The sequence below is a fragment of the Euprymna scolopes genome, chromosome 12 (genome assembly GCF_053919585.1).
Source record: "Euprymna scolopes isolate OS-2025 chromosome 12, ASM5391958v1, whole genome shotgun sequence".
NCBI lineage: Eukaryota > Metazoa > Mollusca > Cephalopoda > Sepiida > Sepiolidae > Euprymna > Euprymna scolopes.
Window position 1 is genome coordinate 86,304,198 of NC_136493.1, and position 144,179 is coordinate 86,448,376.

Below are 144,179 nucleotides of genomic sequence, written 5' to 3' on the forward strand. Positions count from 1 at the left end.
CACCTTATATGTGTTAACCTTTATCCTCGTATGGCCTTCAAGCCTTGATAAGTAGTGACTCTCTTGTAAAAAGCAAAACAAAAAACTCCAACTTTCCCACCAGTTCTCCACATCCGAAGTGAAAGAATCGTTGACAAGTTGATTCACCAGTGCTCTTTGTGAGTTCACGTTCTCTATCTTATATCAGTCATTATCACTCTATTCAGAAAAAGTTTCTGCAGCTATTGCCCTTATTTCTGAATCTTTTTGTTTTAGCATCTTTAGGTTTAAGAAGCATCTATGACAGTGGGTCAATCAGTGCATTATCCAGCTGTATCTTCATTTGTGATGTTGTTTTCGCTCGTATCTTTTTCCTTTCAGTTTTCTGAATGCTGTATATATTTTTTTGAACTACGTATTGATCACCATGTATGTATTTTCTCTGCTATTTCAGCGCTATGCTCGTGTTGATAAACGCGGCAAACTTCCGTTGTGGATCCAAGAACATCTCAAAGACAGCCTCTGCAATTTGTCGACAGATGAAGCCGTGCAGATTTCAAAATGGTTTCTGAGACAAATGGCCCAACCTTTTCGAAAAGTAAACACTTTTTTTCTCTCTCGAACATTTAAAAAAATTTTTCAATGGTTGTCATAAAAAATAGTTTATTCCATGTACACAAAAAAAATCAATCATTGGCCAATCGACCAATTGGAAAATAACTCCAGGTTATTACATCCCCATATTTTATTACAGAAATACCATTTTTGCAAGAAATGAATAAGAAAATGTATAGCATGGGTTTTTTTTTTAGAGTTCAGTATGCGTGCCAGTATTCTCCACCAGCTCAAACTACTTGGGAACCACATCAACTGGTTTCACAAGTAACTTTTTAAAATTTATTTTAATAATGAGTTAAAGTTAAAAACACTCGAGGACAAGAGTCAATGAGATGAATGATGATGAAAAGATTGAAAATCTCCACCCACCACTCAAAACCATTTTTCCTTGGGTGCTAGAAACATCATGCATGAAATGTGAGGGCGAAAGGACAAAACGACTTTCAATTACTCCATACTTTGTTGTGTCATCACATTTTAAAAGCGATATCTCTGATTTTTCTAAGCATAATTATTTCAGTAACAAATTATATTCATCTAATAATGAAAAGTTACGTTCCAATCACCATGTTTATATAATAATAATAATAATAATAATAATAATAATTAAAAAATAATAATGATAATATTTCTATGTTAAAAAAACCATCCTCACCTGATGCTTCCATGAAGATTCATAATTTAAATCTAGTAGGTGATGCCATTTTTTCATCCCTGCAACCTTTTTCCCAGAGAAGAGACGTTGCGAGCCGGTCTCTACACTATCCTTATTTTCATTGTCCCTCCTTGCCGAACTTTCACAAAAATATAACACTTGACTAGCTACAACCTATATCAACAATTTCTCCCACTCTATTTGTATCTAAATCCAAACATAAATTCCATGAACAAAGCTTCTTTCCTAGAACTGCCCACCTGTGGAACTGTTCCACTGGCCTGCTTCCTCGCCGACTACAATATAGTAACCTTCAAGTCTAACGTAAACAAGTTCTTTGTTGAACCATCCCCTTAAATAATCAAATTCTACCCAACTTACACTATTAATGATTACTACACCACCGCCTTACATTCATTAACCCTTGTAAAAAAAAAAAAAAAAATTTTATGGAGTTAAAATTTATTTCATATAAAAAAAATCATATATTTTAATTATTTCATTACAATGTAAAATATACTGAATAAAAACTTTCTAAGATTAAATAAAAAATATCTTTAATCTTATTCTTGCCTATATTCTCTCATATAATTTCTTCCATAGAAATTAAAAAAAATCTTTTGATCTGCCATTTTCTTATGTTTGCTCATTTCTCGTGCCTTTGAATCAAATAAAAGTAAAACATACATAAAATATACGAGTGGATTATATCGATTATTCAGACTTCTGTTCTCAACTCAACAATAGTTTGAATCTTCATCTAAGAAATGCAGAAACATAATACTTAGCAGTTTTCTCTTTTGCAGTTTTTGCAATATATAATTAGCTGATGATTTTCTCTTTAGAATGAAATACAAACGTTTCTATGTGACTTACTTGCCATAAGTATATCACATGCCTTGTATTATTTGGCTTCTTTGGACTACTGTTCTCATCTTGAATGTTATTTTCACAATGTTTTAGTTGATGTAACCTACGACCTTCTTCAGGTGTATCTTGTCAAACTCAGGAATCTGCACAGAATCCACAGGGATAGCATGCAATCATTCCGTCAGTCATGACTGGCTAGAAATCGTATATAATTCACTGTTGTATTCATTCGCTCAAGATGAGAACCGTAGTTTGAAGAATCTAAAATAACATGAAGCGTGCGAGATATATATACATGGTGGAACGATAAAGTTGTCGCCCTAAAGAAAACAACACTACAGCTTTGTTTTAAAACTTTTATTGAAAAGAAAAAATTAATTCAGGTAACTTGATTATGTAGAAGAGTTGCCATCTATTCAATGTATCTGCCTTCAGCCTCAATGACTGCCTCGATAAGGGCCCGGAACTGGAAGCATGCCTTTTCCACAAGTGCCAGCGGGAGCTCGTGAATACTCAGTGGATGATGGTGATTAGGCTGTGGGGGGTCATGTTGGTGATATTCTCAACATATGACCAAATGAAGTAGGAGGAGGAGAGGGGGCAGTGAGAGAAAGGTACAAAGTCGTAGCACTCCTTTGAAGCCAAGACTGGGTCTCTTTGGACTTGTAGGCCAACGTTGAGTCCTGTTGCCATACCCAAGGTCTGCTAGAGGCCACTTGATTGCACCAGGGGACCACCACACTCTTCAGCATATCCAGGTACACTCGGTGTTGACTTTCAAACCGAGTTTGAAGATGTGAGGTGGCATGATGTGACCCTCACTTGAAACCACACCAAAGACCATGACCGTGGATCAGCCGATACATTGAGATATGCCCTCAAGCGTTGAACTGTCCGGATTTGTATTTTGAGAATGCTGGCAATGATCCTATTGTCATAACTTGGATCGGCAGAGAGCAGGAGTTGTACAGCAGAGCATTTCCGATCTCACTCTTTGAACGTTATCATTTTCAGACATGATAGAAGGCTCCTATCACTCTTGGGATTTGTACACAACTGGCCAATTAGTAGATGGTCTGTAACAAAAAAAGTAAACCAGGTTTCATCAAACGGAAATGGAATCATGTCATCTTTTCTAAGGTGACAATTTTATCGTTCCACTCTGTATATATCATTAGTTGTCATTCCAAAACCAAAAGATGTATTTAATTCACACACGCAAGTTTTTATTTATTTTTTATTTTATGTAGTACATTTTACATGTGTCTTGTTGAATAGAGGAAGACCACTAAACAACTGCTCAAAAACAAATGTATGTTCCTCCAAAAAACTATTGGAAAGTTGGAATATATATATTAAAAATACTTATGGCAAGTAAGCTACACAGAAACATTTGTGTTTCATTCTTGAGAGGAAATCATCAAACTAATTATATTATCTTCATCTAAAAAATTCAAAAATGTAATATTACACACTTGGCAAATCCGCTCTTTTCGAATTATTTAATGCCAAAATACAATTGAATAATTGTAAACAATGTATTGAACACAAGTTGTAAGATTTTTTTGTTTTATTTTAATTTCAGGAAGATCAGTTGGGATTATCTTTACTCACTTTAGAACAACTTGAATCGGAAGATATGCTGAAAAAGCTGGAAAATCGGACGCAATATATCTAAGAAAACACAGAATCGCAGATTTGGATACTTATTTTATTTGTAACTTTACTTTGCAGTGGGGGGGGGGGATACATCCTGAAGTTTTTTTTTTTGTGCCAACCAGAAGTTGACAATGTTTGACGGCCTCAAAATATGATTGGAAATATTTTTTAATTTTCCAAATGAAAACAAACATGGGGGTGGGAAGGTATATTAAATAGAAAAATTGAAAATTCCATATTTTATTTTTGTAAATTTTTTAGAATCTCTGAAAATTTATAAAGTCCATTTTGAAACTTACATTGAAGTTAAAAAATTTTAGTTTTTGATTTTATTTTTTTCACTTATCATTTGGTTTGTTATTTTTATGACATCTAACCTTTTTTTGGATTATTTAAAGTTGAAATACGATATGTGTTGTCAACAGCATTGTTGTATATTGTTCATGTAATGTGAATAATAAATTAAATATGATCTTTTGCTCAAGCATTTTCAGCAGAAATGCCTAAAGCTAACTAAACCTATCTCTGGCCAGGTCTTTGTTTATCTCACGTTTTCTCATCTCTATCCTTATCACTTCATTCCATGTTTCCTTGGCCTTCCCTTGCCAACAGACCCCATGCATTTTTTTCAATGTGACCAAACCAACAAAGTCTCCTGTTTTGCACATATCTCCCTATATTATCCAGATTTAATCTTCATCTGAAATCACAGATCTAAATCTGTCTTTAAGACTTACATTACACATCCATCATAGTATTCTCTCCATGCAATACATATCCTTAACCCTCAGCAGCCAAGTTTCACTTCCATACATCATCACACTGCACATTCATGCCCCATAGACTTTTCCTTTGGTCAGTAATGGTAATGCTTTGCCTTGGTGATACCACTGGAACAGAAGGAGGGTGTTGATGTGATAGGAAGAGTTAGAAGTGGATGAACTTCTGCCATTATTAATACAGAAGAAACAACCTCATGTATATGGACGACCAAAAACTCTTTACAAGAAACAAAAAGGAACTAGAAATGCTGATAAACACAACCGGCATCTTCAACCAGGTTATGAGTTACAACAACTGTCGAAAGGTAGCCACACAAAATCAAAAGAAAAAGCCTGTTGAACGATTCTGGGTCGTCTAAATATATAATATGAAAATATATAATCTATTATTTATTTACAGGAAAAAAACTGAATAAGTCTACAAAAACAAATGAAAAAATAATCACATGGAAGAATGTTGATGTGGCTGCTAACTAGTTGAAGGTTTTACGGGTGGAATCTAATGCAGAACTGAACAGCAAGATTCTTGTTCTAAATGAAAAAAAGAGTTTTTCTCTCAGTCAAATCTTCGACTTAATTCAAATATGCAATTCCATCAAAACAATTCTTTTAAGCAATCTAAAGTTTTGGTTTGAAACAGATTAAATGTGACAGATTTAGGTTGGATGGGGATTTGCTTTGAAACGGATTTTTTATTCTTGTAGAGAAGAAAAAAAAAGCTATTGGCTCTTCAAACGCAAGATGAGAACTGGTCAGTTTCGCCTCCCATCAGAAATGATGTATTTCTTTGCGCATGGATATTGATCTGTGCATGGAACGTTATCCATGTGTGGCATTGGTTTGTGACATAATGTGCCCTGAGTGCTGAGTACATTACTTTGGACCAATCCTAAGAAGTTGAAGTTGAGCTACATGCAGTTGACAGTTGCTTGATGATGGTTTCTATGAAAAGGTTAACAGCGAATAATGACGTGCGCCAATGGACTGCACAGTGATGGGTAGGATGAACTGGAGGAAGGAGGAACGTTATTGAGTGACAGCCACAGTTACTTTTTTTCTGCATGTTGTTCTATTTCTCTTTTCTGTAGTAAGAAGGAAAAAATATAGTTTTGCTCAATCAAATTGAAATATGAAATGTAATGAAGAAATAAAATAGGGTCAGGTGCTACAAAAAGACAAAATGAAGGGAACACAAGGCAGAAAAGCATACACAACTGTATGCCAAACTGGAGCACTACTGCTCCAATTTGATATACAGCACAAAGAAAGATGGGTCCCTCTAAATATCCATGTTTCCACAGAAACCTCAAGAGTGTCTGCACATAATACTGACAGGGGAAGAACTAAACCCAGCTTTTGCAAAAGCCAAAGTGTTTAGTAAACTTGATGTCAAGGTGGGATATTAATCGATCCAAATGGATGAGGAATCACAACTGTTAATAACCTACAGGATGCTGTTTGGATGAGTATGTTGGAAGTTTGGTCTCAATGTCTTGGAAGTTTGGTCTCAATGTCTTGCAAGATATTGTTATGAAAAGGGACAGTAAGTAAGAAAGCAAAACTGGATAAGTTTGAAAATGATATTTGGAAAAGGCTAGAATCGAAGTAAGAAAAGTGTTAAAAGATAATAGATATTGAAATCTTAAGAAAGCAGAATGATTGGCATTGTTCTTGCAAATAACTAAATATTATTTATGTCATAGATAGCGTGATTGTCCGTTCTTTTAGAAATAACACAATATTAAAAATGTCAGTTAAAAGAATGGACAATAACAAAGTTTAAAATGTTATGTAACAAATAGGTTAAATGATACAATTTAATTTACGGATTTCTTTTGTTTATCAAACGTGCGTATATACATGTGCAAAGGACACGGGTAAATTGAAACATGATAAAGTCACGTTGGTTGACCACACCTCTGATGTCATAAAGAAAGGAGATTCTCAATATATTGAGACAGAGTTCGCAGTTAGAGACAATGACAGTGATAGTTACAGACAAAAGTCGAACAGCAACTTAGTGAAGCTGATGCCCTTAGAGATGAAGGGAGGAAGAATAGACCATGTAGCTATACAAGCTTGAATTCCTGAGTCATCAATCAGCTGGCTGATGAATAAAGAATCACCATCTATATTTTGTAACTGTTTGTCTTCGTGTCATCATTACAACCGAAAGGTAAATGTGTTTTGTCTGTCATCATCTTTAATGAACTTTGTATAACTCCTCCTTGCAAGTATTAATTGTCTGTCCCCTCCTCCATCATAAGTGAAATATCTCCCCTCTGAACTTTATTACACATTCCTCCAATAATGAATTCGCATCTCTTTCAGGATATAAATGTCATTATCATCCTTTGTTCTGAGTCCCCTGTTATGTGTCTCGATATGAACCCCTGTCATCCTTCCAATATGTACCTGCTACACAACAATACCTCCCAAGCAAAAATAGATCAAATTCTAGATGGCATGGCCAGAATTGCCACTGATGTTGCCCTATTAGGCCAAAATGATGAAGACCATGACAAAAGCTTGTACAACCTCATGGTCTAAATAGTGGAGACTGAACTTGTATCCAACTGCAAGAAGTCTTTTATAAAGCGACCTTGGACACATGATGCAATGGAGCAAAAGGTGTTTGGTTATTTTAAATGCATCCAAAACCAAACTTTTATTGTTCAACCAACGTTCTGATCCCTACTTGGTCCCAATTAATATGAATGGCTCTTGTTACATCAAATCTGTTGCTATGGTTGCTGGAAAAATAGTTGCGTCATTCTAATGCTCCAAAAGGTATTTCACTTTTAATGCAATCTTCTACCTGTAGAAGAGCCAAATATATCTTAAAACGGAATACTGATGCCATATCTGGGAAAGAGGAGCTGCTCGGACTTAACTATCTTGCCTTGACAGGGTTTGAAACCAGTTTCAGAACGTAGTATGTAATGCCCTTTTCTCCTCCCTGCAACCTCTTTCCCCAGAGGTTGTGAATCCGTCTCTGCTCTATCATTATTTTCATGGTGAGTGCTCATTTGAACTTCAATCTGTCGCACCCACTTTGCCAAAGTTTTACAACAAATACTCGTCCAGTTATAACCATTCAACAATTTCCTCCACTCTATCTGCGCCTTAATCTAAACGCAAATTCTATGAACAAAGCTTCTTTCCTAGAACTGCCCGCCTATGCAACTGTTCTTCTGGCCTGCTTTTCAGTTGACTACAATACGATTCTCTTCAAGTTGAATGTAAACAAATTCCTGTTGAGCCGTCCACTTAAGTAATCAAATTCTACGCTGTTGTCTCAGTCACCATTTTACACTCATTAACCCTTGTCCTCGAGGACTCCTTTGTATAAAAAAAAAAAAAAAGTTTTTTGGAAACCTTTGAAATCAAATCAGACCTGAATAAAGTATGCACCTAAGAAAATACCAAACCTGAAAAACAATGAGAACTTTACATAGTTTTCTAGGTATGCTAAATTACCTTTCCCCACATGTTCTGAACTTTGCTAAAAATCTCACATTGTGTGATCTGCATTTGGGATCCTCACCACCAAAAGTGTTATGACCAGCTCCAAGAAATGATTTCTGATGACACCTGCTTTCATTAGATTAAACCCACATCACTGGAGATGGATGCCTTACAGAAGGGCCTGGGAGTGGCACTGATCCAAAATGGCAAACCAGTATTTGAATCCAAAACACCGACACACAAACCAGAGATTCACCCCTTCCCTTGTTTGTGTTGCCATAATAAATTTAGACACCCCGAAGGCATATAGGCCCAATCTTATCCCTGCGACTAAAAAAAATAAAAAATGTACCGCTGAGGTTGCTCCAGTTCAAATAAATGCCTTAATGAATCTTGCTTTCCCAACTGCTGGAAAATTGTACTAGTTTACAAGAATTCTGGTTAAAGAACTGACCCACTCAATTATTACCCCATTAGCCTTCTCCCTCTCTTTGCCAAAATCTTTGAGTCCTTAATCAAACATTAGTTCACCACCTCACAGACAAACTTATCTGACCGACAGTATGGATTTAGACAACCTTGTTCTACTGCAGATATCCTGACTAATCTCCAAACGTATATACCAAGCATTAGAGAAGGCAGGAGAAGCCCTAAACCTATCTGGTTTGACATGATGGTCTTCTCATGAAAATCAAAGCCTATGGTATTGCTGGACGTATACTTAGCATAATCGTATCCGTCTTAGATAAGAGAAAAATCCAGGGTTTCCTCGATGGTCATACATTAAAACAAATGCAGGTGTGCCACAGGGGTCAATCCTTGAACCTTTATTATTCCTGACATTCATAAATGACATCCTGATAAAAAAAAAAAAAAAAATGCTGACGGTATTTTTCACATGACCAGATGTTACAATAAATTCGATTTGCCAATTAAAAAAAAAAAAAAAAAAACTTGTCAAATATTTAAAAACTAGCTACGATAATGACTCGTCACCAAAATCAACCACGAAACAAACAGAAAAATGAGTTGAGCTGAATGAACATTTCAATAGTCATTGATCAGTTTTAATTAATGACTTTTATTTGGAGCTGAATTACTGCAACATTTCAGAAACCACAACCATTAAGTTAAGGAAAAGTTAAAATTCACAGAATCTTGCTTAATTGGTGTTGAATGAAAATGGAACAAATTGAATTATTTGAATTTTCAAATGATGGTGGTAGGCAGAGGGTCTAATTCTGTTCCCTAAAATCATTTGAAAATATTAAAAACTGAAATTTGGGGAACATTTATTAACTAATGTCCGATATCTTTTGTGACATTTCAGCACTAGTTATCGGAGTTTTCATCTCATAAATTAAACTAAATATAGTCCACATTTGGACACCGTGTGCCTAACAGCTGTGTTCCAAAATTCATAATGATCGATTAGTTTAGAGTAAATTCTGTACATACAAACCTAACTTTCTTGGAAATCAAAATAAAAGTAAATATATTTTTATTAAGTAAATTGATTTATTTAAAACTATTTCAATAGTCCAATATTTATATTCGACATCTTGTCAAAATGTGATGTGTGATTAAGCTTTTTTGTGAAAAAAAAAAAAAAAAAAAAAAAATAAAAAAAATTTAGCATAGCATAAACATGTATATTTACAAAAATAAGCAGGGGGATATATCTTATGTATTAATTTTCAATATTTACTTTGATAATGCTCAGTATGTTAGTAGAGCTAGGTACTAAGTTATGAAAATATACAGCAATTTAGCTACACAATCTTCTGCATGTCTTCGTTATAAATGAATCAGACAATTTTTATGTGAATACATGAAAATAATTATATATTTGAGAGAGTTTAAGAAGTACTGGAAGATTCTTTAAATGTAGACTTATCAAGATGTGCAAAGCTCAAATAGTATGGTGGAGCTTTATATGAATAGAATTATAGACATGACAACACAATATATTGGTATATATAGATTTATTTATCAATTCAATAAAGAAAAAAACCATCAGTGGAGGCGTTATAAGTGCTCTTTATACCTAGGCATTTCAAAGCCTGATGCTTCTCATCAGAAGAGGGAATAGGGAGCATTAGACTTTGAAATGCCTAGGTATAAAGAGCATTAACACCTCCATTGATGTTTTTGTGTTGTCATTATATATATATTATATAAGGCTGGTGCAAAAATATTTTTTGATGTATCTGATAAAAAAAAAAAAAGTTTTTTTTGCATCAACCAAATATAAAATTTGCAGTTTTTTTTGTTTTTTTTTTTAATATTTAAATTCCATTCAGAAACATTTTTCAAAACAAATTTATTTGAAAAAATAATACAATTTGGAAAGTAATTTCCTTAATCTATGGATTTTCAATGCAGGCTCATCTAGGAGGCAAGTAATTAGCAAAATTATATCAAACCAGATTTAATAATTTACTATTTCGTCCAAGCAAATTCCATTAAAGTACTTGTATAACGGGCATAAAGATGCGACAGGAGTTGGAGCTTGACCGACAGTGCAGACTTGACTTTGTTTTTTGGATCCCGTCTAAGAGTGAAAAACATACACACACAGTTGAGGGTGAAGTAATTAGTTTTTGGCCAATTTTTTGATATTTGTCATCCAAAGGGTAGAGCTTCAAAACAATACAAATTTCTTGAAAATCCGTTGCCTCTGTCGAAAGTTTTAGGCAGACATACAAACACGCATACATTTAAACAGACATGCGAGATTTATGGAATGAACTTATAAATACTGGAGTATGACATGACCAACCAATTGATTGGATTAAACTTCATCTAGCTAAAGTATGGTGTGAAATATGGCAAATCATAATTTATGCAACCAAGCCACAGACTGATCAACTATTAGGATCCTCTCCTAAGGCATTATGGTATGCCATCAGGTAGAGTGCTATTAGCCATGGTAATAGATGGTTGAAAAGGTTTAGGTTCAAGGAAAAGAACCTTGTCTTAGTATTTATGTATCCATTACACTAGACTGGAGGTCGTTTTCTAAGGATTTAATCATTGCTATGGATAAGATTGTTAGTTTTACACACACATATCAGCAAATATACCCATCTTGAACACAATTGCTTCAGAACAGTTCATAAAAATTAGGGATAATAATCAAAGAATCAACCACTATAAATTAATGCCATATTTAGATCTATGATTACAGAGGACAGAGGACAACCTGAAACTTTTTTGGCTAAGAATGATCCAATTGTATTAAATAATCATCCAGTAATACTGGATGAATTTTTATAATACCTTGTCAAAAGTACCACCATCCTAATTTTGTCTAGTGTATGACAAATGTGTTTCATGATTGTTAGTACATCTGCAGTGGAAGAGGTATGCCTAAATCTATGTTGTTGGTTAGAAAAATGTTTCTCATTAATGAGGTGTCAAACTTGATAGATTTTTTTAAAGAGCAGAAGATGAATACAGCAGTAATTTTCCCGTCCATTTAAAGTTCTAGAATAGGCAATTTTCTATCAGGAAAGAAAGATTATGTGGCATTTCAACTTTGCTGATCATTGCATGTCAGATATTTAAGTGATTTTAAAAGAATCTGAAATTAGATATGCTTCTGTGTTTGGATAAGAATCTTTATTTTAGCATCTTGAAGTAGGCAGCTTCATAGATGTACATGGTTTGTTTTATTTGTAATTTTTATCTTTCCTAGATGGCTATATAAAACAGCACTTATATTCAAGTATTTTTGAAAGTTTTACTTGGAATATTTTAACTTTGTATTTTTGTCGAATTTTAAATTGAAAATTCGAAAGTATGTATTAGTCTCTTTCCTAAGGAGATGAGGAGTAATGTAATAGTAGCCCATAATCTCCATAGTATCCGTTTTTAGTCAATCCATTAGTGTCATTTTTTCAATTTTGTCCGATTATTGTATCTAATTTCTGTAGAGCCATTTGTTGTAGCCCGATTTCATTTGGGAATGAAACAAACCATTACTTACTTTCCATACTTAAAATTAAAGATTTTTTCATTGCACTTTGTATTTACTAGTATTGTTAAGGATGTGAATACAATCTTAAATTCAAACTACTCGGGTTAGGGTTTGAATATTATGCAAGAAACAGACAAAACCAATCACTACATTATTACAACCATCTTCATTAGGTACAGCTAGTCTTAATCCATGTAATAGAACATTCAGAAAGGATACAATTAAAATTTTACTAATGGGTGCAAAGGCCTAATGTTTGTAAACAATCTTTATAGGATGTGCTAAGGAAATATCACAAAGGAACAGATTTTTTAGAAACGCAAAGCTCATTTCAGAACAGAATTGTTTGGACATGTCAATGAATACTATTGAGGCTGATAACTGAGGAGTTAAAAAAAATGCATTTCTTATGCAAGGCCAATTTCATAAGAGAAAAGATTAATATCTTGACAATTGTGGTTTTATATAAATAAAAAAAGAAAAAAGGAATTCATTTTTATTTTATTATATATATTTTATACAAGTCTGAATAGTGAGTTTTATTCTTGGCAAACATTTCCGAACTAAAAAGTTCCAATCCAGGCTTATGTTTCATTCTTCAAAACTTGTTGCATAACTTTTTATATACAGATTTGCTTTATATTGTTTAGAAATGTAACTAAGGTTATACATAGAATTCAGAGTCGGAAGGGGAGAGGGATCCTGATATTTAATCTGGTATTAAAAAGTGGGGGGCATAAATAGCAGTTGAAGGAATGCAAAATAAAGTTGGTCAAAAATAAAATTTGTGGCAATTTTTTTTTTTTTTGTATAAAAAGGATTTGCACAATATCTTCCATTTTTTTTTTTTTTTTTTTTTTTTTCTTTTTTTAAAAATTAAATCCAAAATTTCTGGAGGGGAAAGTATTACGAAAAAGAAAATAAATGAAGCAGTTTTAGCAATTTTCAATGAAATTTGCTACAAATTGAATCGCAATCCATGCCATCAATTGGAAAAGTGATCCATTAATGATGGGGTCTCAATCTTTGAGGTGGGAAGCGATAAGAGCAAAATAATTTAACACAACACTACATCTTTTACGGATAGAATTTATTTCAACTTTCAAAAACAATTTTCCATTCATTTCAAAGTTAATGTATTAAATTTTTGTCTTTATTTTCATTAAATTTTAATAAGTTATTTTGATTGGTCATTAGACTAATATCTAGACAACTCTTACAACAATCGGATAAGGAGGAATGTGTCTGACAGGACAAGTTTTACGGAGACAGCAGTAGGATCCTCAGCCAAGGTTTTTTCTTCCCTCCAACAGTAGCATTCAGGAGCCGATTGGACAGACAGGTTACAGTTAGGGGGAGGGGGCATAGAAAAATATTAGATTGGCAAGAGTACATACAGTTTAGCACAATTTCACAAGATTTTAGTCCCATTCCAACCCATAACTTTCAAATTGTACAAGTGCTTACTCCAGTAAGTGGTCAGAGTGACTCCTATTAATCAAAAATCAACTTAACGATATTTAAGAAAGTTTTGTTTTAACTTTGCCAATTAAATTGTTGGCACTGTTAGCGTTCATAATTAGATATAAAAAGTTAAGGCTTGTGTGATCAGGCTAACAATAAGCCAGATTTAACAATCAACGACTTTAAAACATTGAAATATAAATAACTGAAAAATTTCATGATTAATTCACTTTTTTTCAAAGGCCAAAAAGCAAACTTATGAACTGAAGTTGCAAAAAAAAAAAAAAAAAAAAAAAAAAAAAAAAAATTTAATCTAGAGAATCCCACCTTACCAGCTTTAAAAACCTTCAGACTGGGGGGAAAAAAAAAAAAAAAAAAATCATGGAAGACATCTTGTTTATGGCCGAGTGGAAGGAAAGAAAATGGGGGGAAAAAAAAAAAAAAAAAAAAAATGATTATTGCTTGTAAGATTTTGAACTAATAAAAAAAATATAAAAATTTCAGTTTTTTTTATTTTAGTTTTTATAAATTTTATTGGAAAAACTATGGCTTTTGAGGCGAGAATATTTGCTTTTTAATTTCTTTGCAACAAGAAATTGAAAAGCGTCTCAAAGGCTTTGTTGTGGGAGTCTACAAAGCAGCTGTGTGTAAATACTTATCTTAAAGTGGAGGTTGAAAGTGAAAGATGGCATCAACCTCTTTCTATGAATCTACACACAAGGAGGAATGAGAGGGGTAGGAAAGAGAAAAGAGATTAGACTTTACAGTTTTTTTTATATACTGTAGGGATAGAGGTTTGGGGAGGGATGTCCTGCTCTAACTGCCCACATAATCAGCCTAAGTCAAACTTCTCCCTTTATAAAGGCCAGATGTTTCAAGATGCTGGAACATAACAGGATTAGCTGGAAATAGAAAGAAAAAAAAAAAATCATTCAAGTAAAAAGTTTTGAGATTAAAAGGAAAAAAGAATTTGAATTTAAAGAAAAACTAAAATCAAAAAGTTGGATATCTTAACTTCTTCGGAACACCATTTCAATTTTGCATTAATCATTATCTATCAATTTTTTTTTATTTTACATTAACTCCTTTATTTTGGAGTGTGTTGATTGATTGATTGATTGATTTTACGGCATATCAACCTATGTGGTCATTTAATGCCGGAGTCTTTTTTTTTTTTTTTTTTTTTTTTTTTTTTTTTTAACTTTTTTTATTGGGAGGAGGGAATGACTTTTTCAGCCTTTCCTCCCTTTTTTTATAAAATTGAACTAAGAAATTAAATGTTGTATTTATACATGGATGTGTATATTTGGGTGACTTTAAATTTCCTTAAATTTTCTTATATAAATTTACTTTCCTTAGGTATGCTAGAATATTTTTATTTTCAAAAAGGTCTTCCATATTGCTTTCTGTATAATATAATTTTCTAGTTGGGGCAAGGTCATCACACCCAACTAGGATATGTTTTACTGTGAGTGTCTCCTGGCATGGGATGCACTCTGGCGCCGATTCTCCATTTAGTATATAAGAATGAGTAAAGTTGGTGTGCCCTATGCGCAGCCGAGTCAGTATCACATCTTCTCGGCGTGATCTCTTGATGTCCGGACATCGTTCCTTAAGTTCAGGTTTGATTGAGTATAATTTGTTGCCCTCTTGCTGACTCCACCGCAGTTGCCATTTTTCCTGTATGTATGCTTTTATCTGGGGTCTAAGATCAGTATGTGGAATCTTAAAATTGTCAGTTGGAAGGTGAGAAGATCTTTTTGCAGCTGTATCTGCCCTGTCATTGCCTTTGATCCCCACATGGCTGGGGATCCAGACAAGAATAAGGTTTTTAGTAGTTGAAAGGATATTGATTTTTTCTATTAATTTTGTTGTTAGTGGATTTTCTTGTTTTTGATTTTGTATAGATAATAGGACTGATAGAGAATCTGTGAGAATGATGAAGTTTTTGGTGGTTTCCTCTGAAATTATGTTGAGTGCTAGATCGATAGCTATAGTCTCTGCAGTGAATATAGATAGATGCTTCATTTTGAAGATTTCTCTTCATTGTGGTTTTATGGTACGTTGCTGCACATCCAGTGTGATTGTTGCTTTTAGACCCGTCTGTGTAGATAAAGGTGTAGTCTGAATATTGTAATTTTAAATGTTGAAGTTCGTCGTGGTATTCAATAGGGTTTGTGGTAGATTTGGACTTTTTGTTTAGGTTGAGTTTTATTTCAACTTGTTTCATGGTCCATGGGGGTGTTTTAGGCAGTATGAAGTTGTGAATGCTGGAGATTGGAATTTTCGATTCTTCAATGCTTTCCTTCATTCGGAGCCCGAACGTTTTGATAGTTTTTCTCATTTTAAAGAGTTCTTCATATTTAGGATAGAAGGTACATTGGTATGCAGGGTTGTTTGGGCAAGACTTCAGTTTCAGTAAATATTGAAGGGCTAACTTTTCTCGCCTTAGATCTAGTGGGGGTTCATGTGCTTCCGTGTATAGACTGTTCACGGGGGAAGTTCTGTATGCTCCTAGTGCCAATCTTAGGCCAGTATGGTGAATAGGGTCTAGGCTTTTTATATATGATGTTCGGGTTGATCCATATATGAAACAACCGTAGTCTAGCTTTGAGCGGACTAGTGCTCTGTAAAGTTTAAGGAGTGTTTCCCTGTCTGCACCCCAATCGGTATGTGCTACCACTCTCAAAAGATTTACAGCTTTGTTACATTTTTTTTTCAGATAGTTTATGTGTGGGATGAATGTTAACTTTTTGTCAAATAAAATCCCTAAGAATTTGTACTGGTCAGTAACGGGTATGGGCATTCCTTCCATGGTTAGGACAGGATCATTATGCATGTTCTTTAGTTTGCAGAAATGCATGCATTTCGTTTTTCTTTTGGAGAATCTAAATCCATTCTCTTCCGTCCATCTCATTACTTTGTTTAAGCACAATTGAAGCTTCCTTTCTATTATAGATATATATCTAGATCTACAGCATATTAGGAAGTCATCCACATATAGGGAGCAATCTACCCCGGGGTTAAGGTTTTTTACAATGTTGTTAATTCGGATACTGAACAGGGTCACTGACAGTATACTCCCTTGAGGTACTCCATTCTCTTGTTCTTTCAAGTCCGAGAGAGCTGTGCCAACCTTTATTCTGAACCGTCTATTTTTTAAAAAATTTTCAATAAAAATTGGCATTCTGCCTTTTAGTCCAAGCGCCTTCAGATCCCTTGTAACACCGTACTTCCACACAGTATCGTAGGCTTTTTCCATGTCAAAAAACACTGCTGTTAAATGTTCCTTCCTTACAAAGGCTTCTCTGATGAACGTTTCAAGTCTGACTATGAACTTCGGTTTTTCCTGAATCCTGTTTGAAATTCTGTAATAAGATTCTCTGTTTCCAGGAACCAGATTAGTCTTTTGTTTATAATCCTTTCCATGGTCTTACAAATGCAGCTTGTTAGAGCTATTGGCCTGAAATTCAATGGATCTGAGACGTTACTTGATTGGGATTGGAGTTTTCAGATTTGGGGATTGGTATTATTGTGGCCTCTTTCCAGGTCTCGGGTACGTTTCCACTGGACCATATAATATTGAAAATTTCAAGTAGGTATTTCATTGAGGCTTCTGGAAGTTTTTTGAGGATTTCATATGGAATTTTATCGGGCCCTGTAGCTGTGTCATGGCATTTGGTTAGCGATTCTTTTAATTCAGGCAAGGTAAGAGGTTGGTTGTATTTTTCAGTATTTTGTGATTTAAATAGAATTTTCTTTTTCTCTTCCTTTTCTCTAATCTTTTTGAATTTCTCTGTGTCACATGATGAAATTTTTGATAAATTATCTGCCAGGTTATTGGAAATGTCTTTTTGATCGGTGTATATTTTGTTGCCTTTAGAGATGTGGGATATTGGTGTACTACTACACTTTCCTTCTATTTTCCTCATCATGTTCCAAACTGTTTTCACCTTGGTATTCACATTAATTTTGGATATATAATTTCTCCAGGTTGTTCTTTTGGATTCCTTTATGATTCGTCTGGCTTTTGCTCTGTTGTTTTTGAAGAAATCCAGATTTTCGCTTGTTGGATACTTTTCGAATTTTCTCAAGGCAGCTCGTCGAGCTCCGATGGCTTTTCTGCATTCTTTTGTGAACCAAGGTTTGTTGTGATTGTTGGTTTTGGTTGTTTTCGGTATGGTATTATTTGCTATGTTTGTGAGTGTTTTAATGAAGTAGTTCAAATGGTCATCTTCATTCTTTTCGATAATTAATTGGTTTTTGCACTGTTCCTGGAAGTCTTCCCAATCCGCTTTATGTAGGTTCCATTTGGGTGGTTTTTGTTCAGTGCTAGTACTTAGACTTTCCAGGATGATTGGGAAATGATCACTCCCACAGGTGTCATTGTGTACTTTCCAGTCATAGTCCATATATATGGAAGGATCACATAAGGTAAGGTCAATGGCGGTGAAAGTACCTGTTGCTGGGTACATATAGGTGTAGTTTTGATTATTAAGGAGGCATAGATTATTTTTATTTATTATGTTTTCTATTTCTTTTCCTTTTTTATTTGTTTCTTTACTTCCCCATATTACATTGTGACTGTTGAGATCTCCTAGTAGAAAAAAGGGTTTAGGGAGTTGTTTTATTAATCGAGTTATCTCAGTTTCGTTGATTGTATCTTTTGGAGGGATGTATATTGAGCAAAGTGTTATAGTTCTATGTAGAGTCACTGAAACTGCAATTGCTTGCAAGTTTGTGTTTATATTTATATGTCTTTGAGGGACTTCATTCTTCACAAGTATTGATGTGCTTCCAGAAGCTCTGTCCGTATCTTTATGTAGTTGTAAGATGTGTAGTGTTTTATGTTGATGGTATTATTTTCTTTCAGAAAGGTCTCCTGTAGACAGACAAGTGCTGGGCTCATATTTGTTATTAATAATGTGAGTTCATTTTGGTTTGCTTTTATCCCTCTGATATTCCATTGTAATATTTTGTTCATTTGGAATTGTGTTCAACTTCCATCGTCTCCAATCCCTCAAATCTATTTTCTGTCGGAGTCCCTGTTCGAGATATAGATCGGGATCTTTCTTTTCCTGTTTTTGTTTGTTTTTGTTTTTTTTTGTCTGAGGGGATTTTTGATTCTTTTCTGGCTTGTGATGTGTTTGATGGTTGTTCGGTTGTTTTTGTAGAAATGGTTTGTGGTTTTGTTTCTTTTTGTGGTTCAGTAGTGTCTTTACTTAATATTATCCTTGGATTGGTTGCAGACATTGCACTATTCATTTTCCTCATTTCTTCTAATAGTTCTTTCATTTCCTTTATTAGTTTGCTTAGGACATCAATTTTCTTGTCAGTTGTATCCGTTACATGTATATGACCATTTTGATTGTTGATTGGATTAGTTTTTTTTGTTGCATCTGCATATGTTTTAGTTTCGATGATTTTCCTGGCCTCTGGGTAGGATATATTCTTTATATGTTTTAGTTTGGTCACTTCTTTTTCTCTTTTCCATATTTCGCAATATCTAGAGCCAGCGCCATGGTTTCCCAGGCAGTTGGCACACTTGAAATCTTTTTTGAAGTCAATGTGTGGGCCGCTTTCTCCACATCTTCCACACACTGGTAATCGTGTGCACCGATCTTGATGGTGTCCAAACTTCTGGCACTTGAAGCATTGGAGGGGGTTTGGAATATAAATTTCTACATTTATTTTCATATATCCGACTTTCACTTCTTTGGGTATGGTGAGGGAATTGAAAGTTAGTATATATGTATTGGTATCGATTTTCTCACCATTTTTTTTAATTTGAACTCTGCGAACATCTAACATTCTGTTTCTGTAAGTTTGTCCGGATTTCCTCCAAGGGACAAAGTGCAAGTTCGTGGCTTTTCACTACTCCTTTGCAAGTATTTAGGGTTGGATGTCTGTAGCATTTGACTTTGATGTTTTCAAATAATTTTAGTTTCAATATTTCTTTAGTTTGTTCTTCGTTATGGGTTTCTATTAGTAGGCTGCCGTTAAATTGTTTTTTAATAGACTTTGGTTTTAGAGTTTTAAGATTTTTTTCAATTTTAAAAGGTGATAGTTTGCTCAAAGGAGTTTCCTCCATTGATTCTATTACTACGAATGTTGAGTTCCTTGGTTTTATCGTCTCTTCGTCAGAGCTACTGATGTCAGAGACATCAGAGTGGGTTCTTTTTGGGTGGTTGGGTGGTTTTTGGGAGGAATAAGCCATATATTTTGTTTTCTTTTTTCGTCATCTTTGTTCCCCACCCACCTCGGAGTCCTATTTGGGAAGAGCCTGGGGGGAAACCCATTCGCCCAGCCTCTACAGGGATACAATGATGATATAACCGACTTTGGTGGTATCATAATGATTATCTGTTCTCTCTTTATATTGCTATGGGATCTGTAGCAATCCTGAGGGGTTTACAGCCTCGTCATCGATATTCACACCTAATCGATTGACCCTCAGCCACCGCTTTCCATCATATATTAGGGAGTAGGGTTATTTGTGGGAGAGGGGGGATGTGTTGTATTAGTGGGTTTTTGGAATGGGCAATATATGGTGGTGCTTGGCGTGACTGGCCGATTGGTCAGATCGGGCCTCTCCGACCGCCCGTCTAATCGAAGTAAGGGCCAAAGTAATGTGTTGCGGTGCCTAAACTTCTATGTATCCTGGTTTAGGTTCGCTCAATCACCAGGATCACGTCCTAAGACTTTACGGGTAGCAACCCACGGCTAACTGGTTGCCCCATTGAGGGATTTTTACCCTCTGCAGGGGGACAGTCGGTTTGTTCTCATGCCCTACCGACAGAGCAAAAAAAAATAAATAAATAAATAGATAATTTAATAGAATATATTTGTTTTCTTTTTCTTTCTTTTTTTGTTGTTTCTTTTCCTTTTTAAAATCTGTTTCTATTTAACCCATAGTTGGGACCCTAACAGGTACTACCACTCCGGGTCAGGGTGGACCTGGGAGCAATGGCAATTAAGAGGTGGCTCCACACTCCCCAAGCCCGTAAGCTGGACCTCACCATCGGATGTAGTTTAAGGTCATATCCAGGACCGGGAGTAAGGTAGGAAAAAATAAAATAAAAAGGGGGGGGGGAATAGGCTGTTGTTTTTGTTTTTGGTTTTGCAGAACATAATTAAGTTTTACAAAAAAGATCAGAAAACAAAAAAACGTCAATGTAGGTGCATTTCGTCTCAGGAAGCCACAGGGCAGCCTGATCTGGTAGCACCAGTTTTGGAGTGTGACATTTACAAACCGTTACTAGTTTTATTAGCATACACAATCAATGGTTGTAGTGTTGGAAAGCTCATCAAAAGAGGAAAATTCTTAGTTTTTGGAAACAGAATCTAATGCATTTCACTGTGTTACTCGTTAGCATTGGTTACAAAATTCCAGTCAAATTATTTCTACGAGAGAAAATAAGCAATTTGTGTACAAAAAGTGTAAGAAAATATAGAGGGAGGAAAACTGATAAGATGGCAAAGCTGTCAAGTTGTTCAGGAATTTTCTTATCGATCCATTGGACAGTTGTTGCGATCACACTAGCATAAAGTTTATGCCTTTATTTTAAATAGCTAATCTTGCTAGGAAAAAAGCCTAAAGAGAGCCATCATGCAACAAATTTAAAAATTCTATGAATAATTGAACTACGTATGCAATACTTGGGATATTCGTCATTTTGTTGACCCCCCCCCCCAAACATCGGTGGATCTTACAAGAAATGGAGGGACGCTTGCATGTATCAAGAAAGGACTCATTTACATGCTCCCATCCAGTAAATTGAAAATTAAACTGGTTCCCAATTTTTAACAGAAAAGAAATGGGACAATCATTATGAGCAGAAAGTGTTTTTTAGAAATATTTCTAGTTATCAAGGACAGTGAATTTGCACCACTGTCTAACGCCAACAAGTAATCCAAGGCCAGAAAAGGTCAAATATGCTTATCTATAGATTTTGCGCACACAGAAAAAAGTTGGACTAATTCTTAGTTGCAAATAAAATGTTATTTCCTACATTAATTTAAGGGGGGGGAAAAAAAAAAAAAAAAAAAAAAAGCATTTTGTTTTGGTCAGAGTAGTTTCATTGTAAAATGACCAAAAGGAAAAAACCAAATGTTTCAGAAATTTGGAAGAAAATTAACTTCAGTTTATTTAGTGTATGCGAACTTTTGCAATAATAGAAAACCGAATTCATTTTAGTATATTAATTGAACAAAAGTTATTTTACAAAGGGATATGGGTTGAACCAACAAGATAATTTAAATTTTTGCAAAGCAGATGCCATATCAACTATGAAAATTGTGGGTGTAGGGGGGGGGGGAAGACACACCCAGTGAAGAAATCAATTTTTTTTAAAAGTGTTAATAGTGTTAAGTGACACTGACTAACATTTGTCTAATCATTGTTAAAATAACAGATTTTTAATTTTACATGATTAATAAAGATCAGGATTTACCCATTGCAATTTTAAGGTCATGAAAATTAATTTTAAGTTGAAAACCTGTTTTTCAGAAAAAAATACAAATTTTAGAACAGAAATATTCATGTGAAACTAAGATCAACAGAGGAAAAGGCAAGAACTCAATGTTGGGAGAGATACTCGAAATCCTTGATTTGTTCGATATCTTAATTATTCAAATAATTTACTACCAGTTTCATATAGGATTTCTTTAGGAGTCTAGGACGACTAACTTACTTGAAGTCAATTTTCTTGCCAAAGCAAGACTAGTTTTGCCAGGAAGACTTATAAAACAAAAGCATCAGTTTTTCATTCGTACGCATTAAACTTTTAAAAAAGTTCATTTGTATTTATAATGAAATTTGTTTCGCCTTAAAATTAAATCTAAGATGTTTTATACAATTTTTCATGGCTATAGATTTTATTCAAACATTTCATAGCTGTCTTATTTGAAAACTAAAATTCCAGTAGAGTTATGGTTCAAGAAAAATGTAAGTGATTAGAAAAAGAAAATCTTACAAGGATTCAAATTCATCAATTCGTTTCTTTGTGTTGCCCTGTCGTATCTGTTTTAAAGTCTTGTACTTGTCTCTGCCTTGTCTGACATTTTCTGCATGGAGGATGTCATTCTTGGTCTCTTTTGTAATATCTTTGGACGTCTGCAATTGCTCACCAAGAACCTGAGTTGTTTGAAGAAAAAAAAAAAAAAAATCAATACAAAAACAAGATCTTTTTTAGTTAAAGTTGCGGGAAAGTTTCATTACATCAAGACTTTTCTCCACAGGGGAAAAAAAAAAAAAAAAAAAAAAGAAAAAAAAAGCAACCCTCTGTGGCATGAATGCCACAGCAACTGGAAATCCTGACGTCAAATGATCTTCCTAAAAGGAAGCGTGAAAGTGGGCAAACTGACAACTCTAAGATGTTATATCTGCCATGTGAAGTGTTTAGGTAGACATCAATTTTACAAGATGCAAAAATCCAATTGCATGCAGGAGTGGCAACACGATTCAAATGTCTGGCCCGCACTCTTGTATGACTAAATGTCAATGACGCAATCAAACTGCAGTATATCAGATGAAGAAAATTGCAGGTCTTTCACTACAGGTTTCATTGAGAATGTATGTTACACATCTCAACTTGGCCCCCACTGCTTGTCAAACAGATTCTCCAGAGCATTTTCTAGATTGATGGCTTGCTCGAGTAAAATAGGAAATGTTTGAAGTCATTAAAGAAACTAACCATAAGATGGAAACTGAAATAACCTTCAATAGCTCACATTGTCGTCATCGCAGCATGACCATCGAGTTGGAAGACTCCCCTGCATGAACAGTTGGTTAAAATGTGAAACATGAAGTCAACCCAATTAAAGACGAAGCAAAATTAATGGGTATATGCTAAGCAATCAGAACATGTTGAGGATTCAGTGCTTTGTTTCATTGCACACAAAAAGAATCTAAATATTCTTACTTTAAGTTGTTCTTGGAGGCGTTGATTCTTCCCAGCTAAAGTCTGTCTTTCCTCTTCAGGCCGAGGTAATACTTCATGCTCATTAACTTGAAGTTCAGCACCTGGAAAAATAATGTGTTTAAAATAAACATTCAGCCGAATGTGTGCGTGTGTGTGTGTATATATATATATATATATATATGTGTGTGTGTGTGAAAAATCTAGGTTCATTTTGCTAATCAAATTCTGGTGTGTAATCAATTTCATACAAGATGAAGATTTACGAAGAAATAGAATTTATGATGAAATATTCAAACATCAGCAATAAAGTTTTAAAAATTTATAGAAACAAGAAATTTAAATTTTCTTTGAATGTTATATTAATTCAGGCTCCTATGAGCCATTTTACAGCAAGTTTTTGAAAATTCTATTTCTTTGAACCAGGAAGAGTTGGATTTCATTTAGCTAATGCCCATTTAAAAATTTGTAAATTAGACAAAAGTAAAAGTCAAAGTGAATACCTGGTTTGACAATGCAAAGAAAAATCAATTACCATATTCAGTGTTCTCCTCCAACTCAACGGTTTCATCGTAGTCATTCTCTTGAACATGAGCTTGGTTTATTTTATTCATTTGCGACTGTTGCAAAATAAGAGCACTGTAGGCAGCATCCTTTTCTTGAGCCTCCAACCTGATCAACTCGAGTTCATCTTTCAGTTTAGACATGGCATCTTCCTTCTCGGCTATTTCAGCAGCACGCTTTTCGGCAATTTCTTGAGCCAGAATGGCCTCCTCTTCCTGCAATCAAACAAAAACTTCAGAATCCAACAATAGTAGGGGGGGGGGGAGGACAAGGTTTACAAAGAAAAGCCAAATAGTTTTTCTATGTATTTATAGCGATGATCTGAAAATTAGACTCATTTTAAAATGACAGTTATGGATATGACTGGCAATTAAAAATATCTAAACTGGCAAATTGAAAGTATCAATTTATAAAGTGTCAGCCATCACTTTCTGTAGAGTTTAAAGGATTTATAGCATAAAGAAAAATGCTGATTGCAAACTTGTATTATCATGTAAAAAGCATTGCTGCATAGCCAAGAGGCTTCAATAATATTAGTGAGAAAAGTGAATGACCAAACAAGAGTCAAACCGGGCTTGTACATGTCGGGAACCAGGTTTGTCCTAACAAGTTTTCAAGCCACGTCATAGCAAAACCAAATACCAAAAGTTTAGAAAAAATATTCACTTTTGCAAACAAATTACACAAAAGAAAATTCAACTTTTTTCTATTAAAAGTTGAATTCTTTAAGATTCATAAAAAAAAAAAAAGAAAAAAAAAAAAAGTTAATATGGATATATTGTAGCAAAAACTTTTATATTTAAAAATTCAGCATTCATTTCATAATCTAGTATCGATTACTGTGTGAAAAACATTTAGTTTTGTGGCATTTTTTAAAAACCTTTTTGAGCCCCTTGGGGCGCAAAATCCCAGTATAAATGGATAATGGTGCAGTTTCAGGCCTTAACACATGTATATTCGAGTTGACCACCGTGAAAAAACTACTATATAGTCAGACGTGTCAAGTTTTTGAGAAATATGAAAAAAGAACTACAAAAAGGGGTGCTTTTAGCACTAAGTTCTCAGGCACGAACCAGAATTTTGCCAGGGTCACTTATAGATTTATATTAACAATGGGCACCACACATTTTTTTCAGAAAAATCTAAATCGATGGATCAAAAGTTATGGGGCAAAATATGTCATTTTTTTCCTCTTGTGTCAACGGGAAGTTTTGTAAAAATTCTTATACTGCGCACATCTATTTAATGAAATAGTTTTCCTGAAATTTGATGCAAATTCTAACTGACGGTTATCTGGCGATCATTCGGACTAACAGACGCCACTGAATACAGATCCCTCTCCGATAAATAGGGGGACCAAAAAGTAGATTTGCAAATGATCAAATTTAGTAAGATAGAAAAGGCAGTTTTATGATTTGACTTTACATCAAGTTTTATCATTCAAATTTGAATCTACAAAGTTAAGTGTGCTGAAAGTTTTCAGGATCAAATTTTTTTTTTTCCAGCTGACATTTTTGTGTAAGTGTTTAAAGAATTTTAAAGCTAGTAGGATTTGTTTTGCCTTTACACACAAGGGCAAGATAGAAGCCAAGGTCATTTTAATGTGTAGAGAAGTGGCTAGTTAAAAAAAAGAAACAAAAACAAAAAGCATGCATAACCAGTTGTGCCAAGTATCTCCTTACAAAAGCGAGAACAGCAACAATTAAAGTACAGCCGAGAAAAAACAATTTTATTCAACTCTACCTTTTGTGTTCGGACTTCCTTCTCTAAATCAGCATGTTTTAAAGCTTCAAGTTTCAACTCTTCGGCTCGTGCTTTTTCATAAACTAAACTTTCCTTTTCTTGATTGAAAGTTTGTAAGTTGTGCTCCAATTCAAGTTTCTTTGCCTCAGACATTTCCAAATCTGCAGAAAAATATGAAAAAGTATTTTTATGGACAAAACTTAAACATTTTAGGACAGTGTGCTGAAATAAAATTTATAAAAATGAATATTTTTTTTTTTTGTAAAAGGTTATAAATGCCTGGAAATTAGAATAGACAACTGCAGAATGAATATCAATTGGAAAATCCATTTTAGGAAAGTTCTTGAGGATATAATTTTAAGTAGGAGCTAACCTATTTCCCCTAAAATATTTAGAAATATTTAAAATATTGTGCAGTTTGAAAGCAAATTGATTTAAGTCTTAATTCTAAGAAAACTGTTCTTGTATTATTTTATTAAATCCATCATAGAATTACGTACATATAATTATGAAAAAAGCTTTATGCAAAACAAATGAAAATTATCGATGTTATTTTAATTTCAAGCAATCTGATTTATTCTTTGATAAAACAAAATTGTGAAAACTGGAATTTTCAGCAGAAAAACGTTTCCTTTTAAAGAAAAAAAATGTGCAGGCTTATCCCTGAATTAATGTTAGGAGAAAATGATTCCTTTAATCAACAAAGTCGCATTTAAAAAATTAGTCTAAAATATTGAAACATTCAAAACTTCTAGTTCAGAACAGTTTTTGTATGTTCAGTTTTATCATCCATTTTGTTTCTGCACTTCGACAGGAAATTGGTGTCTATCAAAATAGATTTGATGGTATGAAATGGTTTGTTGAACTGTTTGGTTATTTGGAAGCAGGTTCTGCCCGAGTTTGGTTATTTTGAAGGGTAATTTTTGTCTTGCTTATCTACTATTTTGGGCAGTTTGTACAAAAGATGTATTACTACATTTGAACTGTATTACATGCATAGTGGTAGCTGCTGTATTATGAAGCGCATGTTTGAAGTAAGGAATCTGACAATGGTTGACAAACAAGATGTCTGGGCTTAGAGCAGTTATAGTTATGTTGCATATATATATATATATATATTAAACATAAAAGCTTGGAATGTCACCTTTCTGTCGTAATTTGGCTTCATTGATGAGTTCCTGAAGTTTATCTTCGTAAGCTTTTAACTTTTTCTCAACTTCTTCTCGCTTCTGTCTCTCCTTTTCAATCTTTTCACTGAAAAGAATAAAGTTAAAAATATTTTGCAATTAACTTTTCATAATCCTCACGGGTTTTAAAACATCTTACAAAAGTGCTGCTACTAGAGGTATGGGCAAAGGAAAAAGTGATAAAATGTACAAAAATTCCTAGAAATCTGAACAGATTTAAAAAAAAAAAAAAAAACTTACCGATCTTGCTGCTTCGCCAATTTCTCTTCTCTGGCTTGAGCCTTCATTTGTTGTACTTCAATTGTATCAGGTTTTCGACGTCGCATATACAATTCATGATTACCCATACAAAGCGCCAAAATTCGCTTGTTGATACGTAATCGAGGTGCATAGAAAACAAAGTCCTGCAATTTAAAACATCATAAATCAGTTTAAATATTTTTAACATGAAATTTATGAGTTAATTCTTTGAATTTTATAGATTGTAGATAAACTGTTGCCAATGAGTTGCCCTAAAGTCAAAAGTATATTTAAACTATTAGTATCCACTCCCCTCGTATAAAAATTTGTAAAGTTCAGATCAAGAAATTAACTTTCAGGTGGTTAGCATTTTTAAAACTTAAAAAGAAAAAAAAAGACGAAAAGTTATTTGTAAAACGTTTATAATTACAAAAACGTTTGATAGCTTTTACATTTATTGCAGAAGAATTTTTAAACGATTAATTTATCAATTTACAATTTGGAAAGTTATTGATGATTTTCAGAGTTTACAATACCAGCTGAGAAAATAAAGTTAATATTAAATTAATATTGAACTTACTGGGGCTTTCTTATCAATGGGTTTGATTACAAATTTCTTGTCATTGAACGAAATGTTTCTTATTTCACTCCATGGAAAGCCAATTTTGGGAGTCAGCCTAAAAAAGAAAATTACAATTGATAACTCAAAACTTCAGAGAAACTAAACTTCAAGACCATTTTTTTTGTTTTGAAAAACTCAACTCTAATACTGCACTTTTATATTTCAAAATCCACATTTCTGCCAGTTTTCTATAACTGTCTATATTACAATTTTTGGTTCAATTTCAGTGGTTCAGTTTCTATACAAGTTTTAAATGGTCTCACCTTTGTAATGTTTAGCACCCCCCCCCCCTCAAAAAACAAACCCTATTCCCAAATGTAAACTTTTAATCTTGAAATGAAGGTGGGGTGGCTTAGTATGTAAGAGTTGTAAACAACTGCGTTAGATCAGGACATTTGTTCTGGCTAAAATGAAAGTGTAGAATATAAAGAGGATTGCGCTGTCTTACCGGTCATCCTTTTCATAAACATTCAGTCCTAAGGCATCCACACCAAGCCATAAATCAGTTCCACGTTTGTTCTTAATTTCAAAATAGTTGACACCATACATTTCTAAATCCTGGGCTATCTTCAGATATTCCATCATAGAATCTTCCCTGAAAAATTGGAAAATAAGATTTTGAAATGGTGAAAGTAAAAAATAAAAAACATTACTAAAATCTAAGTTCTCAGATTGAGAACTATTCTTTGTGTTAGAGGAAGTCCTGTATTTAAATCTGTAGCACTTAACATTCCCCACATTTATCCATGTACAAAATAGATAACATCTTAAAGATGATCAGATCAGCAAAAGTTGCCGATGAATAAATTTCAATCTGTTTTAAGTTAAAACATTTTTTTTTTTTTTTTTAGATGAGGATTATTATTCAGACTTCTTGTCCTTAAGTGCTATTTTCACATTTTGGTAGATATTTCTTCAGGTCAGTCTTTAACTTTGGAATCAAGGAATTTTGAAGAGAGCCCTTTATTTAATCCACAGGAGTAGGATGTTCTTGGTCCAGCCATAGGAGTCCCAAGTAATTTGCAATTGTATTTAGAGTGATTTGAGAAAATATTAGAATTTGACAAAATCCATCTGAAGAAGGCTGGAGATTACAGCGATCAAAACGTTTGAAAATAAAACCCAAGATAAGAGTAATTCGAAGAATCCAAAGCAAAAATAATTTTACTAAGTTTGTTTGTTTAACCAGCATATCAACCTTCTTTGGGTCATTTAATGCTGTATACAAGATTTAAATTTTTGATACTTTCAGAATGGATTTTCGCTGGGTATATCGGCCAATGTTTTGGTATAGTTTATTATTTGATGGTTTTTATATTTTACGATAAAGATTTGTTCTTTTTAAGAAATTTAGAATGGTTTTAGGATTTTCTTTATCAAAGAGTTCTTTTAAACTTGTAGCCTTGTAGTAGTGTTGACAAATTCGTGTGAGATCATGACAGTCAACTAAAAAGCGTTTCACTGTAAGGTTCGTGACATGGTATACATTTGGGAAGTTCTTCACTTTAGTAGGTGGGAGTGAGTTATGTATGTGTGTCCTATCCGGATACGTGATAAGACGACTTCTTTACATGATTTTCTGGTATCTAGAAGGTTTTATTTTATTTATTTATTTATTTATTTTTTTAAGTATAGGGGTAATTTGGAAGAGCGAGTTGTTTTGACAATTGTTCCAATTTTCTTATTATTTCTTTGTGATAAAAATGTTTATTGCATATTTGTAATCCGTATATGGGACCTTTATGTCGTTTATTTGTAGTTTTAAGGAATTTTTGGCCACCGTGTCAGCTTTATCATTTCCGCAGAAACCGTAGTGACTGCGAATCCAACAGAAGAAAGTTTTGTGTTGCATGATAGAATGGATCTTTTGTAACAGTTTGATGAGTAGGGGATTTTTTTAATTTTTGATTGCTTCTAAGATTGATAATGAGTCTACAAATATAAAGTTTTTGGAGTTTTGGTTGGTGATGATATCTAGAGCCAGGTTTATGGCTGTAATTTCTGTACTATAGATAGGAGTTATTTGGTAACCTTTTCTGCTGAATAGTGTTTTCTGAAATGGCGGCACATCCCACTTTATTTTGGTTTTTGGAACCATTTGTGTAAATGTGCATCCAATTTGGGTAAGCATCCAGAATGTTGTTTAGTTTTTCTCTACAGTCTGCAAAGTGATATATTGTTAGGTCTAGTATGACTTTAGGTTGATTTAACAGCCAGGGTGAGAGTTCTAGATTTTCCTCGTGGATGCTGGTTTGAGCTAATGAGTTGTCTAAGTGGTTTTATTGTTTCTTCCATGTAGAGACCAAAGGGTTTAATTGCATTTTCTTTTTGTCTGAATAGATGTGTGTAGTTGGGATTGAAAGTGCATTGATAGGCAGAATTTTTGGGGTTTGATTTTAGTTTTAGATAATACTGTTAGCCTAATTTTTCACGTCTAAATTTTAGTGGAGGTTCATAGGCTTCAGCATATAAGCTTTCTATCGGAGAGGTTTTGAATGCGCCCAGGACAAGTCTTAATTCTGTGTGATGGATAGAATCTAGAGTTTTAAGGTAACTTTTTCTTGTTAAATCATATATGAAGCTTCCATAATCTAGTTTGGTTCTTATCAGAGTTCTATATAATTTTAAGAGTGACGATCAGTCTGATCCCCACTCAGTATTTGCTATAACCCTTAATAGTTGTAGAGAAACATTTTTGTTTTAAATATTTTAAGTGAGAGATGAGTTTTATCAAAAAATTTATGTTGATCAGCTATTTTGATTTTTGTTCCTTTTAGGTTGAGAATAGGGTCATTGTGCATTTTTCTATGATTACAGAAATTGACACATTTAGTTTTGGTTGTTGAAAATTTAAAGCCATTTTCTGTCATCCATTGTGTTTATGCACATTTGTAGTTGGCGTTCTGAAGTATGCATATTTTTGGATCTATGGCAGATTACAAGGTCATCGACATATAGGGAGCTATTTATCTCGTTTAGACAATTTACAATATTAATTTTTATATTAAAGAGTGTAACTGATAAAATACATCCTTGTAGGACTCCTTCCTGTATTTTTGTGTCTGATAGGGTGGGTCCGATTCTTACTATACCCATACTGATAAAAGATTTTCTGATAGAAGTTTTAGTCTGCCCTTTAATCCAAGGTTGTAACGGTCTTATTATACCCTGTCGCCATGTTGCATCATATGCCTTTTCTAAATAAAGATAGCTATTGCATGTTTTTTTAATGAATGTTTTTTGATAAAGATCTCCGATAGGACTATGTTGTCCATTGTTCCTCTTGTTTCTAAAACCACTTTGTAGGTTGGCAATTGAGTCGTTCGTTTCCAGATAACAATTCAGTCGTTTATCATTCTTTCAAATGTTTTGCAGAAACAACTTGTCAATGCAATTGGTCTGAAATTTTGTGGATCTGAATTGTCTTTCTCTGGTTTAGGGATGGGGATCAAGATAGGTTTCCAACTATTGGGTAGTTTTCCCTTGAACCATATTTTGTTAAGTGTGTTTAAAAGATGTGTTATAGATTTGGGAGGAAGTTGTTTCAGAAACTCTGAATGTATCTCCTCTACCCCAGTAGCTGTATTATGTGCTTCGTTTATGGCTTTTAAGAGTTCATTTTTAGTAAAACAATAGTTATATTCTTTGTTGGAGTTGAAATTTAATTATCTTTTTTTCTGCATCTTGTTTTATCTTTTGGAAGGATTGACTAATTTTTGCTGGAAGAATTGTTTTGAAAGGTTTCAGCAAGAAGATTCATAATATTTTTTGTCTCCGTTATTTTGATGTTTTGTAGGGCCAGTTGAAGTAGGGGAAGAAAAAAAGCGGGGAGAGAAGGGGGCTGTTTTTGTTTTTACAGAACATAATTAAGTTTTACAAAAGAGAATAGAAAAACAAAAAGGAACATCAATGTAGGTGCATTTTGTCTCAGGAAGCCAATAGACAGCCTGATCTGGTAGCACCAGAATTTTACTAAGAGCTTTAATATATTTTCTGAACAAAAAGCTTCATTTCTAAAGTTCTTTCTGGAATTTTCTACAATTTTAGAAAAAGATCTGAAGTTTTAACATAAAAAATGCAGAAATGTCAGATTAGAAATTGTTAATTGAAATATTTACCTCAACATTCTTCTATGCTCAGTATACCATGTTACGATTCTCTCTTCCCATTGTGATGTAGCGAGATGATGTTGGTCAAATACTCTAAAACAAAAGAGAAACACTTGTAAAACTTTAAGGCATTGGTTGATTTTATATATATATAATAAAAAAATAAAGTTCAAAATTTGTTTGGTTTAACAAGGATGCTTTGATTCAAGTTATTTAACATTAAAATCATGTGGAAATGAATTTTTAAAACTCCGACAATTTAATAAAATGTGCGTCAAAATATTGAAAATTCATTCCAATGATAATTTTAAAATGTGATTACATCTAAATAATTATCATTAAGCATGCGAAGCAAAAAGTTACCTTTGTGGAAGGAGGCGTTCATGCGAATCGTTGATAAAAGAACCTGCAACATGTTTTTCAGAATCGTAATCTCCGTATTTGGCTTGCAGTGCATATGATGCAAGAAGAACAGAAGTTTCTGGTGGACAATATATATCATCCGACAGAATTGCACGCTTCACTTGAAGGAAGAACATGCGCTGGAAGGAGAAAACAGATTGCTCTGATTAAAAAGCAGATTTAAAACGTTTTCAGATTTACCAATTAAGCTTAAACAATTTGAGATTCCCATTAACCCCCCCCCCCCAAATCATTACGGCAAGATCAATAGATACCGAACATTGAGTTTAGTATTTACTAGCATGGGTGCATAGAGGTGTGTTGAGAAAAAAGTGGTAGTAGGAAGTCCGGCTCGACACCCGTACCGCAAAGGAGGAAAAACGCGACGTCTTTGCTGTTACGACCACCGCCAAACCGGGAGTGACGTAGGTTTAAATTAAGGCTAGATAATCGAAAAGCGGGGGATGATTTTCGTAAATATCTGCGGAAAAAAAAAAAAAAAAAAAAAAACCCTCTCTGTAGAAGTGCCCAGTTGAGGGTGAAGAAAATGTTTTTAGCCAATTTTTTTGGTATTTGTCGCCTGAAGGGTCGAGCTTCAAAAAACTGATCTTGTGAAAAATCAATTGCCTCTGTCGAAAGCTTTAGGCAGACATGCATACATACACATACATTTATATATTGTTAGCTCAAATTTTCAACCCAAACTGATTAAACAGCTTGCCCTATCTCTGAATACCCTTTATGTCAAATTCCAAATGTTTAGACCAGAAATTGTCCAAGTAATTTGGTAGAGATCGCAGAGGTCAAATTTTTAAAAACCGACTCCTATTATGACCCCATAACATGTTTTGGGCTCAAATCCAGTTATTTAGTTAGATCCATGTTCAAGGAATCTATATCTAAAATTTCAATTGTTTAGACCCAAAATTGGCAGAGGAGTTTGGTAGAGTTATCAAAGGTCAAATCGAACTTTTTGACTCCATAACGGCTACATTTCTGGCTGAAAATGGATTAAAGATTTTCCCAAATCGCCATACCCTGTAGGCTGAAAATTGACAGTTATTGTGTAGGGAAATGTACACAGACTTTAAGCTAGACAAGTCCTTACAGGGTATGAAATGCAGAAAGTCATGTAGTTTAAATGCCATATATAAAATTATATATATAACTTACTACCTAGCTCTACTCATTGAGTAGATAGATTTATCATACACTTTTCTAGAAAACTCATTCCTCACATGTACAGAAGCAAGCAAATCTACATTAAAAGTGGTCAGTTATTACAGAGTGGAATTGAAATCTGTATAGTTTTGTTTCCACATCTAAACTAAAATTGCAATGTTTTAATTAAAATTTAAACTGAAATTTTAATACAAAGAAATAAAAATTTAAACGAAATTTTATTTTACTTGATGAAAATAAAATTCAAAATTGTTCTATATTTATATTTACAAATATTTTATACAATTTTTACATAACTTAGACAAGTTTACAGCACAGAAAAAAAAAATCATTAAAAGATGAATTTATTTGTATTTCAGCATGTGAATAAAATGCTGGAAAACATCGACATGGTAGTGAAGTGACAGTGGAGAGAGAGGAATAAGTGGCTACAATTCGTATGTGCCCACAATAAAGAAATTGTGGCTGCACATGGACATGAACCTAAAACCATTTGATTTCGAGACACAGGTCACTATTATATAAAATCTATTATATAAAATAGGCACTGTTGACAGTCCAAAATAGCAAAATAAAAAGAGTTTTGCTTGAAGATCAGTTTTTGTGTCTGGACACCATGTCATTTGCAGGTTTTGGACGGTTGTCAATTATCTAGTTTTTCAACTTGTAGGTGAACAAAAAGACTACTGCCATTGATATCAAGAGCAAATGTAGTCGCTGTTTGTGAAACAGAATTTGGCAATCGGCACAAATACCAAGTTGGCATTTGTGTTCTGTTAAGTAATTTATGTGACTAATTATATAAACACCTTAAAAAAAAAAAAAAAAAAAAAAAAAAAATATATATATATATAAACACAAAGCTATATAAACACAAAGCTATATAAACACAAAGCTATATAAACACAAAGCTATATAAACACAAAGCTATATAAACACAAAGCTATATAAACACAAAGCTATATAAACACAAAGCTATATAAACACAAAGCTATATAAACACAAAGCTATATAAACACAAAGCTATATAAACACAAAGCTATATAAACACAAAGCTATATAAACACAAAGCTATATAAACACAAAGCTATATAAACACAAAGCTATATAAACACAAAGCTATATAAACACAAAGCTATAAAATGCATAACTATATAAAGGCAAACAAAATACATTTTCATACAAGTTATTACATTTCTTGCTTGGATCCAGATTTGAAATTCAACCCAAATCGACCCATGAAAAGGTGAATCATTTGGCAATCATTAATTCCATATACTAACCTGTGTGACTTCTTGAATCAGTTCCTCAGACACATCTTCAGGGAAAAATTTGGCTCTAAATTGGAAATCTATTGGTGTTTCTTTTCTCACATCTTGGCTGGTAACCTAAACAGAAGAATTATGAATAAATCAAATTATTCAACACAAAGACCTAGTGTCACTTTAGAAGCAAATTGAAACGCATCTCAGCATACTTCAGTAACAATATTTGTATGTGGCAACTGGTGATTTACAAGACATACTGAATTGACAAATGGGTTAGAAATTTGTTTTCAAATTAATTATAAAAAAGGTGAATAGGACCATTTTCTAATCTATTTTTGTCCAGTTTTCTTTGCATAAAAATCAGGACATGTGAAGAGGTTAGAACAGCAATTAATTACAGCACTGACCATGAAATAAGGAATTTCAGCTCCATTTGGAATTTTTATACTTTTGGCTAGGTCAGAGTTAAGGCCTTCGTCCTTGCCTGTATCATCAATCATACAGTGGTTCCGAGCAAAGTCACAAAAGATGGATAACCAATGGCAATTCCATCACAAAAGCTGACCACTTGTGGACACGAAAGCTTGCTTGTCCTTGATGGCTGTTCAGGTCCTCAGCTATCCAGGCCACTGAAGACTATTACAAATTAATCCTCCCCTAGGGGTTGAACTGCATCTACAAATTATTGTAAAAACTTCTGGTTAATGATTTGTTAAAACTATAGTTCTGAATCCTAGTTAAAAATGGTTAAAGATAGTGGTCTAAACTTTGTAAATTTTAGCACCAAAGTCATTACCATGAAAAATTATGCATCAGAAGTTTGATGAGAAGTTTCCACTATTTCTCAGTAAATAGTTTTCAATTTACTTGAAAAAATGAACATTTACATAATCTAATTTAAACTTTTGCTTTAAAACAAAAGCAAACATTGCATAAATTGAATCAATCTTAGTTTTATTCATAAAACAATCAGCTCCAAACTTATGACCGACAACGTGAATAAAATTCTTACCTTTTTATTCAGCTTCAGCCAAGTGGTAAAACCTTTGCTATCTTTGTACTGGAGACCAAAAAACCAAATTTCTCTTAAACCAATCGTCTTTACAACCTAAAACAGTCATGAAATATGTGAAATTCAATTACAGGGAGCAAATCAAAAGTTAGTGCATGTTTAAAACTTTCACTTCATTCACATTTTTACTTATTACATCCTAAATAGTTAATGTTTTTGAAAACCTATTTAAAATGCAACTTTATATACAGGTCCTAACAGAATTAGTATCAGATTTTGCCTCCTTTGGATTATAAACATCGTTTTGGGAATGCTTTTTGGGAGTGGAAAGAGAAACTTGAATGCGGATAGGATTGTGCAAACATCTAGTAGAAACATTTAGATTTGAACTGTTGAAATTCAGAAGAAAAAGTGAATTTTTCAGTTTGTACATGAATTATATATTAATAGCATATGCTGCTATGAATTCAAGCTAAGAGTTTAGACAAGCACAATTCTTTGAGAAAAATTATTTTTTGGAAGAGGAGTATTTTTCATTTGAATTCACAGCTCACACGTCGACTGAGACTTCAAACTGAGTAAACGGTTTTATCCAACCGATATGAACCTATCAAATTACAAGGTTTCCTGAAAAGAACAGGAGTTCAATGGTCAATATTTTGCCATGGAGGAAATCAATAATATTGACAATTATCTTGAGCCAACACTAGTAGGGAGGGGGGGGTCTACGACTACTGGACCAAATATATAAACTTGTAAGTTTTAAATTTGTATACAGTAGGAACAAATTTTTCATTTCAAATAAACAGTGATAAGTTTTTTTTTTTTGTTTTCTTTAAATGAACCCAAGTGCTGTCCATCGTATTTCTATACAATACAGTAAACAAAGTCATTTATCAAATAAGTTTTAAATAGTTGACATCGAGTAATGTATAGTCAAATAAGAATCAGTAACTATACTATGAGAATCCGAATACTGAAGAAAAAAAAAAAAAAATCCCCTCCAAATTTCACAAGTCTGGCAGAACTTAAAAATTAAACTGGTTAAGAATTCTTTAGTCTAGGTTTACTTATTCCTTACATTAAAACCAATCTAAAATTAACTCATTTCTTTTAGATGCATAAGGAGGGCAACTTATATTTAAAGAAACTTAAGAAAAAAAAAATTTATCGAGACTTTAAGCTGTTTGGGGACTTAATATGAAAATTATTTTGCATCAACAGTATTTGCCAGAGATATTTTAATGAACATTTAACACTTCACTATTTACTTTGAAAAATAAGAAACTTTTGGGAAATTCACAAATACAGGACGCAGACTATTCTGCTAAAATCTGATTTGAACAGAACTGACCAAGGTTCTTCAAATGATTACTTTTACACATCAAAGACTTGTTGGATTCAACATCCATAACACTTGCTCATTCAGATATTTTGCATTTTGTAAATTAAAACCATGTCATTGTTGGAGACTTAAACTAAAATGGTTTCACTTAATGAAAACAAATGCAAGACTAACATTTGATTTGCTACATCGAGACAAAAGAATGCAACAACTCGTCTAGATTTCTCCCTTTTGCTTACATTACAATTTTAACCGTCATGTGTCTTTCAGCTCTTGCAAATGACTGTCAGGCACCAGACAATTTAACCGAATAGGTGCAAGCATTTATCACAATGCTGAGTTTAGCAGTGTATGTTCAGGTATGGAATACCTTGGCAAACAATTCTAAGATTGTGGAATATCTACAAAAACTGTATATTTAGTAATACCAGCCAGCCACGTCACAGCTTAATGATTATATAACGGTTCTTCAACCACAAATGGTCAAGACCAAAGCATTGGAAATTTAGATTTAAGTAGAAGAATGATATTGAGGTGTCAAGAAAAGTAAAGTGGAGATGAATTTTTTTTTTTTTACTGTATGAATGCTTGATTCTCCACATGAGGCTGCAATGCAGTGAGAGCAAGGCGAGACTTGACAATTTAGCTTGAAGAGAGAATTTTATCAATTGTACTTATACTCAGGAGACAGATCATCAAAATGACTAAACTTGTGATAACTTTTTAATCATGAAAAAAAAAAAAAAAAAAAAAAAAAAAAAAAAAACTTTCAAATAAAAGCTAAAATTATCAATAATAAATAGATAAGATTTTACAATTGAAATAAAGTTATAGATGGTTAGTTTAAATAGAAATTTTAAACCCAAAACCCAAAACCTTACTTGGTCAAAAAGTTGTTTTCCTGTGGTGCTGGGCTGGATGGCAAATTCCAGCTCTGCATCCATTGTCTGGACGCGTACATTGATCTGAAATAGATTACAATTGAATGATGAGAATTCATACATACACACACACACAAAGTAAGAAACAAAACAGTATAAAACATCACATAAAAGCAAAGCATAACAAGTTTGGTTTTTCTAGTTAATTATTCTAGATTGCAATTAAGTTGCGTCTCATTTTAAGCGAACAATGTAGAATGCAAGTAATGGCTCAGCCATAATCATTACAATTAACACTCAGCTGCCATGCTAAGGAAAACAAAACTCAAATGGCTTTCATTAAATAAAAAAAATACAAAGAAAAAGAAAAAAAAGCAACAGACAAGTCAGCCATTTAATGAGAAAGTGAATTGTTAACTTGTCCGAAAAAGTTAAATTTCTTGCAATTTAAAAAAGGGGTGTACAAATATTTGCAGACAAGTTTATACAAGTTGCATGACATCTGATGACGTAAATATTAAATTCAGACTCAATTATGTTTTACTGGATATGATCATTTGAATTGTATAAGGACTGAATTAGTTAAATCGGATGCTTTTAAATATTAAGAAAATATAATATAGCCATCACAATTGACAGCACAAATTCAAAATTGATAAAAATGATTAAACTTAAACCTCGACATTGTAAATTCATATTAGAAAAATTTACTTACATAAACATTGTGAAAAATTTATTTTCAAGCATTAGAATATATAAATTTTCAGGATTTTTTCTTTTATTTGGCAGAAGTTTATTTCCCATTTTCAGAAAGCAGTAGTTAAGCAAGACTAAGAAAATAAGCAAAAGTCAGGTTGCTTATAAACACATACCTACGTTATAGCCTGTACATTAAAATCACCTTTTCTGACAAGAAATTAGCAATTTATTTTTATTTTAGTATAAGATCTTAATGCTACCATGTAAAAATGGGAGAGATTCGAATCACACACACAGTGTGATTCTCATTAGAACACTAAAGTTAAATGAACCTGATCAGTACCAGATGGATGACCATTTGGGAATACCAGATGTGGGACAAATTTCCAGATAAGTATAATTCAGAGAGAAATTCACCTTAGTCTTCATTACGACGCGCATTTAGAAAAAAAAACTGATGTAAAACCCCAGGTCGGTTTTGTGGTAATCATTTGCACAGAGTGTTGAGCAGTGGCAAAAAAAAAAAAAAAAAAAAAAAAAAAAAAAAAAAAAAAAAAAAAAAACCTACAGTCTTCACCACTATAATTAAATCTGGATTTTGGACAACTTACCTGAACCTCATTTCGCTTATATATATATATATATATATATATGTGTGTGTGTGTGCACCAATTTGAAACAATTTACTCATTAAACATGTTATTCAAACTAAGTTAATTTCAATGTCATTTGTACATTGACGATACTAAACAAGCTTGGTGTTATTACCCCCCCCCCCATTATAAGCAATTGAAAACTAAGCAGATATTTTGAATTGCAATTAATTTTTTTTATACAATAAGTTACTCTCATGGGATATTTATAAAATTTGACCCATTTTAAATGGGAAGCGATTTAAGAAAAATCAGCAGTTCTTTAAATTCATGCATTAATCAAAATTATAGGCAACCGATTTACAAGTGTAAAACATAAGATTGGAGTTATGGCAATTTCATCTAGGAGAGGAGCAAAGATTTTGTTAAGTTTTGTAATGAATAGGATTGAGCTCCGTTAATGTGAAGACTCCCACCCAACTTAGTATAGACAATAAACATTCGGTAGAGTCCTAAAAACTAAAATGTTCATTAATACTATCAGCTTTTACTGCTGACACAGGGTCGGTCGGTACAGATTTTCAATGTTTATTTTCAATGACTTCAAATGTTTTAGGGTTTTTCAGAATTTTTCAAAGCCTTCTCCAGACAAAAAAAAAAAAAAAAAAAAAAAAAAAAAAAAAAAAACTTAATTGATAAGAAAATCATTTTTATTTATTTCATGAAGTAGTTTTAAAAGGTAGTACAGTTACTTACATGAAGTTATCTAATGCACAACAAACCTGATCAAATATTTACAGCTTAAACTCCTCACTACATTCATTCTGAACCATTTTCAGTTTTTTTTTTTTTTTTTTTTTTTTTTTTTTTTTTTAAAAACGGCCAATTTTCTTAAATAATTTGACTGTCAAATTCAAATTCTCAGAATTTTCTGCTTTCAGAGCAAGGGCATCTGCTGATGAAGTCAATGACAATATAATTTTCTAATCAGTTTTTCTATCTGCTTAAGGTCTGCCTTTCAAGGTTTTCTCTATCTTTTCGTCTTTGTTTTTTCAGATACATGTCATACCTCTGCCTAGCTATAGAGCATGAAACAATCAGGGGATTGTTTATTGGGATTTGACACCTATCCTGCTTTAACCTGATCACATGATCCTGTTCCACTAGTCTCATCTTCCATATTCTCCACCTTTCCTTGAAATCCTCTTTGTGTTGGCCTAGCCAGTAGAGACCACCAGAACAGTCTTCATAATTTGAAACAGCTGGCTGTAACAAATATTCATGTAGGTTGCAACTTGTCATCTTCACTCCTGTGGTTGAACCCAAACTTTTCAGATCCAATGACAGGTATCTGCTCACGAAAAGTATCATTGTTTCAGGACACTCATCTTCCTTTACCTTCCTGTTGGGCATAAGGATGTTTAATGCACTTTTAAATTGCTTTCTACATCATACCTGCTTGGTATGCATTAGTTTTAGAAGACCACCGTCTGACAAAGGAATAGGACAGAAGGTATTTATTTTCAAACTTCCAGTATAAGATGTCTTTCCCTGGAAAACAAAGGGATGTAACTCCTGCATTTATAATATACAGTTTCAATTTTTGATTTTATTTTCAATATTTAAATGGTATTTGTATTAATATTTAAATTTAATAGTATTTATTACTATTAATATTTTGACAAATGTTTTTACTTGACAAAAAAAAAAAAAAAAATGCTTTTTGTGGCCTTTCAAGACATTTTCCATATTTTAAAGGACTTTAAGGCAATTTAAAAAATAAGGCCATTTTAAGGCACAACTCAAGGACTAAGTTTGTGCAAACCCCGAGACACCAAAAGAATCTATTAAACACTCCAATAACTTTCACATTTGAAAACAATTTTTATGACAAAATTAAACCCTACAGCATCACTAATAAAAAGAATCTATTGAAAAGTGCAATTGGCTTCAAGAGTCGAGGTAAAATCTGAAAGTTACTTTGAAGACGCTTACATCAAGAAGCTTACTCAAATTTTATAAGCAATCACTTGATTGCTAACTGAATTTAACTTATGCTAGTAGCACCATTGGCTCAAAAACTCGGTAGCCTTTGAGGTATTCAAGTGATTAAATTTTAATTTTAAGCTCAATTTTGAAAAATTAAGATTGGGGTGCTCAGATTAAAACATCTTTTTAGTTTAAGACACTTTAGCTCTTAATTGTTTTACAAGTTTTCAGCAGTAGCAGCACTAAGGAATTTCTTGAAACTGAAATTATTAGAGATAAGAAACCAAAATTCTATTGAATATTGACTTAATAGCATATATGAAAGTGCAATAAGGTAGAACTAGTTTGTAAAGACAAAAATACAGTTATGAAGTTTGTTGCATACAATATCAAGGTTTCATTTGTGTGTTATGACTTTACAATTTGAAAGTCATTTGTAAAAGAAAAACAAGTGTTTGGCTAATCAATCTTATCTCTTCAAATTTAAGGTGAACATGTTAACAGTTATGTTGAAAACTCTTGAATTTACAATCTAAGATTTTTAAAGAGTCCATTGTAGAAGAGAATGAGAAAGATTACTTGAATTGAAAGCAAAACAAGGTTAAAATTGTTTGCATAAAAACATTTAAAAAAAAAAAAAAAAAAAAATTGCTTACCATTTTAGAAATCATGAAATAAAATTGCAGAGTGAAAAATTAAAACTATCAAGTGCAACTAGAAAATCCGGTTTTGATCCGTGTGGAAGCAAAATGACGATGAGGGATCTAAACTAACGACAACAAATGAGCACCAATAACAAATCAGACAAAAATTGAACAATAATAAAGTGCTTAGGAAACAGACAAATTTAGATGAGGTGGCAATCAAACAGGTCTTGTAGCTATTAAAAACTGCAGACTGATGGAACTGGTGCAGATTCTACAAAAAGGTCAAACAATAGAGACAGGAAGGAATTTGAGGAGGGGTGGGGGTGTATATTACATAAACACCCTGACCTTGGCTTGGCCTTTAAACAGGTCCCACGGTGTAGCTCCACGCGCTAAGAAGTCATCTAGAGCAAAAAACATCTGTTCAAAAGAGTTTATGGATGAAACAATGAAAAAAAAGTTTAGAAATGATATCACAGGTGCAGATAGTTATTTGAATCCTTCAATTTTATTACAAGAACTTTAATTACACTTGACACGACAAAGTAACTCTTGTAAAGAATTGAGAAAGAAATAAGGAGTTTTATAAAAGCACTGCAATTGAATAGGTAAAGCACAAATTATCCCCTTACCCCCTTTAATAATTACTTAGATAAACAGCCAGTTATCGATATTTGTTGGACATAACTTTTCGATTTGAAGATAAATCACTTGTTTGGCACTTAATGATAAATGAGCAATATATTAAGATAAATTGAAATAATTTTAAGCATTTTGTGCCCTAAAGATATTACTCCTAAGAGAGTTTATATAATTTTAATTTGTTAGCAAGATAACGATTTGTTTATAAGCATAACTTAATGTTGGTCCATAGATTACAAAAACTTAAAGAAAACCAAATCTACAAAAATCTGACCTGCTTTTCTAGATCCTTACTGTAATTAAAATGAAAATTCCAAGATATTAACAATGCATTAAAAATACGTGAAATTCTAACATCCAAAGTTTTTGTGGCATTGAAAGCAACTGTACATAATGTTGCAACATGGTATCATCAAAGTACAGTTTAATAATTTATCAACTGGAAAATAAACTTTTCGTGAATATTTATATTTTTAGAGTAGCATTTATTTCCAGCATTTGACTATTTTAGAAAATAGTCAAAGTCAAAATTAAAATCAAGGTTTGCATCTGGTGTCGTCAGAAAGGGGGTAGTTAACCATAAAAATAATGCTTTGATTTCAATGCTTTAAAACATTTTCCCTTGTTGGAAGCAAATCTATAGTAATTTATTGCTTGCAATTATCAAATTTGCATGGTTTATTCTGAAGAACTTCAAACATTGCTAAATTTGTCATTCAACATTGAAATTAAGTCTATTTCCTTTTTATTCTCTGTTAATCATGAATAATACTCAAAATGAAGTTTTAATTTGCATAAAAGCTTCAATAAATTCTCATTGCTAAGTGCAGTTTCATTAACCTAACATACTAGTGAATCTGAACGCATTTTAAAACTTTTCTAGTATTAGCCAACAGTTTTAACATTGTGTGAAAGTGGTGTGTTCATTTGGTGTACTTGTTCCTTTTAACCATTATCCCTTGGGAAAATGTATGGAACCACGCCCAAGCTACAGATAAATTTGTGGGCCAGCCTTGTCAGGGCAAATACTCATGCTACCATACAAGTTCATGATGTCGTCTACCTATTATCTGAGGAGTTATTTGCACAATCTGATTCAGATTAGTTTGGATTAACACTAAAATCGATTATGATTAACAGAATTAAAAGGAAATAGACTTAATTTCAATGTTGAATGACAAATTTAGCAATGTTTGAAGTTCTTCAGAATAAACCATGCAAATTTGATAATTGCAAGCAATAAATTACTATAGATTTGCTTCCAACAAGGGAAAATGTTTTAAAGCATTGAAATCAAAGCATTATTTTTTTTTTTTATTAAAAGAACAGCATATTGCTGCCAAAGAGTTTTCCAGAAATTGTTTAAATTGATAAGTTCCAAATATTTTTTTAAAGCTTTGGAACCATACTCATTTCTAACTGAAGAGATTGAATACTTGTGGAACAGGCATTTTAAATTAAGTACTTTAGTCAAGATTAAAACAATGTTAAGCTGAAATCTTCAAATTACTTTAGATTTGATTAAAAACAAATTTAAAAAAAAATTTTCTTTTAAAGAAATCTTAACTTTAGAGATCAAACTCCTAAAGGCTAACTTTATGAACTAAAAATTCTGAAATATTTTATAAAGATAAAATTAAATCATGTAACCCAATTCGATTTCATTCCAATCCTTCAAATTAAGAAGTTGGATTAATATTTGAGGTTTCCTGTTTAAGGAAAGAGTTCTTTACCATTATAAGCCAATTTAAAAGTTTGAAAAGAGGATCCACCCAAATTTGACATACTATTTGTTCAAACAGGCAATCCATAAAATTGTAAAATTATGAATTTCAAACTTGCCTTAGAACAAAATGGTTTTAGTGTGCACATTCGAAAAGAATTCTTATAGGGTAAAAAAGTTTTAACTGTCTAATCAAGATAATTCATTAATCTTTAGTCATTGGTGCTGAGGAATAACAGTTTTACGTCACTTAAGTTATATCAAGAGAAACTTCATCCTTTAACCTTGGATACAAGTGAATCACACTTGTATAAAATGTGAAAAGTTTATTAGGAATTAAAAGTTCAAGATACAAGAGCCATGGTATTCATACAGAAGTCGGTAATTACAAATAAATTAGTAGTTCAAGTAGAATCAACAAGAGTAGAAGAATGTGTACACAAACTCAACTTGAGAATTGGACATGAAATTTCAAGTATATAAAAACTATTTCACGTGAGGCAATAGCTACTTGAGAAACTGTATACTACAACGTCAACTGGAACAAAACAATTCAACTTTCAAAAAATAAAACCAGCCTAACAAGATTGTCCCACCCCGAGAACAGATAAAACTCTTCGCTTGATTATTTAACAGATTCTACTTTTACTATTTTCAATTCAAACAGCATGATCGATTATGAAGGTTATAAAAATACGAAAATTTTAATTCAAGGTAAAGTGAAGTAGACATATTTACATGCGAAAGGACAAATACAAAAATGTCAGCAAATTGTATTATGGAAAATTTGCCCTATAAGACATGAAGATCAGGTTTTCAAAATTTTTCAATTTTTAGTAGAGATTTTAGTGTTAATCCAAACGAATCTGAATCAGATTATGCAAATCATAACTCCTCAGATAATAGGTAAACGACATCATGAACTTGTATGGTAGCATGAGTATTTGCCCTGACAAGGCTGGCCCACAAATTTATCTGTAGCTTGGGCGTGGTTCCATACATTTTCCCAAGGGATAATGGTTAAAAGGAACAAGTACACCAAATGAACACACCACTTTCACACAATGTTAAAACTGTTGGCTAATACTAGAAAAGTTTTAAAATGCGTTCAGATTCACTAGTATGTTAGGTTAATGAAACTGCACTTAGCAATGAGAATTTATTGAAGCTTTTATGCAAATTAAAACTTCATTTTCTATGAAGAGAAATTTTCAGGTGTAGAATATATGTTGCAAGCTGCAGACAACCACTTCAGACTTGAATATCATGCTTGAACTCGACATGTAAAGAACTACCTCAGTCTTTGAAAATATATTTGAGAAGCAAACAGATTTTTAGATCAACATTCCAGACAGTTGACTTAAAATTATCCGCTTTAATACAGCCAAACCATACAAGTTGAAATCGTTATACAATTAAAGCATACAAAAAATGATTTTATATACTCAATCTGAAATAAATCATACAAATTGAAAAGAAGTTTTGCAACGGCTAACAAAGATTTGTAACAATCTAGTTTTGATTATCTTGTTCAGAATTTGTGGACACAGATTAGTTGCAGTTTTTTTTCCATGAAAATCAATTTAGTAACAAATTAATTAAACAAGCAGTTTGAAAAATAACCGGAATTCAAGCTTAAAATACTGAAGTTTCTTCCATTTGTATAGAATTATAGAAAACAATTGCACTCCCCATCCCAGCAAGTTCAGATTAGCATCCATCCAATCATGTAACATTTTATTGTAAAAGAAGTTACTATAAAAAAAAAAAAAAAAAAAAAAAAAAAAAAAAAAAAAAAAAAAAAAAATTTAATTTTACATTTAAAACTTCCTAGTAAATTGTTTCATCTTAAACGTTATCAAAATTATTTTCGTGAATATTGTGTATAAATACAAAGTCCAGCGCAATATCAAAGATTGATTATAAAAACCTATTGAAATCCTGTAAAAGGAATATCACTGTAAGCATAAGGAATATATATATATCTCGAATAAACTAGCATATTAAAAGTTCAAGATTTGAGAAATAATAGGAATCAATATGGTATTAGGGTAGGAAAACTTTATAGAATTAGCAATGATTTTCTAGAGGTTAATAGTATTGGAAAAAAATAAATTTTAAAAATGAAGAACTTATCTTTATTTGAAAGTGGAATTAATTTTTTCCCCATCTTTATTAAAAGCTTTTACAAAAAATTAGATGTAATATTTTATTATTAGGTTTCAGCATTTTAAGTTTTTGTTTGAATTTTAGTGGTGCAAACATCGAAAGTTCTTTTATGGCTTTTTGATAAATTTGATCACTATAAGAATGACTTATTTGATCGATTGCAAAGTAAATTTTGTATACAGAGCGACACTTCAGATGTGACAACAGTATTCTAAGAAAATATTTTTTATACAGATCCTCAAAAGATTGGAATTCTGGAAAATGTGCAAAACCATTTTTCAGCAATAGATTTCTTAAGTGAAACCAAGTAGAACGTTTAAGTCAGGATAAAAATATTCAGACTAGTTAGTTTTTGAGAACAAATCAGATATTTAAGTGAATATTAGTGTTTTTAAATTCTTTTAGACAAAAATCAATGATTGGGTCAGACAAAAGGTTGAATGGCTCAATGTACCAAAAACTATTTGCTCCATTTATTTGCAATAAAAATTTGAAGTCTTCTGAAGAAAATTAACTTGAAAAATGCAAAAATAAAAATCTAATGCAAGAAATACAAAATATTCAGTTTACTCGGCTTCAGATGCAAAACCGTTAACCTTCAGGTTTGAATTAACCCATTAGCGGACAAATTAAGGGAAACTTAGATGTAAATGTAGATATTTGAGCGTCCCATTAATGGGATGCTGGCAGGTAATTGGTTAAACTAAACTAGTATTAAGTTAAGTTTAAAAACAAACGTTTGTAGTATTTCTAATTTATGACAGCATTAAAAATATGCACATAAAATTTTATGAAAAAGTTATAACATTTAAAATTTGGATAATAAAATCCACATGAGTATCATGAAATGTTAAAATACTGAAATTATTAATTCAATAACAAAAAACAAACAAAAAACCTTTCAATGTGAGGAAAAATCGCTTAAAAAATCAGGTTAGATAGGAAAGGCGAGATCTAGCTCCTAACTTTAAAATCATTGCCTGAAGACAATGGCAGAATATCAGTTGCAAGGAGATATCTCCATATATATATTAGCTTCATCGGAAAAACCCATCTCAAAATAATCTTTCTAAGAGTTATGTGCACAGTTTAATGGCCATCCAGGTAATTTTTGTTAAAGTTTAAAATGAAAAATTTCATAAAAACAGGAAACTCTGCAAGGAGTGTCATTTATAAAAGATTCCAGTCAATCATGAAAATGTCAGTTTAAGATTTTTATAACTTTATATAGTCAATTTAAAAACAATTTTAGTTATGTAATGCAATGTTCTTCAAAAGTAAAGAGGCAAATAGAAGTCAAATGTGGAAACTTGTGAACATTGACATAAGTATTTTAACAGGTGCACCATTTTATGCCCATTTAAAGAACATGTAATCAATTCTAAGGTTACAAGACATGATTATACAAAAAGTTTGAGCTTCATTTTGCATAATTCATCCTTGAGGTGTCCAATAGAAGCACAGGTGCAAGTTTATTCCAACTGTGAACCAGAAACAAACTACTAATCGAAAATTTATTTTAGCTGTAGCTGCGAAACTTGTGATATTCTAAAAATGTGAAAACGAACACTTAAGATTGTACCACGAGATTGATCAAAAAATTAAAGGCTTGTTGTGGAGCAAAAATCAGACATTTTAAAACTATGTATAATTTAGTGGATATGAAAATGTTTCAAAGTTTGAATATAAAATTTGCCGCTAATCTTATTTTCAGAGTAGAAAACTAAAATTTCATTAAAATTAAGATTTTAAAATAATGTACAAAATAACATTTTGTTAAACAGTTTATGCATCAACTTTCCTATGTTAATAAAATATAAATGTGTATGTGCAAAAAAAAAAAAAAAAAAAAAAAAATGCGAACAATTTAAGATTAGAAGTCTAAAATCTATAAATTAAAAAATTAAATTTTACTCTTGTAAAAATTAAATTTTCAATGTCAATTAAAAATTACAAGAGTAAAAAAAAATTCCTATATTAATCTTTAAATGTTAAACGTTTCAAATGTCAATATAAAATCCATTAATTAGAATATTTTACTGATATGACGTTTTGAACAAGACTTATTTATGCTGAAACTATTTCAAATCATTCACATTCTTTCACTGAAGAAAAATATATTTCCAAAAACTTAAAGCTATTGGCAATAGCGCCAAAATGTTCAATGCAACAACAAAAGTCAGACATGGCAATCGAGTTGTGTGTGTGTGTGCATATATATATAGCCAAGACAAAGAATGGAGAAAATCAGCAAAAGAGAAGCAAATGAAAAGTTCCAATTTTAATCACATTTGAATTTTAAAGAAAAGTCATTTTCTCATCGCTAGTTACAAATTTTCATGAGAATACCTTGTAAGAAATCTTTACAAAAGCTGAAATAGCCTCTAAAAGCAAAAGCCGAGCATTAATATATTTATTAAAATAATTAAAATCTGATATGTGAAACATTTAACTATTTTTATCGTAAACAGATATTAAGCCAATTTTTCCAAAGTTAAAGAATTAAGTTTATAGCGAAGTAAAAACTTTCAGTTCCTGTCCAAGAATTCTGAAAGTAGAAATGGACCCCTCCCCTCAACTATGCATTCTGAAACTTGATTTGATTAAATCAATTACATTATCGCTAAGCACCCATAAATGTAAATCAGTTTTACATTTTTAAGTCCAAAAATTGTTAAATATAGTAAGACAAATTTTGGAGAAGGAGTGCATGGGGGAGGGGGGGGGGGTCATTTTCTGGGAAAAGCTTGAGGTATTAAACTAAATGAATTCGTACAATTTAAAATGAAAAGGGTCGAGAAAAAATATCCAGATAAATAGAAAATGGTAACATTTGTTAAATGCTTCCCCACCCGCTACAACTTTTGTTCTGTTAGAAATTGTGTAATTTATTGAAATTTTAACGTCCATGTACTTTCATCGCCCCCCCCTCCAAAAGGCCGAATAGATCCTCCAAATCCAACTCCAAAAGTGATAAAAATGTAAATATGGACAACATCGAATCTTTCTGTTAATATAAAATGCAATTAGTCATCCATTTTCTAATCTCAAGTAAAATTAAATATTTAGGTGTTTAAGTTTCTTTCGGTTAAGTTTTGATAAGTACGCAATCGACATGCAACATCGACTCACATGCTAAAAACACCGACAACGAAAATGCTTTAAACAAGTTTTTAAATTTGCAACGAAATTGACGTCATGCTAACATATGAAACTCCAAAATACTTGAGAAAAAATTTTTTTTTAAACTCAGGCAAGGTTTCAAAACCATTTCAGGAATAAAATTTATATAAAAAAAATATTGATTCTGACTTTTAGTCTTCGAATTATTTAAAGGTTTTAAGGAGTTTCAATAAACAAAATGAAAATAGCTTAAAATTAAAAATCATAGCTTAAAAAAAAAAAAAAAAAAAAACCATAACATGCTGAAAATTGAAAGTTGACGATATAAAAAAAGTGAAATATAAATAAAAACGACAAAGTTACAAAATTAAAAACTTAACCAACTAGGAAATAAAGATATTGAAACCCAATGTGTTAAATAACAAGTTGTCAAATATATGAAAATGCTAGGATGAATGGAATTGAACCTAACAAATTTTTTTTTTTTTTTTTTTTTAAAGATTACTTACCTCCCCATGCCGGAATCTGAACTGCAAAGAGGGTCACAATTAAAGAGAAGTAGAGATTTATGGACGAGAAAGGGAAAGTGAAAAAGATTGACTATTTTGGAAACGCCACTAAAACGGATCCATTTTAATAGATGTAAAATAAATTGAATGCAAAACACTTCCAATATTTAGGCAGTTATGTTCAATCGCTTCACGAAGTTTATGGGTTCTCAACATTAATTTTATGAAATATTGCGGGTTTGTTTTACTGTACATAGATTCGAAAAAGTTGTCACAAAACAAATATATAACAAAAAAATGTTATCAAAAGTTACTTTTCTACCTAACTGGATGTTTTTAGTGTTTATATTTAATGTAACATCTTTATTCAGCTCGAAAAACAGTGTTTACCGATGTATTGGAAAATTTAAAATGGCAACCGACTCTAAGGCGGTAACTTTGGGAAAATGAGTAATAAATAAAAAAAAAAAAACACAAAATACTGTTAGAAACTCGTTCAACATATGTTACCGTGACATGGGTTGACATTAGACACCGCCAAAAATGGCCGAAAAATCGAGTTTTTTTAAAAACGAAACTGCATTTAAAATCCATTTCTGAGTAACTTTTTTCCAGAAAGACAAAACCCTGAATTTTATCATATAGAAAGCAGAATAATGTAAAAAAATTTTCTATTTTTAATAAAATTTTAAATGTTAAAATTTCCCCAGAAGTTAATTGACATTTGTCTTGCACAAAAAACGTATATAAATACTTAAAAAAAAAAAAAAAAGAAAAAAAAAAGGGTGACCATTTGTATAAGTTTGATTTTTAATGTATGTGTGTGTGTGTGGGGGGGGGGGCAATTTAAAGCAAAATAAAAAATTATCTCAGCGCGTTTGGTTCACCGTAGTCGAAAGGCGGCAAACGTTTTCAAACGGGATCGAAAAAAAAAAAATGATATTTTTAACACAAAAGGCACAATATTTATCGATTTTTTTTTGTATCGATTCTTCAAAGCATTCCCTGCTTAATAATGGTCATGCATTATTCGACTCGCTAAAAAAAAAAAATTAAAAAAAAAAAAAAAAAAAAAAATTATCCAAGGTTTTAAAATGGCTTTTTTTCGTATGAATATTAAAAAATTGTGTTTTGCTTTACTTTAATTATTTTACTTAACATATTCACTGAATTTCACACTTCAAACCTCAAAAGCGGAATAAATAAACAATCGAATTTCTAATATTCAGACGCCAAAATAAGGTATGCAAACAAGTTTTTTTTTTGTTTTGTTTAATCTATAATCCTGTCCCTTACAAGACAATGTTTTGTTCAGTTTCAGATGATTTTAAAGCATATTTGGAACCCCCTCAAAACAAGGGGGTGGGGGGTGTGTAAGCAAAAAATATATTAAATATCGTTTATGAAAAATAAGTACACTGTTATAAAGTTCGTTCTTCTCTTAATCACTGCAAATTTGTATTGCTTGGATAATTACCTAATTTTTGGTAGATTTTTAAAAAGACGGTCCATCAAAAAGTACATATATATTTTTTGCTTACCCCCCCCCTTGTTTTGAAGGGGTTCCAAATATGCTTAAAATAATCATCTGAAACTGAAAACGTTGTAAGGGACAGGATTATAGAAAAAAAAAAAAAAAAAAAAAACTTGTTTGCATAGCTTATTTTGACGTCTGAATATCAGAACTTCGATTGTGTTTATTCCGCTTTTGAGTTTTGAAGTGTGAAATTCAGTGAATATGTTAAGTAAAATAACTAATTTAAGTTAAGCAAAACTTTAATATTTATACGAAAAAAGCCATTTTAAAATCTTTGATAAATTAATTTTTTTTAGCAAACTGAATAATGCATGACCATTATTAAACAGGGTATGCTTTGAAGAATCAATACAAAAAAAAAAAAAATAAAAATAAATACAATCGATAAATATTGTGCTCTTTGTGTTAAAAATATCTTTTCGATCCCGTTTGAAAACGTTTGTCGCCTTTCGACTACGGTGGACCAAACGCGCTGAGATAATTTTTTTTTTATTCTGCTTTAAATTGCCCCCCCCCCCCAATTTGGGGAACCTAACCCCGCCACACACATACACATTAAAAACCTAACTTATACAAATGGTCACCCATCTGGTACTGGCCAGCCTCAGCGTTAATACATTGAAATTTTCGTCACTGAAAAATAAGTTTTTTTTGGCCTGTTTGGTCTTCGGTAGTTTGCTTTTTATGAAGTACAAAAGTAAACATTGTATCAAATCGACGCGAAGTAACTGGTTGCCTATATGAATAAGTGGAATTATTTGAAATCCAGGTACTTATATTTTTTGCATATTCTCAGAAAATCATCCTAATCTTAGACATTAAAAACTTTATATACGTTTTTGTGCAGGACCAAAAATGTCAATTGTTAACTTTTGGGGAAAATTTAACATTTAATTAATAGAAAAAGTTTTACATTATTCTGCTTTCTATAAAATTCAGGGTTTTATCTTTCTGTAAAAAAAGTTACTCAGAAATAATGAATTTTATTAAATGTAATTTCGTTTTAAAAAAAAAACTTGATTTTTCGGGCATTTTTGGCGGTTGTCTAATTAAATCCCTTTGCACAGTTATATGCAAATTAAAATACATTTAATAAATATGATGTTCACATTTGTGTAAAATCGCCAACATTTTACGCACTATAAGCCACGTCATTTTGTGTCTACCTTAAAAATGTGCATGCTTTTTACAGAAATCGTTAAACGCGGAAGTCAGAGGAAGCAGCGTTTATGTTAATTTCATTAATTAGGAGACCTCCGTACATATAAAAAAAGCGCTAAAATCAAGTATTCACCCTCCAAAAAATAAACATGGTAATAGGTATGTGCAAACTGAATGTTGATGCTTGAAATCTGCAAACATTTCGACCCCTTCCTTTACTTAAGGTAAAAAACAAAAATCAAACAATTTTAATGAAATTTTCAGTATTTATCAAATGATCACGGATTATAATGAACACATTTTTACTTAAATAAGAGTGGAAATGTACTATTTTGTTTAAACAAAAATACCTTTAAAATTATGGTTTTTAGTAGTGTTAAAAAAAATAAAATGCAAGACTTTACTTTTCCTATAAAAAGCAGGCATCGTTAATTCTAACAATATTAAATTTTTACAGGAACATTACAAAAAATCCCCTAAAATTCATAATGAATTTGATATAACTAGAAATACCAATATTATTGAATTAAGCATTGTTTAATATTTTCGTAAATCATAATTGCAAAATCTACATTTTTAATTACAGGTGATGCATAATTTTTATATGTATGATTCTAATATTTTCCTTGCTTGCATGAATGTGAAACTTTCGGCATAATTTTTATATAATCTTGAAAAATAAAACCTTAGTTTAAAAGCAAGAACATAGAAAAATAATTAAATAAAAAAAAAATTTTAAAAATAGTAAAAATTAGACAAACGTTCACGAAACGGATGCACATTTGGAAGAAAAACCTTTCTAAGTACACAACGTCATTTTCAACTGTCTGACAATTTTGGTTTCTGTATAATTCATGTGACGAGAATTTGTTTTCTTTCGATTGAAAGAAAACAAAATCTCGCTTTTAGGAGCTAATTAAGCTATTTTTTGTATACATAAGTTTTTTTTTTTTTTTTTTTTTTTTTTTTTATTATTCAATATCTTAGGATATTACTAATTATCTTTGAAATAAACCCAGAAAATATTTCTTTCAAAGGATTTTAATTTCAAATTTAGTGCATTAATTAGCTCCCTGTGTACAAATATTTTTCCCCTTTGAAAATTAGTCTTTAATCTTTCAGATACAATTAAAAAGTAGTCGGAAACATACCAAAAAAGATAACTCGGCTTTAAAAACTGTCACTATCTTCATGCAACCATTTTTGCATTTTTTAAGAATTAAAATAATTTCAAGTTGTAGTTGAATTTGCAATTTTATAATTGTCAAGTCAACTTTTTTATATGAAACAAAAAAAAAAAACAAAAAAAAAAAAACAAAAAACTTAAATTATGCTTAAAATTTCATTTCGCAGAATATTACAATTTTATTCCATTTAAATCTTAATTTTTAGAGTTTTTGTAATTTAATATTGAAAACATGGATTTTTTTTTTCAACATTGATTTATGTTCATTTTTTATTTATAAAATCAAAGTGAAATAATGGGTTTATATATTAACTCTAAAGCTTAAAATGTTGCAATTTTTATTAGCTTAAATTTTTAGTTCTCATAACATGTAAGGTACGTGCAAATGAATGCAAATGAATGAATGTTTATACATTTTGACCCCCTCCCTTTGCTTAAAATTAAAAAAAAAAAAAAAAAAAAAAAAATCAGGAAATTAATTTTAATGAAATTATCAGTATTTATCAAATGATCACGGAATATAATGAACCCATTACTTTTATTTAAACTTCAGTGAAAATATATTTCGGTTAAAACAAAAAATACCTTTAAAGTTATGGTTTTCAGTGGCAAAAAACCATGCATGAATTTATTTTTGCTTTTCTTTTATAAAAAACAAAAAACATCGTAAATTATAATTTAAAAAAAAAAAAAATAATTTTTACAGAAACATGAAAAAAGACCAAGAAAAATTAATTTCTCAAACTACCGATATCATTAAATTAAGCATTGTTTAATATATTCACGCACAAAAACAAATTGCAAAAATATATTTTTTCAAATTACAGGTTTTGCATAATTTTTATATAATCTTGAAAAATTTTAATTTAAAAACAAGAACATCGAAAAATTAAATTAAAATGATACAAACGCTCAAGACAGGCATGTACGGATGCACTTCTGAGGGGGGGAAAAACAGCAGCCCTACCTCCTTTTAATAACATGTCATTTTCAGAGCCTTTTGACTGATATTTGGGGCTTCCGTATAATCTATGTTTACAAAACTTCTGTTGGGAATTTGCGAAGGACAGAATCCCTGATTTGAAAGGGGGGGGGGGTCTAAGCTATTTTTATCTTTGGTACAAACAAGGCGTTTTTCTTAATTCAATATTTTAGGAATTCACGAATTAACTTTGAAATAGACCTAGAAAATATTTATCTAGGAAAGGATTTTTACAATGAATCTATATCTATAAAAGTGAAAATGCGCACGCGCGTGTGTACACATTTCCCTGTCATAACTCAATTTTGGGTCTACAGACAAGATTTGACCTAAGGAGTATTGAGATTTGGGAAAATCTTTTTGATCGGTTTTTGGTCAGAAGTTTGGCTGTTAAGGGGTAAAAATTCAACGATTTGATCTTTGAGAACTCTACCAAACTCCTCCGCCAATTTTGGGTCTAAACACTTAAAATTTTAGACGTAGGTTATTTGGACATCGATCAAACATTTTAACATGATTTGAGCCCAAAACAAATGTTATGGGGTCAAAGAAAATTTGACCTCTGCGGTCCTTACCAACTTTTCTCTATGGTACTTTAGGAAGCCTATTATATAGAAAGACATTACCGTACATATGCACATAAACTTATGAATAGTACATAGGGTCTGAGCAAAGTCAGGCAGAACCGTTAGTATATTTAACTAGCAAAATTTAGCTGATTTTTTTTTTTTTTTAACAAGGTAGTCACCACTTATCAAGGCCCGGAAGCCACTCGGGGATAAGGGTTATTGCGTGTACAGTACGTTAGTTATAGAGATTTGATAAAGTGTCTTAAGGGGGCGGTTCATCAGGAATTTGTTTATATTAGACTTGAAGACATCCCGGTTGTAGTCAGGTGGGAAACAGGCAACCAGAAAAGAGTTCCACAGGCATGCAGTTCTAAGAAAGAAGCTTTGTTCATGGAATCTGTTTTGATTTTGGCACAGATAAGGAGTATGGAAAATTTTTGACAGTGGTTTCAGCTAGACGGGTGTTTATCGTGAAAGATTGGCGAAGGGGACCAGAGATTGGAGCTCAGACGAGCACTTACCATGGAAGTAACGATAAAATAAAGGCTTGCAACGTCTGTGGAGGAGAGATTGCAGGGAAGAGAAAAGGGCATCACTCACTAGGCCACGAAGTCTATTTTGTACTCTGTCAAGGCAGGATAGGCCGTTTTTAGCAGCTCCTGCCCAGACGTGGCAGCAGTATTCCATCCTTGGACGTACTTGGCTTTTATATAGATAGAGAATTACATCAGGGGTGAGATATCTGCTGGAGCGGTAGAAAGATCCTACCATTTTTCCAGCGACCTTGGCAACTGACTTGATGTACGTGTTCCATTTCAGGTCAGGAGTAAAGGTCAAGCCCAGAAGCTTATCAAAATATGGAGCGCCCCCTAGACGAGAGCCACCCATTTCAATTGATGCCCGATGGGGATCAAAGCGTTGATGATGTAAAGATAGTAACCAGCCCCCCCCCCCACTGTACTACGCGCTCAAGATCAGAGGAGAGAGAATTGTAATTTACGGCCTTTGATGTGTTGCCATAGATGGTCGCATCATCAACATAGATGTCAACAAATGATTTAAGTATGTGTTTTGGGAAATCATTGATGTGGATCAGGAAGAGAGTTGGGCCCAGGATGAGCCCCTGAGAGACTTCAGCATTAATATTGAGGGCCTCTGATTTCTGTCCATCGAAGAGAAATGATTTAATGATCGAGAAAACATTTCCAATTATACCGTAGCAGTAAATCTTGTGAAGTAGGCCCTTATGCCATACCTTATCGAAGGCCTTTGATATAAAAACTCAAACTTACAAAATAAATAAATAGGCTTTCAAAACTATAACCCCCTATCTTTATTCGACCATTTTTGCCGGTACCTAATAACATGAAATAAATATGCAGAGTTTAGAACACCTAAAAACATCACATTTAATGAAAACTGCTTTTAAAAGTTTATTTAAAATTGAATTTATAGAAAATCTGACCACTAGTTGATATTTTGCTTTTTTTTTTTTTTAAAAACACTACATAGGAATGTTTTAAAACGTCGATATTTTGTAATCACGATTTTTAGTCTCGCATTTTCATACGCTGTAAAAAAAAAAAAAAAAAAAAAAAAAAAAAATTAGTACTTTATTTGGCTAGTCTTTTAAATGGTATAAAAAAAAATTAAATTAGTTACTTCGTGCTACATATGGGGAGGGGGTTTAAATCTGTGGCGCGTGTTGGCCGTACCTACTAAGCAATATACAAAACAAACTTCAAAATGTTTTGAAATTACAGTGCAAGGACTTAACCCATGAGTAACCACTCGTAATGAAAGTTCAATTTGTCAAAAATTATTGCCAGATTTGAGAAGTTAGGAAACTTATTTTAGTAGCACCCCATCTTAAACTTGTTTTTCATCATTTAAATGAATTCAAAATTTATGAAAATGAAGCGTATCAAGAACTAAAATTCAAATCACATTGCTTGAAAATTTGATTCAATTGTAGCAAATGAAAATTATTTGATAAAAACTAGTTTAAATTTCATTTTAAAATTTCCGGCATTAATTTAAATTTGTTGGCGACTGAGACGAGTTATCGACCCTGTTCTTTCAATGAGAAATACTCTACCGGCCTTAAAGTATAAAGTAGAGGGCGGCAGTACTAGGGGTCTATCTTCAAAAACCATTTGCACCTAGCTTAATCTCTTCATTAGGATAATAGATAGAGAAAAGAATTTTTGAAAAAAGTCATTTTTGGCATGTGGGGGGCTTTTTTTACGATATTGCCCCCCCCCCCCCCCGGGCCCAAAACCACTATTTGCAGCAAAAATTTACATTATGCAAAATTGCATGCACCTAAACGTCCTAAATGGATACAAATTGGTATAGATAGTTGAGACTGATGATTTCTAGCCATTTTTAAGGTATTTTTGGGTTTATAGGATGAAAAGAAGGGCCAAAATGAGCCGAAATTTGCTCAAAATTACCCGAAATCTTAAATCAGCTATTTGGCTACTATGTTACTCCTAAAACGTCCGAAATGACTATGAATGGACTTAGTTGGCTAAAACTTACATTACCCCATAATTTCTAGCCATTTTTGAGGCATTTTTGGGTTCCTAGGATAAAAAGAAGGGCCTCCCCATGTTAATAGCTTTCTAAATAACGTTATTTCAGCACGGTAACAAGTGGACAAGTACTAACATTTTTTTTATATAATATTCTAATAGTAAAATGAAGCGGCATTAACTATAAAGAAAAAAGAAATAAAGTAACTTGTAATGTTTTTAAACGAGATTTTCTTTCCTGTGAATTCCAAAGGTAATAATTGTACCTATTTACTATGCCTCTCCACGGGACAGAGTTAGACACCAGGATCGTTTTTTAACGTGGAGAAAAGGTACAAAAATAAAAATTGTCTCAGTCGTGAAGGATTTCTCCTCCACCGAAAGAGAACAAGAAATAGAAGTGCAGCATCTGAAGAACAGATACTACACTTTGATCTTGTCCCGAAGGCCAAATAAACAAAATTAGTCGATGTGGTGAGTGATGCCAGCAGCAGATGTTTGTACCACTAATACTGTTCTAAGACATTTTTAATGATATCTGACAATTTAAGCAGTATGAAAGGGTTGGCATGTCGTGGTTTAATCGCCAACTAGCAGACGTGTCCGAAATGTGATGAGAGTCTTACACGTATGAACCTACAATGTCGCCGGGGCAAGGAATATATCGACACGTATTGTTGGGCTTGTCCAAAATGGGGAAAAAGGAAAAATATTAGAGTGGGATCGTTCCTTGAAGGCAGCAAATTAAAGTCAAACATTTTAATCCAAATTTTATATTGGAGTCTGAAGACACCGATAGTAAAAATTTCAAAAGAAACTGGTGTGTCAGACGAGTTTAGTGGATGGGTTAAATTTCATCAGGGATATTTGCACAATGTCTAAATGGAAAATCCAGTTGAAATTGGTAATCCCGAAAGAACCGTTGAGAGATGAGAGCAAGTTAATGCATTGCATCAGAAATATCACAGAGGAAAATATTCATACAAATCGCATTGAAGGGAGCTGGAGGATCTGTAAAGCTAAATTCTGAGCCATGCAATGTGAACTAGTCCAGAAAACTTCAATAGTTTGCTACAGGAATTTCTCTAGCGGCAGATAATAAAGGACAATCACTTTAGTAGCATTTTTTATTGGATACGTTTTTTTTTTTTTTAAATGAATTTTGAGTATCAAAATTCATTAAAAATACATTTCATGAAAACACTTATAAAATGTTCACATTTGATTAAAAGTTCTATTTAGCTTAAACAAATTGAAACATCTAATGTTTGATAAAGTTTACGTTAAATTTTAATATAAAAGTTTTACTATTTAAATCAATGTTTAATGAAACTTAATCTTGATAAATTTTGTTACTTGGTTAAAAAGTTCTAAAGATTTTCATATTTACTTTTCGTTGGTAACTTTTTAACAATTATGATATTAAATTATGTAGGCTTTGGTCCTCTATAAAATGAAATCTTATCCCATGATAACCGGAAGTAAATAAATCTTGATTCTTAAACTAAACCTTTCTTAGAATTAAGTTGTCGCGGAACGTGGGCCACTTTGAATTTTCATAAAGGAGACACTTGGAAGTTTTGACATGACAATTTCCTTAAAACTGCATACACCAAGTGGAAATGGGCTCAGGATAGCAAATAGGGTCTCAGTTTTCAGATACTGCATAGTAAAATGTTCCCTATAGTAATAAAGTGTACCATGATTTAATGGTTTTCATCAACAATTATTCTTGCATAGACTTTATAACAAGTCATTCTAAAAAGATGGCAAGGTTTAGACATTGTCACATCTGGAATATTCCAATGTAGAATTTTTGTTGAAAATGGGAAACATTTGGTACTTTTGATATCTAATTAGGTATTCTATGCTAAAATTAATGTCAACATGCAGGGTGACCCAACTGAACCCAATCACTAAAATACTCTTGCCTCTTAAAATATTAAAGAGTACTTTGTAATTATACTAACATGGCCTTCTCACTTCCAGAACTGAATACACTAAAATTCTCGTAGAAAATCAGCAAAAGTGAAAAAGTTTGACATTCAAACTTCCTTCAAGAGTATTAATGGCCAGGTCAGAAAGAATTGGGTACAGGCAAAAATGGGGAACCTAGTTTTGAAAGCAGACTTATTTTTTTGTAGGTTTCAACTACTTTTTGATTGTATTTGAAAGATTAAAGACTAAACTTAATTTCAAAAGAAAAAGAATATTCGTACACGTGAAAAAAAAAAAAAAAAAAAGCTATGAAAATGTTTTCATGGTGAGCTACCCAATTCAGCTAAATTTTGAAGTTAAAATTCATTGTAAAAATCCATTAAAAAAAATAAATAGTTTTCTGGGTCTATTTCAAAAGATAATTAGTAAAGTCCTAAGATATTGAATCAAACAACAAAAACACCTTGTTTGTACAAAACAAATTAATTAGCCCAAAAACCGCATGATTCTGGCGTTCGCAAAATGCAAGAAACTAAAATTTTGTAAACACGAAAATTACAAAGGCCCAAAATTTCAGGCAGTCGAACGACTGAAAATTACATTATGTAATTAAAAGGGAAGTTCTATTTTTTTGCCAGTCGCACATCCGTACATTTTTTTCTGAAAGTCGTATTAATTTTTGCATTTTTTAATTTAATTATTTTTCTATGTTCCTATTTTTAAGTTAATTTTTTTAAATTATTGTTCAAAATTATAAAAAATGTTACGTTGAAAAACGGCCCTCTCGACCGGTTCTATGCATGCGTCAGATGATGTCATGCCCTGATTTACTTTAAATAGTTGAAAAACTGAACAAATTTCATGTACGTTGCGTTAGCTCAGTCGATTAGCGCGTTGGTTCATTATTTAAACGTTTTGGGTTCGAATCGTGGTGCGAGATGTCTTTTCGATTTTTTTTAAATCGAAATATTGAACCAGTATTATTTAAGCAATTTTTCATGTAACGTTAGTGTTTTTTTTTTTTTTTTTTTTTTTTTTTTACTGCGCTTATCCGCCCCCGACTACACCCAAAAACACCCGGGTACCCACCGATTTTTAAATTTTAATATTGAAACAGGCTTATTTAAGCCATTTTCACGTGTTCGTTTTTCTGTTTTCATCATTTGCCGTACGTTAGTTTTTTGTGTTTTTTCCCCCGCTTAAGTGTTACCGTTGTTTTCTTTTTTTACTTCGCTTATAACAAACAAACTTGGTCATTGATGTCGTAACGATTGACGACTTCCGGGCGCGCACCTGTCAATTTGGTTCTTAAATAAATTCAAACATCTTTCACTAATTCATTCTGGCTGGACGATTTTATTTTCAAAATTTGCCTCAAGGCTTCGATCCTACCCCCCACCCCCGGGTTCTTTTTTATTTAACACCACACACACACCTACAAACACCCGGGCAACGCCAGGTACCCCCGCTAGTTTAAAATAAAAAAGAAATATTTTTTGCAATTATAATTTTTGTGTTAAAATATTAAATAAGCAATGGTTAATTCAATGGTAATATCGGTAGTTAGAGAAATTCATTTTTCGAGTTATATAGAATTCCTTACAGATTAAGCGGCTTTTTTCATAATGTTCCTATAAAAATTTTATTTTTATTGTTACAAATTATGCTTTATTTATATAAAAAGCAAAAATTCTTGCGTTTTTTATTTACTACTGAAAACCATAACTTTAGTAAAAGGTATTTTTTGTTTAAACAAAATACATTTTCACTAAGATTTAAATAAAATTAATTAGTTTATATTCTGCGATCATTATTTGATAAATACTGAAAATTTCATTAAAATTGGTTAATCGCCTGATTTTTGGTGAATTTTTAAATAAAGGGAGGAGTCAAAATGTTTATACATTTTGAACATCGGCATTCATTTTGCCCGTACCTAGAAAGAATGCTTTCATAAAATTCATAATAGTAACGTCAAACTGAATTCAATGTTGAGAAAATTTGGATAATCATTCACCGATTCCTAGTCCCAACAAAAACTAGGCATTGAAATATTCCAAGTGTGATTCTGCGTAAACATTGTATTGTTTCGCATTTGTAATGAGTATGCATCTTATGTACCAAGCGTCAAATACCTTGTCAATCTCAATACATTTTTAGTACTATATGAAACATTACAAGGGATTATCTTTATATAATATACTGCATAATCATGTTGACAGCTTCTCAGATCACTGAAGTTAAAGAACGTCGAGTCATTACTAGCAGACGGGTGACCATTTGGGAATACAAGGCGCTGTATGTAGGACGTCAACACCTACCTGCAAGATCTAACGTCGTCATCTCCTCTGACCGGGATATGCGATAGAGAACAGATTTTAAATTTTATACTCACACGAAACTTCCCCCTTCGAAAGAAGCCGGTTTAACTTGTCTAGATAGTGCCGCTTCAATAGTATTATCTGAATACCAAGATCCCATTTAGTTTTGAAAAAGTGTACTTGTACAGTTTAAGACATTAAAAATGAATGTATCGAAAAAAGATACGTATCTTGAACTGAAGACCCCCCCCCCCAAAAAAAAAAAATTCGCTTAATTTGATCGTGTAGTTTGGAAAAATAAAAATACTTTCATGACAGCGCGTTGAAGGTAGCCATCTTTTAATTTTTTGAAAACGCCACAGGGAGATAACTCAGTTTAAAGTGCCGACAGTCCCTCCCCATGTTTAATACTAGAAAAAAGAAAAAGTACTTGATAAAATTAAGTGAAATATTTTTGGAAAACTTCATTCCATAACAGATATGTACAATAACCTTTTTCGATATTTTCATTTTTTAATATCTTGATTAACCTGTACAAGTACCTGCAAAAGTTATCAGAAAATGCTAAAAAGCAACTCATCTCAGCCTAGCTTACCTATGTGTTAAAGTGATAGAATTAGTTTAAAAAAAAAAAAAAAATTTTTTTTTACATTTTCACCACAAACAAGGCACATTGCCACTTTGATGTAGGAGCTACTATCAGGGACATAAGCTACAGGTGTACTATGTGGGGAGTTGGGCAGCAAGATGTCGGTTCACATTACACTTGAATTTCTGCATGTCAGTACAGTTGGGGAAGCAGGAACCCGGAAGGGAATTCCAAAGTCTAGCAGTTCTGGGGAAGAAACTACTGGAGTAGAAGGCTCTTTTACATCTAGGGATCTCAACTGAAGAGGTTGGATTTTGCTGTGTCGAGTTTGTCGGGGTATTTACGTCGAGGGGGTACAAGTACTTGCAGTTCGGAGCAGTCACCGTTAAAGTACTTGTAGAACAGGCAGAATGATACATTTCGGCTAAAATATTTCCATAAATTAATTCACTACCATAACATTAGGACATTTTTTGCGATTTTTGAAAATACTCGTCCTCTAAAATGGAAAAGGTGAAGGTTGGGCAAGCTGGCCTGTGGTGAAAAAAGTAAAAGTTACCTCAATCTAGGATTTAAAGTCTTCCTAGAAATTGCACATGCAATCTACAGACCTTATTTCCAAAGCCTCCATCCCTATCGACCTAAAGATTCAAATCTGACAAAGCGATGCTGCCTAGACAGAGGATTGTATCTTAAAATGAATTTTCCTTTAAACTCGAGTGTAAAAAAAAAAAATAAATAAAAAAAAAAAGGACGTACTACTTACAATTAGTTCCACATTGTAATATAGGTACCCCCACGGTGATGTGTAAAACGTATTACACATCTGGGTAAGCAAAAACAGGGGGACTTAGTTTTAGAAGACGATTCATAATTTTGTAGGTTTCCGACAACTTTGATTGTATTTGAAAGATTAAGGACTAAACTTAATTTCCACAAAAAAGAAGAAATTTGTACACGTGAAAAAAAGCTTTGAAAAAGGTTTTCACCACGAGCTACTCAATTCAGCTAAATTTTGAAGTTAAATAATTCATTGTAAAAATCCTTTAAAAAATAATTAGTTTTCTGGGTCTATTTCAAAGATAATTGGTAAAGTCCTAAGATATTGAATTAAAAAAAAAAACAAAAAAAAAAACAAGAAACAACCTTGTTTGTACGAAAAATTAATCAGCCCCCGAACAGTTATTTTTCCGTTCACAAAACGCAACTAAAATTTTGTATACACGGAATATACGAATGCTCAAAATTTGAGGCAGTCGAAAGACTAAACATATGTAAATTAAAAGGGAGAAAGGGGTGTGATATCCCCACCCCCGACGTGCATCCATACATTCCTATTCTGAACGTTTGCATAAATTTTTCTTTTTAATTTAATTATTTTTCTATGTTCCTGTTTTTAAATTTTTTAATTATTGTTCAATATTATATAAAAATATGGATGCTAATGCAGAGAGTTCCGCGCTATTTTTTTAAAATCGGACTTCCACGTTTAAAGTTTTATTTTGTTTATTCGATTGTAAGGTTAAAGTACAGAATAGGTTAAAAACACCTTCCCCTCATGTTAAGAATTTTTTTTTTTTTTTTTAAAATAATACCGTTATTTCAGCACGGATCACTCTCTGAATGAGTACCAAAATGTTACGCCGAAAGTTTCATTCTAGCGAGCAAGGAAATTAAAATCTTGCATGTAAAAATTATGCAAAACCTGTAATTTAAAAAAATTTTTTTTTTGTGAAAATATTAAATAAACAACTTAATTCAATGGTAATATCAGTAGTTCGAGAAATTTGAATTCATTAATACAGACTTTCGGGGCTTTTTTTCGAATTGTCCCTGTAAAAATTTTTGTTACAAATTAAAATGCTTTGTTTATATAAAAGCAAAAATAAATTCTTGCGTTTTTTTTATTTACTACTGAAAGCCATAACTTTAGTAAAGGTATTTTTCGTTTGAAGAAAATACATTTCCACTAAGATTTAAATAAAATTAATTAGTTTATATTCTGTGATCATTATTTGATAAATACTGAAAATTTCATTAAAATTGGTTAATTTCTTGATTTTTGGTGATTTTTTTAAGTAAAGAGAGGGAGCAAAATGTTTATACATTTTGAGCATCGGCATTCATTTTACCCGTACCTAACACGTTAGTGACGTCATCATTTCTTGTGTTTGTTAATTTCTATGGATAAGCGGTCGCGTTATTGTTAATGGAGTAAAGTTTTTGTTTTTTTTCCTATGGATAAAAAATAAAAACTTTTTGTAAAACAAATACATTTTTATTAAACTACAGACTATAATTAATAAAAAAATTTTATCGTCTTCTGTTGACACATTTAAAGATATGTTCCTTACAAGCCTCCGTACATTTTTTGAAAAAAAAAAAAAAAGCGCCAAACATAAGGATCACCCTCTTTCAATTTAAAGAAAATAGAAAATAACTTTAAGGCCGATTTTGAATTTACAATTTTGATTATCTCAAATTGTCTTATATTCTCATGAATTTTTATTATTGAAAACCTGTTATTAAAAAAAAATCCATTTAAACTTCATATCGCATAATATTTTAATTTAATATTTAAAGCTTTTTAAAAAGCTAGAATAGTTTTTTTGTTGTAATTCGATTAATTATATTACCGAGAAAAAATATCAAAGTGTTTTTTTAACACAATATCGAATTTATGTCCAATTTTATTTACAACTTTGAGTTAAGTGAAATAACATTATATATATTTTTAATTTGATCTTTTCAGCTTTAAAAACGATGTTGAAACTTATTAACCCACATTAATTTTTAGTTTTCGGATCATGAAATATGGGAGGGGGGGGGAGAACACACAAAAAAAATCCTTTAATATATTTAAACGAAACCTACGTTTATTATGCAAGTTTATTTAATAACGAATAAATATCGAAAAATTCAGGAAAATATGACTCATTTGATTTTTACTAAATTTTTAAAACATGGGTGTGTGAACGAACGGAACGGCTTAAAAAAACGTCACTACATAGGAACGTTTTTAAAGCGTCGATAATGTAAACACGATTTTTGTCTCGGATTTTACATTTAATTTTTTGCAGCATTGCTGCAAAAAATTCAAGGTTATCCTTTACGGAGATGGTCCCGACGTCTGCCTCGTTCTGAGTTTGGGGAGACGCCATCTGACGTAGGCGGTATCGAGGCAGAAAATTACCCTAACCCTAAAACCCCCTCAGCAATCAGCACGGATTTGGCAAGCATGAGCCAATTTTGGAGTTCCTACAATGAGGCGAAAAAATTTTTGCGAGAAAATATTTTGCGAAAAGGACCTATGTGCGTCATTTGTCAAGAACAAATGACAAGTAAAAAGGGGTAGAAATTATTGTTGGAGGTGCTCTTCTTCACATAAAGAAAGGCACATTTCGATAAAGTTTTTTTTATATTCTAATTATTTGAACTGTTTAAAATAAAAAAAAAAAATTCTAATTATTGAAACGGGTTTTTTTTTTTTTTTTTTTGTAAAATTCTAATTATTTGAACTGTAATTTTCTGCCTCGACACCGCCTACGTCAGACGGCCTCTCCCCGAACTCAGAACGAGGAGGACATTGGGACCATCTCCGTAAAGGTTATCCAAATTAAAATATTAGCAGTTTATTTGAATCTTTTTAAATGGTAAAGAAAGGATGATAAATTACAATTACATCGTGTTACATATGGGGGGGGGGGTCAAAACTGGCGCGCCTTTGAGGTACCTATTGTAATATTATCGATTAAGCCAAGTCAATATTTGCAGCTAAATAAATTTGTACAGTAGACCAAATGAATGTGGGGAAAAAAAAAAAAAAAAAAAAAAAAAAAAAATACGCATCATTCCGTAATGTCAGATTTGTGTTACCTATACAAACTATGGAAAAGCAGAAGCGACTTAATGATTTTCAAACCTTTGTATATTAAATATCAAATACGGTTTTACGAGTGTTTATTTTGGGTAACTACCCGCTTCCATATTTTGTTCGGTAAAAAGAGACAAACAAAACATGAGGGGGGGGGGGGCTACAAAATGCTTAATATTTGTGCAATAATATTTTCAAATCTGTTATAATCTGGGGATAAAATAGCTGACAAGAGCCATGTATGTACATGTTAAAAATTTTTTTAATACAATTAAAATCTGTTGTAACGGAAAATTTTGAAATAATGGAATTTTAATAGTTTTAATCTTTGAAAAATTAATTTTTAGGAAGTTTCTTTTTCTTGGCAATTCAACTGATAATTCGAAAAAAAAAAAAAAAATTATATCATTTTTTTAATGACAACTTCAAGGTAAGTTTTTGTTCAATATGTATTTAATTTTTTTAAATAAATGTTTGACTTATTTGACTCTTAGGTTTCATAAATAGAAATTTCGATAGATTTAAATGTATTTTGTTCAAGTTTCGAAATAGGGGGGAGGAGACGAAAAAAAAAAAAAAAAAAATTCCCCTCGTATATTTTACAGAAACTGCATTTTATGTAATTTTATTCTAAAATTTCACGAAAATCTGACCATTAGTTGATTTTTACTAGATTTATTAAACACGAGTATGTTTTTACGTTCGAAATGTTTACTACGAGGGGCGTGCAATAAGTAATGCCCCTGACTCACTTCCAGTTGTCTGATCTAGCTGAAATTTTGCATGTGCAATGATTTATGTCTATGGCAAATTACAGCTCTGCACTAATTGTGGTTTCTGTTTTACAGGTGTTTGAACCGAGTCAAGTGTGAAATGAAGCCTGTTGAATGTCGAGCAGTGATCCGGTTTTTGTATTTGAAAGGACGCACACCGCAGGAGACTTGATGAAATGAAATAAACTTATGGTGATAATGCCCCATCATATAACCTTGTAAAACGCTGGCATCGTGAATTCAAACATGGCCAGAAGTCTGGAAACAGCTTCCAGACCTGGTCGCTCCCCGCCCCTCTGCCATTGATGAGGCATCTGTCCGTGAAGTTGAAGCTGCCATTTTGGAAGATCGGCGCATTACTATTCGCCAAATAGCCCAAGATGTCAAGATTAGTACAGGGTCTGTGGAAATCATTCATGACCATTTGCATAAGGTGTCTGCCAGATGGATTCCCAGGTTGCTCACACCATTCCAGAAGCGAGAACGCGTCGAGTGCTCGAGGATGAATTTGCCAGGAACAAGAGTCAAAGTTTTTCAAAATGATTACACAGGATGAAACCTGGGTCCATCATTATGATCCAGAGACCAAAGCCCAGTCAATGCAGTGGAAGCACTTGGACTCACCTCCAAAGAAGGCAAGGGTGCAGCCTTCCGCTGGCAAGGTCATGCTCAGTCTTCTGGGATCAGAACGGAGTAGTGATGACAGATTTCCTGGCAAAGCATACCACAATTACAGGAGCCAATTATGCTTCACTTTTGACGAAATTAAGGGAAGCTATCAAAAGCAAGAGGCGGGGCAAGATCAGTAAAGGTACCCTCCTCCTGCAGGACAACACTCCGGTCCACAACTTGCATGTCGCTAGATCAGAAGCACAGAAGTGTGGTTATGAAATCTTTCCCATCCTCCCTACTCTCCTGACCTTGCACCCTCTTTCACCTCTTCCCAGCCAAAGAGTTTCCCCAGATGATGCAGCCTTGATTTCTGAAGCCACGTTTTAGTTGGAGGACCAACCTGGGGTGTTCTACAAAAACGGTCTCCAGAGCTGCATCAAACGATGGAAGAAATGCATAACAATGGTTCTTATGTAGAGAAAGACTAATAACTAGTGGTGGGACGATTAATCGGAATCGTAAGAATTGTGTATTTTGGGAGGTATCGGAATCAGATCGTTAAAAAATACCTTAATTTTCCGATTCCTTCATTACGATTCTTTTAGTCTGATGTTGAAAAAAAGAAAAAAATTTCCTGATATTTCTAACCGCAAGAGAGAAATGTAGCATGTTATAAAAAGAAACCAAAGAAATTCATTATTAACAGGGCAATGCTTAGTGCCCCTCCCCTACAAGGTTCATTCATTCAGATCTATTGTAATCAAAACTACAAAAGAGTTAACTTGAAAAGAAGTATGCAGGGCTCTACATTGCGAGTAAAAATAAAAAAACGCTTATCTTTTTGGCGATTGTTTTTTTTTTTTACTGACAAATCTTCTAATACTGAATGAAAATGCTTTTTCAACTTATATTTTCTTAAAATAAAACGAGCAAAGTCAAATTATTTAAACAGTAAACGGTTTAATAGAACAATGTACTTTTTTTCTTTTTTTAAAAGAAGGCTTTTGAAAGAAATATCTCTAAAATGAAATTTGACAGTAGTCGGCTTCTTTTGAAGTTTTAAAAAAAAAAATCGACCCCATACCTATCTCTTCCAAACCTAAAGTTATTAAATAACCCCTTCGTTAATTTAAGGGCAATTCAATTCAGTCAAGTTTTTTTAATTTCATTGAAATAAAATCCATTATTTTTTTCTCCAGAAAGATAAAACCCTGAATTTGATTATATTAAAAGCAGAATATAATCTTTTCTAGAATTTTAAATTGAAAATTAAAAGTGATTTGCGCAGTTTTTTGCCGAACGAAAAAGAATATATTTTTAAAAGGTTTTGTAATCAATTAATTTTTATGTCTAAATAATATTTACGATTAATTAAATAATTTCATTTTAAAAAGTATTTATAAATAGAATTTTACTTAAGACTTATAGTTTAGCAATATTGAACCGCATCAACCATGTGTGAATTGAACACAGTCAACAAAAAAAAAAAAAAAAAAAAAAAAAAAAAAAAAAAAAATGCATATTTGCATTTCATTATGTAAACTTTTATACATTGGTTTCAAAAATTAAATTCTATAAGTTTTTTTTGTTAACTACCGGTTGGTACAATTTACCGCCCCCATCCCTTTATATTTTTTCTTTTTGTCTTTTTTGCAGATTATTTTCAATTAATTATCCAAATAAGTGACTAGCTTTAAAACAAAATTTAATAGTAAATTATTTTACAGATAAACTGAATTTTCTAATATGGCCCAAAGTCCAAAAAAAGTCTTGCATGGAAACTTTTTGAAGTTGAAGATGATGAGTTGAAAGCCATTTGCAAAGTCTGTCAAATTAAAATATTGCGAGGAATAAAACCATCTAACATGACCACAACCAACATGTTAAAACATTTAACTATGAAGCATCCAAATAAATTGGAGGAGCAAAATAAAAAGGAACAAAAAATTACCAACTAGTCACCCAGAGCAGTTTTATTAGTGAGGGTCGAAATCGCAGTGTCTTTTTTTTTTTGCCTACGGCACCATCTAGGTGTCACCAATTTTTTTTTAACCCTCCTTAACTTCAAAGAGTAAATACAATATAGACAACTAAAAAAATAATTTTTAAAAATGCTGATTTTATTTATGAAAAATTCTTTTAACCAGAAATTAAAACTTAGGTAAAGATAGCTGACTGACAGCAACAGGAGCACTGGTTAACTACTGAACCACGTGGAAAGGTGTATGGAAAGAGGGAAAAAAAAAAAAAAAAAAGGAAATTAAACGATAATAAATTATGATAACCGTCTTTGAAAGGCACTAAACTCCTAAAATTTACTTTAAAATTTTAGGCGGCACTCCCCGGCGATTTTAAAGCACTCTCTCTCAAAAAATTTTTAATTTTTAAGTTTGGGAAAGATATATTTATTATAACCGAATTCCTGCATGAAGACTGGATCTCCTTTATTGGACGTTAATTTGTGAGATAAGTAATTTTTCAATGTTTAATATGTTTTTAAAGTTTCAATTATCAATTAAATTTTTTTTAATTGCGTTTATTTTTCAATTTATTAAAAAAAAAACAGGGTTTTAAATGTATTTTTCAAGGTAACAAGCTTCGAAAGAAGTCTAATAAAAAAAAATCACCTAATTTTTAATTTCGACAACCCTGAGAATTTATTAAAAAAATATTGAAATGTGACATTTTTTTTATTTAACATTTCTATTAGTTCAATTAATTTTCTTTCAATAATTCATTTCACTCAAACTTCAATTTTTTGCTTTGTTTTTTTTTTTTTTTTTAAATCTTTTTCTGTAATTTTGGTAATTATGTTTGCTCAATTTTATCTAGTATTTCATTTGTTTTTTTTTATAGTGGTAGCATTTTTATATGTGTTCCTTTGATATACCCTATTTCAAAATTAGTTTGGCTAAACTTATTCTTCACGTTAGAAACGTGTAAAAGCAATGAAAAAGTAGGAAAAAATAATTGGTGTTAACTACTGCTTGTGAATTATGGAGGTCTGAAGAACTGCCGTCACAAATACAACTATCAATAGCCAAACAAAAAATCGTTTTTGAAATTCCTTTAATTGTAACTTTTCGCTATACCTACCTTTTGGTATAAAACAAAAACTTTCGATTAATGGTATTTCTCATATATGGTCGTTAACTTTGGAAAGGTTATTTTGTATCTACGGCGCCATGTCATGTGGTATATTGTTTTTTTTCATTACGCACGTTCATTTATAAATTATAAAATTAAATATTTATCTTTTTTATATTTAATTAGTATATATTTTCTTTCTCTTCCGCTATATTTTTTTATTTATTTAATTCATTAAATCTGTTAATTATGAGGACCAAAATAATGAATCGTGTGTATTTATTCTAATTTTCTTGTTTTTGTTCCGCTATATAAATTCTATTTTATTTGTTTTTGCTCTGAAGGATAAATTCTATTTTCTCCGAGTTTTTTTTTTCTGTATTCCAATTAAGTAAAATAAATTTTCTCTAAAATAAATTTTGCTAATTTTTCCGTTTAGTTTACTATATAATAATTTTATTTAAACCAAAACACGACGGTGTAGACATAAAATATCTCTTCCAAAGTTAGGGAACATATTTGGGAACTACCGACCATAAGTATAAAACTACCTGGTATATTTCAAAATAATTCCCTAGGAATCGGAATCATACAAAAATTAGGAATCGTCCCAACACTACTAATAACTGTGCCAAGTTTCGTTGATCTGCTGCTATGGGAAGTGGGTCAGGGGCATTACTTATTTGCGCGCCAATTATGTAACATGATTTTCGTCTTGCAATTTCATTTTCGTACGCTGAAAATTTTTTAAAATTGCTTTTACTCTTAACTGATACAAAAGTCATTGATAATATTAATTTATAAAGTTACATCGTTTTACATATGGGGGGGTGAGTTTAGTTCTGTGGTGAATTTTGGAGGTGCCTATTGTACAGGAGGGAGAAATAATTTAACCCCCACCTCAAGGAAAAAGAAAGCTACTCATGAGTGAATACACCTTAATTACAGCCGATATCTTCTGATTTGCTTAATACGATTAAAGATTTGAAGAAAATCAGTTGGCTGTCATCTTAACGTTTATAACACGGCCTGTATCAAATTAAAATCCCCCCCACCCCCAAGGCCATAGAAATTAGCTTAGGCGCTCGACTGAGCTCCAATCTATCTTTCCCCGTAAAACGTTCGTAACAAATTCCCACACCATCTGTGCCTAAAATTGGATAAAAATTCCATGAGCAAAGTTTCTTTCCTAGAATTACCCATGTGTGGAACACAATATCGTGCAACTGCTTCTCATCTGACATTTTCAAAACGAATAAAAGTTCCTGTTGAACAGTCCGGGTTTGTGGTGTTATACAGATTCGAAAAAGTGGTCAATCAATATAACAAGTGTTAGGCAAGATAAGTTACTCTATCTGCAAAAGTTTAGTGTTTTTACTCACTTTAAAACATGTAATCGGTTCGAAAATCAGTGTTTATGGATATATTTGAAAAAGAAAAATGGCGGTGTGCTCGCTATTGCATACGGCAAGTTTGGAAAAATTAGTTGAAACTAAATTACACAAAATACGGCACTTGTACAGTTTAGTCAAGATATTAAAAAAATGAAAATATCGAGAAAAGGTTATATTGTACGTATCCGTTTTGGACTGAAGATCTATGAAAAACAAAAAAAAAAAAAAACAAAATAAAATAATCTGATAGTTTATTTTTATTTTTTTTTTTACAGCGCGTTGAAGTCAGCCATTGTAAAATTTGCTGAAGGTGAACATGCCACAGGGAGATAACTCAATGTAAAGTGCCGACACTCCCTTCCCATCTTTAATTCTAGCTTTTCTGCCTAAAAATCGAACCTTTTGCTCGGTATCATAACATTGGTTTTTCACTGTCGGAGAACTTCGTTTCATAACGGATACGTAAAATATAACCTTTTTCGATATTTTCATTTTTTAATGTCTTGACTAAACTGTACAAGTACCCAAAATACTGTTAGAAACCCACCGACTATATGTCCGGCCATGTCACAGTAACATGGAGAGAGTTTCTAACAGCATTTATAAGAAATGCTGTTAGAAACTCAATATATGTAAGGATAGGTGTATCAGAAGCTGCCATTAAAAATGCGTGATAAGAACTTGAATAATTCAACTTACTATCTTTCGAAGCTTATAACTACTTGAAAAATGTAATTCAAGCCCTATTTTTTTTTCAATTAAAGGAGCAAAGACCAAATTTAAAAAAACAGGTTTAATAGCAAATTATGCAATTTTTAAAAAAAAATCAGTTTTCTTTAGAAAATATTTAAAATCAACGAAATTTTACTTCGATTATAATATAAATTCCAAAATATCACTTACCTATAAAAAATACTATTCAATGGGTACTTCCATTGTTAATTTATCCATATTTATACTTATATTCTGTCCTTTTTAAATAAAACACTTTTAAACAAGGATTAAAAAAAAAAAAAAAAAAAAAAAACCCCTAAAAACTCATGTTTTTCACTGTTCAAATAAAGGGAGACAAACGTCCGATTTTCTTCCAGTTTACCTTACGGTGGCTTCGAAGCACCACAATGTCTTTCTATTGCGTGCTGTAAGCCAAAATTAGTATTTTGGGGACACCTTAGTTGAAAAATGAATACATTCACTTGTTTTTGCCTTAAGAAAAAAAAGAAAGAAAACGTTTTACACATTGGACTTTACAGGTAAATTTCCAAATAACACGCTTTAAAAAATATTTATTGATCTTTTATCTTCAATTTGTGATATATAAAACTGAGCAAATTATTTAAATTTTAATACACATTTCAAAATAGGAGTGAATTTAAAAAAAAAAAAAAAAAAAGTTTGTCTAAAATATTATTTTCGGTTTATTGGAAAAGAGCATAAAATTTCACATTGATCTAGTTTAAAAATTGAAAAAAAAAAAAAAGGGCTGCTTGAAGGCGCGTCGGCACTTCGTAAACATTAAAAAAATAAATATTTTTTAAACTTATAGTTTTGGAAGTATATTCCATAAAGAAAATAAACAACCCACTTTAAGAGAAATTACGAATTTTTATTTTATTTGCATGATGGAGTCAATGTTCAGGGAAAGATGGGTCACGTGGTACTGTCAACTGTGTCTAGGCAGAAGATAACCAATTGGAGCAAACGCGTCAGAACATCAACCCTTTGAACATGAATATAAACAGTATGAGCAAATTTTGAAAAAGTTCTAACGAGGCGAAAGCGTTCTTTGGACCATTTACTTATAAAATTCTATTTTATTTTTAAATTTTCTAATTCCGTAAATATTACCTTACTCTACAACAGAACACCGACCACTCTAATTTGATTTTCTAGGGGTTTTTGATGAAAAATATTTGTCATTTAAAATGTCAGCCATGTATTCATGCGCCTTCTGAAACGTCAACTATGCGCGTGCGCACATTTCAGTAAGAAACCGATCGCGCGTAGCGTAAACGAAGACGGTGAAATGGGGCAAAATAGTTCCAAGGTCAAGGGGGTTAATACCTTGCAAACGGTAAATTTGCGACGGGTTTGATTATCAGATTCGTTGTCAGCGACCTCGAATACCCCCTAAACCAAATTAAAGTGGTCGGTGTTCTGTTGTAGCGTAAGAGATTTACCTCTAATTCTAAAAGGTTGTCCACAGTAATAAATGTTCGCTAATTCTTTGAATTGCTTGTTTTTCCTTTAACTCATTTTACCTTTAGTAGCAATTATTTGTTGTATATTACACCTTTTCCGTAATACGGATTTTTGGTTCCATGAAACAGACTCAAAAAGGCCAAATTTAACAAAAAAAAAAAAAAAAAAAAAAAAAAAAAAAGCCAATCTGTCAAACCTTAAGGCCAAATTAAAAATGAAAATTTCTGGTTTATTTTCAGCCTTTGGGTCTGTTTTATATAAAAATGGGGTAATGCACTTTTGTTACTGTGCTGAAATAACGTTATTTTGAAATTTTGAAAGCCGTTCTTAACATGGGAGAAGGATGTTTTATAACTATTCTGTGATTCCACCTAAGATATAGTAAAACTTGAATTTAATCTGAAAAATTTCAAAAAACAGTATTTTACCTTAAGGCCCATCTCACATTCGTATATGTTTTTGTAGATTTCGGTGTACTAAGCGAATCTAAATAGTTTCCGTCGAAAAAAAAAAAAAAAAAAAAAGTTTTCATATTATGAAAGCTATTTTTTGCGACGGAAATAGCTTGCAGATTAATTATTAACACACCGAAGAAAAAAAAAAAAAAAAAAAAGTTTGCTATATAGGCACCGCCAAAAATGGCCGCAAAATCAAGTTTTTTTTTTTTTTTTTAAACGAAATTACATTTATTAAAATCCATTATTTCTGAGTAACTTTTTTTTTTCCAGTAAGATAAAACCCTGAATTTTATATAGAAAACAGAATGTAAAACTTTTTCTATTTTTAATTTTAAATTCTCCAAAAAAGTTAATTGACATTTGTCTGGCACAAAAAACGTACATAATATTAAAAAAAAAAAAAAAAGGTTTTTGAAATTATTTATTGTCTAACTAAGATTTAGGATGATTTTCTAAGAATATGCAAAAATATAATATAAGTACCTAGATTTCAAATAATTTCACTTATATAGGTAACCAGTTATTCCGAGTCGATCTAGAGTCTAGATCGACACTGTTTGCGTTTGATAAGCAAACTATGGAAGACCAAACAGACCAAAAAAAAAATTATTTTTCAGTGACGAAAATTTCAATGTATTATTAAGCTGAGGCTGACCAGTACCAGATGGGTGACCATTTGTATGAGTTTGGTTTTTTATGTGTGTGGGGGCCAGGCTCCTCAAAATGGGGGGGGGGGGGGGGGGCAATTTAAAGCAGAATAAAAAAAAATTATTTCAGCGCGTTTGGTCCACCGTAGTCGAAAGGCGGCAAACGTTTTCAAACGGGATCGAAAAAAAAAAAAAAAAAAAAAAAAAAAAAAAAAAAATTGCTATTTTTAACACAAAGGGATATTTATCGAATTTTTTTTTTTCAATAATGGTTCGGCTCGCTAAAAAAAAAAAAATTGTTAATTTATTTATCAAAGATTTTAAAATGGCTTTTTTCGTATAAATATTAAAAATTTTTTTGTTTGTTTTGCTTAACTTTAATTATTTTACTTAACATATTCACCGAATTTCACACTTCAAAACTCAAAAGCGGGATAATTAAACACAATCGAAGTTCTGATATTCAGACGTCAAAATAAGGTATGCAAACAATTTTTTTTTTTTAATCTATAATTCTGTCCCTTACAACAACACTTGTGTTCAGTTTCAGATGATTATTTTAAGCATATTTGTTCCCACTTCAAAACAAGGGGGGGTTTTGTAAGCAAAAAAAAAAAAAAAAAAAAAAAAAATCGTTTATGAAAAATAAGTACACTGTTATAAAGTTCATTCTTCTCTTAATAATCGCTGAAAATTTCGGATAATTACCTGATTTTTGGTAGATTTTTAAAAAGACGGTCCGTCAAAAAGTACTGACCTAAAAAGTTTTAAATTCAATTACGCGATATTAAGTTTAAACAGATTTTTTATAACAGGTTCCAATAAAATATATTTTAATGACTTGAGATAAAAATTGCAAATCCTAAATCGGCCTTAAAAAATCGTTTTGATTTTATTGACAGGGTGATCTGTATTTTTCGCACCTTTTTCAAAAAAGTACGGAAGCCTGTAAGCAACATTAGATACATAAGTATCAACAGAAGACGTTAACATTTATTTTATCTCTCGTCTGTGTAATCCGTTAATATAAATCTGTTTTACAAAAAGATAAACACTTGTATCCATAGCAAAAAGGAGTTACTTTAATTAACCATTATAACGCGAATGCTCATCCATAGAAATGGACAAAAGACGAAATGACGTTGCTGTTAATGTATACAATGTTGACGTTCTACACAACGTCGTGGAGATACATAAGGATCACTTATTACAAGTTAAAATAAATTTTAACTATATATATATATATATATATATATATATATATATATGAGAGAGAACGTAATATCAGGTCACAAATGTGAAACATGAAATGAACACATTTAGACTCACCTGGAATATCCAAAATTCCACTTTTGATTTAAAATTTTGGTGCTAATGCACTTACTGATCCGCGTTATTTCTTAAATCGTATTTCCAAGTTCAATTAAAGTTGTTTTTTTTATTCAATTGTAAGGTTAAAATTGAGAATAGGTACAAAACACCCCCCTCCCCAGGTTAATAATGGCTTTTTAATAACGTTATGATTTCAGCACGGATCAATAAATGCAGAAGTACCAGATTTTGTACCGTATATATTTGAAATTCTACTTCACGAATTGAGTTGCTCTTATTACTGGAATGAAGATCTTCCTAAGATTCCAATTTCTTTTTATGTTGTACATAAAACCTTGACATTTCGTTATTTTTTTTCCCTCAGCTGTTTAATCCAACATCATTGGGGGATACTAACTTCAAGTTAGATATCACTAGGTTAGGTTTTATGGTTCCGTTCTAAGTATATAGTTTAGGCACCGCCAAAAATGGCCGAAAAATAAAGTTTTTTTAAAACGAAATTACATCTATTAAAATCCATGATTTCTGAGTAACTTTTTCCCAAAAAGATAAAATCCTGAATTTTATCATATAGAAAGCTGAATAATGTAAAACTTTCTATTTTTAATAGAATTTTAAATGTTAAAATTTCCCCAAAAGTTAATTGACATTTTCTGTCTTGCACAAAAAGCGTATATAAATATTAAAAGGTTTTTGAAAGAATTAAGTTGTTTATTTTTAGTCTAAGATTTAGGGTTATTTTCTATGAGAAAATGCAAAAATATAATATAAGTACCTGGATTTCAAATAATTCCACTTATTCATATAGGCAACCAGTTACTTCGCATCGAATTGATAGTGCTTACGTTCCTATTTATGTTTGTAGTTGATACTACGGAAGACCAAACTTGCACAAAAAACTTATTTTTCACTGAGGGAAATTTCAATGTATTATTAACGCTGAGGCTGGCCAGCCAGCACCAGATGAGTGACCATTTTGATAAGTTTGGTTTTTAATGTGTATGTGTGGGGGTTAGGCTCCCAAAAATGGAGGGGGGGGGTTAAAGCAGAATAAAAATTAAAATTGACCCAGTCTAGAAAGATTTCTCCCTTATTGAACGAGGAAGAACTGTATGATTTTTTTTTTACTACATAAAAAACCCCGAGGCTGGCCAGTACCAGATGGGTGACCATTTTGATGAGTTCGGTTTGTAATGTGTATGTGGGGCCAGGCTCCCCCAAATGGGGGGGGGGGGAATTTAAAGCAGAATAAAAATTGAAACTACATAAGCAACCCTGAGGCTGCAAGTGTACGGGCCATACTAAAATAACTATTTAGAAAGCCATTCTTAACATGGGGGTGTTAAACTATTCTGCACTTTCACCTAATAATTCAATGAAGAAGGTTTAACCATTTTACGGTGCGTATTTTTCGCAGTATAAAAAAAGTTCTGTTTCTAGTTTAAAATTAATTTTTCACTGTAAAGTTTCGTTTATGGAAGACGGACGAACAAATGTCCGCTATAGTTTCGGTAAAATAAAAATAAACACGTAATAAAAATTTTTATTTACCATCCATAATTTTGTCTCGCAATGAAAAGAGAAGCGTCTCGTTTCTATGTGAGTGTCACCAACCAAAATTGGGTACTAGTGTACTGATTCACGCTTGTACCGGTTTTGGCAGTCACGGAGAGCCCACAAAATTATTTCAGCGGCGGTCCAGGTCCACCGTAGTCGAAAGGCGGCAAACGTTATCAAAACTGATGATATTTTTAACAAAGGGCACAATATCGATTTTTTTTTTGTATCGATTCTTCAAAGCATTCCCTGTTATTCGGCTCGCTAAAAAAAATTTATTAATTTATTTATCAAAGATTTTAAAATGGCTTTTCGTATAAATTTAAAAAAATTTTCTTTGATTAACTTAAATTAATTATTTTACTTGACATTCACCGAATTTCACATTCCAAAAGTCAAAAGCGGAATAATTAAACACAAAGTTCTGATATTCAGACGTCAAAATAAGGTATGTAAACAATTTTAAATCTATAATCGCGTCCCTTCCCTTACAATGTTTTGTTCAGTTTCAGATGATTATTTTAAGCATATTTGGTAACCCCCCTCCCAAACAAAGGGGGGGGGGCGTTGTAAGCAAAAAAAAAAAAAAAATTATATCGTTTATGAAAAATAAGTACACTGTTATAAAGTTCATTCTTTTAATAATCGCTGAAAATTACGTAATTATTGGATAATTACCTGATTTTTGGTAGATTTTTAAGACGGTCCGTCAAAAAGTACTTACTTTTAAAAGAAAAAGTTTTATGCGACCCATAATGACAGCATTATAATCTGGTAAAAAGTTGGGAGAAAATTAGGGTAATCATTTTTTACCCATAACTTCAGAGTGAAAATTTTTAGTTTAAGATAACTAAAGCTTGATTCCTTTGTATTTGTAATAACATTTAAAGTTCAGGTAAAGAAGAGGATCATTTTGCTATTTATTTCCATTGTAAAAGGGACTTAGATGTGACAGAATTTATGAGAATTGCAAGTTTGTAAACATTAAACTTGCAACCGTTTCGCATAGACCAGATGGGGGGGGAGGAAAAAAAAAAAAATAATCTAAATTCAATTTGCAAAATGCCCCTATGCTCCCCTAGTCAGGGGGAAGTCATGTGGCCACGTTGAAATAAGTTTGAGTAAACAAAATGATTTTTCACAGACGACCCTGTTATATTAAAGAACCGACCCATTCGGGATTTAGAGTATTGTTGGGACCAGCTGTGTTTAAAGTTATGCCATTTTGTGTTGCTTACTCAATGTGATGTCAAATCTAAAGACTAAGTTACAAAAAGTCAAAGGGCGTGTCTTCACAACTAACAAAAGTGTCAAACTTGAGTTTGAAATCGAAATGACGTAACAAATGAACTAAACCAGGACGAAAGAGATTAGTTTTAAATTTTAAAGTAAAAATGAATATTGTAAGAGGAGGAGGGGGGTCGATTTTACAATAGACAAAGTTAAAATGGAAAACCTAAATTGGTTCTTAATATTTTGATTTAATATACACCAGGTGCGAGTTCGTAAGACGTTGCAGTTTAAACTTTAAAAACTAAAGTTTTTAGGGCGTAGTTTTTTTTTTAACTACACAGAAAAAGTTGAACATACCGGTTTCGGCATGGTGGAAAATCGTCAATGGTATTCAATCCGATGTATAATCCAATTTAAGTACCAAGGATGATCCACTTGGGAATAAGGTCCTGAAAACGTAAAGAAATATCAAGTTTAAGAGATCACTTTAATTTAAAAATATTAAGTTTGTGCGTGTCAAATGATTAAACAAAACGAATTTGACTTCAATTTATTCAGACTAAATTTTGCCCCCCCCCCCCAAAAAAAAACACCTGGAAAAAAGAGGCGCCTTGTTCAATTTATCAGTAACAATGGATAAAAAAAAAACCCAAAAAACCTTGGTTGCTATAAATAGAAAGTTAATACAAGGTTTTAATTAATGGAATTCAATTGGAAGTAATAAACTTTAACATTGATTAAATTGATAGAATGTCGAGTTAAAAATTTGAAATTCCATTTTTAAGGATCATTAAGTGAAAAATGTAATACACAACAATATTATACTTTTCACTTAATTTAACAATCTTAAAAATTTCACCCATTTTTTTTTTTTTTTACTACTAGAAAATGAAAAAGTAAACTTCAAAAGTACATTTAAATATATCTAATAATCACCCGGCGTTTCTCGGGTGAAGAAGCGATTCAGGAATTGAAAATATAGTTAGAAGTTGTAAATACTAACATTTGTCGTTTTATGATTTTGAAGAACTAAACTTTCGATTTAAAGAAAAAAAAAAGTAAATTCAATAAAGCAGTTTTAAAATGAAGACCAAAACATTCATAATCGGCTTTCTTTAACGTAAAAAAAAAAAAAAGAAAAAAAAAAGTACCGACACATAAGAGGTACGTGTCGAGACAAAAAGACACGAGTTTCAGAAAAGAAAAGGCTATTTACAAATATTTTAGAAGTATAAAAAAGTTTTGCCATTTTTTCTAGTTTTATGGTTAAAAAATGAAATTCGGCAACAGCCATTTCAAACGTTTTTTTTTAGACGTTAACAATGAAAATTTGAATTTAACAGACCCCCCCCCACTCCATAGTAAAGGGGGGGGTGATAAGTTTTTAAAATAATTTTATCTGAAATTAATGCTAGAAAAGTTTAAATTAATTGAACTACAAAAAGAGATTCTTTCTATGTTAAAAGACCCGGCAGCAGACTTAAGAAAAAAAAAGTTGACCTTACGAAAAGTCGGGGATCAGTTCACATAATTGATTCTATAGAAAACTGATCCCCCAGATTTATTTAATCTGAGAAATTAGTACACGCCCTGCAGTTAGGGAATAGTTTAGTTTTTTTTTTTTTTTTTTTTTTTAGGCAACACCTATGAAGCCGGTATTTCTTAGGGGAAATAAAACTTTTAAGGACGGGAGGCGCGGGTAAAGTCTAATGACGAAGGGAGAGAACAAACCAAAAATAAAGGGACAAAGACGCCCCCCCCCCCTAAATTCTATTTTTTTTTTTTCAACCGTCTTTAAAGACGAGACATGAAAAGGAAATAAAATCCAAGTGATTTACAACGTTGAGCTGGGATTTATACACGGAAACAATCTTATATTATTTCGATGTTCATAATAATCGTTTTGGATAAATATTTAAAAAGATTCGAGGTAGGATATATTTTAAGGACTTACTTGACGATGTCGTCGGCACAGCGGTAGTAGCTGTAACACTACTACAGCGGCGGCGGAAGAAGAGGAAACACGACTGAAGAAGAAAGCGTTGTGCTGTGCGCAGGCTCGTCAACAATCACCTCACACTACTACTCCTTCTTTACGCTCTCCCCTCTCTATTGTTATAACTTTTCATTCTCTCTCTCTCTCTCTCTCTCTCTCTCTCTTCCTTTTTTATTACTCCCACTCTTTCTCTCTCGGCCTCTCTCTCTCTCACCCTCAGTCTCTCTCTGTCACTCACTCCCACTCTATCTACACTTCTTAACAATAATTACGTTTTCTAATTTTACCCCCTCCTCTGTATTATTCATTTTCTCACAACCTCTCTCTCTTTTAGATTACTTCCACACTCTCACACAAACTCGTTCGACCTTCTCCTCCGTATTATTCATTTATTCAAAAACTCTCTCGTAGATTATTTCTTACCACACACACTCTCTTAACCTCTCTTAATTATTCATTATTATTTTTATTATTCCCAACTCTAGTTATTATTTTAATTTGATTTTTAGTTTAGTTTTTTTTTTTTTCATCTCAATTTGTTTTCATATTTTATTATTTAATCTTTAACTCCAAACTAAAAACGGCAAACATTTTTTCGTTTTAAAATTGTTTATTAAATATACGTACCTGGTTTTATCATCATCATCATCATCATCATCATCATCATCTCTTTTTAGGTCACCATTTGTATTAGAAGTTTTTATAACTTTTTCTTTATTTTATACTAAACTTGAACTATTTCAAACTTTTATTAAGTACTCTTTCTTTCTTGGAAACAATCAAATAAGAAAGAAAATAATTAAGAACTTTCGAAAACTTTTTAAAAAAACTATTACAATAATTCAATACAAAAAACAAAAAACACTGACGATGACGTAACGCACTTTTTTTTAGTCACTTCCAATTTTTTTTCAGTGTTTTTTTTTTTCGTTGTAAAAACTACATTTTTAATTCTTTAATTCTAAGTGTTTTTTTTTTTATTCACAATGAAATTTTTTTTAATAATGCTTTAAAATTTTTGTGAGAAAAAGGTGTCCCAAAGAAAAAAGTGATAAAAAAAATCAGTGTCGAACGAGAACGAGAGGAAATAATGGAAATTATGACAAGACGAACCAGACGGCCACTCCCACCATAACAATTTTTTCTTGTTTTTCCACTTCAGATTTTTGCTTTTCTCCATTAGGAGCAAACAAAACGTGTCCTGTTTATTTGTAATTTTTGTCATTCCTCCATTTTATTAAAACAACTTTTGTATTTTATTATACATCTTTTTTTGTTAAACAAATTGGTTTGTATCTTTTCTTTCTCGGGTTTCCACTAAAAAAACATGTTACTGTTTTTAAATTTATTTAATAGTTTAATGCCCTTACTTTTTAAAAGTGAATTGTGACAATCACGGACCATATGCATTAACTCCTCCGTTCGGGGAGGGATTGGTTTATTGCGGGTGGCCTGAGAATTCTAGAGGTAAAGTAAATAGGAACCTTGCTTATCAGTGTGATATCATTGTTTTGTTTGGTCTCAGGAAATCCTCCCTCCTAAACATTACCTTCTCCTCCTTCGGGGATTGGTTTAATAGCAGTCGTTTGAGGCGTACTCACCGAGGAATGCCGACCAATCTGATCACGATAACTTTTGCGACTATCCCAGTCTAGTGCCGCCTTTTTTTTCCTTGTGTAAATAAAACTTAATGATTAACTTACCAAATCAGAAAAAAAAAATCCATTTATTTCTTGTAGATGTCGATGTAAACTTATAAAATTAAGATTTTTTTCGGGTGGGGTAGGATAAAAAAAAAGCATTAGAAACTTGGCATTGTGTTTTTTTAACTTTGAGACCAAACAGAAGTATTTTTATCACAGTGCCAGTCAAACAAAAAGTTACCCTTGAAGAAAAGACGACACTTTAAGTTAACTTTAATTTTCTTTTTTATTTAGAGACTGAATAATAACAATATTGTTTAGAGATTTTTTATGTTGCGGAAGGACACGAATTAAAACACCATTAAACTTAACTAAATAATAATAACTTTATTTGTAAAACATGCTAACAAAAGCATCCCTAATGGACGAATTTAGATATTTTGTTTATTTTCCTTTATTGCTTATTTTTTATAATAATAACTATGACTGAGCTTAAAAAACAAAACTAAACTAAAAATAATAATAATAATAACACCAAAAATAACAAAACCACAAGTCCGTTAGTTGGGTTACTTTAAAATTTTAGAAGTAATAAATAAAATAAAATTTGTTTCGTTATATGAAAAAGCAATTTTTGAAAAACGTGTGTGTATTTTAAAATTTTATTGTATTTACTTTCCCACCAAAGCAAATTAGACACAATTTAGGCCGTTTTTAATGTGGGGTAAAAACCAGCTCCCCTAAAAGTAAGCAAAAAGGGGGCACTCTGGTTATCAAAAATAATAATTGTCCCAGTATAGAGGGTTTGCAGTATCTGCAGAAAAATACTACACTTTGATCCTGGCCCGAAGGCCGAGAACAACAGAAAAAAGGCAAGCCTAAAATTGTATTTGTCAAAAGTCGAAACTAGGTTAACTGTTTTAAAATTAATATTTCCAAATTTTTATATACAACAAAAATCGCGCAAAAAATAAATAATTCATATTTTGCGCGATTTTTGTTATATTTTTTGACGATCATTTTTTTTTATAAAGAGCGCGCGCATTCGCTTACTAATTCGCACGTGTGCCTATCATTCGGGTGCATTATTGCGTTTTGAATTTACTAATTTATTATCATTTAATGTGTGTTGAGAAAAAGATAATGAAAATGAATTGGATCTTCGTAATCAGGAATGTGTGTTCGGAAAGCATGTGCCCGTTCTTAAGTATTAAATTAAAAGTTTTTCTTTACTTAAACAGTGTCGAAATAATTGCAATATGTCCCTTCATAGAATCTTTGTTTGCGAAGTACAGCCAAGAAATATATATATATATATATATATATATATATATATATATATATATATATATATATATATATATATATATATATATATATATATATATACTCGGGTTTTTTTTATTCAAAAGTAATGGACTAATGAATTCAACGAGGTTGTTAGATAGTGCTCAATAAAAAGAGCTGATAATACTTGTTTATTGTTATATAAACATGGTTATATCCTGCTGCTACAAATAGCCACTTGTTTCAATCAAACAACAGATATCATCAGGCAGCGACTTGACTATTCAAAAGTTCAATGAATAATGGATTTTTATTTTAGGTAGGAACTCTTTAAAAGTTGGAGTTGAAAAAACTTAAAACACAGAACTTTAACTATAAGATGTAAAGAGGGAGGGGGCAATTTAAATAAAGTTAAAAGATTATAATGGAGAGAGAGTGATTAAGAAGAGAAAAAAAGAAATAGAGAAAGAAAATAGAGAGAAAAAATATACATATAATATGAAGAAGAAAAAGAAAAAAGATATAAATGGTTATTATAAAGAGAATAAGGACTAGAAAGGAAAAGAAAGAATGATGAGATATAGTTAAAGTTGCCAGTATATAGAAAAAGAAAAAGAAAAAAATCTGCGTGTCAACCAATTTATGAACAATTATACAATTCAGTAATGAGACAACATTATTACAAATACAAACAGAAAATACAATCTAAGCGTACGAAATGAACATGTCAAAAAAGACAGCGAATGTATCCAACTGACATATTTATCATCTAACATACGTCCACGAGTAATATCAACGCAGTTCAAACATACGTCTACAATTAATTAAGCCCTTTATACTAAATGATATAAGTTTACAGTTTTCGCGTTTTTTATTAAATGAATATATAAGTAAAAGAAAAAAATAATAATGATAAAACAATATTAAAATTATTATCATTATTAATAATAATAATAATAATAATAATAGTAATAAAAAAAATAATAGTAATAATAATAATAGTAATAATAATAATAATAATAATAATAATAATAATAATAAAAACAGAATAAAATTAATATTTATTATCTTTTTAATATAACATATATAGCCATAAGAGGGGATTAAATAAATTAAATAGGACTAATAAATTATAAATAATAATCTACTAATATTTATGTATATAAAAAGAATACAATATATATATATATACATACACATACACACATACAAATACACACATACACCTATATATATATATATATATATACATATATATATACACACATATATATATATACATACATGCATATAATTAAAGGTGTAACTCTATACTATTAAGTTGAAAGTTTAAGCTAGTTAAATATAAATATAAAGTCATATTAAATCACAAATTAATACATTCAAGACAGTATTACTAAAAACATAGATACAAGTACACTTACATATAAATATATAAATATATTCAGGCAAAAGAAGTAGTTAAATCAACAGAATACTCACAAGTAGCGACACACAGGTAGATAGTAACAAAATTAAAAATAATAAAATACATATGTATATCCCCACAGAGAACCAACATACATACAAATATACATATATATATATAATTTTATGTATACACATACATACAAAACAATACACAACCATATGCACACAGTCATATACTAATATACAACAACGCACACACACATATATATACGCACACATAAATAGGTATAATTCACATAAACCATATACATAGAAATACATATGAATACAAATTATTTGGCAAGAGTACAGATAGATGCATACACACATAAAATCATACAAATGGACTGAATAAACACCTACAGGGGATCACACAACAAAGGAGGGTATACAAAATAATATAGAAATGTATAAATCTAAGTACACACTGAATTGTATAATTGTTCATAAATTGGTTGACCCGCAGATTTTTTTTCTTTTTCTATATACTGGCAACTTCTTTAAGATTCCCTTTCTATTAATTCTTACTTTCTCTCTTTCTCTCTTTAACTATATCTCATCATTCTTTCTTTTCCTTTCTAGTCCTTATTCTCTTTATAATAACCATTTATATCTTTTTTCTTTTTCTTCTCCATATTATATGTATATTTTTTTCTCTCTATTTTCTTTCTCTATTTCTTTTTTTCTCTTCTTAATCACTCTCTCTCCATTATAAACTTTTAACTATATATATATATATATATATATATATATATATATATATATTATTATGAACCATCTTCTTCCAATTACGGGATTTCTTTGGATTTTACTTGTACAAATGGAAACTCTTTTAACTTTCTTGAAGTTTTACATTTGGATTTTACCGTCACTGGATTTTTTATCTTCCACCAGACTATCCATTAATGTATAATCACCTTTTTATTTATCATATTCCCTTTGCTTAACTTATTTTGTTTTCAAGTAAGATCTTTGACTTATTTGTTGTTTCATCAAATACTTCTGCATGCAAAATCCGATCCTGCATTTTGCTAATTCCTACCCTCTGATGAGAAGGAGAGTATTTCTTCGAAACTCTGCGGATTAAGGACTATCCATTTATCTAGTGTTTCCTTTTCAGATTAAATATGTTTTTAACTCATTTCAAAGTGTTTTTTAACATATTTCATTAACTGTTTGCTCATATATATATATATATATATATATATATATATATATATATATGTATGTATATATATATATGTGTATAATTTCAGAATTTCAAACAAATGAAAAGTGTAAAACATTTCTGTGCCACTACAGCGTGTTTGAGAAATCGATGACATAATTTCGGCAGGTATGTTCTATATGCATTAATAATGAAAAAAAGTTCCGCATAAACATGTGTCCGGAAATACTTGGTTTCTAAGTTAAAGGCCAATGGAAACAAATACTTGTAAACGAAACCTGCTGATCCCCCCCCCCCCCCCATCCCCCAGGACACAGCAAACAGGGCTCATAAATAGTCAAAGTTCATTTGGAGTCTTGGGGTCGAAATATTTAGATGAGTTTACTCTATTTTGATACCATTTCAGGATGACATCACAAATGATGAAGATCTGAAATACACAGATTGGTAGAACTAAATAAACGGAATAGTTACAGTCACATAACATAACAAGTATAGTGTAGAAATTATTTTATGTCAAGATGGGAATTCTAATTAATATGTTCGATGCTCTCTATTGGAGGTAAGAAATGAGACAATCATAAAACAAGAACCCCTACCTGTAAAATTCAAAACAAACTTTATCAGTACATAGGATATTATTGCAAAATAGTGTGGCCAATCTTGCGTCCAACATGGTGGAGCTGGTAGGTTGCTTCAATGAAGCGGTAGTTTTAGTCCTTTTGCGATCCGCATGCTGTCGTAGTCAGTTGCAGGGAAGGATGAATTTAGCCGTGTTCCATAGGACCTCATGGCCCTAAAAAATTGGTAACAACACAAACAGGCTGAATACCGAAGATGAAAATTTCACAATAATAAGAAAGGTCCGTAATGGGTTGTAGACATTCTGTCTTATAAGTATGCCTAATTCATAGGCTTTTATAAATATGTTCTATACTTCATCCACGGCTGCGATCTGAAGCATAGAAGGCACTAATGTTAGCGCCAAAGTCTCTTTCTTAGAAGACATCTCCAACATCAGGAGATCTACGTTCCAACCTTCCAAAGGTTGAAACCCAATTACAGGAGATGAAACCGGACATATTCTTCCTAAGCGAAAGTGGCATAGAGCCGACCACTTCCCTAGATAAGTTCATAATTAAAGGATACTATAACTTAACATCTAAATCTGACCCCCAAGTTCGCCATGGGCATAGAATATGTATCTACATTAAAGATGGCTTTCTGTGTGGTAGGGATATCTCCAGTGAAGACCCTAATTTACCTTATATGTGCGTCCGGGTTGCATTTGCTTACACCACTGCATTTATATTTGCCCTCTATCGCCCCCCCCCATAACAGCGGAGTTACTCCCGTTAAGAGCATATCTGAGAAAATTGACCACATCCTGTCTGCTCATCCTTCGGCTAACATCCACATTTGTGGTGACTTCAATGTCCACAATGTGAAATGGCTGACCCACTCAAACAAGACAGATGATGAGAGGAGGTTCTATCATGATTTTGCCATTGCCTATGACCTCACCCAGATTGTTCACGAACTCACCCGTGTGCCCGATACTTCCGGTCAGTGCACTAGCCTTCCAGACCTTTTTCTCACAACTTTCCCTGAGCTATGTTCATGTTCCGTTCTGTCTCCTCTGGGATCTTCCGACCACTCAGTTGTATCAGTTAAGATAAAAACGAAATGAAATAAGTCTTCAGACGTACCTACCTCTCTACTGTACTGTGTATCGATACTCTACGGCTGACTGGGATAGCTTCTGTAACTTTATAATTGATCTACCCCTGCATTCCATGTTTAAAAAGGATGTGTCCTCCATAGTATCAGACCTGACCGAATTGTTAATTGTAGGCATAGACTGATTCATATCATCCAAAAAATCCCAACAAAAACCTAACAGCCAGCCATGGTTCTCCCCAGAATGTGCAGCTGCCATTGCGCACAGAAATCACTTTTTCCATAGCTACCAATGTAATAGATGCACTGAGACTAAAGCTGCTTTCAGGACTGCCAGCAACCACTGTAAAAGAGTAATAAAAAATGTAAGAGAGCTATATGCTCAGTCCGTTAAATCCAAAGTAGCTGAGCAGTGGCTTGGTTCCCACCAGTTTTGGCAAATAGCAAACAGGATCCTGAACAGAAGTGTGCATTCTATCCCAACCATCATCAATGGGCCTGAGGTCATCTTGTCAGCATCAGACAAGGCCAAACTATTTGCCAAGAACTTTGCAGCTAGTTCTACTCTATGCGACGAAGGCCATCAACTCCCCGTATTTCCTCCTATAACAGACAACACGCTATGCAACATACAAATATCTGTGCTTGAGGTCGCCAAGCTAATCAAGAACCTTGATTCCAGTAAAGCAACTGGCCCTGACGGCATTTCAATTATAATGCTGTAAAAGCTTCAACTAGAACTTGCCCCCATACTTACATTGCCTTAAGGAGAAGTACTTTCGAATACCCTGGAAAATCTCATCAGTATGCCCTGTATTTAAGAATTCAGGTGATAAGTCGTCTCCCTCTCAGTACAGACCAATAAGTCATGAGTAAGTTGCTGGAATCCATATTAAATAGAGAAATAGTCAACCACCTCAGCAGAAATAACCTTCTTAGTGACATGTAATATGGTTTCCGTTCTGCCAGATCTACAGTCGATGTGCTAACGGTTATACCTCATAGGATTAGTGAATCTCTTGACAAAGGCTTACTTTCGAGGGCAATTGCTCTTGACATATCAAAGGCCTTCGATAAAGTATGGCATAAGGGCTTACTTCACAAGATTTCCAGCTACGGTATAACTGGAAATGTTTTCTCAATCATTAAATCATTTCTCTCTGATAGGCTCATAAGAGTAGTGATTGATGGGCAGAAATCAGAGGCCCTCAGTATTAATGCTGGAGTCCCTCAGGGGTCCATCCTGGGCCCAACTCTCTTCCTGATCTACATCAATGATCTCTCAAAACACATACTTAAATCATTTGTTGACAGCTATGCTGATGACGTGACCATTTATGGCAACACATCAAAGGCTGTAAATGACAAAGTTCTCTCTGATTCTCTCTCCTCTGATCTGGAGCACATGGTACAGTGGGAGAGGAGGTGGCTGGTTACTTTTAATGCATCTAAAACCAAGCTCCTATCTTTACATCATCAACACTTTGATCCCCATCTGGCATCAATTGAAATGGATGGCTCTCATCTAGGGGAAGCTCCATGTTTCGATAAGCTTCTGGGCTTGACCTTTACTCCTGACCTGAAATGGAACACGTACATCAAGTCAGTTGCCAAAGTCACTGGAAAAATGGTAGGATCCTTCTACCGTTTCAGAAAATATCTCACTGCTGATGCAATTCTTTATCTATATAAAAGCCAAGTATGTCCAAGGATGGAGTACTGCTGCCGCATCTGGACAGGAGCTGCTATAAAAACAGCCTATCCTGCCTTGACAGAGTACAAAATAGGCTTCGTGGCTTAGTGGGGGATGCCCTTTTCTCCTCCCTGCAACCTCTCTCCCACAGAAGAGACATTGCGAGCCTGTCTTTGTTTTATCATTACTTCCATGGCAAGTGCTCGTCTGAGCTCCAATCTCTGCTCCCCCCCGCCAATCTTTCACGATAAACACCCATCTAACTGAAACCACTGTCAAAAATTTTCCCCACTCTTTATCTGTGCCAAAACCAAAACGTAGATTCCATGAACAAAGCTTCTTTCTTAGAAGTGCATGCCTGTGGAACTTTGTTCTGTTTGCCTGTTGCCTGAATGTCTTCAAGTCCAAATTAAACAAATTACTGATGAACCGCCCCTTTAAGTAAGACACTTTATCTCCAATAGTAACGTACTGCGCACGCAATAACCTTTATCCCCGAGTGGCTTCCGAGCCTTGATAAGTGGTGACTCCCTTGTAAAAAAACCCCCCAAAAATATAATAAAAATGAGTCCTTCCACCTTTGCTGATCTGGACGAACTGAAGAAACTGAAAAGGAATAGAAATTTGCGCCAAAGGCACGTGACATATCTGGTTAGATTCGACCAATCAAATCGATCGATACAATGGCAGTTAGGGCTTGTATGATGGCTGTATAATTTTTTACACATTGCCAAGAGCGAAAGGAAAAAGTAATGGTTAATCATGACTTTCTTTTATTATAACCATGAAATATCAAATAGAGACAGATAAGAAATATTCTGACAGGATTTACATGTTGCTTGAAGGTAAACACTATCAATTATCAATTTAATATGTGCGTGCTCTTGCCTGCTGCTATAATTATTAACAACGATAATACAAGTTATGATAATTTCAACTAAGGGAAGATAAACTTATCATTGAGTTAACCGATAACCAACTGATTGATTAAAGTAATACTTTATCCTTACAATTAGGGCATAACCATTCTCCCTCAATGTCTCATAGTTTGACCCCGACACAACTGAAGTGATACCACTTATCACAAGAATTGCAACACACCATAGTGTAATTTCCATCATTAGTCATGGAGCAAACTGGACAGAAGAATGGACCACCCGCCTCCATAATTTCTGCTGAAGCAGATTCCTGTTCATCCCTAATTTCCAATGGAACGAGATGTTTTAATGAATGTACCTGCTCACATCCGTCCTTCAAGACGGAGGCAGAGCGAGCCTTATTATCATTACCGTTGATAATTTTAATAATTTTACCGAGGTTCTATTGATGTCTAGGTGTATTAGGGATTTTGATTAACACAATTTCACCCACTGAAAGTTTTGGAGAATTAACGTCCTTAATGTTGGCGTTAACTTCTTGCAACGACAAAAGGTAGTCACTATTCTAAATATTCATAAATTTGTCAATGTATTCATCCCTCATTTGAAGTGAACGTATTAGACTAATTCTATTAGGCGAATCAGAGCACGGTTTCTCTGATCCATAGTTCTTAATAAACAAGTGGTGGTGATAACCCGTTTGCAAAAATGTGTGTAGGGGGGGGGGTCAGAATATCAAGATCCTCATCCGAGGAAGGCATATAAGTGAAAGGCCTATCATTTATGGCCTTCTTCACATCAGAAAGTGTGGTTAGGAACATGAAATAGTCAAATTTCCTCTTGCCCATTAACTTCCTTAAACATTGTTTGACAGTTCTGATAAGTCTCTCCCAAGCACCCACATTCTTTTTGCGAGGATAGGGTTAGGGTTAGGGTTAGTTACCTTCTTGTTCATTACATTCTCTCACATCGCACAAGCGATGCCTATTGATTGGCCTCTTCACAGACAACTGTTGATGAGTCACTTTACATCCAACAATATTAACTCTCTATCTCCAAACTATCTGCTGATGTATTAAGGGACCTTGATTGCACAGGCACGTCAATGGCATCCCTGAGATCCATCAACCCAAGGAGTCATCATTAGCATCACTATCCGATGCATTAAACCTGCTAACATGGTGTAATTTTTATATGCGGCATACTGTCTATGAGGAATATGCATGAATCAGTTCTCCAAGCAATATTAAATTGTACATCGACTAACAGATAGTTAATACGCTTCTGTTGTTGGAGTGGTAATGTTTTGTCCATTCCGCATGCACAAATTTTATACCAATATATATATATATATATATATATATATATATATATATATATATATATATATATTGCCAAGATGGTAGTAGTGCAGCAATTGGTCTCTTAGAAGATTAACGGGAATGCCACAGAAGGCTTGCTATGTATCCCACAAAGGTTGCCAAAACACGGAACTACCTGCACAAGTGGGGCTATGTATAGGATGCTTGGTGCAAACGTGAAGACTATCACAATCATTCTCACAGACTGTCCCCTAAGCAAGGCATAATCCAATGTGGTTCTGAAAGATGTCTTGGCCCGACGATCGATCTCGAGATGGAGTGAAATGCTATGATGATGACTAGTATATTAGATTACGGTGGTGGACGATGCATTTTACTACGGTGCATTGTTTCCTTGTTGTCTTACACTACAGTGGCAATGTTCAATTAATCTGTTATGCAAGGGGGGACGTAGACACAATGAAAACGGATATGAGCTCCCCATTCATTTTAGGAAGACTTCAATGCTGTACTTCAGGACAGACTATCATTGTCGGTGAACATTTTGACACGGCAATCTTGTTCAATAAATACATCCTTCAAATGGCTATTAACGTTAGTGGAATTCTGCCTCTGTAAGCATCACCAAATGGTAAAGCAAGTGGAGTCTACAGTCAATCATCGTTAAGTAGTTCTTTAAGTAAGTTCTTGCTTTTTCTATTGTCTAGTTTTGCAACACTGTGTTTGTTTTAATTAATGTTTCTGAAAAGCAACCAAATAAACGACAGTAACTGTTGACACTTGCCGAAATAATAAATTTTAAAAATAAATAAAATCATGAGTGTGGATTAATTCCTTCCTTTGGTTAATGGGATGTAACTAACCAGTATATATAGATGGTTAATGTTCATTCCTATTTGCTTCCATGTGTGTTCTACATCAAATCTTCTTTTAGGCCATCATCTTGACTGACAGTTGTGGCCTTCTCTAACTATTCTCTTTTCTGCTTGTTTCAAACTTGACTTGAATGAGATGTGTCCATTCTGGTTCAAGTCAATCAAACAATTGACGTGGTTTAATTCTCTTCTTATATCCAGCTATTTTTCTAGCACTCTGCTCAATCTGTCTGACCGATTTTGATTTGATTTGACCAATTTATGTCTATAGCTCATACTCAATAGTTAGCATCTTCAACATACTAAGTCACTTCTGAATAAGAGCTCCACTTGAATCTTATGTGTATCTTGGTCTTCCCAAACAGTGTATCAGATACCCATCTATGGATGCACACATAGTCAATATCTAAATGCAATCTTGTGACTTTCCATGGAAGAGCCATATTTCAAGTTTTCAGTGAGATAGGCTCAGAACTAACGACCTCATAGGAAGAATAGATCTGCACGTTATCGAGTGATACATTCAAAACAAAACTTTGTCACGTTGAAAGAATTGATGTGAGTTTTGGGGTCATAAATGTTTACACCTTTTGGTATACGTACGTGTTGGACATCATTTTCTAGATGAAACCAGCATTCATTCTGATTAAACAGTACCTCTGTTCCTTGTAGATAACCATTTATATCAGTTATAATGATGTGTAGCTTTATCAGATGCTGAGGAAATCACTTCCGCCCCATCGATGATGGTTGGAATGGAGGTCTTAAATCTGTTCAGGACCTTGTTTGTTATTTGCCTTAATTATAGATTAGCAGAATGGCTTTTCTGAGATTCAGGATAGAAACATTTGACTCGTTTCTTTGTATACTTTGCAGTTTTCTATGCACATATCAACATGGAATGTTTCATTTTAATTTAGCGGAAGTTCTCAAAAATTAAGGAGTTCTCTTCCTGGAGCTATCAATTGATCTCTAGGCACATAGATATTTGAATATTTCATTAAAGTTCTCCTCTGAGTTAGTAAAGAAGTGTGGAACATTAATTCCCTCTCCCCAATCGACCATTTAAATATGTTATAGTATACTTTTCTTGTGATCTCTTGGTCTTGCTAGATTCCAGAACAAGAATTCATCTAGTCTGGTGGAGTATCCAGCTTCGTGCTATTGTTTGAAGCAATATTACTTAGAAAAAGTGCACTATTCCTCATAAAAAGCAGTTGGTCATGGCGAGGAGATCTTATTTGTGCTACAAATACTATGGTGTTTTTGAATATATATTCAAGCTTTACTTGTAGAGAAAGTATTCTTATGCGAAAGTATTCTTATGCCAGGTTGTCCTGACAAACCCCTGTATAGAAGTACCTTACACATTTGAGGATAGTGTCTAGTAGGCATTATACATTCATGTGACCATTTACATCTAATATGAAGTGAACCTTCTCTTTCTTTGCCTGGACCATTGCCATCAATGGAAGTAAACGCAAAGGGAGACCTAGCTCATTGTCAGGGTAAGATATCAACTGACTACCATTCACTCATGTCGGCAGCGCACATTTGTAATTATTTGCTGACTAGAGTGACCTATAGAAATTCCACAGCAGTCGCTTTCATATGTAATATATTGATGATGTGGATGTTCAGCATAAATGGAGATGCTCTGATATTATTGTAGCTCTGCTGCTAAAGTATTTATCTAAGATAGCAAGGATGCTTGGCGTAACCTTTTCATAAAATACGCTTGAGTATGATATTTTAATTTATGTAGATTTCGTATATATTATTATAGAGTCAATTTTCTATCGATTCTTATATATTATAAAGTTGTGATTTCAAAAATAAAAACGTATATCCATATGACTTCATATGATGCATCAGCCTGAATCGAAACTGAAACCAAAACTTATGAAGAAAAAATAATGTGTATATATACATATAAGTTGAGTTCCTTTAGCTATAATCAAAACTGAAACCAAAACTTATGAAGGATTCTTGGTAAAATTATTCATAAAAAAAAAAATAGATAGTCAGGCAGACATCCATTTGACCATTTTTCTGATACTTTTCATTTCTTCGAATGTTGGTGGAAATTCAACCTAAAATTGGGTTCGTTGATATTAGTAACCACACAAACAGGTAAATTCGAAAACTTAACCCTGGTAAGACAAATTCTGACAAGTTTTTTTAAAGGCATCCATTCGAGGGAGTTGGGTAGATAAAAATCCAGCAGCTTGTTGTTTATGATCAACAGGACTCCTGTAGATATGGTCGCACATAGTAGCCCCTTACATCCAAGTTACAATACACCTTAGTTTGAAGTGAATTGGAGTAATAAAAAAATCATCATGGTGTTATCTCACTGAACTCCTGATAAACTCTCGTGTGGCCTTTGAGCCTTGATAAGTGATAAATTATTTGTACAAAAAAAAAAATTGTGAAACCAAACTGAATTTCACCTTATTTACCAACTTATTTGCTGTACAATCATCCTCTCAACCACTTTCGGGATTTATTTTTCAAATTAAAGCCTCTGTAATTACATCTATCTAGAGATCCTCCTATCCTCTTGTAAACGTTCATACTTGTTTGAAAACAACCTTTCTTTTATGAACTGATTTGTCTAGTGCGTGTTTATCTCAATACTTCCATAGTCTTCAACATTTCTGCAGCAACAGCTGAGCATCCTGCAGGTTTAGTCTTCTTCATCTGCCTCAAGTTTCCCATACCATTTCTTTTGCACTTCTTATGACTCGACCAGATTCTACTTCAATAATTTCTACATTTTCTGGATACATTTCCAATCGTTCATTTTGTTCTGTTTGCTTGTTGCTATCACCCTGTTGTTATTTCGAATGCATTTCTCTCCAGCAATATTCATATTTGATTTTTTATCTGTTTAGTTATCCCGAATACTTCATTTTTTTTTTAGTTTATTCCACCCTTGGCTTTGTACAGTGTGGTACAATAAAATTGTCACCATAGAAAAAACGAAATGATTCCATTTCCATTTGATGAAAACCACTTTTCTAATTTTGTTATAGGCCATCTACTAATTGGCCAGTTGTGTACAAATTCCAAGAACGATAGGAGCCTTCTATCAATGTTCAACAAGTGAGATTAGAGATGCGCCACTGTACAACTCATGCTCTCTACTGATCCAAGTTATGACAACAATACCATTGCCAGCATCCTCAAAATGCATCACTGGATTGCCAGGAATAACAGGGACGTGCCCAGGGTGATGAAAACAAAGTTTCCAGCCAAAGTTATGGTCTTTGGTGTGGTTTCAAGTGAGAGCCACATCATGCCACCTCACATCTTCGAAGTCGGTTTGAAAGTTAACACCAAAGTATACCTGGATTTGCTGAAGAGTGTGATAATCCCCTGGTGCAATCAAGTGGCCACTGGCAGACCTTGGTGTGGCAGCAGCAGGACCACAAGTTCAAAGAGATCAAGGCTTGGCTTTAGAAGGAGTGCTACAACTTTGTACTTTTCTCTCACTGGCACCCCTCCTCCCCCGACCTGAACCCACTGAACTACTTTGTTTAGTTATATGTCGACAACATCACCAACATGACCTCCCACAACACCAAAGCCAGCCTAATCGCCACCATCCGTAGAGTATTCACTGAGCTCCTGGCAACATTTGTGGAAAAGGCATGCTCCCAGTTCTGGACCCATGTTGAGGCAGTGATTGGGGCTGAAGGCAGTTACATGGAATAGATGTCGGACCTACTACGTAATCAAGGTGTTTTGAATTGATTTTTTTCAATAGAAGTTTTAAAATATAACTGTAGTGTTGTTTCCTTTAGGGCGACAACTTTATCGTTCCACCCTGTAGATTGCTCTTTTTGCTGTTATCCTTGCCGCCAGATATCATTATTTAATAAATCTTTGTTCACTCACTTCATCAGTTCTTCTTTTCTTTACTGTTCCAGATTTATACATAATGCGATGCCCTTTCTTAAAAACACTATTGGCAACCAACATGTCCATTGCAAGACCAAATTCTAAAATTCATTCTCCTTCTGAATTCCCATCACCATATCCCTTTCTTCCATGAACACCCTAAAACTTTCAAACGTCTTTCCAACATGACCATTCAAATCTTCTGCTACAAGTATTTTCTTCTCAACCTCATAATAATAGTGAGGTATTAACAGTATAACAACTATCATAAAACTGATTTTCACCATCTTCATTCAAACCACATTTTGATGCATAAACAGTTATTTTTATGAGATTTTTCTCACCAAACATCAACTTAAACAGTATAATACGATCACTTACATAATTAGCATAAATCATTTGATGTATATATTTCTCTGCAATGAAATTCCAACATCACCTGTTTACTTTTCATTTCCCATCCCAAACAGCATATATCTTGCATTATCTTCCATGATCATTTTGACAGAATTTACCTTTTCATTAAGTGTCTTAGAAAAACATAAGTCTAGATCAACAAACCTAAAAATTTGTTATGATCTTTGTTGCAAATTTCCAACATTCAAACTACAAGCCTAAATTTTGATAAATTTACTTTGAATTACTTGAATTATTTGCATATTCTGAAATCTTTCTGATGAACTCGGGAATTGGAATGTTTTGAAATGTCAGAACGGTGCATTGGCTACGTGAGATTAACATCAGAGGTGTGAGTTCCATTATAGAAACATTAATTTAATTTGAATAAAATAAAATAAAATACGTATCAGGTGCACTTGAAAGCCAAATTACAACGCAATATTATGAATATTTCAAAATACAACTGCTGAGAGACAATGCACGAATCTTTACTAACAGACTTTTCTTTCTCTAACTTTACAACATGGTAAGAAAGAAGAAGAAAAAAAAAAGAAAAAAGGTGTACAAAATACTGAGGATGATGAAGTGTGACTCCAGAATATATTTAAATCATGAATTTCAAACAAATAAAATGATTGATTATTTTCATAATATTGCATTGTAATTTGGCTTTCAAGCGCACCTGATGCGTATTTTATTTTATTAAAATTAAATCAACGCTTCTATAACGGAACTCACACTCCTGACATATAAAAAATAATTTAATGACTAAATTCAGAAACCTTTATTAAAATTAAAAATTTTTCTAAAGTTTAAAAAATTGAAAACATTGGTGCGTTTGCAAAAAGTAATTTCCTCAATAGGAGAAATCGTATCATAGATTTGGGAGCGAAGTATCATGAAATATTTTACCTAAGTGTGTGTCAGATTGACACTGTTGTTTGTGATAAAATCTTTTTTTTTGATAACGATATTAGAAACAAGTCACACACTGATAAAAAGTAAATTCGTATGAATCAACTGGTTTTATTCTGTTGTTAGGATTGCTTTCCTGTACATGGAGGAAATAATAAAATTGTCATCATAGAAAAGATGACGTTTTTTGCTTTTTTGTTTTTTTTACAAGGGAATCACCATTTATCAAGGCCCAGAGGCCACTGGAGGATAAGGATTAAAGAGTGTACAGTGGTCAAAAGGACAATATCACAGTAATCGTTAGAAGTATAAATTTGGTAAAATTGGATTACTTAAGGAAAACAGCTCATCAAGAACTTGTTCACATTGGACTTGAAGGCGGCCATATTGTAGTCAGCTGGAAAGCAGATAAACGGAAGAGAGTTCCACAGGTGTACAGTTGTAAGAAAGAAGCTTTGTTCATGGAATCTATATTTAGATTTAGGCACAGATAAAGAAATTATTGATAGTGTTTTCAGTCAAACGAGTGTTTCTCATGAATGTTTGGTGAGGGGGGACCATAGATTGGAGCTCAGACGAGCACTTGCCATGAAAATAACGATAAAACAGAGACAGACTTGCAATATCTCTTCTGTGAGAAAGAAGTTGCAGGGAAGTGAAAAGGGCATCCCACACTAGACTACGAAGTTTATCCTGAACTCTGTCAAGGCAAGATAAGGTCTTCCTAGCAGCTCCTGCCAAGATGTGACAGCAATACTCCATCCTTGTACATACCTGGCTCTTATATAGGTACAGTATTGCATCAGCAGGTAGATATCTACTGGATTGATAGAAGGATCCCATCATTTTTCCAGCAACCTTGGCAACAGATTTGATGTACGTATTCCATTTTAGATCATGAGTAAAGGTGAAACCTAGAAGTTTGTCAAAACATGGAACCTCCCCAGGACGAGAACCATTCATTTCAATTGATGCCAGATGGGGATCAGAACGTTGATGATGTAAAGATAGAAGCTTGGTTTTAGATGCATTAAAAGTAACCAGCCGCTTTTTTCCCATTGTACCACATGCTCAAGATCAGAGGAAAGAGAATCAGAGAGAACTTGGTCGTTTACGGCCTTTGATGTACTGCCATAGATAGTAGTGTCATCAGCATAAATGTCTACAAATGATCTAAGGATGTGATTTGGAAGATCGTTAATGTAGATCAGGAAGAGAGTTGGACACAGGATTGACTCCTGAGGGACTCCAGCATTAATACTATGAGCTTCTGATTTTTGCCCATCAACCACTACTCATATGAATCGATCAGAGAGAAATAATTTAATAACTGAAAAAACATTCCAGCTATACCATATTTGGAGATCTTGTGAAGTAGACCTTTATGCCATACCCTACCAAAGGTCTTAGATATGTCAAGAGCCCCAGAAAAGAAGCTTCCCCCGAGATTCACTAATCCTATGAGAAATAACTGTAAATCTAGCAGAATGGGAAACATATTGCATGTCACTAAGAAGGTTATTTCTGCTGAGGTGGTTGACTACTTCTCTATTTAACACAGATTAAAGTAACTTACTCATGATGCACAGTGGACTTATTGGTCTGTACTGAGAGGGAGATGACCGATCACCTGAATTCTTAAATACAGGACATACTGATGAGATTTTCCAGGGTGTTGAAAAGCAATTCTCCATAAGACAATGCTTAAACAGCTTTGTAAGTATGGGAGCTAGTTCATTCTTTGCTATTGAATGTAAAGATCACTTTCACATGATATACCATGCGACCCTTCCCACCCGCACCCGCTACAGGACCTAGCCTCCCCTTCCTTATCCAGTGCGTGGGATAAACATTTAAAGATTATAGTTAGGATATCTGCAGTTGATCGAGCTTGCCTAAATCTATATTGTTGTTTGGAAAGAAGTTTAACATATATGAAATGGCGAACTAATGCTTGTTTAGTTAAGGACTTTAAGATTTTGGTGAAGAGAGGGAGGAGGCTAATGGGGCGATAATTTAATGGCTCAGTTCTTTCTCCAGAATCCTTGTAAACTGGTACTACAGAAGCAATTTCCCAACAGCGAGAAAAGCAAGATTCGGTAAGGTATTTGTTGAATAGTTTAGAAAGCATTGGAGCAACCTCAACAAAACATTTTTTTAATAGTATATGCCTTTGAGGTATCTAAGTTTTTTATGATATCACAAACTTGGAAAAGGGTGGTTTTCAGATAATCGAGTGTGGTTTCTGTCTGCAAAGGAAAAGCTTAGAAGGAGTGGTTTGCTGGGTTCAAAGTGGAGTTGAAGACAAAATGTTCAGTAAGCAGGTTGGCCTTCTTGGTTGCTGTGCAAACAACGTCAAGGTTGTTGGATATTTGGGGAATTGTTGACTGTCCATTATTTACTACAGTGCTATAAATTTTTCAGAAATCGCAAGTTCCAAATTTCTGCAACTCAATAAATTTTCTGATGGTTCTCTTAGCTGCAGCTATTTTACTCTTACAATTATTTCTATCTTCTATTAAACTTTGTCTATTTGTACTAGGCTTATATTGGATGTGGTAGTGATGGTGGTGGTAACAGTGGTGGTGATGGTTTTGATGGTTGTGGTGTTGGTGACTGTGGTGGTAGTGCTGGTGGTGGTGATGTCGATGGTGGTGCTGGTCATGGTGATGATGTTGGTAACTGTGGTGGTGGCAGTGCTGATGATAGGAATGGTGCTGGTCATGGTAATGGTGTTGATGATGGTAGTCGTGGTGGTGGTCATGGTGCTGATGGTAGTGGTAGTGGTGGTATTAATGATAGTGGTGGTTGTGTTGGTTGTGATGGTTTTAGTGGTGATAGTGGTGACGGTAGCAATTATGGTGATGATGCTGGTTATGATGGTGGGGGTGGAAGTCATATAATACAACGTTGCTGAAATCGTTGGGAAGAATCACAGTTAACCTCACATAAAAATAGAGAAAAAAAAGTCATTGAGAAATTATAGAAATAATGCTGATGATGTTATCAACAACTGATGTAAATTTTATTCCGTTGCTTCCAAAATACATGGTCCTTTTTTTTTAGGGGTATAAAAATTGGATTGGAACAAAAATAAAAATTGCCTCAGTCTGGAAGAACTCCTTCACTGACGGAAGACAGTAAAGTGTAGCATCAGGCCAATTGAATGGGACCCTAAACGGGATGCTAAAACTACATTTTTTCTTTCTTTGTGCATGTACATCAGTGTATAGTGCTGTTTCACTTAATGACTAAACAGCGATGTCATTGGTGTGCATGTGGTCATAGTTCTAGTGCTTCAACGACGTCAGCTTCACTTCTCTACAGAATCTTGGAAGTGTCAACAAACCCAATCAAACAACCTAATTAATTGTTTAATGTAGTTGTATAAGTTTTTTTTTTTTTAATTTCTTGTTTAATAAAGTTGTGTAATAATAGAGTTTCACAAAAGAACTTAATTGATCACTGATGCGGCGGCTACTTTGATTCCTTATTTCATCATTGTAATAAATAATTTTTCACATGGCAAAAAAGATAAAAATATGAATCCCTAACTGTATATACCTGGCGTAGTCCTGGATTAATTAATCTTATTTCAGTTATAATTAAAAAAAAATGTTTAAGTAACAAAGAAATGCAAAAAAAAAAAAAAAAAGCTCAAGATCTAAGGGAGAAACTATATATATATATTTTTTTTATTTAGAATAGGAATTATCTTGCTTCAATTTTGAGCTTTTTAGGTCATTATTTAAAATTGTCGCCATTGTAAGTTCAGATATATGCACCATAATGAGGCACTGGAGGGTGTCGTCAGTGATGTCTCTATGTGGATCACTAGAGTATTTCGGATCTTTCTAAATCTCACTACTGATGCAATTCTCTATCTATATAAAAGCCAAGTATGTCCAAGGATGGAATACTGTTGCCATATCTGGGCAGGAGCTGCTAAAAACAGTCTATCCTGCCTTGACAGAGTACAAAATAGACTTTGTGGCTTAGTGGGGGATGCCCTTTTCTCTACACTGCAACCTCTCTCCCACAGAAGAGACGTTGCGAGCCTATCCTTGTTTTATCGTTACTTCCACGGCAGGTGCTCGTCTGAACTCCAATCTCTGGTCCCCCTTCGCCAATCTTTCACGAAAAACACCCGTCTAGCTGAATCCACTGTGAAAAATTTCCCCCACTCTATATCTGTGCCTAAATCAAAACACGGATTCCATGAACAAAGCTTCTTTCTTAGAACTGCACGCCTGTGGAACTCTGTTCCGTCTGCCTGCTTCCCACCGGACGACAACTTGGATGTCTTCAAGTCCAATGTTAACAAATTCCTAATGAACCGCCCCCTTAAGTAAACACTTCATCAAATCTCCACACTAACGTAATGTACTTGCAATAATCCTTATCCCTAAGTGGCTTCCGGGCCTTGATAAGTGGTGATCACTGTGTAAAAAAAAAAAAATCTTTCAACATCATACTCTCTTCAAACTGATCCGATCAGAGATGATCAGTCTCTGACCTACCCTCTTCTAGCACACGTTCAGATACTAGACATTTATGACGTTAGGCCCTGCACAAATTCTCCTGGCTCACTCCTGATTGGTGACTGCCAAAGTCAACTTACTTAAAGTGGTCATCTACATTTGCCGTAAACATTCAAGGACTCATCTTAAAAAGTTATTTTATTTTAATTCTGTTTCTCTTTGATTCTCGGTTCTTTTTACTACTTCTTTCTCTTTGGTGTTTCCAAATCGTTCTGTTCCAAAGCTCACGATTATTTTTGCCATTTGTCAATGCAGTCTTTCAATGTCAGTGTTCGAATCTCGCTGATGTTCTAGTCAAAATCTTCCTTGGAATTTATGCCAGCACCTGTAAACTATTTAATCTTTATTTGAAATGTATTAAATTTTTGTTGCTGGACATATTGACCTTCACTAGGAAGAACTGGCCACTAATCTTATTTACTGGAACAATTATTTTTAGAAAGAAACTGAGCAAACTATGTTTTTATTGTAAAGAACATGCTGGAAGGATTAAGAAGAAGAAATGGCTATCTCGTAATATATATGGCTATTTCAGTCTAACATGGAAAAACTGACAAGATAACTTTATATATTAGATATAGATTATTTCAAATGAATCCTTCGTTCTTTATGTATTTGTTTGTCTCGCTTCAGTTTGAAATCACATCTTCATCATACGTACAGATTGAATGGGTGCATTTTATTTGAAATCTGTTCAAATACATAAAATATGAAGTCCTTATATAATGAAAGGTAATACCGAGGAAGAAAGGTTTCGTTTAAAATTTTTAAAGATGAGAATCCTTTGCTTCAGGATACACTTGCATAAGTATGCACAATACTATATGCAGAAAATTCTTTTGAAAAATTAAGTTTTTCCAAGAATCCAGTTTACGCTGAATATTTTACGCTACAGTTTCGTTTGTTTTTCTTTAAAAATTTCATTGAATAAAAATAGATCTATTTCCAATGACATTTTTATCTTTAATCAATTTGCTCAGATCTAAACCATCCTTTAAAAGCACTTGCAAAACACTTCAAATCATAAAATTATTTTCCATAAATGGAAGAAAAAAATATAAACGAACGAGTTTTGTTTTTATATCAGACAAAGAAAACGGATTTACCCGCTGACAAACTTTGTAACATTATTCCATACGGATTTTTAAACTTGTTTTCAGCGAAATCTGCTTTGAACTTTGACCTATTAAATTTCAGATTAACCAAATATGAATTTTAACGAAAATAAATTTATTGAAGAATAAAATAAAATGCATGAAATATAACATACAAATAATAATATCATTAAAATATAAGTTTCAAAGAACTTTATATATATACTAGCAAAAGTACCCGTCGTTGACTGGGTTCAAAAACAGCCTACAGAAATTGGACTCTGATTTATGAAAGTATAATAGGTTATGAAAAGGAAGGGTTGTAAAGAGATAGCTACGAATTTGAGGGTATCAAAACCAAAGCAAAATATGATGAAAGTAAAAATAAAATAGATAAACCCCATAATTTATTATACCATACCTGTTCACACTGAAACCACACTATTCTGTGGATCTATATTAAAAAACCTTGTTAAACTTATCCATTCTATGGAGGTCAGGTGCGAACGAACACCCCATAATTTTATTATACCATATTTCTTCAAACTGAAACATAATTATCAAAGTATACTTACGCAGATACATATGAAAAGTCTTTATTAAAGTTTGTACCTATTTCCATTCTATGGAGGCCAGGCGCGAACGCAGACCCCACAATTTTATTATACCATCCCTATTTAAGTTAAAACATACTTATCAAAGTATTATTATGTACATCTATATCAAAAACACTTGTAAACGTTTTTTTTTAAATTTTTAAATTTTTTTATTTCCATACTTTGTGGACCAGGCGCAAACGCAGACCCCACAATTTTAATGAACCACCATTCTGCCAGATCAAACATATCAATTCCTGTGTCTCAATACATTTTCTATCATTATATGTAATCAGTTTTTTAAAATAGTCAACCATATAGAAGCTTATTCGTGACCACACATGCACACACACACATTCAGCTTTATATATATATATATATATATATATATATATATATATATATATATATATATATATATATATATATACTGTATTAACAAAATCAAGACTTCAAAGGAGGAATTGTTAGCAATAAAAAGTGTATTTCATTGTAAGTTACAAGTGTTTCAATACCGGTTGGACAATTTCAAGCATTATGGCATTTGAAAATCTTCACATGCATGGGGGCCCGGCGTTGCCCGGGTGTTTGGAGGTGTGTTTTGAGCAAAAAAAAAAAAAATTGGTAGTAGGAAGGAAGGCTCGAACCTGTATCGTGAAGGAGGAAAAGAACGGTGAAAAAAAACGTGATGTCTTTGCTGTTACGATTGTTAGGTTTAAATTAAGGCTAGACAATCGAAAAGAAAGGATGACTTTCGAAAATATCGGCGGAAAAAGCGCCCCCTTGTAGAAAAGTGTCCAGTTGAAGGTGAAGATATTAATATTTTTAGCCAATTTTTTGATATTTGTCGTCTGAAGGGTCGATCTTCAAAACGATACTGATCTTATGAAAATCCGTCGCCTCTGTCGAAAGTTTAGGCAGAGATGCAAACATACATACATAGATTTATATATTGGTAGCTCAAATTTTCGATCCAAACCGATTAAAAAGCTTGCTCTATATCTGAATACCCTTTATGCAAAATTTCAAATGTTTAGACCAGAGATTGTCTGAGTATTTTGGTAGAGACCGCAGAGGTCAAATTTTTTAAAACTTTGACCTCTATTATGACCCCTTAACATTTATTGTTTTGGGCTCAAATCAAGTTATTAAGTTAGATCCATATCCAAGAAACGTATATCTAAATTCTCAATTGTTTATACCCAAAATTGGCGGAGGAGTTTGGTAGAGTTCTCAAAGGTCAAATTGTTGAACTTTGACCCCTTAACAGCCAAATTTTTGTCCGAAAACCGATTACATAGATTTTCCCAAGTCTCCATATGCTGTATATCAAATTTCGAGTCTGTAGACTGAAAATTGACAAAGTTATTTTATAGGGAAATGTACACAGACAACAGACACACACACACACACACACACACACACACACACACACACACACACACACACAGACATTTTCACTTTTATAGATATATAGACTAGTATTTCAGCCCGACGTTGCCGAGTGTTGAGCCAAAAAAAACCAAAACAGTGGTAGTAGGAAGGCAAGCTCAAATCCATACTGTGAAGGAGGAAAAGAATGTAAAAAAAACGTGATGTCTTTGCTGTTATGACCACCGTCAAACCGGAAGTGACGTAGGTTTAAATTAAGGCTAGACAATCGAAAAGAGGGGATGACCTTCGAAAATATCGGTAAAAAAAGCGACCCCTCCCTGTAGAAGAGGGCCCAGTTGAGGGTGAAAAATTAATGTTTTTTACCAATTTTTCGGTATTTGTCATCTGAAGGGTCGAGCTTCAAAACGATACTGATCTTGTGAAAATCCGTTGCCTCTGTGGAAAGTTTTAGGGAGACATACAAATATACATACATACATTTATATATTGGTAGCTCAAATTTTCGACCCAAACTGATTAAAAACTTGCCCTATCTCTGAATACCCTTTATGTAAAAGTTCAAATGTTTACACCAGAAATTGTCTGAGTAATTTGGTAGAAACCACAGAAGTCAATTTTTTTTAACTTTGACCCCTATTATGACCTCCTTAACATTTATTGTTTTGGGCTCAAATCAAGTTATTAAGTTAGATCCATGTCCAAGGAACGTATATCTAAAATTTCAAGTGTTTAGACCCAAAATTGGCGGAGGAGTTTGGTAGAGTTCTCAGAGGTTACATCGTTGAACTTTGACCTCTTATCAGCCAAATTTCTGGCCGAAAACGAATTACAAAGATTTTCCCAAACCTCAATACCTTGTATATCAAATTTCGAGTCTGTAGACTGAAAATTGACAGAGTTATTGTGTAGGGAAATGTACACAGACAGACAGACAGACAGACAGGCACACACACACACACACACTTTTACTTCTATAGATAGATAGATATATGAAATTTATATTTTGATGTTATTATTATTTGTATGTATATATAATGATTAGTGGAAGATGAAACTCTAGCAGAGTACTCAATTATTGAAAGGAAATACTACTTGAAATATGACAACACATACCTGACCATCCAACGCAAGTAAGAACATTCGTCTTGTAAAATATTATAAAACAACTAACTGACTGCCCCACATTGCCTAGTTATACAATATGCTTAAACATGATATTTTAATTTATGCATATGAATAATAATTTATAATAAAATCAATCCTCTATTGATTATTATATATTATGAGAAATAATTTGCCAGGTGGACTAATTCGCAAAAAAAAAAAAAAAAAAAAAAAATAATGATAATGTCGTCCATCAAATTCCATCTGTATTTGTTTACAATATCATGTCAGCTGAGATTTGGGTTTGATGATGAATGCCCTGAAAAAGTCACTTCTGATTAATGTTTAGTTTTAAAATATGCAAACGAAGAAATGATTTGTGGCGATTTTAAATGGTACTTCTTCTTTTATCGTAAATTGAAGTGTATTTTAACATGTTTTATTAACTGTTTGTTCTTATTATAAGCTCTATCTCCTATTTGGTTTTATCGAGCTTTTACATCTGGTTGAGATTACTTTATAAATATTAATTCTTTAATATTTATAATATACTTTAGTTCTACCATCTTGGATCATTTTGGTAAATTTAATTGTAATTTTTATTTTATATATATATATATATATATATATATATATATATATATATATATATCGCCATGGGCATAGAGTATGTGCCTACATTAAAGACGACTTTCCATATGGCAGGGACATCTCCAGAGAAGATCCTAATTTACCCTATATGTGCTTCCGAGTTGCACTTGCTCACACTACCGCGTTCATATTTGCACTCTATCGTCCCCACAACAGTGGAGTTACTCTTTAAGAGCATATCTGAGAAAATTTACCATGTCCTGTCTGCGTACCCCTTAGCAAACATTCATGCTTGTGGAGATTTCAATGTTCACAATGTAGAATGGTTAACCCACTCAAACAAGACTGATGGCAAGGGGAGGTTCTGTCACGATTTCTCCATTGCTTATGACCTCACTCAGATTGTCTCTGCTTTATTGTTATTTTCATGGCAAGTGCTTAGTTGAGCTTCAATCTATGATCCTACAAGACGGTAAAAAGTCTGTAAGAAACATGGTTTATCTAAAACTCACAAAGCGGGGAGCCTTTAAGGCCCATTTTATCTACAAGTAGGGTCATCATAGCATAAGGTTGCAAAATAGATTTTAAATATTTTACGAGGAGCGTGCAATAAGTAATGCCCCTGACCCACTTCTAGTTGTCTGAACTAGCTGAAATTTTGCATGTGCAATGGTTTATATCTCTACAGGTTATGTGGCAAATTACAGCTCTGAACTAATTGTGGTGTCTGTTTTACAGGTGTTTGAACTGAGTTAGGTATGAAATGGAGCCTGTTGAATGTCGAGCAGTGATCCGGTTTTTGTATTTGAAAGGACGTACACCACAGGAAACTTTTGATGAAATGAAAGAAACTTATGGTGATAATGCCCCATCATATGACCTTGTAAAACGCTGGCATCGTGAATTCAAACATGGCCGGAAGTCTGTGGAAACAGCTTCCAGATCTGGTCCTCCCCCCTTCTGCCATTGATGAGGCATCTGTCCGTGAAGTTGAGGCTGCCATTTTGGAAGATCGGCACATTACTAATAGCCCAAGATGTCAAGATTAGTACAGGGTCTGTGGAAACTATCATTTATGACCATTTGCATATGCATAAGGTGTCTGCTAGATGGATTCCATGTTGCTCACACCATTCCAGAAGTGAGAACGCATTGAGTGCTCGAGGATGAATTTGGAAATGTGCCAAGAAGAGGAGTCAAAGTTTTTCAAAAGACTGATTACACAGGATGAAACCTGGGTCCATTACTATGATCCAGAGACCAAAGCCCAGTCAATGCAGTGGAAGCACTTGGACTCACCACCCCCAAAGGAGGCAAGGGTGCAGCCCTCCGCTGGCAAGGTCATGCTCACAGTCTTCTGGAACCAGGACAGAGTAGTGATGACAGATTTCCTGGCAAAGAATACCACAATTACAGGCGCCTATTATGCTTCACTTTTGAGGAAATTAAGGGAAGCTATCAAAATCAACAGGCGGGGCAAGATCAGCAAAGGTACCCTCCTCCTGCAGGACAACACTCTGGTCCACAACTCGCATGTTGCCAGATCAGAATCCTCTCCATCCTTTCTACTCTCCTGACCTTGCACCCTCTGACTTTCACCTCTTCCCAGCCATGAAGTTGTTTTTGAAAGGAAAGCGTTTCCCAGATGATGCAGCCTTGATTTCTGAAATGTCATGGTTGGAGGATCAACCGGGAGTGTTCTACAAAAACGGTCTCCAGAGCTGCATCAAACGATGTAGAGAAATACTAATAACTGTGTCACGTTTCGTTGCTCTACTGCTATGGGAAGTGGGTCAGGGGCATTACTTATTGCACGCCCCTCGTACAACCAGTATTAGAACATTACAGTAAATACTATCTTAAAGATTCATTTTATTTTGCGGACTTTATTCAAAAGTCAAAGGTTATAAATAAATTTATGTGATTTTATGACATTAGCAACCTATTTACTTGTGTCCCTATTTTAGAAACTACAAATATCTGTACAGATTATTTATATCATAGCCAGATATCGGCTCCTCCTATGCTTGAAAGCATATCTGTTTAGTTGATGAAATTTGCTACTATATCTGTTGAATTTAGCTTCAATGATGTAATGTATTGGCAAATAGAAAGTGTGTCCCTAATATTTTTTATAAGTTTAGGTGTTCTGGAGGTGCAGGGATAGCCTGATCGTTATGTATCTTTGATTGAGGAATTTCTAGGCAACAATCAATCGTCCTTTTTATGAACATTCTGTTGATTTTGAGTTTTTTCTCCCTAATTTGAATATTTCTGATGGATGCGGGCCTTTCTCATTCTGCTCTAGATAAATCTTCTCTTCAATTCAACAGACATTGTTAAATCTTAGTATCTTTAGTTTCTGAAAAAATAAGAAATAATATATTACATTATCATATAATGCCCATAAAATAGTAAATTTATTTTAATATTATCATAAAAAAAATAGTTCCGAAATCTTGTAACAAGACTTATGCCCGACCCTATATATATATATATATATATATATATATATATATATATATATATATATATATATATATATATATATATAATTTAAAGGAGATTAGAATAATAGTCTAAAGAGCTAAGTGTATTTTAATGTAATAGTGAAATTACTAGTTTAATTAAAATACAGGAAATGCTCGTTGTAATTTAGATATATAATAAGCTCGATAGTTAAATGTCCTAGAGCTAATTCAATATTAAGTAATGTGATTTATAATTTAAAAATTTTTTTTTAAAATTTTTAAAATTTAAAAATCAAAATTTAATTAAACTAAAAATCAGTTTCATAAGAAGGAACAACAACAAAGTCAATTATCTGTACGATCGTTTCGGAAATCCGTGCTTTTTATTTGTGGTATACATGAAGTCACGTAGAACAATTATACATAGTTTTTTTGGTAAGCACGGTCTCCTCATCAGCAAATTTAGGAGGATTTCTATTGAATTGAAAAGACACCAAAAATAAACCTAGCATTAAAAGTAAGGCAGATGAATCTGAAAAATTGAAGTAAAAGGTTTGGATTTAAAATTTATAAGAAAATTAATAAGAAAATTGGTATAGGTTAGAGATAGAAATGAGTAGAAAAAAAAAATATTTTTTTGAATTTACATAATAAATTTGATTTAAAAATATATAGATATATAATTACCTTTTGGTTTTTCTTTTTTTGAAATCAGGAACTGTATTTAAAGTAGTCATTTAGATGTTTGCTATAGCTTTTTATTTTATTGAATGATGAATTTTAAAAGGGCGACGCTCGTGCAGTAAATTGTTTCCGTTAGCGTATTTTGATTTAAAGACGCTACAGTTAATATCTATAGAGAGAGAGTATTTATTTTGCAAGTTTTTAAGGGGAGATAATTGTCATGGCTTTATTTATTATTTGATTTACGAGTCTAAGGGCGGTAATTGGTTTAACTTAATTTATTAAAAAAAAAAAAAAAAAAAAAAAAATCTATTTTTACTAATGAGTAATTTTTAATGATTTAAGGTGGTTTATATTTATTAAATTTAAACCAACGTTTATGATTACATGATAGAAGCTCGTGTCTTGAATTTACTAGTTTGGTTGTGCTTTTTATATCTTCATATTTTAAAATTTTTAGGGTTTCTTTTGTACATAATGTACAAAATTTATCTCCTAGTTTATATGATTTGCAAGTCTCAATTATTTGCCATTTTAAGTTGAAAGAAATATTGCTATTTTTTAGTTGCCAAATATAGTTGGATAGAGTAGTTTGGTTTGATAGAGAGTTATTTTTAAAAGAATGTTTGTGCGTTGAAATTCTATGTTTTATTGGGCCAGATGTGGAACCAATATATATTACCTCTTGATTATTATGATTATTTTCCGTTAGGTCTATTGTTGGATTATAATGTGGTGGGTTGGTAAATAATTGATCGGTAGATTGATTTAAGTTGGTGTTATTATTTAATCTGGTAGTTGAGTTATGGCTGTTGATAGGTTCTTGTATATTTGGAGTTTTTGATACCGTGCAGCTATAGATAACATTTTTAATTTTACATGAGCCTTGTAGGGGACATTTATTTTTTCTTCTACAGTTACAGTCCGATGTATTTTGTATAGTTGCATTTTGTAGTTTATTAATTTTATTATTATTAGAGCTAATTATTTTCTGACGAAGGTTAGGCATAGTAGAGTAAGAGACTTTAATTGTGTTCTTATTGAAAATCTTATTATATCTATGGGGGGCTTTAAAGTTCTTATCTAATATTTTAAAAAATTCTCTAGCTATGTTTGTTTCTAGGTTTTTGGAATATGGGGGGTTGAACCATAGGATCTCCTTGTGTCTATTCTTACGTTTGCGGGTTTTAGTTTGTTGTTTATTTATATTATTATCTAATATTTGTAGTTTGGTTTTATCTTTTTTTGTCTCCTGGTTATTTTTCTTAACTCGTATACGGGAAGACATTGCCATATTATATGTTATTACGCTCTTAATAGGTTTATTTTTAATGCAGTTTATGTTTCTATCATTTTCATTTATGAATTTAATTTGTGAATTATATCCAGAGTTTTTAAGGGCTTCATTATAGTATTTTTCATTTTTGGTAAATATTGATTTAGTAGAAGACAGTCTAGAAATTCTTAGAGCGATATTGGGAACTATTGATTTTAATATTGATTTAGGGTGGTTTGATTGATTGTGGACATATAGAAGTGATTGGTTATATATATATATATAAGAAAGCTTAAGGAAAAAGCTGAAAATTTTATTCTTTTAGAAAAAAGATTAGTTTAAAAGATATTTTTATTCCTATATGTTAACAAGAAATACATAAAGAAAAGATATAGACATTTATATATTTTTCATATATATATATATATATATATATATATATACACATATGTGTGTGTGTGTGTGTGTGTGTGTGTGTGTGTGTGTGCGTATTTTATTTCCGTGGTTGTTTTCTATGCATAATTGCAGTTGTTCAATGCTGACCGTGGTGCATGCTGACACAATGGACCTGTTGAAAAAGCACTCCCGTGGTCCCTATAAATCAAGTCTTCCCTGGGAATAAAGGAGTGTTGCCAGCACCCTACTTCTCACCTGTGACGTCACCTGCATAAGACTTTGTTGCTCAATATATGACACTGTATTCAAATGGTTGAATAAAGTTGCAAGAACATCGATGATCAGACCAATCCAAAATCGTGGATTCTGAAAATGTGCTCTAAACCATCATCGAGTAACATTGTGGATAGAGATTTCTCACAATTTAGTATGATTTGTCCCATTTATGACCTAAAATAGGAGTTGCTGAATTGTGTTAAACCTTTTGAAAACTTTGGACTCACACTTGTATGTAGCGATCAGTGATTACTTTAATGTATTTTTAAAAACTAATGAGTTCATCAATCAACTGAATTTCACTTCATAAATAATGGAAACAATCCCGGCATGATGAAATGGAAGCAACTTTCAATTTCTATTATATCAACGGATTAACAATGCGAAAAGAAAGTCGTCGAACATGAACCGGCAGGTAAAATCCTGAAACAATGAGCAAGCACTTGCCTAATGAATTTACCTGTTAATAGTAACAGGTCGTTCCCATAGCAACTATGCACATAATTTACAGGCAATGAAGGTGATGACTTCCATGGTCATTCAAGTTAGTGTCCTTAATTCAGTCAGTTTGTTTATCTATATATATAAAAGCGAAAATGTATGTATGTATGTATGTATGTATGTTTGTGTGTATGTTTGGATGTCTGCTAAAAACTTTCGACAGACGCGACGAAAATTCACAAACTCAGTATCACATCGAAGCTCGATCCTTTGCTCGAAAAATATCGAAAAATTGGCCAAAAACGTTAACTTTTTCACCCCGAAATCGACAATTTTCGACGGGGGGGGGGGGAGGGTCAACAAAAACGGTCCTCTCGTGACAATGACTGATTCTACGCATGCGTCAGATGACGTCGTGACCTGATTTTTATTTTTTATTTTTTATTTTTTTATTCAATTTTCACCCCAAACAAGGCACAGTGCCACTTTGAAGCAGGGGGCTACTATCAGGGACTTAATTAGCAGGGTCATTATGAAGGGAGATGAGTAGAAAGATGTTTGTTAACATTACACTTGAACTTCTGCATATCATTGCAGTTGGGAAAGCAGAATCCCGGAAGGGAGTTCCAAAGACCCGCAGTTCTGGGGAAGAAACTATTGGAGTAAAAGGCTTTCTTGCACCTAGGGATCTCTACTGGAAAGGGATGAGACTTAGTAGCTTGTCGGGTTTGTCGGGGGTAGTTACGTCGGGGAGGTACAAGTGTTTGCAGTTCGTCAGAGCATTCACCATTAAAGTACTTGTAGAACAGGCAGAGGGATGCAACATCTCATCGATGGGACAGAGGCTGAAGCCTAGATGACAGTTCACGACCTATCAGGTTGGCAACTTTCTTTTGAACCCTGTCCAGGAGCGAGAGACAAGCAGCAGATGCACCAGCCCAGATGTGACAACAGTATTCCATACATGGGCGAATGGTTGCCTTATAGAGGTATAGGATACTGTCAGGCGTAAGTAGTTTTCTAGCACAGTAGAGAGAGCCAACCTTCCTTGCAGCAGCCTTGGCAATGCTCTCAATGTATCTATTCCAGTTCATATTCCCTGTAAACGTCAGGCCGAGGAGTTTAAAAGAAGTACTTTCAGGCAATGTGTTCTTGGCCATTGCTATTGGTGGTAGAGAAGGTTTCTTGTAGTTATTGAAGGAAAAAAGCTTAGTCTTAGCAGCATTGAATGTGACCAACCATTTTTGTCCCCATTCCACTACGGATTGGAGGTCATCCTCTAGTGTTTCTGCCATTTCCTTGGATATGTGTTCATTTGTTTTCCCCTCATATCTGTTTTGAAGAGTGGTGTCATCGGCAAATATACCCATCTCCGAAACAATTTTATCAGGGAAGTCGTTTATGAATATCAGGAATAATAGAGGTCCAAGGATAGACCCCTGAGGTACTCCCGCATTTATGTCATATTGTTTGGATGTACAACCGTCGAGGACAACTTTGATTTTTCTATTACTTAAGAAGGATTTAATTACATTATGAATTCTTCCAGTGATTCCATATGATCTAATTTTCCTTAGAAGACCATCGTGCCATACCCTGTCAAAAGCCTTAGATATATCAAGGGCCACCGCTCTACCCTCCCCTGTTTTATCCAATGAACGGTATATACGTTCAGAAACTACAGTTAAGATATCTGCTGTTGAACGGGCTTGCCTGAATCCATATTGTTTGTCAGTCAGGAGTTTAGCAGCTGTTAGGTGCTGGACTAGGGCTTGATTAACTAAGGACTCAAATATTTTGGCGAAAAGCGGGAGGAGGCTAATGGGGCGATAATTTAGTGGGTTAGTTCTTTCACCAGAATTCTTGAAGACTGGTACCACAGAGGCGGTTTTCCAGCAGTCGGGAAAACAAGATTCGTTAAGGCATTTATTGTAAAGTTTGGACAGAACTGGAGCAACCTCGGCAGAGCATTTTTTTAATAGCACAGCCGGGATGAGATCTGGTCCACATGCTTTTGAGGTGTGTAGGTTTTTTATAATAGCATGTACCTGAGAAGGGGTGATTTTCAAATCGTCTAGTGTGGCGTCTGTTTGCAGAGGAAAATCAGGGAGTGAGTGGTGTACCGAGTTCAGTGTGGAGTTTGAGGCAAACTGACTGGCAAGCAGATTAGCCTTGTCAGTTGCCGTGCAAGTAACCTTATGATTGTTTGATAGTGGGGGAATAGTTGACTGTCCATTATTTACTACGCTGTTGTAGATTTTCCAAAAATCCCGGGTTCCTAATTTCTGTGCTTCGATGTGTTTTCTGGTGGTTTCAGAGTAATCTGTCTTAGCTGTCTCTATCACTCTCTTACAATTATTTCTAGCTTCTATAAACTTCTGTTTATTTGAGCTGGACTTATGTCGGTTGAATCTGCGGAACGCATGCTGCCTTTGACAAATTGCAGCTGCACAAGCAGAAGTAAACCATTGGGGTGATTGGGGCTTGTTATAGAATTTCCGTGTGGGAACATGTGCTTCAATAACAGTTTTGAACCATTCAGTGGTCTCATTTGCATACTGTTCCACTGGAAGAGTAAAGATATTTTGCCATGGGGCATTTCTGATGAGCTCCCTGATGGCTTCCCAATCAGCCTTTTTGTAATACCTCGTTGTTTTGAGTAGTGGGTCTTCAGTTTTAGGGCGAGAATTTAGGCTGATTTCTACCATTATCACAGCGTGATCAGCATTCCCGAGTGGGCTGTGGGCATTTGTTGTACAGTCATTGGGAACCGTTGTCAGAAAGAGATTTAGAAGTGGGGCATGTTGATCTTGCTGGTCTGGGAAACGTGTCGGAAATGTAACCAACTGAGATAGGGAATGGGATATAGAGAAGCTATGTGTTGCACTACCAGCTACATCTGTGTGATTAGAGAATCCTAGCCAGTTACTGTGGTGGACATTGAAGTCACCAAATACATGTATTTGTGCGCTAGTATCGAGGGAGAGTGCTATATCTATGCTGTCTGAGACTTTGTTTATTAGGGTACAGTCTTGGTTTGAGGGAGAGCGGTAGAGAAAATACAAGTAGCTAATATTGTGTTGCATATTTAGTCTGAAGCACATAAAGGCCTGGTCCTCTGATTCTAGTTTTGTTTCTCTAATCAGGGGGAGGGTGTTACGAATATAGACTCCAAGTCCATGCATATGTCTGTCCGAGTCCTTACGGTAGAGTGGGAGATAACCAGGCATGTTAAAGTGGTTAGAGGGAATGGAGGAGTGAAGGTTAGTTTCACTTAATGCTAAGATATCCGGGGTGTTTACAAGGAGAAATGACTCAACATAATCTAAGTTAGTTCTAAGCCCGCGGATATTAGTAAATGCAAGCCTCAAGGGAGGAGGCAGGTTGGTTTTCTTTGAGTTTGGTCCTAGTTTAAACGTAACTTTTGCTTGAGCTGTCATTTCATTTTATTTTATTTAAAAGTTTCAGTTAGGGTGAGTGAGTGAGGGGGTGCTGGACAAGTAGTTGTGCAGAATACCAGACATGCAATACAAATAGACCATCAGCTGTCCTCACCCACAGGATTGTGGCCTCAGGAAAGCCCACCGGGGATGAGTGCAGGGTCCCTTTCCATGCGCGACATGGCACTACAAACATCCCGATATTTTACAACTGTTGATGGAGCAGCCACTCTAAGCGCTACCAAAGAGTTAGGGCACCTGTACTATCAGTCGGAAACAGCAGCCAGGAACTGTCAATCCGGTACCCTCAATCCGTTAGGCAAAGCCAGCCTAGTCCAACTGCACCGACATATATGGCACTGAAGCACCCCACTGTGTCCAGTTTAGGGGGATGGGATGTGGCGGGAGTGGGGAAAAGCGGCGTTCATTGCCTTAGTCAGGAAACAAGGTCAACCACTGGGTGATTCAGACGAGTCCCTGTGATAGTACCTCTACGCCTGGCCAATAGGCAAAGAAGGAGTATGAAAGCCGGGCGATAGACAGAGCCTATCTCCTCCTTAAGCAGTTTAGGTTTGCCAACCGGTGATTTGTTTGAGTCACCAGCTCTAGGAAGGTTGTCGTCCAGGACTGAAGAGGCCTCCCTCCCCTAGGTTTAGTTTGAGTTTTCCTTCTCCTAGACGGATGACCTGGGAAGACCTACGGGTCCATCAGCTCCGAGGGGGTTCGCCCCGCGCCTGGGTCCTAATCCAGGTATTTCTGCGATCCCGCATGGGTAGTTAATATTTATTGGCTATTTAGGTTAATATCTCCTGAAGAAATCGGGCATTTAGGTTAACTTCTAAAGAAAATTTTCACTCCTCAAGCGTGGTTAAAACAGGGCATTACTATGCTTTCCATTTTCATTTTTACTGGGAGAGGGTATAGGTAAAAATTCATGCAGTGGAAACAGCTAAATTTGCTACAGTATTGGATTGAGAGAGACGAGTTAATGTATAGGATAAGTGTTAGAGTATGATTTACTTGCTATTAGAAATTCTGATTTGGTGCTCAAATCGATTATTTAGTAAGACTGAAAGATAAGATATGCTCAGTATAGATACAAGAGAGCATTTGATATGGAGTACAGTTATGCCTGATAGATATAGGTTATTGCATATTCTGTAAGTATAGTTAAATATAGATGGATGGATAAGTAGTATTGTATACGAATGCATGGAATTTTAGACAATTTGAGTAAGTTGCCTTTAGACTACAACGAAGGAGAATGACTTCGCCTTTCTCTTAATATCCGGAAGTTTTTATTTCAATGAGTACCGGTTTAGTTTGTGTAATAATTATTGCAATACTATCTCTTAACAAAGAGATATTAATGGTTGCTGTTCATTATAGATTACTTTAAGTCTGTGTATAGGACTATGGCTAGTAAGTATTTACTTAGAAGCTTGGTTATGGCTTAGGAGTTATAATCAGGAGCATGCCTAGGAAACTTTAGGTGTTAATGGGTATTGATTTACGAGTCTGTTAGGGTCAAGGGCGGAGAGCAAGGACCCCTCTAAGTTACGTGAAACGGATTAGGTTTATGGCAACTTGGGAAATAGAGCAGTTTGATTTGTTAGTGATCAGGAGAAAGAGAATTTAAGTAAAAAATAGTTGAAAAACCGAACAAATTTTGTGAACGTCGTTTTAGCTCAGTTGGTTAAGGCCTTGGTTCATTATGTAAACGTTTTGGGTTCGAATCGTGGTGTGAGATGTTTTTTTTTCGATTATTTAAATTTTAATATCGAAACAAGCTTATTTAAGCCATTTTTCACGTGTTTGTTTTTCTGTTTTCATCGTTCGTTTGCCTTACGTTAGTTTTTTTTTTTTTTTTTCCTGCTTAGTGTTAACGTTGTTTTCTTTTATTACTTCGCTTATAACAAACAAACCTACGTCGTTGTCGTAACGCTCGACGACTTCCGACCGCGCACCTGTCAATTTGGTTCTTAAATAAATTCAAACATCTTTCACTAACTTATTCTGGCTGGCCGATTTTATATTCAAACTTCGCCTCAGGGCTTCAGGTTTGATTCCCCCCCCCCCGGGTTCTTTTTTATTTAACACCACACACACCTCCAAACACCCGGGCATCGCCGGGCACCCCCCACTAGTCTATAATATAAATCTAACCTGTCTGTTTAAATGTATGTATGTATGTATGTATGTATGTATGTCTGCCTAAAACTTTCGACAGAGGTGACGGATTTTCATGAGATCGGTATCGTTTTGAATCTTCGGACGGCAAATATCGAAAAATTGGCCAACAGCATTAATTCCTTCACCCTCAACTGCGCACTTTTCTACAAGGACGGGTACCTTTTTTTGCCGATATTTTCGAAAGTCATCCCCTTTTTTCGATTGACTGGCCTTCATTTAATCCTATGTCACTTCCGGTTTGGCGATGGGCACGACAGCAAACACGTCACTTTTTTTTTCACATTCCTTTCCTCCTTCGTGGTACAGGTTCGAGCCTGCCTGCCTACTACGACAGGCTAGTGTAAAATAAATCATGATCAAAACTTCAGAAATAGAGAAGAGCATAACAAATATTGTGTCGATAAACTACTTTTGGAGATTTTTAAATCCAGAAGATGCATGTCTAAAGAATATAGATATTTATGCATAGCGACATTGTGCTGTTTATAGATGTAGTCTTTCCCGAACAGAATAGAATCCTCTACTGAAGTCGATTAGTGTAATTAAATATGGTAAAAATACTTCTACATTATATTGATTAGCAAGCCAGCCGAGAAAGCACAATCAGTGGTGACTAAAACTCTGAAGTTTGAGTTTTGAGGTTGTACATTTATCAGATAACACCATGCTGCTAATTGTTCAAAAAACAAAACATGTGTCTATAGATGATAATGTTTATATAATATCTATTCCCTTATCTAGTTGAGAGCACTCTGATGTAAGGAAAATATAGTTTCTACTTAATATTTGAGGTTCTTTGTTGAACAGAACTGAATCCTATACAGAAACCAATTCAATCAATCAATCAATAACGGTTTTATCACTCAATAAGGAACTCCTTCCTGGACTTTAGCCATCTATCTCTGTGCCGAGCTATTTGCTGCCATGTGGGACCCACCGTCCCTCCACCTAATTCTTAGTTTTCCTTTTGCCCCTTATGTTCACGAGGCGTCCATTCCATTGTTCTGATGATGTTGTCTGGCTATGTTCCCTGCCCATCTGTGTTTGGATGTCTTGATGGCAGTATTGATATGAATATCAATACCTCTTGTTTGTTGGCGGATCCAGATGTTTGTCTTTCTGTCTTGTAGAGTGATGCCCAACATCATTCTCTCTATTTCCTTTGTGCCACTGCCAAGATTTCACTTTGGTGAGACGTCAGGGATACTGGAGATAATCACAGGTAGCATATATTCATTAAAGATATTCCTTTTGATTGCCATACTTGCTTTTCGGTTTTTCATGATATTATCCACTTTCCCAAAAGCTGCCCATCTCAATGCTATCCTTCTCTTTATCTTAGGGAGGAGATCATCTTTCGTAATTTTCTTTCCCAAGTAGATGTAGCTTTCAACTTCCTCAATGGTCTTTCTATCAACAATTATTGGTGATGTGGCAGCAATCTGGTTCCATATCATCTTAGTCTTCCTAAGATGCATGTTAAGGCCAACCGGTTTGCTCTTAGAGTGGGTGTCATTTAGAATGGCATTTAGTTCTTGAGGAGAGTGTGCCATCAGTACTATATCATCAGCAAAGAGATTTGACAGGTGTTCGCCATCGTTGTTGACTCATCTACCTAATCCGACTGATTATCATCTGGAGACAGTCAGTGAAGAGTTTTGGCGAGATATTGTTACCTTGTCTTGCTCCCCTCTCCAGCTTGATCTTGTTGCTGTCACGATGAAGCTTTAGAATAGAGGTAGCCTCACTGTACAGGTCTTTCATCTAGGTGATATATGTAAAGTCAATTCTTTGGTTCTCAAGGGAAGTGAACAGTGGATCAAACTTTATAGAGTCAAAAGCCTTTTCGTAATCCACAAAGGCAAAGCACAGGAGGAATCTTGTATTCATAAAAACCAATTAGCATACTTAAATGTGGTAAATTTCTCCTACATTATAACAACTAGCAAAACGGCTGAGACAGCTAAGATGTTGGACTTTCACAGCTAGTGATGACTAAAGGTCTGGGCTTCGAACCTCAAAGTTGGTGCATTGGTTGGATAGGACCACACTGATGAGTTTTCATTGAGCGAAACATGCATCTGTGGATGTTATATAAATATTTTTTCTGCACTTATTGATGACAGATCCATTTAGTCTTTGGTTTGAAGGTGGTGATTACGTCATCAACAAGTACTGCACATGAAACCAATGGTATGAGATAATCCAATATGCAAATATCTTATTAAATAAAGAAATACATTATCTCTTACCTCAGTCATTACCTAGTCAATTTTTCGTCCCCAAATTGTTTATATATCGCACACACACACACACACACACACACACACACACACACACACACACACACACACACACACACACACACACACACACATCATCATCATCATCATCATCATCGGTTTAACGTCTGTTTTACATGCTGGTATGTGTTGGACGGCTTCAAGAAATTAACTTCAAACCTAACTCTGGTCAGGTTTTTATTTCTTTTTTCTCTCAAATCCATTTTTATCACTTCCTCCAATATTTTTCATCAGTCTTCCCCTTTGAACTGGACCTGCTTCCTTAACTGTTCTACATTTATGAATCCAAAAACTCTCATTCCTTCTTTCAACATGCTATTGAAGTTCCCTGTTCTGTACACATCTTATACTGTCCATATCTAATCTTCCTCTCAGGCCATTAGAATTAAACTAACTTTATAAATCCATCACATCATTCTCATATCATTCCTCTCCATGCAACGCATGTCCTCAAACTGCACTTCCATATGCCATCACATTGTACACATGCCTGATAAACTCTTTCCTTGGTCGCTAGTGGTACAACTCTGCTGGTTACTAAAGGCACACACATACACACACACATTGAACAAATTTATAAATTTAAAACCGTTTTGTATTTATTATTATTATTATTATTATTATTATTATTATTATTATTATTATTATTAAATATAAAACGTTTGTAAATTTGTTTAGTTATTCCAATCTAACACTAAGCCTTGGCTAGCTGTTTTCATTTGATAAGACCCTTTCAAGATCAAATAAATTCATAATGAGATTGGGTTAAGTTTGTTGTGTGTTTTGTTTTCTTTTCACTTTTATTTTTGCTCTGCTACAAATTAAGCACTCCCACCTAAGAGTTCTTACAGAAATTGCTTTATCCTGTATGGTTATAAAATTGTAACACACGCACGCACACACACACACACACACACACACACACACACACACACACACACACACACACACACACACACACACACACACACACACACACACACACACACACACACACACACATGTCTGTTACAATGACAGCAACATTAATACACTTTTTTCATGTATAAAATTCAATAAGTTCACATTCATGATATACTGAGCACAATATACTTACTAAGTCTAACAATAGTTAGTCCTGTTTCGTGTCACAAAAATTGATTAAGCTAATTTCCGAGGTTGACTAACTGGCTTATCACTCTTGACTTAAATGGACTCATTTACGGAGACACCATTTTTAAACACAAAATGCAGAATGTAATTGTGGATGAGTTTTTGTTAAAAATATATTTAGCATATCTTCTAGTGGACCATTTTTCGTAATTTTTTAAAATTTATACTAATTTTACAAGGCACATAAGTACGTAATAATGTTTCCACCAGACATGCGTAGGTTTAAAGCATCAATAATCTACACAAACACTAAAAGGGCTTTTTGCAAAAGTCGAGTAAAAACCAGAACTCAGTGTAAAATGATGCAGAATTATCTCAGCTTAAAAAATCCTTGTTCTTTTTAGCAAATCGAAAAGAATTCCTTTATAATACCATCTACGTTCCCTCCTAAATGTTAGGAAGTAAAAAAAAAGGAAACAGGTTTGTCGGCAGAGCAAAGGAACACAAAAGTAAGCTAAATAAAACTGTTAATCAAGGTGTGATAGTGATTGAAAAAAAAAAAACAAAAAAACAAAAAACAAGACCGGGCAACAAATATATTTAGAGTTAGTTTATAGACAGTTTTTTAGGAGTTGCTATGAGTTTTGCGAACAGTTTACAACAGTTGGGGACAGTCTTGGGTTTACGACGGCTGGTGGAGGACAGTTGCCAGTTTGACACAGTGAAAGGCAAGTCGTGGCTTGAACCAGGTCAAGTGAGCTTTAGGAGATCGAAATGAGGTCATATCCACTGACGAACACGGCCGCACCAGACGATTATGTAGCTGTGGACCTTAGTGTGTAAAGAGTCGATGGTGTCACACACACATACAGAGATACACACACATATCCATTGCAGAATGTGTCGGAGTCTGTGTTTTTTGTATTTTGTTTTATTTTACTTTTTATACTTGTGATTTAGTGCCCCCCTCACCTCGACAGACGCCAATGCGAGAGGCGATGACATGACCAGAAGAGAAGACGAAGGAGAAGACCATAGCACATAAGGTTGGGGTGGGCGATCGTTGTCTAATGGGTTATCACGTGGCTATCACATCTTTAAAGTAAAATTATTTAAAATTACTTCTGAATAAAGGTTCTCTGCTGTTATAAACAGATAGGAATGAAATTTCCTTGGAATTCAGAATAGAATAATTTTCTTTTGTTTGGTGACAAAGCCAGACAAATACATTCTCCCGGAGTTGATGGAGAAATCAATTCAGCATGAAAGAATAAATACCAGAAATCCTCCTATATATAAAAAAATAAATAAATAAAAATGAAAATAAATAAATACAACACATAGCGAGATTGATCTCATCAACACAACTGAACTAACCCTAATGAAATCCAAGCTATAAATAAATAAATAAATAAATAAATAAATGCAAAACGCAACGTTGCTATTGATTAACCTTTAATTGAAATATGCCAATTAAGAATGTTTGAGCAATATTAATGAAAAAGTGAAAGAAAAAATCTTTTCCATTTAAAAATTAGAAATGTTATAATTGAGATAAGAAATGACACTGTTTCTAACATTGTAGAAAAGAAGAGAGGAAAAAAAAAGAAAAAAAAAAAACAGAAAACGCATTTACTGCGATAAAAATAAAATTCACCAATATAAAAATAGAAGATATAAACGTTAAGTTTTAATAAGGCACAAAAGGGTCTGATTTGATAATAATAAATTAATTAACGTGTTGATTACGTTAATAAAATGAATAACGGTCAAACATTTTTGTTGTGCTTGCGTAGATTGGTGATCTTTTAAAGCAACACATTTCAGGTAAAAACATTATTACTTATTTACGCGTCATGTCAAATTTACTATAAATTAAAAAAAAATACGAAAAATGATTCAGTAGATGTAATAGATGTATGTTTAACAAAACAAAAAAAAACATCAATTACTTTCTGAAATTTTGTGTTGGTTTAAAAATAGAAGACCCTTATTTTAAATCAAATTAAGTCAAGGGAGATGTCAGTTTATCATGTTGAATTGGTCGTACAACTCTTCCACATTAAAACATGCTATAAAACTGGATAAATCGATAAATTCTAATTTTACTTGTAATTATTTTTCTACTGGATAATTTTTCGTAATTTTTGGAATTTGTAACAATTTTGACATAGCACATAAGTACATAATAATGTTTTCACATGTAATGTGTTAGTCTCAAAGATTACCAATCTACGCAAACACCAAATTTTCAGGTGAGTGCAGTGCTAATATTTATTTTATTAAATTTTATGAAAAAACCCCCAACACAAAACAAAAACACAAATAAAAACAAAAACAGAAGCAAAATAAAAAAACAAACTAAAACAAACAACCTGAAAGCATTCGCCCGTGATCGATATTTAAACCTATTTGAAGTGTTGAATGGAGTCATTTGACTAATGGAAATCAATAAACACGTATTATAATAATGTAAAGCTTCGAATAGCACAGTATGAAAAGGGAACTTAAATCAAATTACCTCGATATTATCATTTAATAAAGCATTATTTATTCAATATTTTCACAAGAAAACAAAATGATATATTTTTATAACATTTTATTTTTCATTTTACAACGCGATTTTCGAATAGTTCATTTTTGCGTGCGAAATTTCATTGATCAATATGTGAAAATTTTAAAATTACGAAAACAAACAAACAAACAAACAAATAAAAAAAATGAAAAACAAAAATAAAATAACAATTGATAAAATTGAGACCGAGCAATTCGGAAAAAATTAAATTTTGGACAAAATTTTACAAATGTTTAATGTCAGTAGCCCACACATCAAGGACGTTATTGCCAGCAGAAAAATTCAACCAAACAGAAAAATAGGCACTAGGTATTCACCGTCTATTACTATCACTATTTCGTTCTAAATCAGGCATTCCGGCTTATCACCTTAAAAATCGGGAACCATTCTTTTAATTTACAATAGAAATTCTTCCATCTAAGACTATATGACACACAGACGGATTGTCAATGCTAATTCCAAAACTCAGTAAACTGTTAGAGGAAACAATCATTGATATATTAGGTTCAGAAATGAAAATAAAAACAAACTTTGCAATACTGAAAAATAATGATGACTACTCTCGAGGGAATTAGATTAAAAGCCAACAATGCTAATGGTGACTCAAAAAAGAAAAGAAATAATTATTTGACCAAAGAAAAGTCATTTTATTATATTGTGAGTATATGGTGATAGCGGTATTACTAAAGAAAACTTTTGAAAATAATTATATGGAACAACCCTGAATCACTTGGACGAAAGCCCTCACAAGGAGTTACGTTTATTGAAGTGATATCAATAAAAAATCAAAGAGTTTATTAAATGTTGCAGATACTGTGCAATGGCAGCAAAAGTATCACAAGTAAATATTAATCTGTGATGAAAAAGGATTAGGGTTAGGGTTAGACTCCATATCAATTATGCAGGACCAATGAATAGAAGTTCATATATTACTTTTGTAGATAGTTTTACAAAGTAGTCAGAAGTTGTCAACTGCAGAAATATACGTGCGAAAGAACTATGAATATTTTGCATGGAATTTTTGCTATGTTTAGTATTATTGATACAATTATTTTTGAGCTAAAGAATTTTACAGCTAAAGTATTTGGAGATTCCTGCAAAAAATGTTTTATTAGTTAAGTGATATCCGCTACGTATTCTCCAAGATCTAATGTTCAAGCTGAACGTTGACGCGATCACTAAGAAAATCAGACAGAAATGAAACTGAAGATGAATTACTACAATAGTTTCTTATAATATATCAGATAACTCCAAACCGGAGTACAAATTCAAGACTGTCGCAAGCTGAAATTCTGTTTGTAAGAAACATTTGATCGGTATTTAATAAACTGATAACAACACCAGATAGCTTAAAATTAAAAAAAAATATATAATTCTGCTTCAAAACCTTTCAAGCGTAGAATGAAAAGAGGGAGTTACTGAGAAAGGATTTGGAAGATTAATATAAATGATCAACGTCCGAAATAGATTATTAGGATGAGGTGGAAGAGGCGTAGTACCCTTTATTCAATCCTGAGAGCTAATGAATACTCTTTGTAAGGGTACCTTCGTTGTGAGTCAAATGTGAAGCAAGGATTACACAAAATTTAACCACGCCTCTTCTGATCAACATTACTTGACTCAAGAAGTCTAGGACTATTGTTAACAATGACAAGATCAACGGAAGTGTCACATATACAACACCTGGTATTCTCAATTTAGTACTGGCCATGCTCAATGTCGCTTTACTTCAGTAACCGAACGCGAACCGGTATGCCAACATGGCATTCACATATATTATTAAAATACAATATAAACAGCGTAAAAAGAGTTATACATTTGAATCAAATCTGAGTTACATTTTCACAGGAAAGAGTCTATGAAGTTAATATATTATTTATTTGGCTCACTAAAATCTCAAGTAATAGACAGGTTTTGCTAAGCGCATGAACGCAACCATCTTAATCTTTGGACATGGATTCCAGATTCGGAAGAAGTAAATTTTCAAAAGGAGAAAATGTGGAAAGATTACTATTCGTATTAACTGTCGCACTACGATCTGACAAAAAACATATATCTAATATTACAATACACGTTGTATAGTAATTTCAATATCTATGTGATTAATAGTCATTTAGTTGTGTGTAACACCAAGGGAGGTAATTAAATATAAATTCAAGTAAATATTGTAATCAGCAGCAGACGATTAAAATATTGTTTGTAATGTAAACTCTTTATTTTCAAGTAATTTTAATTAAAAAAGTTGTAAATAATTTAGGTATCAAATGTTTTGGAGAGGAAACGGGGGTTTCCTTTTGTTTTAGGATCTTTACAAAAAATAAGTAAATTCTCCATTTTAAACATGCAATCGTAATTTGTAGTGGCGAAATATGTCTGTTTATGTTGCTCTGTGTATCTGTTTGCCAAACTACATCGAACCAAGTAGAAGTAGCTATCTTGAAGTATTAGTATTGCTTGTAAACAAGACGAAAGACTTTAATTATACAAGTGGGAAATAAGTTGATTAAACTATAAAAGTATATGATCACATAAATGTATATATATATATTGTAATCTAACAACCACGCCATTCTGTCCGACTGCGAAGATGCTGTTTCCGGCATAAACGCATCTCCGTCGAGTGATTGCATATATTTTTTCTTCCTTCAGAAGATGAAATATACCTAGAAAATTTGAGAACGTAATACCACAATACCAATTTGGTTCGACATATTATGTTGGTAAATAAATATTTTATTTTTGTAAATTATTGAAATCTTTTAATATTTTCATAATTCTTTTTACCTTGTCTCGTACTCCACAGTTGTTTTTCTATAAGACTGCATTTTCATAGCATTCAAACACAACTACTTTCACACTACGCACAATGCTTCAAACAATCTATAACATACTCCTTATATATATGTGTGTATATATATATGTGTATATATATATATATATATATATATATATATATATATATATATAGAGAGAGAGAGAGAGAGAGAGAATTATTGTTGAATAGGACGGGGTGTTTTTGCTTAATAAACTTTTTTGTCATTTTTCAATTTTTCGAATTGTCGTTCTTATTTCACGGTCGAATCTGTGCAAGAAAGTTTCATAGTTGTCTTCGTCCATCTGTTTTTTCTTTTGGTTCATTTTTGCAAGTCCCTTCGACTCTGTTTCGTCAGTCGTCTTCAGTCAGTTTTTGATTATTGTTCGTTTAAAATCTGGATGCTTTTATATGTTTCAGTTAAAATTATATTTAAATTTCTTGAACTAGTAAAGTGTCTAGACATTTTTTTTATTAATAAACTTTGTATTTCATTCATATTAAAAAAAAAAACAAAATTCACGTGACTTGTTATAAATCGAAATGAAGAACAAATCCGTTCTATAGATACGTCCTTCCAATCTACGAGTTTATTAATAAAAATACTGTTTCGAATCTATCAACGAAAATAGTTTTCAACCTATAACAATTGAAATACTATTAAAACGTGTGACAAACAAACGGAAATGCTATTTCTAACTTTAGCATGATAGAGCGAAATCAAACTCAACATGACAGAACAAACAAATTGATATTTTAAACTTTTAAGATTGCAGACGAAACGAAATGATATTTCAAACTCGGTATGACATGCAAAAGAAAATGATATTCTGTACTTCAGTATGACAGACTAAAGCATATGATATTTCAAACTTCAGTATGACAGACTACACCACATGATATTTCAAACTTCAGTGCTATAGAGAAAAAGAAAAATTTCAAACTTAAATGTGATAGATTGACTTAGAAAGAAAATCTCGGATGTTGTGCAAAATGGCATAGATTGAGAATGTGTAGAGCAACGGCAAAGTAGAACCACAATTAACAAAAAAAAAAAAAAGGAGAGAGAGAGAGAGAGAGAGAGAGAGAGAGAGAGAGAGAGAGAGAGGGAGAGAGAAGCTGTTTTATTCAGGTTGATAATTTAAAACTATTTCCACCTTTATGAACACGAACCAGACTTAAGTTTTCTTTATGTAAAGATTCAATTAGAAATTGCCCCGAGTGTTTATCGTTTTGTTTCACCTTGTTTCGTTGAAGGGAGAGGGTTGGGGGGTAGTGCAATACGGTCGCTCCTGTTGGATTATAGACGATGCAACATTGAACAAAAGGCGAATTAAAAACAATAACAATGCAAAGGATGCTGGGAGGGTCTACCTCTCCACCTCCAACCGAAAAAGAAAGAAAGAAAGAACAATTTAAGAGAAACTCATTTAAAATTAAACTAATTTCATGCAACTATCAATTCCGAGACAGAAAAATGAGGCCTTGTTATTGTGAGTCAGTGTTAGTTATTGTCAGATTACTCGCACATGCGCAGCAATTGCATAAAACCCGGTGTATCGGTTGGTTGAAATTTGACCTGAAAAATTATCTCGAAAAATGCTAGTAAAATACATTTACACGGCTTGTGCTTACATATTTTTTTATCCGAATAAATGTTTATATTAAAAATGTTATTGATTTCAATATTTCTCACTTTTATTTACGCTGTTAAAACTGTTACGGACCCCCCCATCAAATAAGAATAAAGCTCAATGCACCTGCTTTTATAGTAGCAGGGTATATATAGTAAAAACAATTGATAACACTCAAAAACTTACAATTTTTTCATAACTTTCTTTTATTTCATCGTAAATTTTCTCATTACAGCTGTTTCGTTAACAGGTAGAATAAAAGAAAGTTATGCAAAAAATTGTAAGTCTTTGAGTTTTAGCAAAATTATATATATATATATATATATATATATATATATATATATATATATATATATATATATAACTACTTCATTTACTCACATAAAATTAATATACAAAAGTATAGATTTACGCGTAAACTTTAAGTATTTACTTCCAAAGTGCTCAATACGTAGGTAGAGCTAGTTAATAATTTATAAAATATATATGGCGATTAAGCTACACTGAATATTCGGCGTTTCATCCACTAGGATTCCTCAGGCTTATGCGCGAATTCTGTGGTTGTTTATCGTTTTTTATGGTCCTCTTCTATTGAGGAATTAGTTAGCCAATCAGCTTTCTAGTATCCACCACGCCCCTTCCTATCAGCCAATGGGCATGCATTTTATCGAACAAAGAATCTGTTTTAAAACTAGGTTAGTGGTTTAAGCCAGACATTTTTTTTGTTTTTTCTTTTTTTTTTAGTTTATATATAAATATACATATGTGTACATACACATATGCACATATATATATATACATATATACATACATATATGTGTGATCGTTTATGTATATTCATGTTTATTTAATTTATTTATTTGTTTATTTTCTATTGTTTTTGTTAGTTTTAAAACTATTTTGTATCGCTATCCTAGAGTAAATTTTATTTTGTGAACACAGTTATTTGCTATTTCTCTTCTACAGTTTAATAGATTTTGAGGTTCTTTAAAGTACAGGATAGCAAATTTTTCATGAAGGCATAATTTACATGGGTCGTCTAAATGCCTACACGTGGTAGCTTTCTTATTATTTTCCATTCGACTACCGGCGAATGTCCGCTTTCTTTGAGTTCCCAGTATTTATTCGCTAGTGTTGTTTTTTATACGGTGTTTTTTTTTTATTGTTGAATGTACTTTTGTGGTCATAGTATCGCGTTTTGAAATCTAAGGAAGTCATGCCTACGTAACATTTCTTGTTATTCAGGTTTTCTTTCGCAAATATTGTTGCCTGATAAACTACGCTTGAAATTAAGAAAACAAAACACCAGTACAAATATTTGAAAATATATTTTTTATGTAATGAAATGTATGACCTTGTTCCATTTCAGAAACGAAAAAAAGTTAAAAATTCAAAAAAAGGAGAGGGCATAGCGATGTGAAAAGGTGAGTTTTTTTTATATAACGTCATATTGATGCAATTCATTATTTTTGGAATAAATATTTCCGTTATAATTCAAATATGGATGTGTAACGGAAATGAAATGAGTACATTTTTGTTATGTAATTTATTGACTGATTTTATGTATTAAGTTTTATAGGTTGTGTTTTCTATGGTGTGAGAAAGTTGATCTGTATCTAAAAATATCGGTTTTGGAATCTTAAATTATGGACATATTTTTCCGATTCCGATACCTCCAAAAGTTCCGATTTTTTTACAAACTTTCGGTATAAAATTTCAGATTTTTTGTTAGCTCTTATTAATTTTTTCTATTTTCTATTTTTAACGTCTCAAAATGCCGCCCATGGCATGTGCCACTCGTAAAATAGGGACAATTTTTTTCCAATTCCCATACCTCCAAAAGTTTCGATTTTTTACAAACTTTTCGGTATAAAATTTAAGATATTTTATTAGCTTTTATTTTTATTTTTTTCTATTTTCTATTTTTATCCACTAAAAATGCCGCGATCCTGACATGGGCCGCCCGTAAAATAGGGGTACATTTTTCCGATTTCGATACCTTCAAAAGTTCCCATTTTTTTTTTACAACCTTTCGGTATAAAATTTCAAATTTTTTGTTAGCTTTTATTTATTTTTTCTATTTTCTATTTTCACCCTCACAAAATGCCACCCCTGACATGTGCTGCTCGTAAAATATGGACACATTTTTCTGATTCCGATACCTTCAAAAGTTCTGATTTTTTTTTTGCAACTTTTTCGGTAAAAAAATTTCACATTTTTTTTTGTTAGCTTTTATTTATTTTTTCTATTTTCTATTTTTAATTTTTATCCTCACAAAATGCCGCCCCTGAGATGTGCCGCTTGTAAAATAGGGACACATTTTTCCGACTCCGATACCTCTAAATGGTGACTTCTTTGTAAAAACAAAAAGAAATAAAAAAAAAGCGGATATAATAGAAATTTTCTCTGGTCCCAAATTAGAGCCGGTGTTAATGTAAATTGTAACCCGGATATAAGAACCCTGGATATAAGTGTAACCCGGATATAAATGAGCTGTACGGACAGGAGAAGTATTTTATATCCGGGATACAATATACACTTTAAATATTAACTTTTTAAGAGTCGTAAGAATTCAAAAAGGCGGACCCCCCCCTCTGTGTGAGGTAGGAGCGAGGAGCTTCTTTTACAGATTTGTTTTCACGCACATGTTTGAAAATTGAACCGCTCAAAAATAGAAAATAAAATACTCAACAGAATGGAAAAGTAGTCAAAAGCATACATAACATTTAAAATAGAAAATTAAATGAAAGACTTTTTCCCCGTAAGTTTCTTGTTTTTTTTGGGGGGGGGGGGAGTAGTGATGGTTTCTCTCTCTATATATGTATATATATATATTTAGGGTTAGGTATCCCAGAAAAATTATTTTATGGGGGGGGATATCTCACCTTTTGTGGTACTAGTACAGAACAACACAAGAAGGTGCTTATGCAGAGAAATAGGTACCGTAATGAAGAAAATGAAGGAGAATTGTGTGGTATTCCGTAAAAAGCGGAAAACAAAAGAAGAGGAAGTAAAAAGAATAAAGGCATGTTGTTGAAACGGCCGAAACGAAAGTCGAAAATCATGCTGAAACCGAAGATGAAGTTGATATTACTAACGTTGATACTGTTACTTCAGAAATTGACATTGACAGTGTTGATACATCAAAAATTGTTAATGATGATGATGCGCCTGAAGTTGAAGAATTGGAAAGGCAATCATTAGTTGGCGTGAAGACATACACTGCAACCGATTTTATAGATGTTGGTTTATGGCGAGTTAAGATTAATCGTAAAATTCACGCTATGCTTGTTTGGTAGGGATCTGCCGCTGTGCAGCACCTTGATCGTGAATTTAAGGAAATAGTCCGACCAGGAACAAAAACAAAAGGCGACGTTAGAAAGCTAACTAAAAATGGTTCTAAATGGAATTGTACAAAGGTAAGAAAATTTTGAGAACATGGATGGTGTATTCTCTTTTCAGAGAAGCCTTATTTTGCTTCTGCTGCAGACTGTTTTCAACTGGACTGTCGAGTTTTTCTGCTGATGTGGGTTTTACGAATTGGTGGAAGTTAAATCCAAAAGTATATGAACATGAAGCTAACACATCTCATGCTCAAGCGTTTCTCAACTGAAAGGACTAGATATCCGACTTGCTGAAGGAAAGGTAGTTGACAAAGTAGAGCAACATCTTATTCAAAAGGCAACTAAGAAGTGGCGGGAAATTCTAGCTATATTGCTGGACATCATCAGGTTTCTCGCCAAGCAGAATCTGGCACTACAGGGTCACTGGGAAGACATCCATAATGATGAAAGAGATCAAGAAAACAAAGGGAATTTTTTAGAATTGGTAAATTTATAGGCCAAGTAATGACCCTGTGCTCGATAAACATTTGGTGAAAATTAACCTGGGAAAGAAAATCGCTACTGCTTATCTGTCACCAGAAATTCAAAATGAATTTATGGGCATTTTGGCGAAGCAGGTGAGAAAGAAAATCATCAATCAGATCAAGGAAAGCAAATATTTTTGCATAATGTTTGATAGCACTCCTGATGTATCTCACAAGGACCAGATGAGTGAGGTGTTGCGCTACATAAAAATTGACAAAAATAAAGTGACAATGGAGGAGTCGTTTCTCCGCTTCATCGAGACAAAAGGTAAAAGCACAAAGGACATTTCTAAACTGATTTTGAGACAATTGGAGAACGATGGGATTCAGATTGGTGACTGTATTGGCCAGGCATTTTTGACAATGCTTCTATTATGGTAGGCTATCAATCGGGTGTGCAGTAACGAATATCCGAAATCAACCCAAAAGCTCTATTTGTGCCATGCACTAACCATTAATTAAATCTGGCTTGTGTACATGCCGCTTCTGTAGCGGTTCACTCTGTTACATTTTTTGGCATACTGGACCGGTTATTCTCGTTCTTTTCTGCATCTACACATCGCTGGAACGTCTTGATTCAGTTGACTGGTCTAAGTATCAAGCGGACTGTGGAAACTAGATGGAGTAGTCGAGCAGATGCTGTAAATGTGGTAATAAAATTATTGGAGGTCATCATTGCCCTGGGACAGCTCACAGAAGGAGAAAATGCAACCACAAGATTAGATGCATCTGTAATTCTCAACTCGGTATTGTCGTTTCTGTTTCTTTTATTTCTGAGCCGTTGGAAAACTATTCTCCCAGAAATCAATGATGCCCAGAAGTATATCCAAGAAAGGGGACTGTATCTGCAACAAAGTTCTCTCAGGCTGACGGAGTTGAAAGATTTTCCTCTTCAGAATAGAGAAAAGATAGTGGACACTGCAACAGACGAGTAAAAAAAACAAACTCTGCTTTGAAATGGGGATGAGCATGGAACATCGTATCCGCAAAAAGAAATAAATGGGTGGTGAACGATTGACTGATGCAGCACTGGGATTTGATATTAGTTGAGACGCGAAATGCTGTCTGTCATAGACAGGTTGACTGAAGAAATATCTTGTAGATTTCAACAAGTTCACAATCTTGTAAATAAATACGCCTTTCTTACACCATCAAATCTGCTTGATGATAATTATGATTGTCAGCTTGGTGAAGTTGATGAAGATATAGAAAAAGATAAATTCATTGCCGAAAGGAAGAGAATTCAGTATTTTGTGAAAGCTTCACGAAAAGACAAAATCAATGGACCTCTTAGACTTTTGAACTTTATACAGAGATACTACATTGGAGATTCCGTCCCTAATATTGTGATCTTGCTGCGCATTTTTTTTACCCAAGCTATTAGCGTTGCCAACTGTGAGCGCTCTTTCTTGAAACTGAAACCCATAAAAAACTACCTTCGATCAAAAATGAGCCAGAGAAGGCTTACATAGTTGGCAATCCTCTTCATAGAGAAGGAACTTGTCGATAGAGTAAATTTTGATAACTCTGCCGAAAAAAAGCGAAAAGTATGTTTGTAAATTTTCAACCAACTTGATGCCTTGGGATAGTTCTCTTACAAAAAAATAAACGTATAGCCTTATTTTCAATTCATACATACATTTATTGAAACAATTATTTTTAACTATTTTTAAAAGGATTGAAACATTATTGACAATAACAAATTTCTTAAATTTTGCGCTTAAACCGTGCAATTACACACACGGATTTCCAAAAGCACGGATACAAGATGTTTTTTTTTCTCTTCGGGAAACTCGACCACTTAATAATAACGTTATAATGAAAAAAAAAAGAAAGGAAAACTACATCGGACTATCCTCTCCTTGATACAGGCATGTTTTTTTTGTGAAAATTCGGAAATAACAACAATAAAAAAAGTAAATAAAAACGATTTTATCATTTCTTACCCTTTTTCATGTTTTCAAATATTCTGATTTAAATTTATAAATTCAAATTTCTAATATTCTCATTTGAATGTTTTCTAAAATGTGTGACTTTCCATTTCTTAAATTTTGCGCTTAAGGCGAGCGATTACACACACGGATTTAAAAAATCACGGATACAAGACGTTTTTGCTCTTCGAGAGGATCGACCTCTAAATAATAACATTATGAAGAAAAAGAAAAATACATCGGACTCCTCTCTTTGATACAGCCATGTTATTTGGCGAAAAAAGCTTCTTTCTTAGAATAGCGCTCAGTGACGTAGCATCAGTTTTTGCCGCCTGGGTTGGTCGTAAAATTTGCCCCCCCCCAAGGGCATATAATTATCTGTTTTGCCTCAAAGGTCAAATCGTTGAACTTTGACCCCTTAACAGGCATATTTCTGGCCGAAAACCGACCACAAAGATTTTCCCAAATCTCAGTACTCTTTATATCAAATTTCGAGTCTGTAGACTGAAAATTGACAGAATTATTGCGTAGGGAAATATACACAGACAGCCGGACACACACAGAGACATGCCCACTTTTATAGATATACTAACATTTCAGCCCGGCGTTGCCCGGGTGTTTAGAGGTGTATGTTGAGCAAAAAAAAAATAAATAAAAATAAGAAAGCAGTCAATTTTTTTTAACTTGATCCCTATTATGACCCCTTAACATTTATTGTTTTGGGCTCAAATCAGGTTATTAAGTTAGATCCATGTCCTAGGAACCTATATTTAAAATTTCAAGTGTCTAGACCCAAAATTGACAGAGGTATTGCTTAGGGAAATGTACACACACAGACACACACACACACACACACAGACACGTTCACTTTTATAGATATATAGATAGATTTCTGTAGAAATATATTTTCTTATAATATATATCAATCCTTATTTAAAAAGCTCAATGTAATTACGGAGCAATATAGAGAATAATGACAAAAAGTTATATTCCAAAATTCATGATGTTGACCATCTTATAATTTATTCCTTTAATTCAGTCAACTTATACAATTATTGACAGTATCTGTTTCGTAACGCAAAATCAATCACTTAATTATTATATCAATCAGTGAATCTATTATGCCTTAACTCATCAGCAGAAATAGCAACAATTAATCCGACAAAAGGAACTGAAGTGTGATTTGCCATGATTAAAATCCGAAAATTGAAAGGGAAGCTGTAAATACCTTTATATTTTTGTATTTTCTTTCAATGAACCGATCAGCATTCATCGGTGCCTGTTGAACAGTTACGAAACCGATGCAATTGATGTCAGCACAATTAGGATATGGGTTTGTCGATTTAAAAATGGCGATAGAAATGTAAGTGACAAAGCACACCCAAGACACATGCACAGCTACTATCCTAATCGCTAGTAAAAGTGCATTGAGAATGGTGATGACTATGTAGTAAAATAAATTCTGGAGCACAAAATTCGCCCATTTTAATGGTACCACTCCTGTCTTCGTAGCTGTTCAACTTTTTTTAGTTGAAAAATAGAATTGATTACTTTTGGACTGATCCTCACATATATTATAGGACATTTAAATAGTCAGGATTGAAGTTCTACCTAGTATTGAGCACTTAAAAATCGTCAAAATTTCATTTTATTATACATTTAAACTTATACATACATACATACATACATACATATATACATACATACATACATACATACATACATACATACATACATACATGATAGCAGCAAACTCGTTCTTGAGTATTGCCATCTCTGGCCCAAATGAGGCAGACATGAGCACCACTAGCAGCACGTGCCGGACGGTCACTTCTATGAACCTTCTATAGTCCTGCACATCTGCTGATGACCGGGTCCAGGCTGTGGTGCCCTGAACACCTGCTTGTTCAGACCTTGGATGTTCCAGAGCCTTTATTTCCATTGACACCCATATCTGCATCAGTCCTCATTGAGTGTCCGTTTGGCGTTTTAGGCTACAGCCAGCCTTTTTGTTCTCGATGTACACACTGATGGCAAAGTGTGTATTCCATTACATATCAAGTAATGCCTGTGCTTGACGCTTTTTATAATGAGAAAAGACTTTGCACCGAGACAATCCCACTCTCTAAACAACTGCCACATTGAACCAAAAAGAAGAGCAAGTCAACATCATTGGAAGTAGCACTCGCCGCAGGTTTTATATCAGGGTTTTCCTTCTCCTAGAGAGGTTGCCTTCACCACGGTTTACGGAGCTCTCTCCACCCATCATGCCATTTGATCCATGACTGGTTGGGCACCAGACCATATTCCACACGCCAGTGGGTCATGTATGCCGCAGCTTACAGGGTCTAAGTTCTTCTGGAGGTTTCTGTCAGGGTTACCTCAGTCTTAGCCTTTGATTAAAAGAACCTTGGCCAACAAGGCAGTGGAGGTCCAGTTATACAGGGCAGGACACTCGCCGTTCATCAGAGCCCTGTCTGCGTAGCAGTGGTCATGACATGCACGGGGTTGTTTTGTCTGGGAGAAGCACAGTATCACGCTAAGACATCTGTGTGTTTTTAACACAAGTCCACACCAGACCTTGACCACCATACATACATACATACATACATACATATATATATATATATATATATATATATATATATATATATATATATATATATATATATATATATATTCTGTTTTGAGAGAAGGACAAAAACTTTTCCTGTCGCTTGATGAGAGTTGGTTGGTTATTGTTATAATAAATTGAACTGAAACCGGATTCTTTTCATTATGTAGCGACATTAAAATAATGTGCATTTGAATATATATAAAGGTACACATTGCTTTTTATCATTGAACTATATTATATAAATCTCGTTAAATTTATTGCTTTTTTATCTTTGAATATTCTTAACCTGGAATCACCCCCCCCACACACACACACGTAGATGAGATAGTATTATTTTTCATATTTCCACGTCTTTGGTAATATCCGAACTGATAGAGAGCAAATTAACATCCATAAAAGCAACATTAGCCGTGTTCTATTCCCCTTCCTATCCAATGTGGATATTATATTACAAAAAAAAACAAAAAAAAAAAAAAAACAACAACAAAAAAAAAACAACGGTTGGTACAGATTGGAGAACGTGGGTGATGACCTGCTGAAGAATCAATCTACCTTGAAGTATAAATGAGTCAGGCATTTTTGGTTCTATTGTCTGAGTCGTGGATGACCTAAATTAGGAGCCAACCAGGTGCTTGTTCTCTTTCTCTATTTAAATAAAAAGAAAATAAAGAAAACAAAACATCTCAACTCATCAACTATTTATTTTGACAAATAAGCACAAATACGAACTTATTTCTGGATATCTGATCGAAAAGACAAATATATTTATGTATGGACAACTTTATTTTGGTAACAAGAGTAAAAATAAGCAAGTAAATACGGTGTTGTCAAGTTACACATGTGTATTAAATGGAAAGAGATATTAAACACTGGCCATATTTAGTAAAAGTATCGAATATGTGTATTAAATGAAAAGAGATATTAAACACTGGCCATATTTAGTAAAAGTATCGAATATGTGTATTAAATGAAAAGAGATATTAAACACTGGCCATATTTAGTAAAAGTATCGAATATGTGTATTAAATGGAAAGAGATATTAAACACTGGCCATATTTAGTAAAAGTATCGAATATGTGTATTAAATGGAAAGAGATATTAAACACTGGCCATATTTAGTAAAAGTATCGAATATGTGTATTAAATGGAAAGAGATATTAAACACTGGCCATATTTAGTAAAAGTATCGAATATGTGTATTAAATGGAAAGAGATATTAAACACTGGCCATATTTAGTAAAAGTATCGAATATGTGTATTAAATGGAAAGAGATATTAAACACTGGCCATATTTAGTAAAAGTATTGAATATGTGTATTAAATGGAAAGAGATATTAAACACTGGCCATATTTAGTAAAAGTATCGAATATCGAGTGTTGAAATTTGGGAAAATCTTTGTGATCGGTTTTAGGTCGGAAATTTGGCTGTTAAGTGGTCAATGTTTAACGATTTGACCTTTGAGAACTCTACCAAACTCCTCCTACAATTTTGGGTCTAAACTCATGAAATTCTAGATATAGGTTCATTGGACATGGATCTAACTTAATAACTTGATTTGAGCCCAAAACAATAAATGTTAAGGGGTCATAATAGGGGTCAAATTTACAAAAAAATTGGCCTCTGCGGTTTCTACCAAATCACCCAGACAATTTCTGGTCTAAACATTTGAAATTTTACATAAAGGATATTCAGAGATAGGGTAAGCTTTTTCATCGGTTTGGATCGAAAATATTTTAGTTACCAATATATAAATGTATGTATGTATGTATGTATGTTTGCATGTCTGCCTAAAACTTATGATAGAGCCAACGGATTTTAACAAGATCAGTATGGTTTTTAAAGTTCGACCTTTCATACGACAAACATCGAAAAATTGGCTAGAAACATTAATATCTTCACCTTCAACTAGGCACTTTTCTACAGGGAGGGGTCACTTTTTTCGCCGATATTTTTAAAAGTTATCCTCTCCTTTAGATTGTCTAGCCTTAATTTTAAAAAATGCCACTTCAGGTTTGGCGGTAGTCGTAACAGCATAGACTTTTTTTTCTCATTTACAGTACCAGTTTGATCCTGCTTTCCTACTACCACTTTTTTTTTGCTCAACATACACATCCAAACACCCGGGCAACGCCGAGCTGAAATGCTAGTATATATATATATATATATATATATATATATATATATATATATATATATATATATATATATATATATATATATATAATGAAATCAACAAAGATGCAGTGTTTACCTAATATAAGCAATGGTAAACTTCGATCTAATATAAATACCAGTATTTATATATAGATATTTTAATCCCAATCAACTAAAAAAGCTCAATACACAATAGAGAGTAGAGCTGATGAGAAGAGAGAAAAAAAATTTAAACTGTAAGTTGAAATTTACAATCAAATTTAATATTCTGCGGAGTTTAAAAGAATGCTATTCTTGCTATTCTTCTCATCAGAGGACAGAAAGACATTAGCAAATTATATTTGTAGCAATGCGAGATTTTGCTGGTTATGGTATTAAATGAAACCGAAATTTATTATAGTCATAAACTGCAAAAACAACGAGTGAACAAATGTAGGAAATGTAAAAAATAATAAAAACAAACCGGGCATAACATTGCAGCTTGCATTAAGATTTTTTTCAAAGGTAATCCGAAAGGAGAAAATAACTCTTTAGAAAGAATCAAATCCGAATTTAAATCCAGTTGAATATGATTAAATATGAATTTTTAACGTAGCTGTAATTATGGAAATTATTTTTGCGGATAGCGCAGTAGTCCAAAGATAGGTTGATCCCCAGTTACTCAACTGATTCGAGAAATAAGATGAACAGAAAATCAACATGTCATCTCCCATCGTTGGCGTAATTAGAAATTTGATTAAAAATTTCCAACTTAGAGTTTTAATTTTTTTCTCTTATATATATATATATATATATATATATATATATATATATATATATATATATATATATATATATATATATATATATATATATATATATACGAGATGTCTTTAGTAAGTGTCCAAACTGTTTTTGTACAGGTATTTAAAATTGCCATAGACTCTTGGATATTAAGTATGTTATTGCTATACATGTTATAAGATATCTAACCATTTTTTATGATTTCAGATTCAAATGAACAGCTACAGCAGGAATTGGAATACACCCTACTAAAACCTGATTGCCACAGCTGATGAATTTCAAAAATGCAACTTATGTGTGAAGACAGTTTAGAAGAACGAGATGCAATAAAATTCTATTTTAAACCTGAAAAGCATGCCACAGAAATATATGAACTGTTTCAGGCTACTTTTGAACCATCTTGCAATGTAGCACCAGTTTTTGAGTGGCGTAAAAGATTCAAGGAAGGCAGGGAATCTGTGAGGAATGATGAGAGGTGTTGGAGGAGTAAGAAGTTATGTATCTATGGAGACAATAAGTGCACAGTTTGATGTCAGTGTGGGAACTGTACATACAATTATTCGCAAGAAACTGAAGATACGGAAGATTTGCACGAATGCATTAGTCTACTACTCCATCCTTGTCATAGATTATTTGACCAAATCGGCATCAAGACAGTTCTTAACCCTCCCTATAGTCCAGATCTTGCCCTCTATGACTTTTGGTTATTCCCTAAGCTCAAGGAAAACCTTAGAGGCTGTCGTTATGAGACAATTGAGGAGATAAACAAGGCTGTGACGAGGATCATTGACACGTTCATACAAGAGGACGTCCATGGGGTCTTCAGAAGTTGTTAGAACGGTGCAACAAGTGCACTGCAACTGGAGAAGATTACTTCGAAGGGGACTAGAGTGCATGTGAATAGTATCAATAAAAGTGCTCATACAAAAAAGTCTGGAAACTCATTGAAGGCACTGTGTATAATTATAATATTATGATTTCGACACCTAGCTAAAGGGATAATTGGGTGGGTATCAAGGTATCTGGTATATATGGGAGTGATGGACGAGGGTTGTCAAGCAAGGTTAAGCTAATGCAAGTGAATTTAAGTTGCACTAGGAACTTGAAAAATTTTTTGAATTCTAAAGAATAGGGGATATGGGGAAAGGAGGAATAGTATAATATGGACGATAAGGACGAAAGACACAAAGAAATATGAGTGTATAAGGGGGTCGAATACATCATCAATGAGTAGAGGAGATAGATAAATGATGGTGGTCACGAATTACAAACAAGTGATAATTGACAAAAGGATAATTTAATAAATTAAGGTGAAATAACGCAAAATTCAGTAAAGAAGTTCTGTGAAAAAAATATAGGAACAAGAAGATATAACATCTTCTCACATTAATGTTTTGCCTAATTATATCGACAAATATATATATATATATATATATATATATATATATAAGTATATGGCTTTGTCTTGTATATATTGCTATTATTATATTTAAGATTCACCGTACCCGTCGAGCTTCACGCATCATGATAGGTCCACATTTAAAGAATCCTTCAATACCTCTTTAAGTCCCATCATATATACACAAGTACATATATATATATGTTGATCAAATTTCCATTTATATATGTACACACACAAACACCCCCCCCACACACATATATATATATATATATAAATGGAAATTTAATCAACTTTTTTGGATTTTACCGTTATTGGATATTTTACCCTTCACCAGACTATCTATTCACATGAAATCACTTTTTTCTTTCACCATATTCCCTCTGCTTCACTATTTGTTACCAAGTAAGATCTATGACTTACTTTTAGTTTCATTAAATACTTTTTCAAGCAAAATCCGATCCCGCATTTTGCTAATTCCTACCCTCTGATGAGAAGGAAAATATTTCTTTGAAACTCCACGGATTAAGGACTATCCACTCATTTTGTGCTTCCTTTTTAAAATGAAAGGTTTTTAACTCTTTTTCAAAGTGTTTTTTAACATGCTTTATTAACAAAAACAGCAACAACACTGGAACTGTTTATTTTTTTTTCAGAAAAACATAAACGATTTCTGATAATTGTCGTTTGTCTGATAATCATTGAACCACGTGCAAGACAAAATAAAAATATATATTTGGCTTTGAAATATTCACTCCGATATAGGGGAACCAGTTTATGATCTAAAATATCGAATTTTCTTCATATATATATATATATATATATATATATATATATATATATATATATATATATATATATATATATATATATATATCCCCTATAAGAAATTCTTTTCTTATCGCTGAGCACTTTCAGACGAATAAAAGTCGGCCAATTTAGCTCTTATGTATAGATCATCGTATAACGATTAGATCACTGTCTGGCTGACGTAAATGAACATTTAAAATTAAAAATATTTAAATTCAACGTTATTTCGCACGGTTAACGGTAGCCGAATTGATACGGTCTTCGCTAATCGAGCCAGAGATGTCTTGTGTTGCGGGGTCCGAATTGTTCGACTGGTGTTAATCGTGACACCCTGCACTGAAGATTCCCGAAAGGATGAAACACTAGTGTCTGTAGGTATTTAATTATTATAGTAAAAAAATAATTATATACATATATATATATATATATATATATATATATATATATATATATATA

At 33.1% G+C, this 144,179-nt stretch overlaps 2 protein-coding genes across 3 annotated transcripts in view; one reads left to right on the forward strand and one right to left on the reverse strand.

The window, feature by feature from the left end:
* The window catches only part of LOC145291394 (general transcription and DNA repair factor IIH helicase subunit XPD-like), a 105,850-nt gene extending 101,547 nt beyond the window's left edge, over nt 1–4,303 (forward strand). The window contains exons 24-25 of the mRNA XM_080137190.1: nt 434–577; nt 3,708–4,303. Of these exons, the coding sequence (XP_079993316.1) occupies nt 434–577; nt 3,708–3,800 (237 nt within the window). The 3' untranslated portion in view covers nt 3,801–4,303. The remainder of the gene's footprint in view (nt 1–433; nt 578–3,707) is intronic.
* Nucleotides 4,304–13,086: 8,783 nt separating this feature from the next.
* LOC145291393 (radixin-like) lies at nt 13,087–82,170 on the reverse strand. Of its 2 annotated transcripts, XM_080137188.1 has the most exons (17): nt 81,990–82,157; nt 80,393–80,484; nt 50,047–50,067; nt 37,953–38,036; nt 35,727–35,822; nt 34,730–34,834; nt 32,226–32,404; nt 31,872–31,955; nt 28,202–28,348; nt 27,712–27,808; nt 27,132–27,295; nt 26,849–26,958; nt 25,705–25,865; nt 23,933–24,176; nt 23,401–23,501; nt 22,453–22,613; nt 13,087–14,379 (listed from the first exon to the last, which is right to left on the reverse strand). In XM_080137188.1, the coding sequence occupies exons 2-17, from the start codon at nt 80,402–80,404 to the stop codon at nt 14,376–14,378; spliced, it is 1,770 nt and encodes a 589-aa protein (XP_079993314.1). In that variant the 5' UTR covers nt 80,405–80,484; nt 81,990–82,157; the 3' UTR covers nt 13,087–14,375. The 2 variants fall into 2 exon arrangements, with proteins under 2 accessions (XP_079993314.1, XP_079993315.1); XM_080137189.1 differs by lacking the exon at nt 50,047–50,067 and having other exon boundaries at nt 81,990–82,170.
* Nucleotides 82,171–144,179: the final 62,009 nt, after the last annotated feature.

Bases quoted from the DNA above. Each gene is read 5' to 3' on its own strand.
- LOC145291393 (XM_080137188.1), bottom strand. The intron at 32,405-34,729 runs GTTAGTATATGG...TTCTCCTTCCAG, and splicing joins TGATTCAAGAAGTCACACAG to CGCATGTTCTTCCTTCAAGT. The intron at 27,296-27,711 runs GTAAGTTCAATA...TTTAAATTGCAG, and splicing joins CCATTGATAAGAAAGCCCCA to GACTTTGTTTTCTATGCACC.